Raw genomic sequence first — 101,757 nt, 5'->3', positions numbered from 1 at the left:
GTTTGGTACGGGGGCGTCGTAGAAATATAAGGTAACATACTACTCATGCTCCAGCTTGTTAGCTGTGTTACACACTAAGGACATTGTGTGAAAATGATACTTGAATATGCAAGTTAAATATTATGGGATAAGCATTTTTTTTTGTTTGGTCGCCCACATTTAAAGCAATTTGAAGAAAAAAAAGCAAACCTGCCAGATCAATTCTATCCATGTAATTTTGTTTGTGTTTATTTTCCTTGTTAAGGTGTAATGTTTTTTTTTTTTTTTTTTTTTTTTTTTTTGACAGAACGTTCAGTAAAACTTAAGTACACATCTGAAAATGTTCACTTTCTTGAGTCAAAGCAGAAAAGTTGGCAACAGAAGAGATTGTAGGTCTATACATGTCTTAATTTAGTGAAGATTCTTAGACAAGAAATTAACCCGCCCTAGTCTATTTAAGAAGCCTAATACGACAAAATTATGTCACCAGAAAGAGAATAAAAATTAAATTACATCAACAAAAACTGAAAAAAAACAAAATTCCTCCAACAAGAAAAGAACAGCGGTGAATACAAAAGCTCGGAAACGCTCATCTCGTTATAAGTTCACTTCAAAAATAATTTAAACCAACACACGCGAAGTACACGTGATGATCAGGCGACGAGCGCTAAATGATAGTAAATTAGGGTCATAAAAAATAAACTTGCCACACAGGTTTGTTTATAATCCATGAGAAGGCTATTTTTTTGCCTTCATTGATATAATCCTTTGCAATAAATTTGAATCCTAAACAGGTCTTTTCACCATGAACTCTGAATGACATGTGACACCTTTTCACCATGAAATGTGACAGCGCAGGGATGCCAAAACAAAAGGAACACGTAGAAATTACTTTTAGGGGATTATTTGGGCGAAACCGTTTGAGACATTTTAGAAAATGATTTAGGCGAAACAGTTTGAGACATTTTAGAAGATGATTTGGGGTGAAACTCTGTGGTCGTTATAATACACAAATTCCATTTGAACAGTGTTGTTAGGTCCCCTACCCCAACCCAAAGGGCCCCATCCCCCCAAATGGCCCTGGGCCCCCAATAGGCCCCCGGGCCCCCAAAGACCCCGGGCCCCTAAATACCCCCGGGCCCCATAAGGCCCCCGAGTCGCCAAAGGCCACCCGGGTCCCCATTCGGCGTCGGACCCCGAAAGGCTCCCCGGACTCCTCCCTTCCTTTTTTTGAATTTTTTTTTTAATTTTTTCGGACTGAATTTTTTTTAGACATTGAAATTATCAATCATTTGTTTCAGTTATTCTTTATCCCATTGGCATAGAGTTTTTAGCCTAGAGTCTTATATTAGTTTTAGAGTTGAAGTTGAGTTTAGTTATAGTTAAGAGTTTAAAGTTTTTGCTTAGAGTTTTAGTTAGAGTTCTAGTTTAGTTTTATTTAAGAGTTTTAGCTTAGAGTTTTAGCCTAGAGTCTTAGCTTAGAGACTTAGCCTAGAGTCTTAGCTTAGAGTTTTAGTAAGAGTTGAAGTTTAGTTTAGTTATAGTTAAGAGTTTAGTGTTTTAGCATAGAGTCTTAGCTTAGAGTTTTCGTTAGAGTTCTAGTTTAGTTTTAGTTAAGAGTTTTAGCTTAGAGTCATAGCTTAGAGTTTTAGTTAGAGTTGAAGTTTACTTTAGTTTTAGTTAAGAGTTTAGTTTTAGCTTAGAGTCTTAGCTTAGAGTTTTAGTTAGAGTTGAAGTTCACTGTGGTTATAGCTAATAGTTTGGAATCTTTAGCTTAGAGTCTTAGCTTAGAGTTTTTGTTGAAGTTCTAGTTTAGTTTAGTTTTAGTTAAGAGTTTAGAGTTTTACCTTAGAGTCTTAGCTTAGAGTTTTAGTTAGAGTTGAAGTTTAGTTTATCTATAGTAAGCAGTTTAGAGTGTTTAGCTTAGAGTCTTAGCTTAGAGTTTTTGTTAGAGTTCTAGTTTAGTTATAGTTAAAAGTTTGGAGTTTTACCTTAGAGTCTTAGCTTAGAGTTTTGGTTAGAGTTGAAGTTTACTTTAGTTTTAGTTAAGAGTTTAGAGCTTTAGCCTAGAGTATTAGCTTAGAGTTTTTGTTAGAGTTCTGGTTTAGTTTCGTTTTAGTTAAGAGTTTTAGTTTAGAGTTTTAGTTTAGAGTCTTAGCTTAGAGTTTTAGCCTAGAGTCTTAGCTTAGAGTTTAGTTAGAGTTGAAGTTTAGTTTAGTTATAGTTAAGAGTTAAGTTAAGTTATTGTTAAGAGTAGTTACATTTGAAGTTTGGTTTAGTAATAGTTAAGAGTTTAGAGTTTTAGCCTAGAGTCTTAGCTTAGAGTTTTAGCCTAGAGTCTTAGCTTAGAATTTTAGTTAGAGTTGAAGTTTAGTTTAGTTATAGTTAAGAGTTTAGAGTTTTAGCTTAGACTTTTGTTGAAGTTCTAGTTTAGTTAGGTTTTAGTTAAGAGTTTAGAGTTTTAGCTTTGAATTTTAGCTAGAGTTGAAGTTTAGTTTAGTTTTAGTTAAGAGTTTGGAGTTTTACCTTAGAGTCTTAACTTATAGCTTTTGTTAGAGTTCTAGTTTAGTTTACTTTTAGTTAAGGGTTTAGAGTTTTACCTTAGATTCTTAGCTTAGAGATTTAGTTAGAGTTGAAGTTTAGTTTAGTTATAGTTAAGAGTTTAGAGTTTTTGCTTAGAGTTTTTGTTAGAGTTCTAGCTTAGTTTAGTTTTTGTTAAGAGTTTAGAGTTCTACCTTAGAGCCTTAGCTTAAAGCTTAGTTAGAGTTCTAGTTTAGTTTAGTTATAGTTAAGAGTTTAGAGTTTTAGCTTAGAGTCATAGCTTAGAGTTTTAGTTAGAGTTGAAGTTTAGTTTAGTTTTACTTTATAGTTTTACCTTGGAGTTTTAGCTTAGAGTTTTAGTTAGAGTTGAAGTTTAGTTTAGTTATAGTTAAGAGTTTAGAGTTTTAGCCTAGAGTCTTAGCTTAGAGTTTTAGTTAGAGTTCTAGTTTACTTTAGTTATATTTAAGTTTAGAGTTTAAAACTATAGTCATAGCTTACGATTTTTTTTAGAGTTCTAGTTAAGTTTAGTTTCATTCCAAAGTTTGGAGTTTTAGCTTAGAGTCATAGATTAGACTTTTCGTTAGAGCTGAAGTTTGGTTTAGTTATAGTTCAGAGTTAAGAGTTTTAGCCTAGAGTCTTAGCATAGAGTTTAGTTAGAGTTAAAGTTTAGTTTAGCTATAGTTAAGAGTTTGGAGTTTTTAGCTTAGAGTCTTAGCTTAGAGTTTAGTTAGAGTTGAAGTTTAGTTTAGTTATAGTTAAGGGTTTAGAGTTTAGCTTAGAGTATTATCTTAGAGTTTTACTTAGAGCTGAAGTTTGGTTTAGTTGTAGTTAAGAGTTTAGAGTTTTAGCCTAGAGTCATAGCTTAGAGTTTTAGTTATAGTTCTAGTATATTTTAGTTTTGGTTAAGAGTTTACAGTTTTAGCCTAGAGTCTTAGCTTAGGGTTTAGTTAGAGTTCTACTTTAGTTTAGTTTTAGTTTAGAGTTTAGAGTTTTAGCCATAGAGTCTTAGCTTAGAGTTTTTGTTAGAGTTCTAGTTTAGTTTAGTTTTAGTTTAGAGTTTTAGCCTAGAATCTTAGCTTAGAGTTTTTGTTAGAGTTTTATTTTAGTTTAGTTTTAGTTAAGAGTTTGGAGTTTTACCTTAGAGTCTTAGCTTAGAGTTTTAGTTAGAGTTGAAGTTTAGTTTAGTTTTAGTTAAGAGCTTAGAGTTTTAGCTTAGAGTTTTAGCTTAGAGTCTTAGCTTAGAGTTTTTGTTAGAGTTCTAGTTTAGTTTAGTTTTAGTTAAGAGTGTGGAGTTTTACCTAAGAGTATTAGCCTAGATTTTTAGTTAGAGTTGAAGTCTAGTTTAGTTTTAGTTAAGAGTTATAGCATTGAGTTTTACCTTAGAGTCTTGGTTTAGAGATTTTGTTAGAGTTCTAGTTTAGTTTTAGTTAAGAGTTTTAGCCTAGAGTCTTAGCTTAGAGTTTAGTTAGAGTTGAAGTTTAGTTATAGTTAAGAGTTTAGAGTTTTAATTTAGAGTCTTAGCTTAGAGTTTTAGTTAGAGTTGAAGTTTAGTTTAGTTTAGTTATAGTTAAGAGTTAGAGTTTTTATCTTAGTCTTAGCTTAAAGTTTTTGATAGAGTTGAAGGTTAGTTTAGTTTTAGCTAATTGTTTAGAGTTTTACCATTGATTTTTAGCCTACAGTTTTAGTTAGAGTTAAAATTTAGTTTAGTTACAGTTAAGAGTTTAAAATGTTACCTTGGAGTCTTAGCTTAGAGTTTTAGTTAGAGTTCTACTTTAGTTTAGTTTTAGTTAAGAGTTTAGAGTTTTAGCTTGGAGTCTTAGCTTAGAGTTTTAGTTAGAGTTCTAGTTTAGTTTAGTTTTAGTGAAGAGTTTAGACTTTTACCTTAGAGTCTTAGCTTAGAGTTTTAGTTAGAGTTCTAAATTAGTTTAATTTTATTTAAGAGTTTAGAGTTTTAGCTTTGAGTCTTAGCTTAGAGTTTGAGTTAGAGTTCTAGTTTAGTTTATTTTTATTTAATAGTTTAGAGTTTTAGATTAGAGTATTAGCTTAGAGTTTTAGTTAGAGTTCTAGTTTAGTTTAGTTTTATTTAAGAGTTTAGAGTTTTACATTAGAGTCTTAGCTTAGAGTTTTAGTTAGGGTTGAAGTTTAGTTTAGTTATAGTTAAGAGTTAAGAGTTTTACCTTAGAGTCTTAGCTAGGAGTTTTAGTTACAGTTCTAGTTCAGTTTAGTTATAGTTAAGTGTTTAGAGTTTTACCTTGGAGTCTTAGCTTAGAGTTTTAGTTAGAGTTCTAGTTTAGTTTAGTTTTAGTTAAGACTTGAGAGCTTTGGCCTAGATTCTTAGCCTAGAGTTTTAGTTGGAATTCTAGTCTATTTTAGTTATAGTTAATAGTTTCGAGTTTTAGAATAGAGTCTTAAATTAGAATTATTATTAGAGTTAAAGTTTAGTTTAATTATAAGTTTTGAGTTTTAGCTTGGAGTCTTAGCATACAGTTTTAGTCATAGCTTTAGTTTAGTTTAGTAATAATTAATAGTTTAGTGTTTTACCTTAGAGTCTTTGTTACAGTTCTAGTTTAGTTTAGTTGTAGTTAAGAGTTTTAGCTTAGAGTCATGTCTTAGAGTTTTAGTTAGAGATCTAGTTTAGTTTTGTTTTAGTTAAGAGTTTAGAGTTTTAGCTTAGAGTTCTAGTTATAGTTGAAGTTTAGTTTAGTAATATTTAAGAGTTTAGAGTTTTAGCTTCGTCTTAGCTTAGAGAATTGTATGAGTTTAAGTTTAGTTTAGTTTTAGTTAAGAGTATTTAATTTGTGTTTTTAATTAGATTCTTATCTTAGTGTCTTAGTTAGAGATTAATTTTAGTTTTATTATGTTTAAGAGTTTAGAGTTTTATATTATATTTACAGATTATAGTTTTAGTTTGAGTTGTAATTTAGTTTAGTTAAGATTTTTAGCTTAGAGTTTTAGCCTACAGTTGAATTTTAGTTTATGTATAGTTAAGAGTTTAGAGTTTTAGCTTAGAGTCATAGCTTAGAGTTTTAGCTAGAGTTCTAGTTTAGTTTAGTTTAGTTAAGAGTTTTAGCTTAGAGTTTTAGCCTAGAGTCTTAGCTTAGAGTTTTAGTTAGACTTGAAGTTTAGTTTAGTTACAGTTAACAGTTTATAGTTTTAGTTTAGAGTCTTAGCTTAGAGTTTTAGTTAAAGTTCTAGTTTAGTTTAGTTTTAGCTAAGAGTTTTATCTTAGAGTTTTAGACTAGAGTCTTAGCTCAAAGTTTTAGTTTGAGTAGAAGTTTAGTTTAGTCAAAGTTAAGAGTTTAGAGTTTTTGTTTAGAGTCTTAGCTTAGAGATTTAGTTAAAGTTCTAGTTTATTTTTACTTAAGAGTTTTAGCTTAGAGTTGTAGCCTAGAGTCGAGGAGGGGGGACAATAGATATTGATGATAATACTAAACTAGCATAACCTCAAAATTTCACACTACTACATAGAAATACCAAAACCATAGGTTAGATTAGGTTAGGTTAGAGGTTAGGTTTCTCCAAATTTAAGTTAGGTTAAGATTGGTTATCTTATCTTGTGTACTCATGATAAGCTAAACTAACCTAACTTAAACGTGGAGAAACCTAACCTCTAACCTAACCTAATCTAACCTATGGTTTTGGTAATTCTATGTAATAATGTGGAATTTTGTGGTTATGTTAGTTTAGTCTTGTCATCAATATCTATTGTCCCCCTCCTCGACTCTAGGCTACAATTCTAAGCTAAAACTCTTAAGTAAAAATAAACTAGAGCTCTAACTAAACTAGTAAACTAAAACTCTAAGCTAAAACTCTAAACTCTTAATTATGACAAATCCTAGCTTCAACTCGAACTAAATCTCTAAACTATGACTCTAGGTCAAAACTCTACGTCTAAACTCATAACTAAACTAAACTAGAAATCAAGCTAAAACTCTAAGCTATGACTCTAAGATAAAATTGTAAACTCTTAAATATAAATAAACTAAAATTCAACTCTAGGCTAAAACTCTAAGTTAAAACTGTTAACTAAAACTAAACTAAACTACAAGTCTAACTAAAACTCTAAGCTGTAACTGTAAGCTAAAACTCTAAACTCTTAACTATAATCAAACTAAAATTCAACTCTAACTAAAACTCTAAGATAGGAAGCTAGGTTAAAACTCTAAGTTAAAACTCTTAAATAAAACTAAACTAAGCTTGAACTCTAACTAAAGCTCTAAGCTAAGACTCTAAGCTAAAACTCTAACCTCTTAACTATTACTAAACTAAACTTCAACTCTAACTAAAACTCTAAACTGTGACTCTAAGCTAAAACTCTAAACTCTTAACTAAAACTAAACTAAACTAGAACTCTAACAAAAACTCTAAGCTAAGACTCTAAGCTAAAACTGTAAACTCTTAACTAAAACTAAAATAAACTAGAACTCTAACTAAAACTCTAAGCTAAGACTCTAGGCTAAAACTCTAAACTCTTAACTATAACTAAACTTCAACTCTAACTAAAACTCTAAGCTAAGGCTCTAAGTAAAAACTCTAAACTCTTAACTAAAGCTAAACTAAACTTGAATTCTAAATAAAAATCTAAGCTAAGAATATATGCTAAAGCTCTATGGTCTTAACTAAAAATAAACTAAACTATAAATCTAACTAGAACTCTAAGCTAAGTCTCTAAGTTAAAAGTCTAAACTATTAAATAAAGCTAAACTAATCTAGAACTGTCACTAAAACCCTAAGCTATAACTCAAAGATAAAACTCTAAACTCTTAACTAAAACTAAAGTAAACTAGAACTTTAACTAAAACTCTAAGATATGAATCTAAGCTAAAACTCTAAACTATTAACTATAACTAAACTAAACTTCAACTCCAACAGGAATTCAGAGCTTAGACATCGGGGTAATACTCTAAAAACTTAACTAAAACTAAACTAGAGCTATCGCTGAAACATTCTTCAAAGACTACGAGGTAAAACTCTAAGCTATAACCTAAAACTAAACTAAGCTAGCACTCTAGGATATACTTTGAGCTTAGAGTCCAAGCAAAAATTCTAAACTCTTAAATATAGCTAAACTAAACTAGAACTCTAACTAAAACTCTAAGCTAAGACTCTAAGCTAAAACTCTAAACTCTTAACTAAAACTAAACTAAACTTCAACTCTAACGAAAACTTTATGCTAAAACTCTAAGGTAAAAATCTAAACTCTTAACTAAAAATAAAATTAACTTCAACTCTATCAAAAACTCTAAGCTATGACTCTAATCTAAAAACTCTAAACTCTTAACTATAACTAAACTAAGCAAAACTTAAACTCTAACTAAAACTCTAAGTCAAGACTCTAAACTAAAACTATAAACTTTTGACTATCAATAAACTTCAACTATATCTAAACTATAAGCTATAACCCCAGGATGAAACTCTTAACCAACAATAAACTAACCTAGAACTATAACTAAAACTTTTATCTAAGAATCTAGGGGTAAAACTCTAAATTCTTAACTAAAACTAAACTAAACTTCAACTCTAACTAAAACTGTAAGCTAAGAATCTAAGCTAAAACTCCAAGCTCTTAACTTAAACTTAATTGAACTAGAACCCTAACAAAAACTATAAAATAAAAATCAAGGCTAAAACTCGAAACTCTTGTATATAAATAAAGTTAACTTCAGCTCTAAGAAAAACCGTAAACAATTACTCTAATTTCAGTTTACTAACTCTTTAAGCTAACTAAACTAAAATAGAGCTCAAACAAAAACTCTAAGCTATGACTATATGGCTAAAACTCTAAACTCTTAACTAAAACTAAACTAAAGTAGAACTCTAACTAAAACTCTAAGCAAAGACTCAATGGCTAAAACTCTAAACTAAAAATAAACTAAACTACAACTCTAACTAAAACTCTAACCTATGAGTCTAGGCTAAAACTCTAAACTCTTAATTATAAATAAACTAAAATACAACTCTAAGTAAAACTCTAAGCTGAAACTCTAGGGTAAAACTCTAAACTCTTAATTATAACTAAACTAAACTTCAAATCTAACTAAAACTCTATGCTAAGACTCTAAGCTAAGAACTCCAAACTCTTAACTATAGCTAAACTAAAGTTCAACTCTAACTAAACTCTATGCTAAGACTCTAGGCTAAAACTCTCAACTCTTAACTATAACTAAACTAAACTTCAACTCTAAATAAAACTCTATGCTAAGACTCTAAGCTAAAACTCTAAACTCTTAACTAAAACTAAACTAAACTTAAACTCTAACTAAAACTCTAAGCTAAAACTCTAAGCTAAAACTCTTAACTAAAACTAAACTAAACTAGAACTCTAACAAAAACTCTAAGCTAAGACTCTAGGCTAAAACTCTAAACTTAACTAAAACTAAACTAAACTAGAACTCTTAAGCTAAGATTCTAGGCTAAAACTCTAAACTCTTAACTATAACTAAACTAAACTTCAACTCTAACTAAAACTCTAAGCTAAGACTCTACGCTAAAACTATAAATTGAAACTAAACTAAACTAAACTTCAACTCTAACTAAAACTCTAAGCTAAGACTCTAAGCTAAAAATATAGTTTAAACTCTTAACTATAACTAAACTAAACTAGAACTCTAACTAAACTCTAAGCTAAGACTCTAAGGTAAAACTCTAAACTCTTAACTAAAACTAAACTAGATCTCTAACAAAAACTCTAAGCTAAGACTCTAAGATAAAAACTTTAAACTCTTAACTAAAACTAAACTAAACTCAACTCTAACTAAAACTCTAAGCTAAGACTCAAGGCTATAACTCTAAATTTTCAACTAAAACTTAACTAAACTACAACTCCAACTAGAAATTTAAGCTATGACTCTAAGCTAAGACTCTAAATTCTTAAATATAACTAAAAGTAAACTAAACTAGAACTCTAACAAAAACTCTAAGTTAAGACTCTAAGGTAAAACTCCAAACTCTTTAGTAAAACTAAACTAAACTAAAACTTCAACTCTAGCTAAAACTCTAAGCTAAGGCTCTAAGCTAAAACTCTAAACTCTTTACTAAAACCTAACTACTAGAACCTAAAACCTAAACTAGAACTTCAACAAAAACTCTAAGCTAAGACTCTAAGTTAAAAACTCTTAACTAAAACTAAACTAAACTAGAACTCTAACAAAAACTCTAAGCTAAGACTCTAAGCTAAAACTCTAAACTCTCAACTAAAACTAAAGTAAACTTCAACTCTAACTAAAACTCTAAGCTAAGACTCTAAAATAAAACTCCAAACTATTAACTATAACTAAACTAAACTAGAACTTTTACAAAAACTATAAGCTAAGACTCTAGGCTAAAAACTCTAAACTTTTAACTATAACTAAAACTTCAACTCTAACTAAAACTCTAAGCTAAGACTCTAAGGTAAAACTCTAAATTCTTAACTAAAACTAAACTAAACTAGAACTTCAACAAAAACTCTAAGCTAAGACTTTAGGCTAAAAACTCTAAACTCTTAACTATAACTAAACTAAACTTTAACTCTAACTAAAACTCTAAGCTAAGACTTAAGGCTAAAACTCTCAACTCTTTACTAAAACTAAAATAAATTTCAACTCTGACTAAAATTCTAAGCTAAGAATCTACGCTAAAATTCTAAACTCTTAACTATAACTAAACAAAACTTCTACTCTAAGTAAAACTCTAAGCTAAGACTCTAGGCTAAAAGTCTAAGCTAAGACTCTAAGCTAAAACTCTAAGCTAAGACTCTAGGCTAAAACTTTTAACTATTAATAAAGTAAAATAAAACTCTAACTAAAACTCTAAGCTATGACTCTAAGCTAAAACTCTAAACTCATAACTGTAACTAAACTGAAAATCAATTTCTTACTAAAGCTCTAAGCTAAGACTCTAGTCTAAAACACTAATCTAAAACTCTAGGCTAAAACTCTAAGCTAAGACTCTAGGCTAAAACTTTTAACTATTAATAAACTAAACTTTAACTCTAACTAAAACTCTAAGCTAAGACTCTAAGATAAAACTCTAAACTCTTAACTAAAACTAAACTAAACTACAACTCTAACTAAAACTCTAAGCTAAGACTCTAAGCTAAAAACTCTAAACTCTTAACTAAAACTAAACTAAACTAGAACTCTAACAAAAACTCTAAACTAAGACTCTAAGCTATAACTCTAAACTCTTAACTAAAACTAAAGTAAACTTCAACTCTAACTAAAACTCTAAGTTAAGACGCTCAAATAAAACTCCAAACTCTTAACTGTAACTAAACTAAACTTGAACTCTAACAAAAACTCTAAGCTAAGACTATAAGCTAAAAACTCCAAACTTTTAACTATAACTAAACTAAACTTCAACTCTAACTAAAACTCTAAGCTAAGACTCTAAGGTAAAACTCAAACTCTTAACTAAAACTAAACTAAACTAGAATTTCAACAAAAACTCTAAGCCAAGACTCTAAGCTAAAAACTCTAAACTTTTAACTATAACTAAACTAAACTTCAACTCTAACTAAAACTCTAAGCTAAGACTCTAAGGTAAAACTCCAAACTCTTAACTATAACTAAACTAAACTAGAACTCTAACAAAAACTCTACGCTAAGACTCTAAGCTAAAAACTCTTAACTATAACTAAACTAAACTTCAACTCTAACTAAAACTATAAGCTAAAACTTTAAGGTAAAACTCTAAACTTTTAACTAAAACTAAACAAAACTAGAACTTCAACAAAAACTCTAAGCTAAGACTCTAAGCTAAAACTCAAAACTCATAACTAAAACTAAACTAAACTTCAACTCTAACTAAAACTCTAAGCTAAGACTCTAAGATAAAACTAAACTCTTAACTAAAACTAAACTAAACTTCAACTCTAACTAAAACTCTAAGCTAAGAATCTAGGCTAAAACTCTAAACTCTTAACTAAAACTAAACTAAACTTCAACTATAACAAAAACTCTAAGCTAAGACTCTAATCTAAAACTCTAAACTCTTAACTAAAACTAAAGTAAATTTCAACTCTGACTAAAACTCTAAGCTAAAACTCTAAGGTAAAATTCTAAACTCTTAACTATAACTAAACTAAACTTCAACTTTAACTAAAACTCTAAGCTAAGACTCTAGGCTAAAACTCTAAGCTAAGACTCTAAGCTAAAACTATCTACTCTTAACAATAACTAAACTAAACTTCAACTCTAACTAAAACTCTAAGCTAAGACTCTAGGCTAAAACTCTAAGATAAGACTCTAGGCTAAAACTCTAAGCTAAGACTCTAGGCTAAAACTTTTAACTATTAATAAACTAAACTTCAACTCTAACAAAAACTCTAAACTATGACTCTATGCTAAAACTCTAAACTCTTAACTTAAACTAAAGTAAACTTCAACTCTAACTAAAACTCTAAGCTAAGACTCTCAAATAAAACTCCAAACTCTTAACTGTAACTAAACTAAACTAGAACTCTTACAAAAACTCTAAGCTAAGACTCTAGGCTAAAAACTCTAAACTCTTAACTATAACTAAACTAAACTTCCACTCTAACTAAAACTCTAAGCTAAGACTCTAAGGTAAAACTCTAAACTCTTAACTAAAACTAAACTAAACTAGAACTTAAACAAAAACTCTAAGCTAAGACTCTAGGCTAAAAACTCTAAACTTTTAACTATAACTAAACTAAACTTCAACTCTAACTAAAACTCTAAGCTAAGACTCTAAGGTAAAACTCAAACCTCCTAACTAAAACTCAATTAAACTACAACTCTAACAAAAACTCTAAGCTAAGACTCTAAGCTAAAAACTCTTAACTATAACTAAACTAAACTTCAACTCTAAATAAAACTCTAAGCTAAGACTCTAAGTTAAAACTCTAAACTCTTAACTAAAACTAAACTAAACTAGAACTTCAACAAAAACTCTAAGCTAAGACTCTAAGCCAAAACTCAAAACTCCTAACTAAAACTAAACTAAAATAGAACTCTAAGTAAAACTCTAATCTATGAATCTAAGCTAAAACTAAACTCTTAACTATATCTAAAGTAAACTTCAACTCTGACAATAACTCTTAGCTATGACTCTAAGCTAAAACTCTAAACTCTTAAATATAACTAAACTAAAATTTAACTCTATCTAAAAATCTAAGCTGTGACTCTAGGCTAAAACTCTTAACTATAACTAAACTAAACTTCAACTCTAACTAAAACTCTAAGCTAAGACTCTAAGGTAAAATTCTAAACTCTTAACTATAACTAAACTAAACTTCAACTCTAACTAAATCTCTAAGCTAAGACTCTAGGCTAAAACTCTAAGCTAAGACTCTAAGCTAAAACTCTAAACTCTTAACTATAACTAAAATAAACTACAACTATAACTACAACTCTCAGATAAGACTATAGGCTAAGACTCTAAGATAAAACTCTAGGCTAAATCTCTAAGATAAGACTCTATGATAAAACTTTTAACTATTAATAAACTAAACTTTAACTCTAACTAAAACTCTAAGCTAAGACTCTAAGATAAAACTCTAAACTCTTAACTAAAACTAAACTGAACTTCAACTCTAACTAAAACTCTAAGCTAAGACTCTAAACTAAAAACTCTAAACTCTTAACTAAAACTAAACTAAACTAGAACTCTAACAAAAACTCTAAGCTATGGCTCTAAGCTAAAACTCTAAACTCTTAACTAAAAATAAGGTAAACTTCAACTCTAACTAAAACTCTAAGCTAAGACTCTAAGGTAAAACTCCAAACTCTTAACTATAACTAAACTGAACTAGAACTCTAACAAAAACTATAAGCTAAGACTCTAAGCTAAAACTCCAAACTCTTAACTAAAACTAAACTAAAATTCAACTCTAACTAAAACTCTAAGCTAAGACTCTAAGCTAAAACTAAACTCTTAACTAAAACTAAAGTAAACTTCAACTCTGACTAAAACTCTAAGCTAAGACTCTAAGCTAAAACTCTAAACTCTTAACTAAAACTAAACTAAACTAGAACTCTAACGAAAACTCTAAGCTAAAACTCTAAACTCTTAAAAATAACTAAACTAAACTTCAACTCTAACTAAAACTCTAAGCTAAGACTCTAGGCTAAAACTCTAAGCTAAGACTCTAGGCTAAAACTCTAAGCCAAAACTCTTAACGAAAACTAAACTAGAACTCTAACTAAAACTCTAAGCGAAGACTCTAGGCTAAAACTCAAAGCTAAAACTCTTAACTAAAACTAAACTAGAACTCTAACAAAAACTCTAAGGTAAAACTTTAAACTCTTAACTATAACTAAACTAAACTTCAACTCTAAATAAAACTAAGCTAAGACTCTAGGCTAAAAACTCTATGTTAATGGGTTAAAGAAAAAACTGGAAAAATGTTGGATAATTTCTAAGTCTAAAAAAAATTCAGTCCGAAAAAACTTTCTCCTAGCTACACTATTATGGTTTCGATAGAATATCAATTTATCACTCTGACCTAAAGATCGGAGAAGCCATATTTAAAAATAGAATATTAATTTATCTCTGTCCTAAAGACCAAAGAAGCCATATTTAAAAATAGAATTTCTATCTCTTTAGAGTCCCGGATAATTCCTAGGAAACAAGTGATGTCATTTTCAATTCCGTTCGACTCGATCAATACATTCCCTCACCGATTATGTAAATCAATTTCTCAGAAATCCACTTCCCCTTCGTGGATCAATTTCTCGGAAATCCATTTCCCCTTCGATTACGCAATCAATTTCTCAGAAATCCACTTCCCCGCCGATTATGTAAATCAAGTTCTCAGAAATCCACTTCCCCCTCGAGTCGATCAATACATCTCTTCTCGTCAATGCGCATGTGCAAACTTCGCCCTGGAGTCATTACACCTAGACAAACAACAACAAATAAATCGCCCTTGACCCCATTAGACTCGATCGATAATCCTTGAATAAATTATGATAGCTTGGCATTAGACTCAATTCTAGATGGCAGCACATGTTTTCGTACGGGACTCATTAGGTCATTCCTACTAATATATCGTCTTCGGATCGTTTTATATGATCTAGTTCCATATCTAGTTCCAATGTAACGTGTTTGGTCACTTTATACCTTCTAGTTCAGTACTTTTAGGGTCATCACTACTTGCTCCAGGCCAATTATAAACGTAATTTGGCTCCTTGAAATTTAACAGTTTTTTCTGTAATTATTGGTTAACATTGTTTGACCTATATGATTATGCAACCCCCCCCCCGTATGTTTTTTCGTTATGACTATTGGTTGATAAAAATGTAGTACATATACATATCTTTTCTATCGTTGAACTATCCTCCCCCCTCCTATAAACCAAATTCTAGTTATACTTATGGCTTTGTGTAAGCGGCCTTATACCATTGTATTTCACATGCATTTTATATATGTACTTTTGATAATAACGGTTCTCGGTTTTATTGTGTGTATCAAATTTCAGCTTCACATAAGCAAAACTAAAAGGGAGCTATGAATAAACAAGAATTTGATACCATTGACATTTAGAAATGTCAAATACAGTATTCTAATATTTGAAACACTGCACCGCTATTGCAACATACACTGACAATGCGTCACAAGTCAGATTAATTAAGAAAAACTAAGTTTTTTCCTAGGGAAGTAAAGATTTTATTGTGTGTATCAAATTTCAGCTTCACATAAGCAAAACTAAAAGGGAGCTATGAATAAACAAGAATTTGATACCATTGACATTTAGAAATGTCAAATACAGTATTCTAATATTTGAAACACTGCACCGCTATTGCAACATACACTGACAATGCGTCACAAGTCAGATTAATTAAGAAAAACTAAGTTTTTTCCGAGGGAAGTAAAGAGCGAAGTTGAAACTTTAAACGAACAAAAATTATTACTTCACAGCCTGTATAACATAAACTAATGCAAATGCATCAACTGGTAATATTTCCGTATATTTGTAACATTACAGAAAACTAGCGCTTTACTGAAAACACAAGAGCCAAGTATAAAAAGTAAGAATATTCATTTAGAAGTCAAAATTAAATACTTAGCCTCACAACAACAAACTAATCTATAACGCATTTCATAGTCCTACAGGAGCTGCGATATCAGTAACTTTCAGTATACAATTAAAATTATCTTAAAAACTTAAAGAAAAATAATAAGTTTAAAGTCATTACACAGCATATAAAATAATGGATTAATTTATTTGCTAACAATTTAGCTTTACCTAGTCTTACTCGGAAAAAAAAACATATCAGCCATAATATTGGGACAAGAAATTTGATTACTTCTCTCTGTAAAACGTAATCTGACAAATTCTAACAAGGATTTTAAAATGAGCCGATAGGGACACTTTTACCTTGTCTAAAAAAAGATCATGAAATGTCTTTTTCAGATCCAAAACAATAATCAATCAAGGAACCGAGCTCATTGTGCAAAAGTGATGCTAAACTAAACAAAAAAATAACTAAAGCAACAATCTAAAAATTCTTTACTTTTATACTGTTAAAAGTGTCCTTAAAAGATTTACTTTTACCGTACCAAAACTCCTATATTATTTTGTGTTTTCAGTAAAGCGCTAGTTTTCTGTAATGTTACAAACATAGGGAAATATTGCCAGTGGATTTATTTGCATTGGTTTCTTTGATGATTTTTGTTCGCTTTAAGTTTAAACTTCGCTCTTTACTTCCCTTGAAAAACTTTGTTTTTTTAATTAATCTTGGCTTTTTTTTTATTAAAATTTGATTTAGAAACAACACTGCTATGAACTCTTTTATTTATACGTAACGTAATAATTTCTGTTCGCTATAAGTTTCAATGTTGGTCCTTAGTTTCAGTGGAAAACTTATTGTTTTTTATATAATTTCTAATCACTTTCAATCTAGGGGAGATAAGACATCTCAACCCTTATAGAGGAGCAGAACTAAGAAGCTGTACAAGAATTGAAGAGAAAAAGTAAGTTTAGAGTGGAAAAAAAAAATCAAAACATAGTGTCGTTTCTGTTTGTAAAAAAAAAAAAAAAAAAAGAAGAAATAGATCTTTAATTCGTTGTTTAGAAAAATTCAATTTAGTACCACTTAAGGAAGTAGCTCCAGGCGAGTAGCTACGACACAAAAGGTTAACTGAACACAGAAGTAAAAAATAAGTTTAGAGAGGAAAAAAAAAATCAAAACATAGTGTCGTTTCTTTTTGTAAAAAAAAAATAAAAAAGATGAAATAGATCTTTAATTATTTGTTTAGAAAAATTAAATTTAGTTGCACTTAAGCAAGTAGCTCCAGGCGAGTAGCTACGACACAAAAGGTTAACTGAGCGGACTGGTTTTATGTATTGTCATATTTACGGGAAATTTTGCTAGTACAACAGAAATTGGCCTTTAGGCTTACGGATTCATTTGACTTTCCCTAAATAAAAAGCCACTCATTACTCAGAAATGAATGGAAATTTCTGAAAAAAAATATTTCTTGTGTAGGTACGATATATGGTATTACAGACTAAGTTTGTTTTTATTTCAAAATCTTTGGGAAGAATTACCTGAATTCTCCTACAGAACTGTTTTCATTTGTTTTTATTCCTCTTTGGATGCACAATCTTGCGTACGGAGAGAATATTACGGTGAAATTGTCAAGTAAATAATTTAAATGCGTAAGTATAGCAATAAGTAATCCTTTCTATTAATATACAACTTTGAAAGGTTCCAGAGCCACTTGCCTACACGTCTACGAACAATAAGTGGTAGGGGGCTGCCGCCGCACGCGTAGCCAGTTACAAATAATTATCAGTTATCCTTCGACCAATAAACATATTACTTTTAAATTTTTCAAATGTATTTAAAATAAAGTTAGGAGGACTCCCTACTTAAATCAGCCTCTAAATAATGGATTAGATAATGAATATCATTTTTTTTATCTTGTGCTGGAAATTTGCAGGTGTTTATTTTGATTGCTTGGATCTTTAATTGAACTATTCTTGACTGCGTCAAATGTTTAGTTAAAGTTTTGTCTCCATTTTATTTAAATATTTTGAAAGAAATATAAGAGGAGCCAGTAACTAGTCGTGAACTATAGCTGACTTCGCTATAGTCAAGTCAAGTATCGTTTTTTATTTCGCTTTATACTTTTTCAATCATCATTTCATAAAAGAATACAAAAAAGAGTGCAAAGAGCAAATAATGGGCAAAATGACTCCATATCCGGTCCGAGGAGTGAAAGAGTGCATTTCACACGAAAAGTGTTCAAGTTGAAAACCCTGCCTGTGCCCCGCGTTGGGAATCTCGGATCTAGATTTCGATTGGATCCTCTGAAAAACCAGCGCCGCCTTCTGGTAAGAGGAGATTCACTGTTTCTTAAACAAAGTCTAAATTTCTCAGTATAAGTAAAATTATTTAGAGGATCTGGTATTGTCAAGATTATGAGACCCATCAAGAAAGGAGTAGAAGTTTTTTCAACAATTCAGGTGCGTTTATATAGACCTATCCCCGAATTTTGAGTTAGGACCTTCTGAATAACTTAGAATTTTTCTTGCCAGGTGAGTGAAGCTAGGCTTAAATGGAATGGACTTATAGTTCAAGGTTGGCATAGAAAACAGCACGAACCCGGGGAAAAGGGAACTTCAGTACACGATTCGATAACCGAATTCAGGCTGTAAGTTTATCCTTAAGTTTCATTCACGTAACAGAAAGTTTTGGGGAAGACCGAGGTATGTAATGCTGAAACTCGGGATAAAACTTTACATTTTAGGTTATTTGTTGTGGAAAGTGAATGAAACTTCCGGGAATGTATCTAAGTAGGGTAAGTTTGATACATCTGAAAAATAACATAATTAAGGGTAAAATTTTACTTTAACTGCTTTTGGATATCTTGGAAAGGTGTTTGGTTAGGAAAGTGAAACTTTCAGGGATGGATCTACAGGCTAAAGTTTGGGTAAATTTTTCATTGTTCATATTATTGACTTACGAATAAAGTGAACATACCACTTGATGCCTTTTTTATGCTCTTTCCATATATAATAATCACTTTTGCCGCAAATGAATTTTACCCCCACCCCTATATATAGGCCTACCAATTCAAGGTGTATGTTTGCACATTAGGGGAGGGGTTGACATTTATTTCTGATGCAAATGAGAGGTAAGTTTAAACTTTACTCCCACCTCCCGGTAAATATTTACCAAATCATATTAGGCTATTGAGTTACAACTAAAGTGAATATACCATTCGATGCCTTTTTTTATGCTGATTACGAATATAATAATCATTTCTATCGAAAATGAATTTTAGCCCCCCCCCCTATATATATATATATATATATATATATATATATATATATATGCCAATTCAGGGTATATATTTCTACATTAGGGGGGTGGGGGCAAATTTTATTTCTGATGCCTATTTGAGTAGAATTTTATGCCAAATCAATGTTATTTTTTAAATTTAGAAAATGTATTTGCATATCTTTAAAATTAATACACAGAGGTGATAATTACACTGAGGCGGCTAGCATTCAACTTAGCATTTCAACTTTCCATCTAAATATCAAAATAGCGGCTCTCAAGAAGAAAACACGCCTAAACTAAAAGAGAAATTTTCAGATTGTTAAATTTATGGTCATTTTTATGGTTTTGTTTGCGTTTTTGACAATTAATCGGGTATACCATTAATCGCTATCCCTTGTATGCTTAATGGTCTCACATGGCCCTAAGCTACATGAAAAACTAGCTGAACAAATCGTAGAATTCTTACCTTATAAGATGCAGCAAGTATAAACGAATCAAATTTCCTTTTCTCCTATTTTCATCTGTTTTTTAATCAGTTCTAACCAATTAATATGTTGTTTTTTTAGTACTTATATTTTAGCCATTACACACTCGATAATTTGGATCTATAAAATCAGACAGCAACCCGTTTATTGCTGTTTGTATACGGAAACAATTAGCTTCGGCTCAGTGGAAAACTACATTGTAGTTATATTATAATAAATATTTATTTGGTATTTTGGTTAGGTTATATTTTGCTTGCAGCCCAGCTATACTTACCTCCCCCCCCCTATTATGCAAATATACTTCCCGAGTTATATATATATATATATATATATATATATATATATATATATATATATATATATATATATATATATATATATATATATATATATATATATATATATATATATATATATATATAGCGTCGGGAAGTTGTTTCAACTCCGTACCTATAGATCAAAATTCTCGAGTATATACTGGCTAACAGATAAGTACTGAATTCGATTCTACTGATGTATTTACTGTTATCAAAACTTTTTAGCGTTTTGGTTACTGTTGAGTCACATCATTCCTTACTGACAGATTGTCAATGATGAATTCATCAAAACGCTCTTTGAGAAAGAATTGTTAATTTGTGCCGCGGATTCATTTCAAGACAGTAAACATGATTTCTCGGCGCCAAACCTAGTCAAAACAGAGGGACTGACAATAATGACTGTCTTGTTTCTTTCTTTACCGGAAGCTACACAAGTTTTTTTTCGGAAACTAAACACGTCATAATGTGGTTGTAAGATTAGCTTGTTACTTAAAACAACCTGTGAAACAAAAAAATTTTTGGACATTAGAGGGGGAGGGGTAAATATAGCGGGGCTGCATGCAAAATGTGTTAACTATGATTTATGTACATATTATGAAGCAAGAATCATTAACCTAACTTCATTTCTTGAGTGTGTTCTTGCCGTTTTAATGATACTACATACTTTCAGTAGAAAAAAGCTTGGCTACTTCTGTCTTATAGCCACCACACTCAATAAATGAAGTTGGGTTACTCCTAAGAAAATATACCTAAGTATGATGAGAGTAAAATACTTTTGTAACATGATTATGGAAACTACAACAGAGAATTATGAAAATAAGGCCCTTAAAAGACATTATATTAACTGGTGGTGCTTCCTTGTTAGCTAGTACACACTCAAGAATTGAACTTTGGTTAATTATAATAAAATATACCAAAATATTATGAACAAATAATCTAGTAACAAAATTATGCAAACTACAACAAAGAATTATGGAACTGGAGGGGGGGTGGATAGCCCAGACCGTATTATATTAAATTACCTTTACCTTAGATCCTCCTGTGCCTCCGGAGGCAACCAGGGCATCGACGAAGAGACGCCAGTCGTCCCTCAAATTTGCTGCTGCCATAATGTATACCCAATGGGGTTGTATGGACGTCTTCGCGTTAAGAAGGTCCCTCTGGTATGCTCGGCGTAGTGTTCTTTGGTTTCCACCTTCGCCGCGTTCCTGTTGGTTGCCACTGGAGGATGGACATTGGTGTTTCACCTATTATATTAAATACGTAACCTAAACTACCCTAACCTAACCAAAATATCAACTAAATATTTAACTAAAATGTAGCTACAATGTAGTTTCCACCGAGCCGAAGCTAATTGTCTGGTATAAAGACCATGAAAATCGGTTATTGTTAAATGTTCGCGATATAAATTCTCGAGTGAACTCGAGTGTGGTGGCTTTAAGACGCGAATAGCGAAACTTGTTTATTATTTAGTTTCTGATCCTTCTTTAAATAATCCCGGGATATTACACGCACGTTTCTATATTCTGCGATTTCTTTTTGTTGCTGTTGATTTGGTTTTAAAGTAAACGTTTGCTTTTCTATATTTTTATAATTTTCATTAGGATAAATTCTATCATTAATGCAACAGGTGCATCGAAAAAGAATTAAAAAAAAAAGGATTCCTGGCAAAGAGATCTATTTATTTAATCAATAATATATTTGATTATTAAACATTTTATCTTAAAAGCATTTTATCATCAAACTCAAACCAAAATCATAGAAAGATGTATTGCTTCCGTTGGTTATAACAGATGTAGACCTTGTATTTATGCAATTTCTTATACCTTAGAATAGTTTAAAGAAGGAGTAGAGATGCTCAAAAATTATCCTGCTTGTATAGATAACACGTTTTGATTTTATAACGACCATGTAAAATGTACCTCTTTCACAACAGGACACTTCTCCCCCTCGAACTTAAATTCATTATATGTTCAGACATTAAAAAAAAAATATAGAATAGCGAAAGAAAAACAGAATTTAAACTTACTAACCACCAGCCAAATTGACCCTCTTATTTTTATTGTCCTATTCAGCTGAACAAAATGAACAGGTTCAAAAAAAAAAATCGTCATAAGAGAATCTTATTAAATAGTTTGTGGTAAGAAAACTGGAAGCAAAAAGTGACTTGAACCAATATTCACCATAACTAATAACAGAATTCTCATGACAATTCACCAAAACTAAAAACGGAATTCTAATGACAACTGAGAAGGGGACAGTCCCCCTTATATTTATGTACATAGTAATTTATGTTTGTTATAAGTTTTAAACTTGCTGCTTACTTCAGTTGAAAAACCTTTTCTGTTTGTTTAGTTACATTTCATGAAACTATGAATACAATATTTTCGGCAACGCAGAAAAAACGATCAATTTTTCAATGATCTCTGTTTTGATTTTGATGGATAATCAAACAGTTCGCGATAACGAACTGTAAGTAAGGTGTGACCCGGCTTAATAGTAACCGAAACTCTAAAAACGGAATTTCGATACCAATAGATATATCAAAGGAATAGGCTTATTATGCTGATTCCAAATTAATAATTTTCATTAAGTTTAGTCTTTCCTATCAAAAGCTACGAGCCTGAGAAAATGTTTGATTTTCGAAAAAAGTGGCAAAGACCCTCATGAAGTCATAGAACTCTAATTAAAATCATACCATCAGATTCAGCGTATCAAAGAACTCTACTGTAGAGGTTTCAAGCTCATATCTACCAAAATGTGGCATTTTGTAATTTTTGCCAGAAGAAAGATCACGGATACCTTTTATGTCTTTTTGTTGTTTTTTCCCCTGGGGTGATTATATTGACCCAGTGGGGCTAAACTTCGGGAGAGGGCTCATTCTAACAGAAATGAAAAGTTCTAGTGCCCCTTTTTAAGTGACCAAAAAAATTGGAGGGCAATTAGGCCCCATCCCACGCCAAATTTCTCAAAATCATCCGATAAAAATTTTGAGATAGCTTTTTTGTTCAACATAGTTGGAAGGCCCAATAGCTATTGGACATAAAATGACCCCCTACAGCTCCCGGGGAAAGGTTTTTAAGTTATAAAATTTGCCCATTGTTTTATTTGTTATTGGGAAGTATGCAAACATTTTTCGGATGGGGAGGGGAGGCTGAATTTTCTGATAAGAGGATTTTGCATAGGGAGAATTTCCCAGAGAGGTAAGTTACCAGAAGGTGAACTTTTCAGGGGAAATTCTACACTGGGTGAATTTGCAAGAATTCCTTTGCGAAATTTCTTTGTCTTGCTTTCTCTTTACCGATTCAATTTTACGCGAGATGTTAAGGGTAATTGTCCGGGGTAAATTTTCCCCAGGATTGAATTGTCCAGAGGATATTTCTATGGGGAGAGGGATTTTTCCGTGGAGGTGGAGCCATGTATCCCGGCGTTATTTAAAAACGATCAGAAATTAAATAAAACACAACCAGTTTTTAAGGAGCAACATTAAAACTTAAAACGAACATAAATTATTACTTATATGAGGGGTTTTTTCTCCCTCCAAGACACCTCGTTCTTTACGTCAAAGTTTAAATTTTGTCCTAATTCTTTAGAAGCGACTCCCGAAACAACGGTCGTTTAATTAGAACAATAAGTAACTTTTTTTTAATGCGCCGAAAAACTGTAGCGTGAAGTGAGATGTTGGGGAGGGAGGGGAGGCAGCCCTCCTCATATACGTAATAATATCTGTTCATTTAAAATTTTAATGTTGCTCCTTACTATCAGTTGAAAAAACTAGTTTTTTTTTATTTCATGAAGCTTAGAGACAAACGCTTTTCGGTAACCCATTTTTCTAAATGCAATGGAAAAAGTATGTCAATTAAAGTAAAAGTGAATAGAAATGAAAAAGTAAGTAATTAAAAAAATACACAAAATAATAGCCTACTTGCAAAAACTAAGATATCCAAGCATTCAGTTCTGTTGAGTAATGCCGAAGCGTTGGACGGATATCTTTTAACAATATCGACAGTTTTGAACTTGGGTTATCAAACACCAAATATTTAAGGCCTTTAGACTCAGTGTTTATAAAAAGTAACGCATTGTCAAAGTAGTTTGTTCAAAGTAAAACTTTAAAACTAAGATTCCGAAAATCAAATACAAATTTTTAATTTAATATTTTTAATATAATTTTGAATACCAAAAACCATTATATTTGACACCTTTATACTTCATAACTGTAAAAAATTAAGTATTTTTCAAAGTGACAACTAGATATACACAGTCACTTCTGGAAAATAAATAAATAATAATAAAACACAAAAATGTATCCGTTCAGGGGAAAAATACAGAAATTTCCCGGAATTCCGTTCAGGGGAAACATTACTGATTATAGTGGCTTCGTATGTTAGCTCATGCAATGCAAGCAAAAGTTGACGGCAGATTTTTACCGAAATTTCCCCTTATTAAGTTGTTTTCCTTTTGTTTTCTAAAATTATACAAACTTCCTTGTGTACTAATAACTGCACGACTTACTAATAAACAAATACATATTTAGGATCACCAAAAAAAGCTGATTCTTTGATTGAATATTATCAATAGCTAGGCTCTTATGCTTCCATTATTGACAAGGATCGTTATTTACTTACCATTCATTGCTACGAAGAATTTTTTTTTGTTACTCCAACCAAATCATATAGAAAAAATGCTTGTGGAAAACTGGAAAGGGGTCACTGAGTCACAAATTAAAACATATCTTCTTTATTAAGGGTCAAAATTTATTGGTAGACAATGTGTCAACAAACGTTTTATTCGTAGTTTTCCCTTATTCTGCTCTCTTTCCTTTGGTTTCCTTATAATTACTTTATAATCCCAAATTTCCAGGGGGACCATTGCCCCCTGTCCCCCCTGCCGGCGCCCTTGTACAATTGATATTCGTTTTTAGCTAGGTACTTAAAGGTGTACTTGTTTCTTCTTTTTTTTTCTACCGAAGAGCATGGAATAAAATCGGAAGGTAAAAGTCCCAGTTTTAGATTATGAAGAGGATTCGATTTCATCCCATATTTTTTTTTTTATGAGGTTTTTTTCTATATCATCATTCCTACGCGTGGAATGTAGGAATGATGATTATTTACACAAACAGGAATATATTTTAAGTATTTTTGGTTTTAATTTTGCTCCTTATTTTCAGTAGAAAAAACTTGCTTTTACTTGATTTATGATGAGAAATCCGGCTCCCCTCTATGGCAAATTTTTCCATGAAAAGATCCTTTAAGAAAAAAGCTTTACAAAACGCATAAAAAATCTTGTTTATATGCATCTTTGTTACTTTTTTGCGATTTGGTCAAAATTTCGTGGAAATGATTCAAACCCAGAACCCCCACCCCTATATACGGCCTTAGCTTAGTTTGTAGTTTTTAGCCATGTCATTCTCTTTCGATGGAACTGTAGCATTAATTATATAATTTATCCTCCTGAATTCAATACCATAGCAAAAATGTAGAATTTGCCAGATTTTTGTCACGTCTCCGATCGTTCGAGCCTTCGTAGTTGGCAGTTTCTTCGTTCAGGCAGTGCTCTAAGTATTATAAATTCAAAGTAAATTCTAGCGTGCCAAAACTTCTCAATTAAATGTAGCGTTGTTTTATATAATGTCGTGTACAGGTACAGTCACGTGAATGCATTGATCAAATTCATTCCATTGTTGGTGGTCGACTTAAAATAAAAATAACTTCGAAAACCTTATTCACGGAGAGAGGAAAGGTCCCGTCTAACTTCAAAAAAGTAAACTTCATAAAAGGTAAAATATATACAAATTGAATAAAATCCAAGACCCCAGATGGAGTAAAAGACTGAATTATTCAATAATTTTCAGTGTTTTTCGGGAGCGTCCATTGGCAGACTAGTTTTTTGTACCCTTTTGATCTTGCCCGACTAAGCTGCCAAATTAAGGTCAGAATAACTTGCCAATCAACAATTACTCCATTGGATGGATTAACCATCCTGATTTAGAAGCATTTTGATTTACAGACTTTACAGATGTACTTTTCAGAAGCATTCAGACTTGGAAGGCGGGTCTCATTACCCTCAAAGGCATAATTATTGGACCTTTCTACTATATTGAACAAAATGGATATCTCAAAATTTTGGTCGGACGCCTTTGGGGAAAAGGGGGTGTGAGAGTGGGAGGGGGCAAGTGGCCCTCCAATCTGCTTAATCATTTAAAAGGGACACTTGAACTTTTGATTTCCGATTAAATGAACCCTATCCCGATCTTCTAGGATCCCTGGTTCGATACGATCACCCCTGAAAAACGAAAACAAACCAGCAAGCGTGGATCCTTGATGTTTCTTCTGGCAAATATACAAAACTCCACATTTTTCTATATAGGAACTTGAAACCTCTACAGGCTCTACAGCAGTGTTCTCTGATATGATGAATCTGATGTTTTGATTTTAATATGATGACTTGACTTTTAGAAGTTTACTTCTTGGTTTCTCCTCTTATTCGAAAATTGGGTTAAATCTTTTCAGGCTCGTAACTTTTCATGGGTACCATCAAACTGAATGAAATTTATATATTTAGAATCATGGGAGTAGGGAAGGGGGACAGGGGGGCAGCTGCCCCCCTAGACCTTCAAATTTACATTAGATATGACTGAAAAAGTAGATGGTTGGAAAAGCAGTTGATAAAAGGCCCTCCATCACACTATCGACTGCCCCCCCCTAGGCAATATGCTGCCTACGCCCATGTTTAGAATCGACATAAAAATTCGATTCTTCTGATGTATTGTTATCAAAAATGTATTTTTTTTAATTTCAGTTACTACTCAGCCGCGTCGCTCCTTACTCGCAGTTCGTTATCTAAAACTGGCAGAATAGATAATTGAACCTGGAACTTAATGTTGTGTATTTCTTTGCTATCTTGACAACTACTCATCATATTTTGTCCATATTAAGTCCCGGAAGGTGTTCGAGTACTCACCTCGAACTCTCCAAGACGCTGACATATCAAACTTCGAAATATTCTGTAATGAAACAAATAAGAGTTTCAATAGGGATAAGTCCCTTTATTAGACAGTGAAAGACAAATATAAAAGTTCTGGATATTTTGAAGACATAGCCAGTCTTCATCATCTGCAGAAATACTGAAGTATCATAATTAACTCAATCTATATTTATGCAGAAAAAATATATTAACTTCCGGGTCACAGATTGTTACCGGTCCATTGGCTTAGAAGGTTCATTAACTAGGCTCTTTCAAAGTCTTAAGTTCCTCAAACTTCCTTAAATTTATGTTGAATTTTTAATAAAGTTGGCATAGCCTAATCTTCTTCTTCCTCTAATTATAAACAAAATGATGCTGAATTGTTCGTTCCTTAATCTTGCTTAAATTTACGTTTAATTTAATAAAGTTGGCACAATCTTCTTCCTCCTCTAATTGTAAACTTAATGTTGCTGAATTTATAGTTATAAAATTGTCTTTGTAATCATCCCCATATGTTGTTGTTGTTTGGGGTTTGACGCGTTCGACCAATCGGTCATATGCGTTCGTATCACTCGATTATTCTGTGCCTTCTGTAATCACTAGCTTGCTTGGGTGTCACTTTAGTCAATATTCATTGAGCCATGTCAGGTATCCCTTATTGTGCTATTGGTAGGGGGTCATTCACCTGTAGCAAATGCCTGCGTCGAAAAACAAGAATCAGAGTAATTCGGCACTGCTTTGTCATAAAACAATTAAAATACAATTGCATGACATCCCCATATATACGACGTGGAATTTTTTTTAAAGACCACACCACCTTTCTATGATGAAATAAATATGAATTTCAATAGGGAATGTAATAACTAAAAAATATAATAGTTTCTGGGTTACAGAATAAAACAGGTCCATTGGCTTGGCTTAGAAGGTTCATTAAATTAAAAAAAAAAACAAGTTTTTCAACAAGGTTCAACATTAAAACTTACAACAAACAGAAATTATTACGTATATCAGGGGGTTCGCCCCCTCGTCAATACCTTGCTCTTTACGCTACAGTTCGAATTTTGTTCAAATTCTATAAGAATGACCCCTGAATCACATTGGCCGTTTAATTAGAATAAATAGCTCTTTTGAAAGTAATAAAAATACTTTAGTGTAAAGAGTGAGGTATACTCTTTATACCTTTATTATTGCATATACGAGGGGGCGAACCCCCTCATATATGCAATAATTTCTGTTCGTCTTAAGTTTTAATGTTGCCCCTTACTTTCAGCTGAAAAAACTTGTTTTTTTATTTAATTTTTGATCGTTTTTTAAATAATGGGATTGAAAACCGGCGCCCCCTTCATGGAAAATTCTCTTTCCCCATGAAAAATTCCTCCATGGAAAGTTACCACGAACTGTTTGCTAATTGGGCTCCTGAATTCTACAAACAGTCTCGTTCGGCTGACTATCGTTGCGTGCTGGAAACCACCTTGCCCTGAACCCCTACTGCAAGAGGTACAAGTTATTGAGTCAAACATTTTTTTTTTTTTAACACTGGCAAAATAGCAGTTTAGCCGTTCTTGAGTAAATTCAAGAAGTTCTTGAGCTATGTGAATGAAACTTTCAGTTCTATTCACCGAGCCTAAATGAAACTTGTACCTATAAATTCGGCCCCAAGGATAAGTTCCTAACTGCGCCACTTCCTAAAAACCCATTTTCATAAATTCGTTTTTCAACTTCTCTTCTCGGACTGTAGTATTCAGCAGAGCGGTTCCTGGGATTTGAGCCAAATTGAAATGTTTGCTCAAGTCAAGACCTATTCTCCATGATTCTTTCCAACTTTACAAGGAGGAAGTGGTCAGTTCTGAACCACCGTCCTAGACCCTTATTTGAGTTTTAGATCTACTTCTGATAGCTTTAATCACTTAGCTTTTTAATTTATCGAAAAGTGGCATAAATGCAATTTTGTCAAATTATTGTAAGCTACTGCATCTAGAAATAACAGCCATGGTATTGCCAGCTATATTGTGATGTTTGGTGCTAAAAAAGCATGTCATTTTTTTTTTTTTTTACTTGGTCATACTTTTGGATTTTAGTAGTACCGAAATGTTAGTCTAGATTGTCCTGAAACAGCACAGCAGTAGAGATTTATATTCTGTATCAACGGCTGAAAAGTACTTCGTGTGTGCCTAAAGGTCCCTGAGGAACGTCCCCTTCGGTATGGTTTAAACCCCTATCTGTTTTTAGCATGCTCATGAGAATAATCTCTTTCTCACGCTTCGGCTTATCAGTTCAATAAATGGAGTTTTGTGTCTTAGGATGAGTAAGTGGGCTCTTACCGCGATAAGTGTAAAGTAAGTTAAAAGTGACCTTACAGAAATATCTTTGTCGCAGAATCGTGTGACAGCTTCTGTGAAAATTCAACAAGAAGTTTGATAACACAAGTCAATCAATTCGTTGTGCCAGCAAGGTCCCTAGGGATTTTAAATGCTCCTATTGTCAAAAAATTAGCCAAAGGGCCTGGCGGGCGCCAGAAAAAAAGAAAACTAGTATACAGAATATCTTTTAAGGCCGGAAAACACCTCCTTCTTCCTCCGATCACAAAATCGTAAAATATAATTAACCCTCCTCCTTGCCCCTTACAACTCCACAATAGTTTTTATGAGGCTGAGTGAAAGATATGTCAATCCTTTTAATTAATACCCGAACAAGGCAACTGTGAAGCCTGCTAGTGCCTGTGCTGGGTTGGAATGTTCAATGGTCTGAAATAGTCTATACAAATTTTTACCTTTGGAGGGAGTAAAGACTGAATATATTGGGACGCAGGAGGAACGTGCACAGCTCTATTGGCCTCAGGCGGTTTGATGCTGCCGTGAGTTGTAGATAGCAGTAGTAGTAGTAGTAAATGTTTATAGACGGAATGCACTTCCATATTTTTTATTTTATATGTCGACCACCGGTTCAAGATCACCCACAGAAAAAAAACGCTTGTCTGTCCTCAAGAAGAATACCAACGTCCGTTCTATTGTAGAGGGAGGACTGAAATCTCTGTAAAGGCCCTCACACATGAACTCCTTTATTACTCATACAAGGGACTATATAGCGCAAGTTCCTTTCCACTAAGCCCTCTTCTAATATTCTGGTACCGCTGGTTTCATACAATAACTCCTTGGGAAAAAAATAAAAAAGGACACATGAGTTATTTTAAGGTACTATTGTAGAAAGCGATAAGCGCGCGACAATTGTATTGCAAAGATCTTTATGAAAACAGGTTTTCGCTGGCTTGTGAGGTATAAACAAATGGTTTCTCACTGCGGGAACTATATTTAAACTTTATTTTGGGGGGTTTAGGGGGAATAAAAGGCACCTAGGTTGGGTTAGGTCAGGTTAGGTTACGTATTTAATATATGCTAAGCTTTACCCCCCACCCCCAATGTGCAAGTATATTTCCCAATTTGGTTCATAAAAGATTATATTTTCATCCTATTTTGTTTTATTTCATTAGCATTAACGAAACTTCACTTCTCACCTGCTTACCGCTTTGTACAAAAGTACCTATTTTACTTGTTTAAGGTTGGCGAGTCATTTTTGAGGGGTTTCAAGGTCTTTCCAAAGTCTACGAAAGTTTGGTTTCACAATAAACTTTTGCTATCACGTTAAATCTATATAGTGCTGTCATTCTTCAGTCACGTTTTAATGAGAACTTTTCTCATTAGTTTTTTTCGCTTTTGGCTACCAGGGACTGCTGTTCACTCTACTTGGTTGCAGCTATTCCTGCAACCATGACATCCATCACTCCTGCTGGTGGGCGAAATTCCTCATAAAAATCGTCGTGGCTTACCTTCCCACTTTATCGTAATAAGCTGAAATCAGCGGCATAAGAAAAGGACAAAATCTAAGAAGAATCCTGAAACAGCCTAAAATAGTAAAATTCATGAATTTTCAAAAGTCCTCCTTAGTTCCATAAGTAGGCCTACTGAATTCCAGGATAAATCCTGAAAATTGGAAGTGCTGGGAGTGGCTTGGTAGATGAACTCACTAAAATGTTCTTTGAGACAGAATAGTCAATTGACCGCTCGAAAATTTCTGGTCTATTTTTGTCCGAGCGTGAGAAAAATCTGTTTCCCACGGTTCATTTCTTGGCTTCAAGGATTCGAATTTTATGTCATCGGACAAGATTATGATTTACTACCGTAGTGTAAGAGTAACATAGTAAACATGATATCGTTCCTGAATTGCTATGAGTTGGCGCAAAGCATGGACCTGAATAGTTTGGTTTTAAGCTTGCAAAAAAACGAAAGCGAGAAAAAAAGTTCTTACCTTGGGAAAGTAAAACAGAACTGAAAGTCAAAATCATTAACATAAAAAACAAATGAACAACGGAGAATTTTTTCTTAAGACGCTGGAACCTTATCCCTAAATGAATATTTCGACCCTATGTCCAAGGGCCGTCCTCGGCAAAACAAATGAAAATGTAAAAGAAACACATTAAAATACGACCATTAAAACTTTTTTTTTTAACAGTTCTAGCATCCTTACTTCAGGTTCAACCAGGACTCACTGGTTGAATTTTCTGGTTGAACTTTGGATATAGGGTTGAAATATTCATTTAGGGATAAGTTTTCACTGTCTTAAAATACTCCCTTCCCCCTGCGACTGGTTGGGCTCCAATCACTTTCGACTTATAAAAATAGGACTTAACTCTCAATTTCCGATCGACTGAGCACCCTCCGAAGTGGAAGTGTGGATGAGGAAGGGGCAGTCCTCTCCGATACGGAATAAGTTATGCTCATTTTGGGGTTTAATGTTACTCTTTGCTATCATAATAACAGCGTAGACCAGAAATATCCCATGAAATCATAAGGGAGCAGATATCAGTTTTACATATTTGATGCGTTTTTTAAAGTTTCTTTTGTATCCTCCCCCCAAACAAAAATCCTGGCTACGGCCCTAGAGATTATACATCAATTTGCACCTACACCCTCCCCTCGTCTCTCTCTCTCTCTCTCTCTTAGGAACTAATTCTATTTTTATCTGATGGCTTAATGAGATCTGGGATGTTTTGGCATTAAAACGCACACTTTAAGGCATTTCCCTCCCAAACTACAAAATAATCGAAGAACACGATTGTATAAGTTTAAATGCCTTTTTAAATTTTGTAATTTTCCCATTGCTTACACATAGTATTTGTTATTGGGAAACATTGTCTGGGGGAATTTTCAGTTAAGAGTAAATTTTTGGGAATAATTTCCTTTCAGTGAGGATATATTTTCCGGGGAATATTTTCCCCAGTTTTATTTGCTGGTGGGCTATTTTCCTCGGGGGGAGGGTATTTTCCATTTGTTAAACGGGGGTATTTTCCGGGTGGTAAACGCCTAGAACCGCAGCCATGATAATGGAATTACAATGCTAGAAATCAAGGTTTTGTGGACAGGGAAGAGATGCCCTTGCCTTCGTTCATGGTTTTGACGTATTTTTGAATTATAAGAATAGCTTCATTGATATGCTTGTTTTTTTTTATGATCCTTTCATTACTTTTTCAGGGAGAATATCGGCCAAGAAAGTTGACAAATTTGGTTCAATGGAGTGGTGAAGGTAAGCCCTCACCGTGGTATTTATTTAATATTGGTTTCCCAGTACAACTTCGTATGGATGGGGTGGTTGTAGAAATTTCGGCGGTGATCCATTCGATTGGAAATTGAAAATTCTGCTTTCCTTTTTACGGTATAAAAGCGGTACTCCTATATTAAACGCACTCTTTTATATTGTGCTAGTTTGGTTAATGCTAATGAAATAAATAAAATAGGATGAATATATAATAGTTTGGAAACAAATTCGGGCTATATATTTGCACATTAGGGGGGGGGGTTAACATAGCATATATTATTTGAACCTAACCTAACCTAGGTACCTCCCCCCCACTAAACCCCCAAAAAACAACAGTTTAAATATCGTATACGCAATGAAAACTACGCTATACGTTGTATTACCCTATAGCGGTATGTTGAATTAACCCGTCAAAAACAGGTTTTTGGTGACTGGTTTCCAATGCAGTATATAAAAGAGTGCGTTTAACATAGGAGTACCCTAAAAGCTATTGGAGGGCAACCAGTCCTCCCTTGTTTTTTTTACTTCTGGGCTCCTCGCAACCTCTAGACACATGATCAATATTTTGAGATAGCTAGTTTTTCAAAATCCTCGAAAAATTTAAGAGATATACCTCCGGGGATGATATAATCCCCGTGGATCCTGGGGCAAGAGCTGTAGATAATGCAAATTGGCAATTGTAAAAACTGTATCCGCTATATCTCAGAAAGGGCTATGAGTATTAAGTTTAAACTTTCAGAGAATTTAGAGGGGGCTGTTAGACTAAGTCAGAAGATGTTGAGTTCGTTCGATCATCCCTTATCCGCTTAATACTAATTTCTTCGGATATAATTCGTAATAGATAACAACAGTTCCCTATCCAGCAACTTGTCATCTGAAACGCTATATGCAACTAGGCGAATAACAACATTAATCACGCGCACTCTGCTGTAAACAAAGCTTATTTACAAACTCCTGAAGGGGTGACACATTTGACAATTACTGTCCCTTTTTGTTTTGTGTATATGATTTCACTTTAATTTTATCATTCGCTTTAAGTACTGTACGTTTTAGGTTTCATTTATTCATCAATAGCAGCATTAGCAGCATCTGTTGTCTTTGTGCTTGATGGGATTTATTCTAATTTCTATTGGTTTTGTGTTTCATTAATTTGTTGGTAGTAGTGTTCTTTTTAAACTTGAGTTATTTTAAGATTTTTTTTTAGAAACAACCGGCACCATATAAATGAAAAAATAAATCTTAAGAAAAGTAAAATTTAAATTGAATATGCGAATCGAGCTTAAAACAAACAAAAAAATCTTTTACTATTAAAGAATAAATAGCCTATTAAAGATTAACCTAACTTCACTTCTTCAGTGTGGTTGGTATAAGACGTAAGTAGCCTACCCAAAGTTTTAATTGCCTTTTTCTATTTTTTGAATGAAAATAGGCAGTTTTCAATGACAATATAAAAAAAAAAGATTTTCAAAATTTAGGGGGGAGTGGCAAAATTCAAGGGGGGGGAGGGGTTAATGCCCCCGAACCAATTCAATAACCGAATTTCAACTTTACTAAGCTTTTAAAGTTAGTAACAGAATTCTATTAACTTTTAAAGACTAGCCTATACCCCGAAGAAATTTCTTAAAAAAGATGTTTTCTTAAAGATAGCATTAAAATTATTATGCTGTTGTTTTCTTAAAAACAGCTTCATTTATTACCTGACACCTAATCCATGTATTTAAAATGTGCTATATGCGCAAGCTAGTACTGCATTACTTTGCCTCAGAAAATAACATCTAACCCAAACTTTTGCGTTATCTCTAAAATTCCAGCAAGTACCAGCTAAGGCTACGCTATTTTGCCTCCAATCCAAACATAACACCTATTATTTATTTATGATGCATTTGGCAATAAGAAAGTTTGATTCTATATCCATCACCGATTGCTACATAAACACTACTAATAGTAGTGAAACTACGTCAATGTCCTGTATTATTATGTATAATCATTTTCCAAACCATATACATGAGGACTGATTTATGCCCTGATTAATAGACTCGTTACGCCCCCCAAACCCCTCCCCAAATAAAATATTTTACGATCTCTGTAATTTCCATAATCATTGTCACTTCTTATATAAATTGCCAGTTGTCCAGAATTTCTAAGAATTTATACCCCCCCCCCCCCTTCTGGTTTTGAAAAAGGTGTATGTATAGGGGTCTTTTATGCAAGTCAGATTCGTTTTGCGTGTATCGATATTGCAGCAACACATCCAACCTAGTAAAAGCGAACCAAGGCCCATAGTTACCGGAAGTTTAAAAACATGTTAACAAAACTGTCTTCAGAAAAATACTCCATTTAAAGGTGATTTAGGAATTAAATTTATCGGAAATTCTGAATAGGAGCTTAAAACCTGTTATAAATGGTGGCGAATATAAAGCGCATCATTGGGATCACCGTGGTAAAAAACCGGTGACTGGAGGTTTTGAGCCCCTCATCTTGAGGGAAAATTGATTTTTTGTATCAGCATCGGTAGTAATAACTTTTCCGGCTGGGTGAGCGGGTATCGCAAGATCGTATAAGAGATTTTAATGGCTAACTTAAAAGCCTTTGACCATATCTACGCGCTCTTTGTGAGTTTGTTTCAGTAACACCATCATAAAGTGCCATATGGCACAAAAATGGCTCCGTGCAATTTCTGAAGTTGAAAGACAGTGAAACATAATAAAGGTACCATTATAATATCCATGGTCGAAAACACTTAACCGGAGGCTTACAACCCCCTCCCATCTTGTATATTCCCCTTCCCAATCCCCTTAGAAAGTAAGAGTAAAAACGCGTTTAAAAAAGCTGCATAAAAAAAGAAACTTAAATTCGATCAGGAATAACGACTGTTACTTATGCTTATCTTGACAGAAAAAGTAAACCGCGGAAACAATTTTTAGAGAATTTAGAAAAAAGCTTGAAACACTCGTCCACAGTAAAAGTAGCGTACTGTGGAAGAAGTAGCGTATACATTTCTACTATGCACTCGTCTGCTTACTAGCAGGACACTGAAATGTCGTAGAGAGCTGTTTAAGAGCTCATTTGAAACCTTTGCATACATATACATGCTTTGTATAAATCTGTCTTGAGGACGCCATCGTAAAGTAGTATATGACACCAAAAACACGACTTTTTGTCTTTAACTAAAATTAAGCTTTTGAAAAAAAAAAATCTTCAAAGATAGTAAAGATTTGTAGTTACGGAAGCAAAATTTCATAATAATTCAAACTTAAAGCGTGTACATATTGCAATTAATGAATAAATGAAACCCATAACGAATAAAAATTAACAAAAATAACAGGCACTGCCATAGATGAATAGATGAATAAAACGAACAGAAATTACCACAAACCAGGATTTTCCATGCCACCCTCTAAACCTTATGAAGACCATAGCGTCATTGGCGGGAAATTTTACTGATATTAGTAAAGGTTTTTCAGTTTTTCTTGTTAAAAATCAAAATGTAGGATTGTAATTTAAATGAATGGCGAAACTTAAATATTTAGACGAATTTCATGATCAACTCTATACCCTTGAATATGAACGTATTTTAGTTTTTTATTCTATTTCTTTTTTATTGTGCTGTGTAAAATTTTGCGTAATTCTTTTTAAATTAATGCATGTCAGTATTGTGTGAACTCTTTTAGATGTGACTTTGATGTGAGCGTAAGTTTTGGTGGATCAGAGACTAAATTTTAATAGCCCCATTCCCTCCCGTAACTAAAAATTTGAAGTTTCCTTGCCCCATCTTCCTCATTTCTTTCCCCAACAGTACACAAGAGTTTCAACTCATTTCCCAAGCCGTTCTTAAGATGCTACAGATGTTTCGCCGATGACCTGAATTCTGCAGAAATAGTGTTCCATTTCCATAATTTGGATGTGCGTGGTGTCTTTTGATTTAGTTCCTCACCCTCAAGACAGTTCAGCATCCACTTGTTTCCCCCCCCTTAAACGATCCTAGAAAGTTTCGACTTGATACCCCAAGCCGTTTCCGGGATATTAAAGATACACACCATATCACTAACTTGGAAAATAGTAGTGTCTTCATGCTTCTCTATTTAACTGTGGTGAGACTATAAGCCTCATTTGCAGTGCGAAAGGTTTCGGTTGTTCAAAGAAACTTATTCCCTCTCCCTCCAACGTAAAATTTGAAGTCCCCTTGTCCCATTATCCACCTTCCTTTCCCTAGCAGTATCTTTAAGTTTAAAGTTCAGACCCAAGATATTGCAGATGAGCCATTTCGATGACCTGGACATATACACAGTGTCTTTCGACCTATATTTACCCATCCCTGTAAGTCTAAATTTGAGGTCCACTGAACTCCAACCCTAAGACTGGCAGTTTCTACTAGATCCCCAAAGCCATTCCTGGTCTGCAGATAATTTTAAAACTCGGTGCACATAGCGTCTTTCCATTTACTGTAAGTATACGTATCGCCTCTAGAGCATACCTTTGGAATTTTGAAATAGATTGTTACTAATTTAGTTCGATTCCAGTTTTGAAATCAACATTTAATACTTGAATGGTTTAAGCTTAACAGGATAAAAACTATATCTGATGTCAGTGCTATCTGTTTAAAAACAAATGTCAGCTGAAAACTCTTCTTATGGTCCGTTCAGACTCTTGGGAAAACCGATGAGAAAAACTGGTCGGCATGAGGGGAAAAAATGTTCAAACAATAGGTGCAAAATTTTTCCTAGAAAGCACAGATAGCATGCACTTATGCGTGCCAAGTGGATTTCTTGCCAAATTCGTGTTAGTTTTATACAAAACATTACTTGCGTTGGATAAAAACTGACGATTCTGGGTAAGAACCATAAAATCTCGAACCTTCTCGTGTTAAAGTTCCTAGCCCCAAAACCGTGTTACAGTTCCTAGCCCCAAAACCGATCGGTACTATGGGAAAAACCGATTAGTTTTATTTTATCATGGTACCAATCGATTTGTGAGCGTTTCCCCATGAGTCTGAACGGGACAATAGAAAATGATTTAAGAATGGACATAAAAACCTAACCTAAAAGCAAAAGAAATTGTGCATTGAAAAAGCTTCTCAATTTAATTTTTGTTCTTTCTTATGCTTTTAAATATACACAAAAAAAATACAAAAAGACAAAGTAGTTCGTCAAAGTAGGGTATTAAATATATGTTTTAGTTCCCACCTAATTTAAACTTTCTTGCAAAAAAATGTACAATTTTGTCACAAAGAATCCAAGGGAGTATATTGTCATCGGTATATTTAGGAAGTTGCAGATAAAAAACAACAATTAATTATGAAACAATTAATATACTTTTAGATATCGTCATATCTACAAGTATAAAGATTTAGAAAACTGAAGAACATTTAGATGTGTAGTCAATATAAATTATAGAAATTAATATTATTATTAGTACAATTTTGCTGTTGAAATGATACAAAGAATTTGGAATTTCTCATAAGAAAGTACACATTTCTGCTTTTTGGACTTCAGCATTATAGTACTGATCATTAAAATTATATGATTATGAAGAGTGCTAGGTTAAAATGAGAAAATTTGACAATTTAAAGGGGGCAGTGCCTTCACCTTACCCCCAAATAACAAGCCTGTGTGTGAGTGCATGACATAAAAACAGATCAATTCCCGCACGCCTCTACGGGATGGGGAAGTAGAAACCCAATATTAATTAAGGTTCTGGGTTACCCACTTCGGCACCCCTACGACACTAAGGGAATTAAGGGCGGAGTTATTCAAGAGGAGGATTTTAAGCATCCGGTTAAGGGTTTTCGACCATGGAGTTTTTAAGGATGCAGTATTTAGTCTTCCAATCCAGAAATAAAAGCCAACACTCTAGCACTTCTTCTATTTTCGTTGAAAATTGAAAATAAAAAATTGCCCTTGGAATGGCATGAGCTCTGAAGTCCACGAGGCAAGCTCTGTAGATAGTGCAAATTATCCATTGTTTGCAGTGTCGGATCCAGGAGGGTGAGGGGGCGTGCCCCCCAACGTCGTCTAAAGTAGTGTAATTTACTTAATTAATGCAAGTTTGCGTTTATTAAACTTGCTCCTAACGCAAGTTAATCGGATCAACCTTTTTTGCCCCCCCCCTAAAAAAGGTCATGGATCTGCCCCTGATTGTTTGCACATAAGTTTTATTATAGAATTAATTAATAAAACTTTTCCACAAAAAAAGTTTTTCAAAGAAAAGTAAAGGGCTCCGTTAAACCAAAAATGAGCAAAAATAAAATTAAATAATCTAACAAGCGTGAAACTGCCACAAATCAGCATCGATAAATAAATGAAACCCAAACGAACATAAATTACAATAAATAATCGATTCAAACTCAAAACAAGCAGAAATTAACATGAGTAGGGCTCAAAACCCCTATGCCTTCCCAAGCCAGAACATAATTTACACTTTACTGAAAAAATTATAAATGTTTCCACTTTCATAACTTTAATAAATCAAATAATATTAACATTTTGATTAATAAATATCAGTATATGTATATTAACTCGACAATGCACATTCATGCACATTCAGAATTCCCCAAATATAGGGAAATATGACAAGTTAATGTATTGGAACCATTTTGCAAGTATATGTTGTGTAAATTGCGAAGCAATCTAAAAACTGCTTGTTTTTTTTTTTTTATTCTTCTCTTAAGCAATCGAACTTGGATCTCATAAGTCACGTAAATAGTAATAGCATGTAGTATTTCTGTTTCTTAATTTATGATTTTAGATATTGATGCTTTATTCAAATGGCAGAATTTATTCAAGGTTGTGCTTGATCCACCCTTTTGAGACATCAAAAAATAGCAAGCATGTTGAATAATTACAATGATGAGAAGCACAGTATAAATATATACGAACGGTAGTGAAAAGCCCTACACTCTTCATGACCCCGCCCTCGTGCACGCGCAATGACTAGCGCATCACGACAAGAAACTATTGCTCTGACGATCTGGGAATTTCCCAAACTATGAGTGTGTGTTATGTTTGGAGAAACTTTTATACTGTTTGTATAAATATATTTATACTGTGATGAGAAGCGGAACGATTACTGTATCGAAAGTTGTCGGGAAACTGTGATTTGAATGAAAAGACAGACATTTTACGTATCTTTAGTCGGGAAGCTTGTCAATTAAAGCAGGTAGCAACAGAGGGGACTCCAAAACCGGCCAAATTACTCAAATGATCATTAGTGTGAACTGATTTTTAGCGCTTTGATAGCGAATTCCGGCAAAGCAGGTGTTGGCTGTTAGTTTTCCGATATTCATTTGGATCTCAAGCTTTACTAGTTATGGCAAGACAATCCAATAAATTCTGAATAGTTCGGCCACACAAACTAAAAATGTTTATCAAGGACGAGATTGAGTGGTCGTCTGAAGCACCGCATCCTCTTAATCAAAATCATAAACATAACGATTTCCCTTGTGTTCTCGGTGGCAATTGCAATTTAATTCGAATTTATTGCGACTTAACTGCAATACTGGAACGGTTTATTAACTAATGCCTTAGTATGGATTATGAAGAGTATTGAAATAAGAGTAATCTTAATGAGTATTGAGCAAAATCACAAAAATATTCGCTCTCACCTGAAACAAAAAAAAAATCAATTCTTACTATTATTAAAATTATTGACATTATTAACATTAATATTATTAACCTTTTGTCGAACCTGGAGTACTCCCTTCATAAAAATGGCTTCTAAATTGGTTCGATTTCCTTTTAAATGAATAAAACAAGGACATAGAATGTGTACAGGCATGCCCGTACGCAGGAAGGATTTCTTTTTCAGAAGAGGGGGTAATAATAAAAACTAAGCTTGATAATCCTGATAAGAAGTGTACAGAAGTATGGGTAAGTTTAGTTTTTCAGGGAGGGGAGGCGGGCCTCCATACCGTTCCCCCTACGTACATTCGTGTCTGCAGGAAAAGAGAACACGTTTTGATTCATTATTGCATAATTTATTCATTCTTTTTTAGACAAGGGAGGGGTAGGTATGGAGGTAATCGCATGCACCTGGTTTGTTCATCTTTTTTATGGTTTTTTTCTGTCTTCCGCTGTCTATTTTCTTTCCAGAGATGCTCGTTTCCGTGCTCACAGAGGGAGAAAGGTTTTGGGTCCGTTTTTCCCAAATTTCTTATGATTTTATCCATAGCTCTCGATAATTTATGTATAATTCTCCTATTGACTGTTGGACGATTTCCATCCTTCTTCCCAACAAAAAAAAAATCTTAGTAATTACTTTGTTTCTCAATAGTCAAGTCCTCTTTCTATAGCTATAGTCCTCTTTCTATATTCTATAGCTATCTTTGATCAAGGTTCAAATAAGATAGATCATGTGGAACCTTATTCCTGTTTAGGGTTTGAGGTGAATTCCATAAGTTTCCTTTCATTGTATCTTTGGACTAAGTGCATTAGGAGTTCGTATTGTTCGCTTCTTTTTTAGCTACTTAAGAAATGAAGTGTAAGAAGCTAAAAAAAAAATCCTCCCCGGCGGGGAATCGAACCCCGGTCTCCCGCGTGACAGGCGGGGATACTGACCACTATACTACCGAGGACATGTATATTATTTGTATTCATGAGAAAGAAATCAAGAGAATTCCAGCCCATTAAGTTGCTTGCAGTAGCGTTTATAGGCCTCATGATCTGGGGGGAGGGCAGGGTGTACTTTTTATATAAAATAAAATAATTTGGTAAATTTTCCGCAGTTCATATTATTGACTTACGAATAAAGTAAACATACCACTCGATACCTTTTTTTATGCTCTTTCTAAATATAGTAATCATTTCTGTCGGAATGAATTTTATTCCATCCCTCCTAATGTAACGAGGAGTGGTGGATTCAAAACAAAACATTCGCTTGTGTCCTTGACATCATTTTATGAGTTTCGAATGTATTCCGAAATCTAGGGAAGCGGAAGCGATAAGTACCATCGGTAAACTTAATATGCTCAGTAGAGCTCAGTTCCAGTTTTTTTTTTTTTTTTTTTTTTTTTTTTTTTATTATTATTATTTCGGTCTTCGGTGTTTTGCAGATGAAAACACCTTGAAGTTTGAGTTTTAACACCTTGAGTTTTATAAAGTCATGACCAAATGATCTGCCAGCATTCTGTGATTTCCTTAGGTTGTAGCAAGTTTCAATAGTTTAGGTTCAACATACGTAGTCGTAAATTTGTGCTGTTTAAAGAACGTACATCAATTGGTTCAAAAGATCGCTATTAGCGTATTCCCCAGATTTTTGTAATATTTTGAGACACTTTCACGTGCAAGATATTCCACTCAATATTTAAGTTTTAAACTATGAAGATCGCAGATGAGCATACAGATAAACGAAGAAAAATTGAAAATGTTTATCTGGATTACGTATTTTAAGAAGACTTAGTGTTTATACTTGTTCTAACCGAGCTTAGTTTGATTTACTGAAGCTCATTTCTCCAGTTTCTCAGGGTTGTCATTAGAACTGTGGTTACCAAAATGATTACTGAACCGACCCAATAAATATCTGGGAAACTACTTATTTTTTAGTTGGTTGCTTTACTTAGCGCTTTTTACTAATAACTCGGTAGTAACAGTTTTTCTGACTGTTGCTTCGCAGTTTTTTCTTCAAATACCCAAAGGCCAGGTTTAATACCAAGAAAGTTGGATTCTAAGTACCCAGACTTAGGAAAAGGGGGTCTGTTTTTTTTTCGGATTTTTTCATCTGAAAGCAGCTGATTCCTTTTTTTTATACAATGAAGAATCCGTGTACTGAATATTTGAATGATATCGTTTGGATTTTTCTTAGATTTTAGTATGTTTGGAATCTAGGTTTTCTGGGTAGTGAAGTCTGACCTTGAAAAACTAATGATAGTTCCGCTGCCCGCTTCTTGATTGGCGAGACTTTCGCTAAACAGAAAAACAGGTATGGTAAAAGGGAAAGGGACGTGTGAAGACTTGATAAAAGGCACCCTTTACCGCTTGCCAAGCCATATTGAATGTTAGCGCGTCCACACTATCCATTTTCTGGAAAAATGGGGTGGAAATCTGGGAAAGTAGACAGGTCTCTGTCCCATTTTTTTTGTTTTCTGGGCAGGAATAATCAGAGATTCAGAAAATGGAAAAATGGGACGGAAGTGGTAGTGTTGACAGCTTTTCTGGAAAAAATGCCAGAAGAAGGAGACGATTAGACACGATAATTGATAAATAAAAATAGTTGTCTAAGATGGTATTGAATAGAAAAAAAGTAATTTGTCTAACTGAGGCTCTAAATTTGTTTTCTAGAGGTTTTGGCTCAAAAAAACAGATTTGATGAGGATGGCTGATAAATTTGTACAGATATTTTTGAAAAAACCACCGGGTATTTGAAAAAAAACCGCCTAGTCTGGATGACTATTCTTTTTTCCAGATTTCCATCCCATTTTTCCAAAAAACGGATAGTCTGGTCGTGCTATATGGCTACGAAGCGTGACGTCAATTCTTGGGCGGGAAATTCAAATAACGATGAAACGTGGATGCGTCGACACGTTTTCTCGGAACTTTGGCGAATTGTTTTGGCCTAAAATGTTTCCCGTAGATCCTACCAATCCACCAGAACGTTTTCGCGTCGAAATAATACTAGGAATATTGACAATCAGTTGTTTGTTACAACTAGAAACCACGTTTCACCGTACTTCGAATTACGCGCCTTGATTTTTATGTCATCACTGTGCAGCCCTATGTATAACCCAAAAATTGTGTTTCGGGATATTTTTTTTTTTTTAATTTCGGGATTTTTTTTTGAAAAAAAATCGGGATTTTATTTTTGAGGTGTATGCAACCCTGAGTCTAAGTGTGTTATGAAATTATGAAAGATTGTATCGAATCTAAGTGAAACCAGGCGGCAATACTCAGACTGTGTCTGTTATAGGTTCTGATGAGCGTTGCCAACGCGATAAAAATGTACCATTTTTGGTACTATTCGGAGATCCTGGTGCAATGCGGTACACGTGGAAAGTTTTTGCTACAACACAAATTCTCCTTCACATTTTGGTCTTGCTTGCTTTTTTCTTACTCTGATATCTGTTCAAGTTTTAGCTTATCAGAAATTTTGTTGTTGTTACGGCAAATCTTTAATCCGCTGTTCAGAGAGTACAAGTCATTCTCTCGCGATACAATTTAACTTGGGAAGATTGGTACAGTTTACTTCAAACCGTTGGCAGCGCTGGTTCTGAGGACTAGGTCCTCAATCCCTTTGTCTGAGGGAAAGCCGTGTCACAAAATTTCTTTACCAGAACAATAAACAAACAGAAGAGTTGGCTCATTCTTCGATCAAACTTGGTGAGAAATAACATTTGATTTTGAAGTCAGGGACCGGTTCGAATTCTATAGGGTAGAGTAGAGTGTAACCCTGATCTTTTGTAGAAAGCACATCTTTCAGAAGTAATCGAATCTTGGGTACTTGTGTATTACAGCTATCGCGCCTGGTTCGTGATCTGTAATGAAACCGGTTTTCTGTGTCTTCTCGGAGACAATCAGCTTAGCCTGAGCGAGATAAAATACTATGCAGGTATATTTTAATTAAATATTTAATACTCGTATATAAACGCGGTTAGGAATTTAATGTGGTACGTTCTGGGCGTTCTGCTTTCCATAATTCTCTTTTGTAGTTTTCATAATTTTGTTACTAAAGTATTATATTTTCATCATATTTTGGTATTTTTCATTATAACCCAACTTCACTTCTTTGGTGTCGTCGCTAACACGTAAGTACCGAATCTCGGCCCAATTTAGTTAGAAGAAATAGTTAAACGTGGTGTTTTGATCGTTAAAAGTTGTTAACATCTCTTAAATTGGAGTTAAACGATTTTTTTTTCTTTGCAGCCGAATTGATGCAAGCATCTCAACTTTCAAGCTTTCAAGCTTTCAACTTTCAAGCATCAAGTCATGATCTGGTAATTAGACTCAGTTTAATCGTATTTATATTTCGTGCATTGTTGTCGACTTTTTTTTTTGAGTCATCAGACTGCCATTTTTCTAAACATTTTTATCGTACAATTCTGTTATCGGAAAAAGTGCCTTTTACTCTTAACGAGGGGTCCCCCACTTTCCACCTTGTTAGTATACATCTTGGAGTGTCGTGTGTACCGAACAGTATTGCCAAGCGTTGTACAATGCCACCATGCATGGCACACTCCCCATAACGTTTGGCATACTTTCGCATCACTTGACATCCTTTTATGTGGCTTAGCACGTGCCACCTGGTGTACATGAAATCTGAAAGTCGACGACCGGCTTCTTTATGCTTAGCTATCATCACCGGACAAGGACTAATTGTGCTTTATTCTTGCCGAGGAGTCGCCCACTTTCCACCACCCGGTTAACATCTTGGAACGACGTGCAGTTCCGCCGAGCTTGGTAGAATGCTGCCACCTCGGACACAGTCCCCTCAGTGTTTGGCACACTTGGGTCGCTAGGAACACTTTCTCCACGCTTGGGACGCGCTACCTGGTGTACATGAATTTTGAAAGTCGATATCCCCTTGATTCTTACTGTGTCGTCACCATAAGTACCTTTGGATTTTTCTGTTAACTTATTGCTTTTCGTCACTCGGGTATCAAAAGGTCGTATCTCCTTAATTGTAAATTTTCAGAAGAGCAAAAAAAAAAACTTTTGTTTTCTTTCCGATAACCGTAAAACAAAAACAGATTAATATGTAAAATTAATACGTCAATCCGTTTTTTTTAAAGTTATCGGAGGGGAAATAAAAAAGTTGTGAAGTTGTTTATTTGCTCTTCTGAAAATTTACAATTATGGACATACGACCTTTTGATACCCGACTGATGTTTTCCTCTCCTGCAAGTACTGTCGTTTAATCGTCTTATCAGAGAAAATACCGTCCCCCACCATCATGGGAGCATTTGTTTCACCACCAAACAGTTCGTGGTAACGAACTGTAAGTAAGGAGCGACCCGGCTCAATGGTAACCGAAACTCTAAAAAACGGAATTTTGGTACCAATAGATACATCAAAAGAATCAGATTTTAATTCTGATTTCAAAAATATAAGTTTCATCAAGTTTAATCTTACCCATCAAAAGTTACGCGCCTGAGAAAATTTGGCTGATTTTCGAAAAAAGGGGGAAAGACATCCTAAAAATTATAGAACCTTAATGAAATTCACACCATCATATTCAGCGTATCAGATAACCCTACTGCAGAGGTTTCAAGCTCCTATCTACAAAAATGTGGAATTTTGCATTTTTTGCAAGAAGAAAGATCACGGGTGCGTGTTTATTTGTTGTTTTTTTTTTCTTTTCCCCAGGGGTAATCGTATTGACCCAGTGGTCCTAGAATATCATAAGAGGGCTCATTGGAACGGAAATTAAAAGGTCTAGTGCCCTCTTTAAGTGACCAAAAAAATGGAGGGCAACTAGGCCCCCTCCCACGCTCATTTTTTTCTCAGTCACCCAATTAAAATTTTGAGATAGCCATTGTGTTTAGCATAGTCGAAAATCTAATAAATATGTCTTTTACAATGACTTAATCCCCCACAGTTCCCAGGGGAAGGGCTGCAAGTTATGAACTTTGCCCATTGCTTACATATTGTATTGGTTTTTGGGAAGTATACAGACATTTACAGGAAGAATTTTTTTGTGGGCGGGTGGGGGGGGGGATGGAGGAAGGGGTTACTCGGGAGAATCTTTCCGTGGTGGATGTTTCTTTGGGGTAAGGGACATTTCTGTGAAGGGGGTGCTGGACTTCCAAGCATTATTTAAAAAACGATCAGAAATTAAATTAAAAAAAAACAAGTACTTTCAACTGAAAGTAAGAAGCAACATTAGAACTTAAAACGAACAGAAATTATTACGTATATGAGGGGGTTCTCCCCCAAGTGAATACCTCGCTCTTTACGCTACAGTTTTTTTTATTGCTTTCAAAAGAGGTATCTATTCTATTTAAGAGGCCTTTGTGATTCAGGTGTTTGTGAATTAAATTTTTTTTAACTTTTAAAGTAAAGAGCGTGGTATTGACAAAGGGGAGAACCCCATCATATACGTAATAAAAAAATAAAACAATAAAAAAAACAAGCGATACGGCTCAATAGTAAGCGAAACTTTTAAAAACGGAACTTTGATGTCAATAAATGTATCAAAAGAATGGGCTTATAATGTTGATAGCCTCAGAAAACTCACCTGATTTTTCTAAGAGGGGGGAAACATCCCCTAAAAGTGAAAAATTTTTAATGAAAATCACACCGTCATATTCAGCGTATCAGAAAACCCTATAACATAGGTTTCAAGATCATATCTGCAAATATCTGCAACTTTGTATATTTTGCCAGAAGAAAAATATATAAATATAGAGGCTCGTTACGTAATTTAATTTGTAAATTTCGTCAGAACCAAATTTAGAGACAGCCATTTAGTAAAAGAAAAGTAAAATTTTCATGACAATTTTGTTTACTTATTCAATGATGGTGAGCCAAAATAAAAGCTGCATTAACTAAAAAACAATCAGAAATTAAATTAAAAAAAACAAGTGTTTTAAACTGAAAGTATGGAGTGACATTAAAACTTAAAACGAACAGAAATTATTCCGTATATGAAAGGGGCTGTCCCCTCCTCAAGGCCTCGCTCTTTACGCTAAAGCTTGACTCTGTCTCACAACTCTATTTTTTAAAACAATTAAAAACTTTAGCGTAAAGAGCCAGGCTTTGAGGAGGAGACAGCCCCTTTCATATACGGAATAATTTCTGTTCGTTTTAAGTTTTAATGTTGCTCCTTACTTTCAGTTAAAAAAACTGTTTTTTTTATTTAATTCACAAAAGGGCGAGACTTTTCGTGGAAAACTAGACTAAACCAGCAAGTTAATTACAAATAATAAATAAAAGTTCAAATAGGGATAAAATCCTTTTAATAGACAGTGATGTAATAGAAATTCACAAAAATACCAGATATTTCGGTCACATATACAGTGACGTCATCAGTTTTACTACTGATGACGGTCACTGTATATGTGACCGAAATATCTGGTATTTTTGTGAATTTCTATTACATCACTGTCTATTAAAAGGATTTTATCCCTATTTGAACTTTTATTTATCGTCATGGAAAGGCAGTGTGGTCTCCGAAATTATCTAATTACAAATAAAATGACTGACACTTTTAAAAAGCCATGGCACTTAGTCTGATGACAGATAAGACAATGACGTTCTGTCCACATATGACTGAAAATAACGGTGACATTTTGCAATTTGCTTTTATTTTAAAATTGAGTTGTTTTCTTTTTTACAAACATAAAGATGACACGAATTTCGATATTAGACACAACTCAGGCCGTACCAAGAGGGAGGGGGGGTTTGACCCCCCCCCCCGAAATGTTTGTCTGACTCTTAAAAACGTAACAAAAATGGATATAAACAAATTTTGTATGCGTTTTTGAGGTTTTTGTGTACCCCCCCCACCCCCAAATATTTTTTTTTTATTAAAACCCCCTCCGAAAAAAAAATCCTGGGTACGGCCTTGGACACAACTAAAGATTTATGTTTTTATGGAAAACTCTATTTTAAAAATAGAAAATTTTGCTTAAAAAAAATCCTTATTCAAGAAACTGTACATTTGACGGCCAGTATTCTTACACAAGAATACTGGCCAGATCTCCTTTACCGGCCAAGGAGCCTTTAGGGGTATAGTGTAGTTTATTATTGTGTTTAATCAGGAATAAATCTTATCTTGTGTAAATGCTCCTAGAGGGGATGGATGTCCTCATCCTTTTCTGTGAAGAGATTTGATTGTGCATCGAACTCTAACTCGAGGGTGCATATTTCTGTTTCCTGAGGGAATATGGTTTATTTTGGACTTCCGGCCTTCAGCCAAACTCAAAACTCAGGGAACCTGACTTGAAAAGCAGCTTTGTAGGCAAAAATTTTTCTCTGATGCCGGTCTTGTAGAGTTTATTCTCTCATTACAGAACTAGAATTTTATTTTACCGCAAAAGCTGCCTTCGCCCAAAACCATCCCATGTGCAGGGCTTAAAAATTGTCTAATACCTGAGAGATCTATAAATACAAATAATAAATTGGCTGTATCGGTAGTTATTATACATTATAAACCAACAAAATTTATTAATGAATAACCAGAGTAAGGATTCAGGGTATAATTATTTCAAATTGGAAAAGATGGGGCCTTTGAACAACAGTTTTCTTATCTGTAAACTGAATACTGAAAATGATTCTCTGATAGATATCTTATCCAAACTCAGCCAAACTCAAAACTCAGGGAACCTGACTTGAAAAGCAGCTTTGTAGGCAAAAATTTTTCTCTGATGCCGGTCTTATAGAGTTTATCCTGTCATTACAGAACTAGAATTTTGTTTTACCGCAAAAGCTAACTTCACCCAAAACCATCCCATGTGGAGGGCTTGAAAATTGTCTACTACCTGAGAGACATCTATAAATAAAAATAATAAATTGGCTGTATCGGTAGTTATTATACATAATAAACCAACAAAATTTATTAATGAACAACCAGAGTAAGGCCTCAGGGCATAAATATTTCAAATTAAAGAAGATGGGACCTTTGAACAACAGTTTTCTTATCTGTAAATTGAAACTAAGTGTTAATACAAGCTTAATAAACCAATTAATTAAAAAAAAAAATTTCTGAGGGAAGTAATGAGCGAAGATGAACTTAAAACGAACAACAATTATTGCTTCACAGTCAATCTAAAATAATTATATCGATTAAAGTAGCGCAAATAAACCACCTTTTTTTTAAGCTAATTTTTTTAAAAAGCTTGTATTAACACTTAATTTGTTCCAAATTATTGCCTGCTAATTTTTGTCCCTGTATTTTTTATCATATTGAATTTACCGATAAAAAAACTATTGAGATAATTTTCATGTCCTGCACCTTGGATGGTTTTGGATGATGCTGATTATTCAGTAATAAATTTTATGTTTGGAAGTTGAACAATATTCAAGTGGAAAAATTATGAACGGGATGCAAAGTTGACACTGTACTCATGTGAGATTCCGATTTCATCCGCAAGTACAACTAAAGGGGCCTAACCATAACACTTGTACTCGAACTAACATCACAAACTTGCTGTTGAAAATATCGGTATAAATTTGGAAGGTGACAGATAATCATTAATGAAAATCATCTGTCAAATTTCATCTGATAGATGACAGAGGAAATTTGGAATGATAATTTTAAAATACGGCAGTATTTGGAATCACTGATGATAATTGAATTTGTCAAAAATATATTTGGGTCTTACCAGGCCCAAAAAAAATCTTCTACGACAAAAAAATTCCTTTGGCACTTGCACTCGAACTAACATCAAAAACTTGCTGTTGAAAATATCGGTATAAATTTGGAAGGTGACAGATAATCATTAATTTGGAATTACTGATGATAATTGAATTTATCAAAAATATATTTTGGGTTTTACCAGACCCAAAAAAATATCTTCTACAACAAAAAAATCCTCTGGCAAAAATGTTCAGTTCATATCCAAACCTGAGCACAAGGTGGACGCTTGTCCCATGTCCAAAAATGTAACTCTGGCAGGAAAATATTCATTCTTGTTCTTAGGGCTAAACATTATTTTTAAAGCAAATTCTATTGCATTCATGGGCGCCCATAAGCTGAATTCCAGGGGGGGGGCAAACTTCGTCTAATTGCTACTTTTAATGCTATATAATAGAAATCTCAGAACAAAAATATAAAAATAAGGCAGCATCATTCATCCAGGGGGGGGCCAGAGCCCCCCCCATATGGGCGCCCATGCTTGCATTTAATACCTTTTAAAAAAGCAGAGGGTATTCTGGAAATGAAGGTGTATTTTGTAATTTTCTTGTTTTCAATATATTGAGTTAAAAAAAAAGAACCCAAAAAATACTTCAAAATATTGAAACACAAAATCAGATACTGTGCAGCAAATATTACAATGAAACAATTTTTATAGTACTATTTCAAGTACTCGTTTTATAATAATCTGCTATTAGATAAAGAAGTGAAAAAATCTAGGTTATAACTTTTACATTTCTCATCAGAATTTCACACTTTTTGTTAAAGGTCGATATAAAAGAATATTCTCAATAACCAACATGTATATCCAAGCTTAAAATTGTCATAGTTTAACAGGTTTATTTTCAGCTTATGTTAAGGCTTGGAACTTGCAACGTAGAAAATTCTCAAGTTTCACCTAGCGTTTCAACAATCAGCGAAGGTAAGTTTTCTCTTGTTGATAGTAACTACTAGATTTTAAACAAAACATAATTGAAAATAAAGATCAATAAACTATTCAGAAATTACTAAATAATGTTTTAAGGGCACATATTTCTGGGAGAGTAGCTCGGACTAGTCTGAACAATAGATATTTCCTCCTATATCTTTTCTGCGGATGTATGACTATCAATCCTGCTGTTTTGATTCATGACGTCTTGGAATTTTCTAGCAGTTTTCTTTATTAGAAGTCTTCTTGGTGTCCAGATTTGAAGCTCGTTATTTGCCATGATTTTCCGTCGAATTCCGTAACTTCAAACTACAATGGCAAAATCTTTTGATTTTGGATCGCTGCTGTTGGTGAAGTCCATTATTTAAGAGTCGGTCGACATGAGATTTACTTCTTAAATGCAGATTGGTTACATTTGGATTGTTTGTTTTATATCTTTTAATGCTTGACAATGACAGGTTTTCTTAAGTAATTGTACTCTACTTCTATTTCTTCATGGACGATTTTATGAATTCATTGGAGATTGACAACTTTATTAACTTCACGAAAGAAAAGAGGAAATCCTGCTCAAATAGAATATTCTAAAACAATTAAGATATCAAATTAGTTTCGGAACTCTCCGAGCAAAAACTTTCAGCTTTCACGTTGAGCTCTGGGATTTCCAAAGTTATCTAATAAGCCAAGTTTAAGAGCCATTCGTGTTGGTCAGTCCCAGGGCTGTGTCTAGGGGCGCTTAAGGTTTGAGCACCCCCTCCCGAATTTTTTGGCTGACTGCGTAAAGAGTAACAAAAATACATATACATATAAACAGTTCTTTCATTTGAACAATTTGAATAGATACATATTTTTTTATGTAAGATCTATATTTTTTTTGTATTTTATAGTAAAATAGGGGCTCTCCCCTCCTCAACGCCTCGCTCTTTACGCTAAAGTTTTTTATTGTTTTAAAAAGCAGTTGTGAGAAAGAGTCAACTTTTACCTAGTTTGCTACCTTTAGTCCCCCTAAACCCCAAAAACTAAAGCTTAAATATTTGTCATGGACTGAGCAATATCTCACTATGCAGCGGAAACCTGTTTATCAATACTGGCTTTGATATTTCAATGCGGTCTTTCTTTCGTGTGTCCTGAACAGAATTTCCTGAAGTGTGTCCTGAATTTCAGAAGAGTACCTATATATATATATATATATATATATATATATATATATATATATATATATATATATATATATATATATATATGCTGCTGCTGCCTGCTGCTAATGCTTTTACTGTTACTACTACTATTGCTACTATGCAAGCTAAGGGTATTAAGGTGAATATTTCAAGGAGTATTTCGGTGGATGTTGAACTAAATCAGAATGAACTATGAGCATGTTCTCTCGAAAGACATAGCAATATCTCAAGAACAGCTTACATTATTAAGTTGGATCTTTCAGTGTAAGTTGTGGCTGATTTTGAACTAGCCAGAAAGCACTATGTGTATACTACTAATACGATTGCTTGAACTAATGACGCTAAGAATATAAAGGTGAAACTCTTAGGAAACGTTTAGAGGAAGTTCAATTCAACGAAAAAACTAGGTATGCAGGTTTTCAAAAGAGCATATAAGCAATATCATAGGCAGCGGAGCGCTATTATAGATAGCAATATCATACAAACTTTTAAGGAGCTAATCCGAGTGGAAATTAAAAGTTCTAGTGCCCTTTTTAAGAGTCAAATGTGACTAAGGAGCCCTCTTTCTAAGCCCATTGATTTTCCAGTCACATCCAATCAAAATCTTTAGATAGCCTTTTTGTTCAGCATAGTCAAACTATCCAGTAACTATATCTCTAGGGATATTGTTTATGTCAACCCCCACAGTTATGCATTCTGCACATTGTGCTTTAAAACTAAATCAAAAGGCACTCTGTTTATGCTGGTTACCAATAAAACATCTTAGCAATGTCCGAAGAACGACAGAGAGCACTAAGCTGAAACTTTTAGGGCTACAAATTTTACTACTTCTTCTTTTACAGTTTAACTAAATCAAAAGAGTTTAAGTATATCCGGGTTGTCAAAGAGCATTGATACCATTTTTTTGGAATGGTATTAAGTTTTGTTTTTTAGGTCAACTTGAGGAGGTATAACACTAAATTAAACAATACTTTTTTGTGACCAGACTGTCAAAAGGGCTTATATTGTAAAAACAATGTAAAAAATATTTTTCCAACATACAAAAAGCAAACTATGAATTCTTATAGGAAAAAAAACCAGAAATATTTAAAATATTATTTTCTTTTTCCATGGAAAAGACTATGTCAATAAAAAACGGACAGAAATTAATTTAAAAACTTTTCCTCCAAAAGAGAAACAAGCAACAACAACAAATGAATGTGAATTGACAGTTTAGTATACGTGTACTGATTTTTATTCCTTAAAGTCTTAATAATTTTTGATTTATTAAAATTGAAACAGTGAAAACATTAAAAATTCATGTTGTTTTCAGTAAAAGTACAAATTATGTTCTGGTGTTCAGAAGTCAAGGGGGGTGTCGGCCCTACTCATGTTAATTTCTGCTCGTTTTGAGTGTGACTCAGTTATTTACAGTAATTTCTGTTTGTTTTGGGTTTCATTTATCACTTGATGGTGATTTCTGGTAGTTATACGCTTGGAAGATTATTCCACTTTATTTCTGCTTATTTTTGGTTTAATGGAACTCTTTACTTTTCGTTGAAAATTTATTTTGTCGAAAAAGTTTTCTGTAAATTAATTCAGATAAAAGGTAGTGTATTCTTGGTAAATTATTTTAAGTTTCTAAAATATGAAAACTGAACAAAGACAATTGGCTCATCCAAGCCATCAAGTAGCATGTTACGTAAGTCACTCCACAAATCTTATATTAAAAATACTCAAGGTACTGTTCTATTATCTGTAACACACGTGCGAAGTTACCGGGTACTTATACGAGACGCTGTATAAAAATAGGCATTACAAATGGTTTCTCACTCCGGGAACTATATGTAAGCTTTAGTTTTTTGGGGGTTTAGGTGGACTAAAAGGTACCTAGGTTAGGTTAGGATACGTATTTAATATATGCTATGCTTAACCCCAACCCCTAGTGTGCAAATTTATCGCCCAAATTTGTTTCTGAACTATTATATTTTCATCCTATTTTGTTATATTTCATTAGCAATAACCAAACTTCACTTAGCGCGTGTGTTGCAGATATTAGAACAGTACCATATTCCAACATACTGAAAAAATTCCTTAAACTAAAAAGTCAGCCTAAAAAAAAAACCAGCCAAACTTAGCTTTAACTTTAACCTAGACAGAAGTCGTAGTTTAAAAGTTGACGTAAATACCCCGTAGTGAATGAATACGGCTAATTTTAACTTGAAAAATGCTACGTTGGCCCAGCCCTCTGCTTGGTCTTATAACTTAGTTATATTGCTTGTCAAAAATACCTAGGTGCCAAAAAGGCGAAACGAACACTCGAGCTAGTCAATGAGAAATTGGATTATTAGCCTTATGCAAGGCTGTACTCAGGGGGGGGGTAAGGGGGTTTTAACCCCCCCCCCCCGAAATGTTTGTCTGGCTCGTAAAAACATAACAAAAATGGTTATAAACAGGTTTTTATGCGTTTTTGAGTTGTTTTTTTGTGTACCCCCCCCCCTCCCCCGAAAAATCTTTTACCCCCTCCCCCCGAAAAAAAATCATGGGTACGGCCTTGGCCTTGTGTCTATTTAATTTCGCTTAGAAATAAAAACGTTCATAGTTTTGGAAATACTGTAATATATTCCATTTTATCAGTAGGCTAGGTTGACAAACCCAAAGGAATTCGCAAATCCAAATCTTGACTTTTAGTCAGTTGTGTAGTCGTAAATTATATCGTTTTCTTTGGCTACTTTCCTAATGCTAAGCTTAGACGTATTGGATTTCGACGAAATCCTTAAAGGATTTTGAGATTAGCAACACAATTCTTAAAGGATTTTTTTCAAATCCTTATGCGTTTGAACTTATAAATCTTGACAAATCCGAAAATATGTCCTTAACCAATGTCATATGCAAACGCACCAATTTTTGCTTTTATATATACTGTACAAAGGATTGCATAATACAATATTAGAATATTTTATAGGTGCACCTAACAGTCCAGTTTAGGGGCTTAACCTTAGTGGCAGAAATCAAACTAGCAATATTACTGATTTAATCATTTTTGGTAAAAAAAACACGTTTATAGACAAAACATGACTGGAGAAAGTCTGGCTCAAATCGGCGCAAAGTTAATTCTTCGTTTCTCTTTTTTTAATCTTCTTTTATTTTCGTAGCTGATCAATTTGTGCCCGTCAGTGCCCTAAGCCAATGTTTTAGCTTACGATGAGAGGGACCTGGGCCTGATAAATGTTTTGAAGGATTGAATTAGCGTCTCAGCAACAAGTGTTAGTTTAAAAAAAGTTTTATAGACGAAATAAATACAAGTGATGTAAGTCCAGGCATGTATAGAAGAGATAAATGAAAAATTTAAATCGTGCCTACTTGACTGTGTTCATATTTAGTAAATATTTTTAGCGAACATTTAGCAAATCTTGGTATATACATGTTTAACAAATATGTGGTTTATTCCTTACATATAGGCCTACTATATAAATTGTTTATATTGTGCTTTAATTTATATTTTCATTTATATATACTATAATAAAAATATTATTTCAGGTCAGAGTTCAAGCTCAAACACTGAGGATCCAAGAACCCATAGGATGGTAAGGACTTTTTGTACTCCTATGTTAAACGGACTCTTTTATATATTGCTAGTTTGGTTAATGCTAATGAAATAAAATAGGATGAATATATAATAGTTTAGAAACAAATTTGGGCTATATATTTGCACAATAGGGGGGGGGGGGGTAAAGCATAGCATATATTATTACGTAACCTAACCTAGGTACCTTCCCCCCTCCTAAACCCTAAAAAACAACAGTTTAAATATCGTATACGCAATGAAAACCACGCTTTACATTGTATTACCCTTTAGCGATGTCTTGTGAATTAACCCGTCATAAACAGGTTTTTCGTGACTGGTTTCTATTGCAGTATATAAAAGAGTCCGTTTAACATAGGAGTACCGGACTTTTAAAGATGGTGCTATTACCTCAAATACTTTTAATTTGATTTATACAAAAAAAAACATTTTTGATGCCTTAATCCATTCACCTTATTCGTACCTTAGACTGCGATTTTCTAAGATTTTTCTTTCGGTTGTTTCAAAATTACTTATTAAGTATATAGACAGTTTAAAGTCAGAAAACAATTCCTTCAAGGTATAGCCACTAAAAAATTACAGAATAATAGCGATCTATCTGGAAATTTTGTTAACTAAAAAAAAAAAAAAAAAAAAAAAAAAAAAAAAAAAAAAAAAAAAAATCCCAGTATAAAGTATATATAATGTTTCATTTAGGTGGTCTTCTCCAATTTCTAGTCCTCAAATATTAATTTGGCATATGATTACATGGTAAAGTAATATTTTTCGGTGGTGGTCTTCTCCATTTCCAGTCCTCAAATAAAGAGGTGCTGGGTATTCTTCTTCTTCTAAAAACTGAAGAATTCATCGTAATATCCTTCATACATCTATCGTGGAGTGGGATGGTAGAGCTATTAAAAATCACTTCATGGTTTAAGGTTATTGGGTTCCAACTCAATCCAATTCATTTTGTGCATGTATTAGGCTCTGAAAATGTTCAGAGTATTTATATTTATAACGAGTCTGAAATTTTTTTTATAGAACTTACTACTTTTTATTCTTGGTTTGAGATCAGTAGAGCAGGAACGTGGCTGTAAATGCAGTCTGAAATTAGGGCTTCTCTAGCAAAATTAAATCAGAAGGGAAATATTTAGCTAATCTGAAGACGTAACCAATCGATGCTGCAGAAATGGTAACACTAAAGCTATGGTGGATTTAATTCAAAATCCATTTATGCACAGAATCTATTTTAATTTTGAACAATGGTAAACATATTCCAACTTCTATTATAAAAGTCAAAGAAAAAATTGCAATTTTCATCAAGTTAGGAGAGGGATATGAACCCAAAGATACTCATGCCCGTACCGCTACAGTACAAGTTTTATGCTGTTACCTTAGATTCAGTGCCACAGGGAATAGCGCAACATCCTGGGTGGGATACTGTTTTCATTTGTCTGTTTTCGAATTATCTGACTGAGACAAAAGACAAGCAAAGTTTGTGTAACTCACAACAAGGGTTTATTATCAGCGATGTCAGTTAATGAAAATGTCGGAGGGGATGTATTGCTCGAAATCTGGGGGGGGATTTTTTAATTTTTCAAATGCAAATACAAAAAAATATATGAAATTACCTAATAAGTTGTTTCTCAAAATTTAATGGGGTTGACAAAAAATATAACGGGGGTGAATACCTCTCCTCCCCCCTGTAATGCCACTATTATCTACAAGGCACTTCTAAAATGAGGCGTTTTTGACCCTGGTGATTCCGATGGTGCAGATTTCATTTATGCTCGACACAATTTTCATAGAATTTCAGGATGTTCTTTGAAATTCCCGTAAATTTCGCATATCAACTTTTATTACCAAGATTAGCCGAAAAGACAGTTACCATTTCAGAATCCCCTTCAAATTGAGATTCTTCCTCACTGACAGCTTTAAAAAAAAAGAGTTAAATTTTTCTGTTAGTATAGGTTGGAGTTCGTTTTTTCCTAGGTTGTAGTTGCGACAACCTATTGAATCAAGGAGACACACTTGTGCCTCTATAAAGAGGCGACCCACCACAATGTTAAGCGATTTCGGGTCCTAGCGGTCGCAGAGAGACAGCGGTGATCGCATTTTGTAGCCCAAGCTCCAACTAAGAAACGTTCAAAATTTCACCCCCTCCGACTTTATCTTCATGGGTAAAAGTGGGCTGGAAGTTTCGACCCTCCGACCACAGCCCCCCTTCAACGTTGTCCGATTGGGCTGAAATTTAGAGGTTGAGCTTTCCTAGGGCCCGGGAGCTTATCCTTGAAATTTCAGCTCAATCCGATCACTCCCTCCCTGTTTTCCAAAAACCAGATATAGCCACTTAAAGTTCTTTTTTTTATTAGCCTCGCCTACAGGCCACAGCTGGCACCGGATCAGGGTAAATGAGAACTCATTCAAAGCAGAATTTGACCTGTTAGGGCCTTTTGATATTTTTAGATCGAAAAAATTATCCCCCGAATTTACATTTACGAAAAACCTCATTTTCCTATAAGAACCCATGTTAATTTTTCCCAACACAGCCCCCCTTTAACGTTGTTCGATCGGGCTGAAATTTAGAGGATGAGCTATCATGGGGTCTGAAAACTTATCCTCGAAATTTCCGCTCAATCCGACTACTCCTGCATTTTTTTAAAAAAAACAACTATCAGGTTTTGTGGGGGTTAACTTGCGTCCAAAATACATCGCACAGAACAAAAGTAATTTAACGTCTCTTTGGTACATTGCTCACTTCTCTTGACTGTCAGGCGGAAGACTGGGGTTCGATTCCCCGTCAGAGAAATTTCTTTTCATATTGAATTTAAAGTTTAAAAAAGAAACTCAGTTTATTTTTTAAATCCAATCTATTAAATCCTTCGGCTCAACAGGCGTCTCCAGAATAACTCTTTAAAGAGGCACATGTGTGCCTCCTTAATCTTAAAGAGCAGGGGTTTTGGGGGGCGGCAGCCCCCCCAACTTTAACTCCTGACACGATCAGCTAACAGTTAGTCAAGCAATAATAAGTAATAAACTGCACAAAAATGTGCAGAAATTATTTGAAAAAAACTACGTTTTCTAAAGAGTTAAAGAGGCTGAGGCAAAAGTTCGAACCTTAAAACGTACAGGGATTAGGAGGCACAGTTGGGGGCTGCCGCCCCCAAACCCCCGCTTTCGCAGCCTTTGAATAAAAATTTTTTTTAACTGAAAGTAAGGAGCGACATTAAAACTTAAAACGAACAGAAATTATTCCGTATATGAAAGGGGCTGTGCCCTCCTCAACGCCTCGCTCTTTACGCTAAAGTTTGACTTTCTTACAACTCTTTTTTTTTAACAAGAAAAACTTTAGTGTAAATAGCGAGGCGTTGAAGAGGGAGCAGCCCCTTTCATATACGGAATAATTTCTGTTCGTTTTAAGTTTTAATGTCGCTCCTTACTTTCAGTTAAAAATTTTTTTTTTATTTAAAGGCTGCGAAAGCATGGGGTTTGGGGGGCGGCCGCCCCCCAACTGTACCTCTTAATCCCTGTACGTTTTAAGGTTCGAACTTTTGACTCAGCCTCTTTAACTCTTTAGAAAACGTAGTTTTTTCTCAAATAATTTAGTATTAACATTGTGTCTTTCATTCACTAAACAGCCGATCTTTTTTTCAAATAGTGTCCTTGAACTTCACATTATGTGTGCAGCACGGCGATCCAAAATCATAACATGTTCCAAGCAAAAAAAAAAAGTTTTGGGCTGCTGTTGTTAGATGTTGAAATGCCGTCTGCTTCCCAGAAAAAAAATTAAACCATCGTTTTTACTCTGCTCTTTTCTATAGTATTTTCCAAAGAAATTTAACCTGGGGTAAACTTGACCCAGACTATTCTTGGTCTTTGCCTTGGAACTTAACCCTTTTTGAATCCCTGCACTCCGGTTGGCATCAAAACAAAAAATGGCATTTAAAAAGAAAAGAAAATATTTACTCCTTTTTAATTAGGCTGTACCCTGTTAAAACATTTCATTGAAAAGTTGGATTATTCTATGCACATTTTTGATTCAAATATGTTTTGACAGCAATGCATGTACACGTTTTCCTAGTTTTTATTCAGACAGATAATTGTTATTATTTGGCATTTTATTCTTTTTGCTGCCAATGGCATCGATTTGGAGGTCCAAGGGGCATTTGTCCCTCCCCCTACATTTTTTTGTATTTTTTATTGAAAAATACTCATTTGGTATTTTCAGAAAAAAATGCCCTCTAGTTAAAAGTACATCCCCCCCTGTATTTTCGTGAGTTGGTGCCACTGTTTGTTGCGTATTGATATTTCATTTTTGGTAAGTTTGCAGCATACCATATAAGCCCAGGTACCTGGGCTTCAGACATTCTGTGATTTTTTTTTTAACCTCCCATTGGCCGATTTAACCAAATATGCAAACAAAAACAGGGGGGGGGAATAAAAAAAGCTATTTGTCATTCTTATTTACTGATAACCTGCTATAAGATTTCATTTTTTTTAGTACGTGTTCGAGTATAGAGAATATTTATAAGCTTCCATTTTAATGGACTTAGCCTGATTAGCTTCTAAAAACGTGATATATTGTTGTATTTTGCAATACTTATCACTGTTTTAATCATTATTTTTGGGAATATCCCTGTATCTCTATAAAGCTAGAAGTCAAATCTACCGCAACGTTAAAGCTTAAGCGAATATAAGGTAGACTTTGTCAGATTAGCTTCTGAAAGCCTCGATTAAAGTTCCTGATCGATTTTACTCGGCTTTTGAGTTTAATCGCAATTCAGTTTTATTCGTTCAAAATAATTTGTTTTATGCAACCACTTAAAGTCCGTCACTCGATTTTAGGAATGCTCGTTCTGTAAGAAGAATGGGGAACAAACGCATTTTTACCGAAGTCACGCGCTGAAAGAAAATGGTAAGGTTGTGTGCCCCATCTTACGTCGCCACGTGTGCCCCTTTTGCAGTGCTACGGGCGATAACGCGCATACAAATAAATATTGTCCAACCCTGAGAAGGCTAGAGATGCATAATAATACAGTAAGTATTTCAGAAGTGAAGAAGCAGTATCGAAACGCTAGTGGCAAAAAGAGGTGTCAGTAAAATTTATGTTATTATTGAATCGTGTGTCCTGATTTTACGTTATACAGTTGTGACGAATAAATTTTGGTTTTAATTGTTTACGAACCTGCTCTTTTAGAAAAAAAATAGTACTCTTGGTCGTCTAGGACATCCTGCTCTTTTCCACTTGCCTTCAAAAGATTGATCTACTGAGTAAATATCTGCTCCTGTTGGTTGCAGATGCCCTTTTTTAACATCGATTCAACGAAGCTAAATTTGATAGTTATCCCTGAAAAAGCCCATATTTACTTCAGGTAAATCGAAACCCGTGGAAAAGTAAAAAACGTGAAAGGAAGTAAACTCTGAATAAGAAATTTTTGAATATAACAGGTTTTGTGAGTTCAGCCGTAAAATATTTGGTTGAAAGAGAGCGTAAATTTCATAGAAATATACTTTAACTGTAAAAATAAATTTTAAAAGTGATATTGCTACCACTAACAACTCACGGCAGCACCAACCCCCATAAGGCCAACACAGCAGTGCACAATTCTCCGTCCCCATCTATTTATAGCTTCCCTTTTTACACCCTCAAGAGAAATTCTAGTTTCTTGGAAATCTTTTCTTGTCATCTCTTCCCAGCCAATTCAGGGAAAATCTGATTTTCGTTTAACCCTAGATAGATAGCTGGAAAGGACAATCTTATCTATCAAGTTGTAATTTGTCATCCTTCATCCGAAAAACGTGTTCTAGCTATCTCAACCTTTCTCCCACTATAGCCATAGAAAGCGGGACAGAACCATATTTTTCGAAGGCGTTACTGTTTGAAATACTGTCAGTCAGACGGGTACCCAAACGATCCGTAGGGAATTCCTTTTGAAAACATCTAGCAAATCCTCCGTATAGCCTCCAATATTCTAATCTTGGTTCGCCGACTTATCTTTCTATTCTTTCAAACTTTTTCAACTGTGAAAAAACACCCTGGTTTTTAGATATTCTGCTTTCAACATCTTCACTGCATCCATCACTTTGACTAATAACCACCCCGATAAGTGAAGCTATCCACTTGATCGATTTACTCGCTACCCGATTTTACCTCTTCGCCTTCGTTTAATTCTAGTCTCAGTGACTTGGTCTTGTTAACATGAATTTTCAAACCTATTCTTGCCGCCTGAACTCTCAAAACCTCCGAACCATTATTCATTTTACTAGTGTTTTCCAAAAGAACACTCAAATTATCAGCATAATCTGAGTGTAGGAGATTTTTACTTTCCCATTCTATTCCATGCTCTCCCATACCATTTGCCGTATTCTATAAGACGAAGTCCATCAAAATGATATATAGATGTATTTATTTGGTATACCATGCAACGATAGGACCATCGCTAAAGATCTTCTATCGGCTGAATCAAACGCTTGTTCATAATTCATAAAACTGAAGACTAGAGGGTTCTGATGACTCAAGTGCTTCTTAGGTGTTAATCTAATTGGGAAAATTTGGTCGACACATACTCTCCCCAGAAAACCACACTGTTCTTCTAATAAAACAGTATCTACAGCATCTCCCACGTTAAAATTTACCATCATGCTAAGTAATTTGCTTCCTACAGAAACCAAACTAATGCCTCTATCATTACCACAATTATTCTTATCACCTTTCTTATAGAGAGTTTGATTTAAATTTTCCTAAAATCACTAGGTACTTCCCCTTTGTCAAAAATCGTAATCGTAATCTTCAAGCAATTCATCTTTAACTTCCCAATCACCGCATTCCAAACACTCATTTGCCACGCTATCAGTACCTTAGCCCTATTATTTTTTAATCCTTTTAGCACTGTCTAATTATTCCTCGCAAAATAAATTTCCTTTCACTTCCATAATGTCACAAACTTTCAAATAGCACAATCACAAAATATTTTGCTCATCTTCCTCTAACTCTTCCCTTATCATTAATTTAGTCCTTGTTCCTATCTCTAACGGGACAAGTCCAGGTTGACTATTCTCTCTCAATTTTTTAACACCCCAATAAAATATTATATTATGCCCTATGGCTGCCCCTTCTGGATCTTCGGCAATTTTATCTATCGCCTGCACCTCAACCTGCTTACTTATTTTTTTTTTTAATGCTTTCTCTACTTTCCTTATATTCCTCTTATTCTCGTATGATCTCTCCTTATACTTTTTGTAGGAATTCCTCCCCTTTTCTTCCAAACTTAGTTTATTGCTAACATTCCTTGCTGCATTCCTAACTTTCCCCCCTAAGACACAATCTTCTATATTCTCAAAATTTTGGACCCTCCAGTTTAATACTCAACTGATCTTCAAAAGTTTCTGTCAAACTCTCATCCTGGAGACTACCAGCGCTATTTCTTCCCGAAATGTAGTTACCCTTTTTAAAAGACGACTGGATTTAACCCAGCCACTACTAAATGGTGTGCTTTACTTTGACATCAATAACAGTAATCCTATATACCCTTGTATCTTGTATCGATCCTTTCAGTCTAAAGTTTACAATAACATAATCCATAAGGTTAGCTGTCTTACGTCATCTGAATATCATATTAACTTATGGGCTATTTTATGACCAAATACTACTGTAATGGTTATAACTAGATTGTTACACGTACAAAATTGTTGCAGTCTATAACCGTTGCTATATTCCTTTCGGGCACTAAATTTACCTAGGCTACCATACCATCTATCCCTATTTCTACCAACCGGCTCATTAAAATCCCCTAAAAGGATACTATGTTTTTATCTAGGATATTGTCCATTTGTTCTGTTATCTATCTCCATCAGTCAGTTCCACAAGGGCTTGTACTGCTATGACTTAATTTCTTGCATTTTTTAGCCTTAAAATGAGCATTCTATTATTAATATTTTCCCAACTAAGCAAATCTTAGAAGCTTCTCTGCCTGTGTGAATAAATTCTATGTCACATAACTTTGTTTTCTACCCCTGGGATATAGGTTTCTGAAACTTCTATCAAGTCCAGTTCAAAACGCTCCAAATTGCCAATATTATAGTTGTTTTGTAACGTTGTAAGGTTCAGACTTGCAATTTTTACCTTATATAAATCATTGAAATTGTTATAGCCTCAGGAAAAGCAATGGGTCTACTAGTGCAGGTCAGAGACTAGTACATATTCTTAAGTCCATACGGAAAGCTTAAGCTGGCTGAGAGCCGGACAACAAGAAGTCCCTGATACCTCCAGTTGAATCGAGGTTTTGCGCAATTCTGGGCACATCTCGGTCACAACATGGTTTTCCACACTTGGCTGTGCTCTTCCATTAGCAGGAGCTAACGTACTGTAAAAGGAGTCTGGTGCCTATCACCTCCGACTCAATATACATTCATGCCTAGAAATATAATACAATGGTGAGGCAGCTCGTAACAGATAACTTTTCAGTCCCAAAAATCCTACCAAAACCAATAAATCCCAGAAAAATCGTCCATTAATCGGAATGGAGTGCAATACTGTGTATTTTACTAGGCTACAATTTCCTCGATAGAAAAACTCGTGACAGGTCCGCGCAAATTGGCCTCATAGTGGCTATGCACCCACTAAATGTTCCAATAAAAAGGTGTTACCTTTAGTGATTATGCTTTTTTGTCTATGATTTGTCATTATTCCATCATTTTGTGGCCAATTTTCCCAAATCAAGCGAAAATGACAGTAAAAATAAAAAAACAAGCCATTTGGTACCATAAAGATACTATTTTGAACTATAAAAGTAATATGAAGGTACTTTGTAGTACTATAAAGGTAAATATGTACTGAAAAAAAAAACTGATCTGTTTCTGTTGATGCTTGAATTCTTCAGTTGTATCAGTTTTGACAAGATTTCGAAAGAAGCTAAATTTCAATCTGGGGGGGGGGGGAAAACCGATGTCGGGGAGGGGCATTTCTCCCTGCCCCATAGCAAATTAAGCCTCTGCTGACAAGAAGTATATAATACTTCTTTTGTGTGACCTAGCCTTGATTTCTGATGAATATTCTTTTGTGCTAATCATGCATAGGCATAGAGTACGGGGGGAGGGGGGGGGGCAGGGAGCCAAGACCCCCTCCCCTCCGGGTGAAGCCCGGGGGGCTCAGCCCCCCAAGAAATTTTGAATTTTGCCCTGTAACGTTCAGATTATTAGCACAAGCAGACTTCACAGTTATCTTCTCAGTCTTAAGACTGATTCTTTTGACTGATCACACAAATCAGTTTTTTTTCCTTCCTAGCGAACAGAAAAAGAACCTGTAAATTTTGACAGTTACTGCCACAATTATACTTCAAATTTAATCTTTATTTGGAATGAGTCCCCTTTTCCTGGAAAGTGAACAAAAGTGAAAATGAAGGTTAGGATCCGCTGGCGAAACCGTCAGTGCTCAGTGGTCATTTTGAACTTGAATGAACTGTAGTGAAAGAAACAGAGGCGAAAACTTTAACAATGAAAAGATTAGAACACTATTTTTCTGCTAAGAATTCTAAATACAGAACCGGATGGGAACTCACATGTTGGTACCGAAACAGAACAGATAAACCAACAACCGAGTACTTGTAGTTTTAGTGGTAATGTTCGAGCTAGTGATGTAAATGAGTCAGCAAATGACCAAGGTAGCCCTAGTAGTACCAATGTGTATAGTGTAGTTCATACAGTCAGTGTCAGCGATATCGGTAGTAATAGTACTAAGGGCAGACCATTTCAAGCTAGCTGGACTGAAAAGTACCAATGGTTACGACTCGACACGACTAAGAACGGTGCTATGTGTACAGTCTGCACAGAAGCAGTGAATATGAAAATGTCCCTTCCAAAGACATCTTGCGATAAAGACTCCTTTGACAAATTCGTAATGAAAGGGTTCAGCAACTGGAAAAAGGCGCTCGATCGCTTTAAGTCGCACGAAGCCTCGGGATTTCACAAAGCAGCTATTGCAACCACAGACTTCTTGCACCGCGGTAATGACGTGAGTCAACAGCTGAGTGCACAACACAAGCAAGAATCACATACTCTCGCAAAGCTCTGAAGCTCATATTCTCGTCTTTAAAGTACCTTGCCTCACAAGGAATACCTATAAGAGGTAAGCAAGAAGAGTCTTCGAACTTCCGACGCCTACTTGAACTGAGGGCAAATGATGCAGTTTTAGAAAAAATGCTGGTCAGACCAGAAAAGTACAAGTGGTTGTCACCTGACATTCAAAATGAAATATTTGAAGAAATGTGCCATGCTACACTTAGACTCCTCTCAGATCAAGTGAAAAAGTACAAGTATTTTGGAGTGATGCTTGACGAAACCGCTGATGTTTTCTGTAAAGAACAGATTTTCGTTTGTCTTAGAACTGTTGATGACAACCTCGACATGAGAAAAGCATTTTTTTGATTTTTTGTAACTGAAAACACAGAATGAAACACTACTTAAGTGCTTGATGAATGGACTTTGTCATCTCGGTCTTTTGTTAAAAAATTTTCGTGGACAATGCTACGACGGCACTGCTAACATGTCTGGGAGGGAAAGGGGTCTACAGTCTCTGGTGAAGGTACAGGAGGGAAGACCCTTATATGTACATTGCCGTGCTCGCTGTCTGATCTTGGTTGCTCAGGATGCGGTGGAAACTAACATCAATATGAGGAATGTTATTAACATGGTCCAGACATTTGTCGCTTTTGTTAGAGGTTCCCCGAAAAGGTTGTCAAGTTTCAACAGCATAAAGCTGGATGAAGGAGAGGCACTCTGACCATTCTGTCCAACTAGGTGGATCTTAAGAAAGCCCTCTATCACGGCAATTACTAGCAATTACTCTAAAATAATCCAGTGGCTTGAGGACTTGAGCAATCACCCAGAAAACCGTAAACAGACAGCCGAAGCTGATGGATTTCTTGAGACCTTTACCAACTTTGATACATTCTTCAAGCTAGAAATTCTTCGCATTATCTTTACTGCAGTAGAAGACTCCAATACTGCACTTCAAAGAGTGCAGCTCCACTTCAGAGAGGCAGAGGAAATAATTGATTGCCTCCGTAAGGTCTTGAAACGTATGAGGAATGGACATCGCTTTAAACTGCTATGGGAGGCAGCTGTCTCGTGTGCAAAAATTCTGGGTCTCAATGAACCAAAGCTCCCGAGAAAACGCAAAGTTCCTAGTCGTTTAATGGAAGCAGTGCTCATTACCATCCGTCTAAGCTTGAAGATACTTATTGCCAAGTTTTCTATGAAGCTATCGAGTGCATACTGATGGGCTTGACTACAAGATTTGAACCAAGCCAAACAACTCAACATCTCTCTAAAGTAGAAGGGTTCGTCATAGGTTTATCTGACGTTTATTACGTGCAAAACTTCTATAAAGACGATTTTGAGGACTACGTCCAGTTGCAGCTGCACCGAGACATACTCCTTGATCAAGCTAAACCGAACAAAAAGAAGATCCAGAAATTTGATGCTGTGGCAGTTTTCTAAAAGAAAATGATTCCCTTGCCAAAGTTGCTCACCAGATGGTGAAGTTAATTAGGATAGTGTTGTGTATGCCAGTTTCAAACTGTACTTCGGAAAGATCGTTTTCAGGCCTTCGAAGGCTAAAAACATATCTTCGGTCAACCATGACCCAGGAAGACTGAATCATTTAGCTGTTTTGTCAGTGCACAGGGAAGTCCTAGAAAGCGCAGACTTCAACAAAGTCACAGACGAGTTCATCAAGCGAGCTCAAGTTCAGAAGAATACGTTTTCACTATCCCATTAGATGTAGCATGTTTTAGAACTTAGAAATGAAGGAACTCTTTGTATTCGACTGACCCGTAGCATTGGTGAGTACCAATTATTCACGGCTTAAAGTCGAGGAGAAATTTTGGCTCCTTGGGACAGGTTCAGTCTAAACAGAAATATTTTGCAAATTAACGGCGAGATTCTAATCATATAGTAATTTTAATATTATGTTAAAAGCATCAAGCTATTTTCAGAAGAAGGCCAAAGAAGCCTTTAATACAGTGTTAAAATTTTAAAGTTTTGCTTTAATTCTTGCTCGAGGAGTCTCGATGTTGCACTTTGGATGTTGTTCAGACGCAAACAACATTTTTTCTTTGCCTCATCTCCGATAAAAAGAAAAACATCCTAAACTTCTAACCCGAAACTCTGTTGTGAATTTAAGATCCTTACGAGATAAAACAACATGTCAAAATACACGTCCCATCTGACCCACATCTTCCCTAAGGCAAACACAGCTTTTATGTTGCTTTTTTTGGTGCAAGGGCTGCCCCCCCCTCCAGAGAAACCGAAACTCTACGCCTATGTAATCATGGATTTAATTATCAGGTATGTGCAAATTTTTGTAGCAATTCTACCAAGTTTTGTTAAAATGTGAAATACTCCTTTCTAGTTATGGCCCGTTTTGTCGATGATTGGGAGTTTTCTAAGGGCGGATCAGTGGAACGAATATTTCTTTGGATTTTAAAAGTACTGGATATTCTAAGGTCGCTTGGATTTATTCATCTCTGTTTTCTCTGGGCGACTGCTGGGAACTCCTTTGACATATAGTTTCTTGCAATTTGTTTTGCTGACTTTGGCTATTCTAGCTGCTAGTCATGGTTGTGGGACAATTACAGCTACAATATCATATTGAAAATTTTCTGTTGTTGATATCTGAAGGATCTCTGCTCGTCTTTGGTGTGAAAGACATATTTTTCTGTAGGAACTGTGTCCTCTAACCCAGGGCCAGAAAAAGGGTGATTTGGCCCAATCGGGCCCCGTCTCCATCAAAATGTGAAATGTTCTTAACAGTAAGCGTTGCTTCTGGAGAGTCATTTTCCCGGCTTAAACCAATAAAAAAAACTATGTAACATCAACAATGAATCAGGATAGACTAAATAGTTTAGCAATCATGTTGACTCAGGTTCAGGTTCAGGTTCTTTTATTTATAATCTAAATACAACAACAATGTGGGTATGCCTGGCTGAGAGTCTAGCTCGTATTACCAGGCAACCGATAACAAATAAAAACAACAAAAACATAATATATAACTGCATTTGTACGTAATCACACTTTTGTAAATAGATAAAAAAGAAAGAAAAATGTAAGACTTACCAAGCATCACCCCAAGCCAGCAGCCAAATGGAGAACAAACTAAAACAAAACACCAAACACAGTGAAGTGAATCCGTGTGGAAACCCTACCAATAGAATGTGTCAGCAGGAAGACCATAACTGAATTTAAAAAAAAAAATAAAAAAAAAAAAAAAAAAAAAAAAATGAAATTAAATAAAATGATAAAAGGGTTAGTAAAAGATTTTTTAAATGACCCCGCAGTGTACCAACAGAAAGACTAATATTAAGACCCGACCCATGCACATTCCAAAGTTTGGTTATGCAGTGCCTGAGTGAGAACCTCGATCTCTCAGTGCAAGCTCGGGGTTCAACATACTTAAAAGATCCCCTCGTTCCATAATCGTGTTCACAATGGTTAAATAGATCCATAGCATAGAAAATTTTCGGTAGAATTTGAGCAAAATACTTAACACAAAACATCAATCCATGAAAAGATAATAATAATTCCACTGGTAATATATTAAGGAAAGAAAATATACTTTTATTTGGCAATTTTGATGGTAGGGATATTGGGGAGGGAATGAAAGTTTTCAGAATACGCAGTGCTTTATTTTGCTGCCTTTGAAGTGGTTTTATATGAGTTTTAAATGTATTCAGAAAAATCAGGGGACAATAACTCAGATAAGAATGGACTAGGGCAAAATATACCGATCTCATCGCATGAAAAGGTAGAATAAATTTCAAATGCCGCAAAATTCCAACATTCCTTCCCAACTTCATCCGCAATTTAGCAATGTGTTCCTTCCAACTCATATTCTGATCAACTAGCACACCTAAATATCTCATAGTAGATACACGCTCCAAATAAGTATATTCATCAATGGGTAGTCTACTAAGTTCAGGTAATGACTGGTCAGTACGAGAGAAAATCATGAACTTGGTTTTTGGCATATTAACAGATAATTTATTTGCACTAAACCAAGTTTCTATCCTCTCGAAAGCTGCCAACAAATTCTTCTTAAGCGAAATTTCATCAGTACCGCTCACTGTGCAGGCTGTATCATTAGCGAATAGGACATTTAGCCCGAGATAATCCAGCGCCCTGTTGATGTCGTTAACATAAATAAGAAAGAGCAGAGGTCCAAGTATGGATCCTTGAGGAACGCCGACTTGACCAGTAATACCAAGTAGTGAAGAGGTAGCATTTCCACCATCCACAAACTGACTACGCCCAGTTAAATATGAGTCAATCAGAGAATTTGTAGGTCCACGTATACCATAATTTTCCAGTTTACGAAGCAAAATTGTATGACAAATAGTATCGAACGCTTTTTTAATATCTATAAATATAGTAGCTGGAATTTTTTTTTTTCCAAAGTGTCATGTATAAACTGTGTGAGAGTCAGAATCGCATGTTCAGAGCTATGACCCTTCCGAAACCCAAACTGAAGGTCATTAAAACATCCCCTCTTATCAAAAAACTTCACTATACGGTTGTAAAGACATCGTTCAATTACTTTTGCGAATGAAGATAGGATCGAGATTGGCCTGTAGTTTGTTGGATCTTTCACGTCATCACCCTTATGCAGGGCTAAAACACGTGCAGACTTTAAGCAAGCTGGGAAACGTCCACTTGAAAAACATAAGTTGATAACATGAACTAAAAATTCTGTAACATCAGGCAATATCCGTTTTAATTGGCTTGTCGACGAGCCATCTGTACCTTCCGACGACCCATTCTTCAGTTGGTATATAACTTGCAGTAATTCATCTGCTGAGACCGGCGTTAGGAAAAGAGAGCAATCCGATGGAGGCGGCATGTAAGCAGAATATGCTGAATTGGGTAAACTTCGAGTTGGCGCCTCAAGCGATGTTGCGTGACCTATATTTGCGAAGTGCTCATTTAGGACACCAACAGCATTTCGCTTTCCTTTAACAATTTTCTTGTCTTTTAGCAATAATATCTCTTCCGGAAAGTTTTTCATTTTCTATTTCCCAAGGCATTCATTAATAATCAACCAAGTCTTTTTTGGGGACCCTTCAGCATTTTGAAATTCCTGAAGATAGTATGACTGCTTCGCTTGTCGCAGTAATTTCGTCAGACAATTTCTGTACTGCCGAAGTTTGGCCTGATTTTCATGTGTAGGATCTGCCATGAATTTCCTGAAGAGGTTATTTTTGGTATGTATAGAGGACAGATCAGCAGCTGTAATCCATGGTTTCTTTGGTTTAATATAACGCCTAGCTTGCCTGCTTGATAAAGGACATGTCTTATTAAGTACTATTTCAAACTGGTTGATGAAGTATTCCGTAGCTTTGTCCACGTCGTCACATTCTAAGCAGGGAGACCGGTCGACTTGGGACAGTAAACTTTACAGTTTATCAATCGAAGCAGCGTCTAGTCTTCTTGACCTCAATGAAGAGGGTTTAGGGGAGGGACCCGTTTGAAGGTCGCAGAGGATCGTAAAATGGTCAGAAATATCATGAACTATAACGTTACAGCCCAGTGTCTCTAAATTTGTGAAAATATTGTCAATTAACGAAGCTGACGACTCCGTGATTCTCGTCGGGATCCGGCATGTTGGAGGCAAACTCGCGGACACACGAATCGTTACAAAGTCAACGGCAACATTATTCGAAAACAGTGAATTCACATCCCTACGTACATTACTAATATCAATATTAAAATCACCCAACATCATTAACTTACACTTTCTTTGGGTCATCAGCGAGCTAAGTTCATCGAACTTTCCTATAAATTGTTTAGCAGCCGAACTCGGCGACCTATATAGGACGCAACATAATACTTTCGAAGGAATTAAATCTAGCTCAATAGCAAAAAATTCAAATGACATTTCTTTATAAAGGTAATCACAATCATTCACTTCTCTTACAGGTATACTATCATTTACAAAAAAAAGCCAACCCTCCTCTCTATGTTTAAATAACTACTTATACCCATTTATATGAGCTAGCTCAGAAGATTGCTCATTTAAAAATGTTTCACATGCACCAAAAACATCAATCTTATGGTCGGGAAGCAATAGTGAAATATTTTCTAAACTACTCATAATTCCACAACAATTTAGAAATGCTGTTCTCAGACACTTCTTTGTTGGTTTACTCATAATCATTCCTAGAGAAAGGTATTTGTTCATGGGTAAATTATTAATAAAATAATCATAAGTGTTTTCATCCTCTCTATCAATACATGAAAGAATCTGTGATAAATTCAAGGGTCTCTCCTCCAAATCACTCAACCTATCGCGAGTTCCACCACAGCCACCACTATTCAAATTAGAAGAAAAAATAACTCACCCATATTCTCCACTTGGCGGTGGGCTGGGGCGACACAGTGGAAAAAAGCAAACGGCAGTACGTTCTTGTAGAATATCTGCAACAAAAGATATACGGTAAGAAAACTGAACCAATTTTAATAAAATTAGGCCTAGGAGCTCAGAGATAGATGACCAGTAATTGGGAAATAAGTGAAAAATACGGAAAAAAGGAAAGCACATAGGAACGAAAAGAGCAAAAAGAAAGGAAACAAAAATAAAGAAGAACATAGAGAACGAGATAAATACACTTTTTTTTAAGTAGGACACTTTACTTATCGATCTTCACATTCCTAAGCAGCATAGACTATATACTGAATAATAAAAAACAAAAAAAAAATCAATCTGACAAATCATTATATAGATTTATATACAACTAATATTAGCATTCGTCATGTGTTACCCATGGGCCAGTAATATCGTTTCTAGTTTGCAGCAATAGTCTGGCCCCGGATTGTTTCACTCGCGTGAACTTGGGTATTTTCTGAGCTTTAGGATCACGTGCCTTGGCCAAAAACTCGTTGCGTAGGGTATTTAGGGAAGGAGTCAAATCAGTACATATTCTCATACCGCTTCCTTTAAGTTTGCCTACATTGCCCAATAACATTTGCAAGTCCAAATTGTTCACACACGAAATAAGAACAGGTGATACTCCAGCTTGTTTGTTGTTTCTAACTGTAATGGGGCTAACACTCTTTATGCGGTACACTTTTTTAAGAAGAATATCTTTTTCAATCTCTAATTTCTCTTTGAATAAAGTCTCAATATTTTTGGTAAGAGATTGGCCTGATTTCTCTTTTGGCAGGCCGTAAATAATTAAATTCAGCTGACGATCTTTAACTTCTAGATTAAGCAACCTTTTTTCGAGTTTCACACGCTCAGCTAGATGGCTTTCAATAGAAGATCGTAGTTCAACTATTTCAGCATCTTTATCTGCTAAGCTTTGCCTGAGTGACTGTATGTCGGACATAACTGTATCGAGCTTGGAAGAAACTCCAGCCTGGTGCGCTTTGATCGAAGATTGATCATTAGAAATTGAAATCAGGCGTTCTTTCAAGTCCTTAATTGCTTTTTCAAACGATGATTGGGTTACCGCCATTGTTGATTAATTTTGCTATAATAGCTGCTCAGGAAAAAATCTAGCTTAGAAAAACATAAAACGAAGACTTACACGCAAGGGGGGCAATATTAAACCCCCCACTTTTCCAAAAAAACACAAGGAAAATAGATTTTAAAAGACTGTTTCAGAAGTATTTGCAGAAAAAAAATTTAGAAACATGCAAATTCATGTGCCCACATTCGGTGATGTAAATTTCAAAAGGCATTTTCAGCAGTTTCATAATATCTAGGGGACATAAACGTAAACTAGCGTAAGCACAAAATGAGTGCAAAAAAAAGAGAACAAAAACGCAAGCTCAAGAAGAACAAACTGGACCATCAAATGAGACAAGATCAAAAGGATGATCTGAGAAAGACCAATCCAAGCAACTAAGACAAGAGGCACTGAAAAATGTCTGAAGCAATGATAAACAAAAATAAAGATCAAAGACATATGTATTTAAAATATTAGCGAAACCGACAATTAAAACAAGTCAAAATGAAATTGAAGAACATAGAAATATGCAGCTAAAAAATAAGTGGCAGCAAGAATCACAACGACTCAAAAACAAAAGTGAAGAAAAAAATATGCGATCACAAGATATGCGACAATGAGAATCAGAACAAATCAAAACGAAAATGAAGAACAGAGAAATGTGTGGTTAGAAAATATATAATTGTAAGAATAAAGAAGTGTGCAGGAAAAATATAATTAGCAGCGAGAATGACAAGCAACAGCAGGAATCAGAACTTGCCAATGTTGAAAGTGAAGAACAAAGAATTGTAGGGTTAGCAGAAACACTAAAGCAAGTATCAAGAGTGTCAAAATGAGAGTGAAGAACAAAGAATTGTGCTGTTAAAGGACAGTGAGAATCAGAACGAGTCAAAAAAGAAAGTGAAGACGAATAAAAAGGTACTTGTGTACATAATGGTACACGCTCGAGAACAAACTGGTTTGATTTGTCTTTATTAAGAGACAATTAGCTTACGCTTAGTGGAAAACAAGTGACGGGTGACAGAATACATTGGACTTAAGTAACTTGGGCTATATATTTGCAAATTAAGGGGGTGGGGTTGGGGTTAAGGTAGTTTGAAATTAGAAAATAATTCTTACTTCTTTATATGCAGAAATAATTGTAGCTAACACATTTTGCATGTAGACCCACTATACTTTAACCCCCCCCTAATGTGCAAATATATTGCCGAAATGTGTTTCTAAAGTATTATGTTTTCATCATTATTCGGTATATTTAATTAGGATTGACCTAACTTCACTTCTCGATTGTGTACTATTATGTTCACAAGTACCGAAAAAAAAATATTATGTTATAAGAACAACACCATCACAATCTTTGATGCCAAAAAATTGTGGCATAAGACCCTGTAAAAACCTACAAAAATACTGTAAACTACGCAAGTGTTATTTGGAAGTCATTAGGACCCTTCAACTCTGTGCATTCACTGTGGAGTCGTCCGTTATCCCACAGTAAAAGTAGCCAACCAAGCTGAAATGCTTGGGGGCTGTTGCCTGCTTGGTCGAATTGCATTCCTACATCAACAATTTCCAAATGAATTTGTTTGGCCTGTTATAATGTATCACTTGCTCTGTAAAGAATCCATAAACAAATACGAAACTGGAACTCATGTTTTGCTTTAGCTTTATTGAACGCAAGCGATAATCGAACCAGAAATTGTCGTAATGTTTTAGCTTCTCAATAGCTAGACAAATTTATCACAAAATCAAGTTAGCGGCACACCCATCACAGACACCTGAAGGTGATTTTTAACCATATTCATATGGCCAAATGTATATCTTAGATCTCAATGGAGATATATATATATATATATATATATATATATATATATATATATATATATATATATGTTTATTTACTTATTTGTATGCTGGATTTGAATTTTGCTTAAAAATTTTATATACAGAGGAGGTCCCACAAAAAATTCCAATCAGGCCCTGCATAAATTTGATCCGGCCCTGCTCTAACCATTCAGTTTTTGCAAAAAGTATTCGTCTCAGAACAATTATTTGCGGAGTGAGCACCACTTCCAAACTTTTGGCATGGCGAATATTTTTGATTGTAGATTTTTAAGCTGTGACCATGTAGCAGGAGTTTAGAGCACTGAATGATGAGTTCTTGCTTGAAGGACTTCCATATACATATAATCTTTAGACGATTTTTGAATGAGACTTAATGAACCCATATTTGAAAACATAACTTTTTTGATTATTTTAGAGTTTCAAACGGATTGACCCGGGAGCAGATGGAAGGGCTATCAGCCTTATTTCGACCAAATTTCTTCTATTTGTTTGCTGGAACGTCTCATTCTACTCAATAAATAATTTACTAAGCCCAGTTTCAGCCTTTAATTTTAGTGTCTTCAAGGGGGGGGGGGGGTCTGGAAAGCTCATAGAAAGATACATATTGTATTCTTTTTTCGACGATTTTCCCGAGTAAAATGATGATCAACCTCCCCAAAGGGATTCGTCGACAAGTGGAAATATAGCTTTTCAATTTGTGTGAATCCTTTTTTTAGTGGTTTTTGTCAGCTTTTTTTTAACAAGACATTAAAAAAATTTCGTACCTTATGTTAATCATTGTTTGATTCCATCCTCTTGATGGAATTGGCTCCATCTATCCTTTGGTAGTTCCATCCTCTTTACTGAGAGGGATGTTGAAATACTCGGGGCGTTATATCTAGGGATCGAGAAGAGGGCTGGAAGGGGGCAATTGATACATTTTTTGGCCTTCTTCTTATACATTTATAAGGTCTGCCGATACCGAGGGTTTTCACTGAGCTTATCTGCTTAATTCACCTTCCATTTAGATTTTATCATTTTAATGCAGACAAGGAAAACAACAAACCTTTCTGTCATCGAAAGATGACAAAACTTCGACATAATGTCAATATTTTATAAATCAAACGCACGCCATGTCGATAGAGAATCGATTAGCACTTCGTTCCCATACGCTGTGGATTGCAGAAATTCGGTGCGATTTGCGGAAATTCGGTGCGATTTACAGATTTCGCAACATTTTTTTTTGTGATTTTACAGAAAACCTCAAATCCACGTGTGTCGAAGTATTTCAAAACAGCGGGAAACCCTGGATTCCCACTGATGCGACTTTACACGAAAACGTTTTTGCGTGAACCAACAAATTTCCTCCTTTCTTTTGCTTCAAGTTAGTGCGTCACAACGGTTCAACGGTTGCGTTGAAATATCTCTGCTGAGCTGTTGAAAATCCCATCCATTATTCTGAATTGAAAGTTTTCTAGAATCATAAATTGCAAGTAACTGACAAACTAATCATGTTTATGAGAAGTTTTCCATTAATATATGACAAAAGACACGAGGGTCACGTTCTTTTAGTTCAAGATTTTCCAGGAACATTTCCAGCGAAACTAACATACAAAATAAAGATTATATTTTTATTAAGCCTTTTTCTATGCATTTGCTGTTTAAATATCTCAATATTCTCATGAAATAAACATATCATGTTTCTCTGTTTAAATATCTCATAATATTTTTTTGCGCTTCAACAGCTGCAGTGAACCGTTTCTGTCTTCTTCTTCTTCATAGCTTTGCGAGGTCTGTGGATCTAGTGGGAGGTCCATTTACCTCTTTGAAATTCCAGGAAAACATTCACTGGCTATGAATTATTCTAGCCATATTCCAAAGAATATCTGCTAGTTGATTACAATCAGCGTGCTGCTAGTACTAATGGAGTTTTTTATGATCATAATCATCAATCTATAGATTGTGGCTTCCAAATCAAGTAAAAGAGAGCAATTAATAAGAGCATCAAACGATATGGAGATATTCAATTGACGACAATAATTTCTCAGTCTCCTTGAATCTTGATCCCTTGGGTTGCATTCAAAGAGAACATGTTGGGCATTTTCCGAAGTTTGATGACAATTCCTGCATAGGGGTGCGTGGTGGATTCCCCATTTAAAATGATCAGCATTAACTAAAATACTTCCAGCTTTTAATTTATGGTAGAGCATATTAAAGTCCTTAGATTTGAAAGGAGGATGCACAAAACGTTGGTAAGCAATTTTTGTTCGGGCTCTAACAACCTCTCTAAAATTGAACGTCCCTAAATTTCTCGTGGGAGGGATATCTGCTGCCTTATTTGCAAAATTATCTGCCATTTCATTGTATTTGATTTCTTTATGGCTTGGAATATGAAGGTAATGCTATATAACTGACTTTCTGGCGTATCCCTTTCAGGTCAAGGCTATCAGCATGATAATTTATTTGGCAAAGAAGATGGATTGAAGAAAGAGAATCTGACAAGAACAAAATGTTCCTTGAAGGGGTCTTCAGGTCAATTAAGGCATCTAATGTAAGTCGTACTGCATATAGTTCAGCCGTACTGCATAAAGTACTGATGAATTACTCGGAAGGGGAGCATAAATATTCAAGTTTAGGTCCGGGACACAGGCAGCTGTCCCAGCCTTTGATCTTTAACAGAATCGTCCGTGTAGGCATGTACATAATTGGTGAAAATGGGAATTCACGTAATTTTCAAAGATTATATTAATATCTCGGGCTGAATAGCATGATTTTTTTTTGGTAGCATACCTGTAAGCCACTCAACATGGGCCATCTCCCATGGTGGGGAAATCACAAAGGGAAAGGAGTCCCTCGCCTGAGAAGACCACTCTGGAAACTCCTTTAGATAGAGATTCCAGGAAGAAAATACAGAACTCATAGGGGGTGGTTTATTAAATGTTTTTTTGAGATTTTCCTGCATCCGCTATCTGTGAGCCGTTTTGCGCTAAAAAAAACATCGTGTTAATGGGAACCGAGGGATAGAACTACCAATTCGGACGCGAAACCTGAAAATTGAAAAGAAAAGAATACCGAAGCAATACTTTCAAAAATAAAAAATGCCGTTTATGAGAGGAGTTGCTCCAATTAGGAGAACGCTGAGATACCTTCAAAAAGGCGATATAGTTTTAAAAGACAGTGTACATATTGTATCAATAAATTATAATACAGGTGCTGAAAATCATGTTGGCCTAAGGTTTGTAATGTTCAATAAGTTTCAAAAGTTGGCTAATTTTGTTAGTCTATGGATATTGGGTTATATTAACAGATTATTCAGATAGCTACAAAAACAATTTTACCTCTACAGTCAGATTTGCATCCCAAATCCAAATTTATCATTCATTTGCATCACAAATGAACTTTATCCAAACTCTTATATACCCCAATTTGAGTAGCCTAGCCTATATATTTGCACATTAGGGGAGGGGGGGAGGGGCATGGGCTTTTGTAGTTTCTTGTCTAGGGGGGGGGGAGCCATACTTACTCTTCTGAAAAATTTTCTGGATATCCATTGATTAGAAAACACAGTCAAACTTGTTAAACTTTTAGGCTGCTTCTTTTTATCAAATTTATTTGATATAACACAAGGTAGTAATATGTACAGGGTTGCCACAAGGGTTAGTTCCTAAAGTGTTAAAATTGCCCAATTTTGTGTGCTAAGCTGCAATTTTCAGTGCTACAGTAAAAACAAAATTTTCAAGTGTCACAGTATGCTATCAATATCAGAACCAATGTTGGACATTTCTAGGCCTATTTATTTTCAGCTTTTTCAGCCATCTACCTTTTATCAGCTGCTTTTTTAGCCATCTACCTTTTTTGAACTGCTTTTTCAAGCATCTGCTTTTTCAGCCATATCTAGTGTAAATTTGAAGTTTGAGGGGGGTCACCTCCCCCTCCCTCCCTTCTGTACACCCATGTTGGGGGGGGGAGGAGTTAAAACTTACAATCTCTAGTCAGGAATTGCATCCTGAATCCAAATTTAGCATTCATTTGCATCAAAAATGAACTTAAGCCCTAATTTGCAAATATGTACCCTGAATTGATATATTTAGGGGCAAGGGTAAAGATGATTTGCAGTTGAAATGAATGTTATACTTGGATTCAGGATGAAATTCTGATGCTAGTAGTAAGTTTGTTTCTTAGCTATCTGAATTATCCATTAATGTAAACATTACATTTTTATTAATTCTTTTGCTTATCTCTCATCAACTTTTAGTGGTTATGAGAACAATATGAAAAAAAAACAATAAAATCAGTAACTTTTGTACATAACCTAAAGCTATATTCAGCTCAATTAAGGGGGATAGAGCACAGTTACGTTTACATTTTTGTTCTAAAAATAGCCCTAACTAGGGAACCAAATAGTGTATCAATTTTGTATATCTACTCTCCATATAATTCTGGAAATGCCTATAAAATTCTGGGAACTAGTTCCTTTTGGTTCCTTATTGAGCATGAGCACCTTTGAAACAAATATTTGATTTTTCTCATTTTAGTCTGGAAAATATGATTTTTTTTTTTAGGTTAATTTTATTAATTTTTACCTTTTTTAAAAATTCAATTTTGTTCTCAAAAGGAATGTAATTTAGCTTAATTTGGTCATAAAAAAGCAATATGTATTTTTGGGCATTCACACTGTAATACTAAATATAAAATGAAAGAAATATATTCATTTTATTGTAAAATTTATCATTTTGATTGACAAAACATTTTATTGTAAAAAAAAACATTTATTTTAGCAGATTAGAGTAAAAAATAAACTTGGCATTACGTTTTGAGCCAAATGCTATTTTTATCTTAGTTATGCTAGATTGCAGAAAAAAGTAACTAGAGGCTTTTTCTTATGTTCATTTGCTAGCTGTCAGTTTTGTTTAGACAGTAGAAATAGAATTTGCAGTCCTGAATCCCCCATCTATGTTATAAGCCTAAAATCCAGTCTAGTCATTCTGTTCTGCTACATTATACAATTTCTGAATTCTGCAAATTCTCCAAGTTTGTTAAAGAAATCTCCTAACAACAATTTGGATTTGGACTATTTGAATAGTAGAAACATAATTGTTGGGAAAATTACAGTCTTCTTTTGGACTGCAGAAAAAAGCCTTAGATGTCTAACTTTAAGGGGTCAAAATTTATTTTCCAACAGAAGGAATTAAGATATTTGGAAAGAATGGTTGAAAGTTGTATTGACTGGCATCCCTAAATTTACCAAAAATCACACCATCCTGGCAAAATTTCAGTATAGCTGCTTTCAGTTGTTTAATAGATTTTGGTAACTAGGAAAGCTGTTAAACTAAACAAATGAAATCTTAAGGAGAGTATCTACTGGCCAGATAATGATATAGAAGTTTTTTTTGGTATTCTTGTCACAAGATTCCTTTTCTAAACTAGCCATAATAACAACATAATTCCAGTCTCACTCTTTTCAGATAGTCTCTGTTTGATTAAATCCATATTAGCTTTCATTTTAATTACAAACCAGCCCCCTCCTCCTAGCACCTAGATATCATTTTGCTGATATTTTTTTTTTGTAAATTTGTCTCTCACCTCAGAAATCAGATAGATTCCTTGATTTTTTTTTCCCAAAAATTAGTATTATTAAATATAGTTTTTCTGATAAGAGTTTTGTAAGAATACTGATGTTTTTTATCTATTTTAGAAAAAATACCATACAACAATATTATCATATTTTCAGCCTCATGCCTTTACTCCTTCCCTGCTTATAAGGTATGTTAGAGTCTAAGAGTCTTATTAGGGTCTTATGTTGGAAATTAGTTGATCTATGGGAATGAACTTTTGAAAATAAATCCAGACTCTAAATTATGCCCAAGAAAGGTCTTTTAAAGTATAATCTTCACCTTTCCCTCCTCTTAAGGCAGCAGCTCTTTGATGAACATGGAGAAACTTTCTACTAATTGGAGACATTTTGGGACTCTGATCATTTCACATGGGTGCATTACAGGAAGTTATGCTGAAATGTTCTGTTGTTGTCAAAAGTTCTGTAAAAAAGGCCCCCAGCTTATGTGCCTTGTTTGATCTTTCCCTTTTTTTGAATAACCAGACAATTCAAAATTTCTAAAAATTGTGTCCTTTGTTTTCAATTAAATGTATACAACTCAAAAACACCTTGCATAACTATTTTTTTTTATTTTCAGTGAATGCTAGCTTTGCATTTTGTGCAAGCCAGCTACGTTTTATTGTGTCTTTTCTTCATTTGTCTTTTTAGGCCTTTTTCATTATAATAAAGTGTTTATTTTTGAAAGTTTGCATCTTGAAATTTGAAGATAGCTGCATTATAAAACATCTGTCCCATCCCTAGGTCAATGAAAAAGGGATATATAGCTCAGACAATTAAAGAGGCATGGTTTCTTGCATGGAGAGAAAGCTCAGGTAATTGCAACCCCCCCCCCAATACCCAAGAAAATGAAACATTTCATAGCATACAAGGAAAATACTACACTTCTGACAAAAACAGTTTCTAAAACTTTTGCTCCCCAGCCATAGAAAAATATAAGTGGGCTCTGATTAAGGAGAGGCCTCTAGGTGACCTCTTTCATATTTTGATGCAGAAAAAGCAATTATATATTAGGCACATATTCATCTCTTTGTATATGGCAGAGGAGAAGGCATAGATACAAAAAAACTTGCAAAAAATAGATTGTATGAAACAGAGGAAACTATTAGGAAACTTGTAAAAGATATTGAGGCTCAAGGGAGAGGGGAACAGGATCAGAGGGATTCTAGAATTCATGTCTGGTGTAGGCAGCTGACATTTTAGGGGGATGGTCACATTGTTTTCTCTTGGGGAGATAAATTTTTAGACCTAAGTGGCCAAACATGAGAAAGACAAAATAAAAAAAGAAACAAATAGGATAAGGCCAAAAAAAAAGACAAGAAAGAGGTAAAAATTTTGGACCAGTAAGGAACCTTGTTAGTCTTGCTTATGTGTGGAAGGCTTTAATGATGAAATTCTAGTCACTCATTTTGCATAGACTGGCAGGATCAATACAATATGCTAAAGCATAGGAGTGGTGTTATTGATGTTCAAAGTAAAGCTCACCATCTAGTAGTCTATAGAGTTAAGTTAAAGCTGGAATTTAAGAAGGGTAACTAGCTTCTGAATAGCTATGATGTTGGTAGACTCCAGAATTAGAACTTGAGATGAACTTTCAATGAACAGTAGAATATGAAATTGAGGGCTTAGAATTTGACAGCTTAGGAGATTGATGCATTTGCAAATGCATCAATCAAAATTTGCAAAGCAGCAGAAGGCATTACAGAAAGTTAGAAACCCAACTAGGTTTCTAATTAGCAGCCAGGGGCGGATCCAGAATTTTTTTTAGGGGGGGGGGGCAAAATAGGGTGATCCAGTAAAATTGTGTTACCATAGGAGCAAGTTTAATTAATGCAAACTTGCATTAATTAAGTAAATTATACTACTTTCGACTATGTTTGGGGGGCCCCCCCCCTCTGGATCCGCCACTGTTAGCAGCTTGATTATAATAATGATAATAATAATATAATGCAAAAACGTAGGCCAAAGCCTCTTACAAAAGGCTTGCAAGATTAGAATCAGCAGAATTGCTAATTGAGAGGAAGTAGTTAGTCTGAACTTGTCCCAGTTAAAAATAGGAACGCTGTCTCAAAAATGATAAGAAATGTATTTAAAGAGGGGTAGGCACAACATTTTGAGAAGATATTGTAGTATTATGACATCATTATAGACACAAATGACATTTTTTGAGTTTGGAAATGAAGGAAGATTTGTTTTGCAAGGAGGGACTGGGGACAATAATAAAATGATTGAAAAGGAACTAGGCCATGGAGCTGATAATGTGAAAAATGAGTTTCTGAAGTATGGGATTGAAAATTAGAGATAAATTACTAAATATCATGAATATTATTTTTGAAAAAGTGAAAGTATCTAAACAATTTAAGTAAAACTTAAATTGAACGTCCTTATAAGAAACATGATAAGAGTGAGTAGGGTAATTACAGTGACATTAGCATGATTTCTGTAGTATTCAAATTTGGCTACTTAGTATGATGATACTTATTAGATTAAGTGAAGCCACAGATAAAAGTTTTAAGAAAAGAGCAGTGTGGTTTTAGGAAGGGGAGACAAAGTGCCAGTCAAGTTGTCACTATTTTATTGATAACTCAAAACCATCTTTACAACCACACCTCTTAGTCTTTAGTTCTATAGATTATGAATAGGCATTTGATTCAGCTGAGAGAAAAGCTTTAGTGGAAGTTCTACTCTTTTATAGTATACCAGAGAAATAAATGAAAGTAATTAGTGCTATGTAAGAGGATAATGCTGCTATAGGTAAAGACAGAAGTAAGGTTAGTAATTTGTCTAGTGTGGAAGTAGGAGTTATGTAGGGTTGTATCTAGACCCTGGCACCACACCGGCGCATCACTAGTGATTCATCAATAGTGACTATCCCTGCCAAATATTACTTTGCATAGCATAATTCTTCACTACCCTCTTGTTTGTTAATTTTCGACTCTTGTGTTACTTTGCATAGAAACCAGAGATATACAATTGCAAATTTGCAATATACACAGTTTTTCATATGTTGACAAAAGTATTGTCTTTATGAAATGAGATTAAACCATTTTGAATGCAGTTTCCAAATTGCTATAAGATTCTTACATCATTTGTAGTCAAGAATTTTATTTTTAATTTGAACGGAACTTATACACCATACAAAGTTCAGCCGGATTTTGAAATGTATAGCAAAGAGGTTGTTGCGACAGCTGAATCGTAAGTTGGTAGAAATTTGTTTTTTTTTGCTATATTGAAATACATTTGCTTAATGTTTAATACACATATATGGAATACCTGATAGATTAAAGCAAATACAATCTTCTTTCTGAATTTTTTTACCCCCCCCCCCCCGAAAAAAACCTCCCCCCCCCAAAAAAAAATGCTTCAATTGAGACAAATTTAGCTATAGACTATATACAAGGTTGGGGAATTGAGGATTGAAACAGAAGTGACCCCAAAAATATGATTCATAAAAAATTGTATATTATTGCCTATAGGGGGGGGGAATAGGGGGCTATCACTCTTAAATGATAATACCTCAATTTTCTTTTAATTGAAAGCAAGGATCTCAAAAAGATAATTTTTTTTCATTAAAAACGGAGACGGAAGAAAATGATATCAAATTCTCTGGGAAACCATACAAATATTTTGATAGACCCAGGATCCCCATTGGGACTTGTTCATTGTCTTGGGTATTTTTGGGTTTCTCATAGGCTACTGGCCTAACTTGGCTTTTGTGCATGCTCCCTTTTAATTAAATTCCTTGGATCTTATTGGATACCATGGCGAATCTATGACTCAGTTTTCCAGTAATTTGAGGTATATCTGAATAATTTCGACATTTTTGTTGTTTGACCTTTATAATTTTTAGATGATAATGCCTCGAATTTCTTTTTATTAAAAGCAGGGATGCCAAAAAGATAATTTTTTTTTAAATTTAAAGCAGAGATGGTATCCTATCAAAGTGTTATCCAGAAAGGGGGGGGGGGGTTAGGGAATTGTCATATTTAAATGATAATACCTCAAATTTTTTCATTGTAAGCAGGGATGCCAAAAAGTTATTTTTTTTAAATTTACAGCAGAGACGGTATCCCATCAAGGCAGTATCCAAAGGGGGGACGGGTAGGGGCTTTCATTTTTAAATGAAAATACCTCGATTTTTTATTGAAGGCAGTGATGCCAAAAAAGTTATTTATTTTCTTAATTTAAAGAAGAGAGGGTATCCTATCAAGATGGTATTTAGAGGAGGGGAGGGGGGTAGGGGGCAATCTTTTTTAAATGATAATATCTTGAATTTTTCTTAATTGAAAGTAGGGATGCCAAAAAGTTACTTATTTTTTTTATTTAAAGCGGAGACGGAAGAATATGATACCAAATTCCCTGGGGAACCATAGAAATATTTTGATAGACCCAGGGCCCCCATTGTTCATTGTCTTGGGTATTTTTGGATTTCTTACACATCTGAAATTGGAATGAATTTTGTTCCTACTTTTGGATAATAATCATGATAAAACCTAAAAAAAAAACTTTTTTCATTGTCATTGGAGAAATTCCAAATTGTAGCTTTAACTTGATAGTTGTGCCTTTTTATGCAATTGGAAGTTCTTCTAATATAAGGTGTTTACAATCTATTTACAAGTGAGAATTATAATTTTTATTGAAATTTTCTTTTGGTTTTTGTTCATTGTAATTGAAGTGTTTCACCATCATGTATTTTTCAATTTGGTAAATTTACTCCTTTTAGATGCAAATTATAATTTAACTGATATTAGGTATTTATGAATTTCTAATTTGGAATGAATCCCCAAAAGAAAAAAAAATTAATAATATCCAAAAGAGCAGCCAAAAGTAATCCAAAAAATCAGCAGTTCAGCCTACATATTTTTTAATCTTTATTAAAAACCAGTTTTTAATACAAGGAAGGCTTTTCAGGAATCCAAAAGAGCAAAAAAAAAAACAATCAAAATCAAAGTCGCCCATTTCTACTGTTTTAAAGATGACAAAACAGATCTAGGCAAAGAGGATTATGAAAAAATTAAGCTTGCAAGTTCAAACTTCTATTCAAAATTTTACCCAGATAATTGACGAATTTTGTGATATGGTACTTGAAGTGTTATATGTAGTAATGCTCAATGAAAAAAAACTACTAATTTTGATAATTATTTGTTTTAAGAATGCATAGCTAATAGATACTTCAACTATTACGCAAGGCTTCTGAAACACCACAGGCATTTCGTTTCCACCAGATTTCTACTTCTCTTGATGAATAATGAAGAAGACCAGTTTCTAGCCAGCGACTTGTGAAGTTTTGAACTCATGAATAGGCTCGAATCTGTTGTAAATTCAAGCTGGGATTTGAGAAAGCGCATTAATCGCGCCGGTGGCACGCCGCCGACATCTTTCTGGTGGCACTGAAAAATCATCGGCGGCGCATTGCCGCTGCTATTTTTGGCGCCGCCGCCGGCCTTCCCTTATCGGCGCGGCACCAGGGTCTAGTTGTATCTTCTTTTCTTTTCCTGCAATGATTGTATCAAACAAAGGATACTAGAAGATCGGGAGAGGGCCCATCATGCGGCATTACTGTCACTGAAACTGGAAAGCTCAACAGATACTTTTTTGATAATTTTAAGTCAATTGCCTATCTTGTAATTTTTCACTTGATAGCTTTATTGCATCCTTTGGGTCAAAATTTCCATTTTACACCACAAAATGGCAGAACATACTGCTGTACTATAACACAATCTTTCTTTGTTACTTAAACTGGTGAATAGAACTTTCAATTCCGTTTCTAATGTACATCCAGAATTATTCAGGGGACTATGGGGGGGGGGCGGGGCCTAGCACCTACAGAACACAGGAAAGGCTACAGGACAACATGACACAAATGGGAAGGTAAAAATACCCTAGATTTCGATTATGCAGATGATTGGAGGGCCCTAGATTAAAATCTTACTGAAATGATTTGATTTTTAGAGGGTTTAAAAATTCAAAGTGCATAAAAAAGGTTTGAAAATTATTAATAAGAAGAATAGGCTGCTTAAACTAGGAATAAATGAGAGTGACAAAGTGATGTTGGGTAATAAGAAAATCAATCATATATTTTACTGACCTGTGTAGTATTTTGAGTAAAGATGATGGATTCACTGGAGATAGAAAAAGCACAATAGCCAAGACAGGTTGTTTTTTTGTTTTGCAGTTGAAAAAAGTTTGGAAGGATACAAAAATAATTTTACAAGCTAAGATTAGAATTTTGGAAAATATGGTAATGACAGTACTCAAGTATGGCTGTGTAATTTAGGCAATTTGAAAGGCTTGGGAGAAGACTTGTTAATGCTCTAAATAAAACTATAGGCTTTATGGAAAATTTGATTTGATCCTACTTTCTAGGGTTATAGTGAAATATATGGCTAAGATGGCTAGGCCTTGTTTTATGGACAGAGCATGACATTGCCAAAGATTGTGCCCTTTTGCCAACTGTTAGGGGCTGAACAAAAAGTAGGACATCCCCAAAGGGGATGTCTCCTAAAGGTTAGGAAGATGACCTAAGGAAATTGGAACTTTGTAGGAGGGGCTAAAAGGTGAAGCCTCAAATGGATTCCGCTGGAGGAGTATGTGCGTAGCTGTCATGAGTTATTAGTAATAGTAGCAGTAGTAATATACAAATGTTAGCTCTATCTTGAATAATCAGTTATATGATAATAGTATAGAGTAATGAAAGTTATTGCATAGTAACTTCCTCTTAAGCTCACAAAAAAAGAAAATAGTCAAGAAAATACTTACCATATGCGGGAATTTTATAGATCCAATTTCTTTGTTTACTGGCTGAATACGGTAGGACAGGGGTTTCCCATCTCTTCGCTCAAATGATGGCTCTAATTGAGCCACTTGTTAATACTGGAACATAGATTTTGCAAGGATTGAGATAAAATAACATTCTGCATTTTTGTGCACCAACAGTGACTGGACCAAAGTCCAGTTAATAGGCCTTTGCCTTTGGGGATGACATGATGAATGCAGCCACAGGTGTAAGGATCTTCAATTTATGCAAATCACCCGTTATTCATAGATAGATTTTGTACTAAAAATAATACATACAGTTTAATGTTGGCTGTCCAATTGTGTTAAAATTTCAGGGATTGTTTCCTGTGCCTTGAGGACCTGATTTTTTTTTTCGTGAAGGGAAAAGGTCTGAGAGGGCCTGAACATTGGCTAGCAAACTTTTATCTCTGATCGGTCTGAAATTTGCACCCATAAGCCCCATGGCAAAAAAACAAACTAATGTACAAAAAGGATTGCTTTTGTGAAGCAAGGCCTTCAAAATGGAACTAAAAAGCTTTTTCTGATTGGCTTGAAACTTATATGCTTCAGTTCCAAAACATGCCAAAGTGCCAAAAAATTAAGATTACTTAAATTTTGGCTGAACTTAATTCCTATATTCATTTTTTGTATTAAGTTGAAGACAAATTGCTTTTTTCCCTATTTTAATTAAATCATTATCTATGCTTTGCAGAGAATTTGTATTTTGGCATCTATCCCAAGTACAATACAAGAATCCAAGTGTACAAATAGTGACATTCAAGAATATGACTCCAACTCCATTCATCAGATGTTACTTAGGTAAGGGTTGTCTTGGTATTAAGCCAAAGAAAACGATGTCTACTTTTAGGCATACTTAGTATGCAAATCACTTCCTTCGTTTCACTAATTCTATCAGGAATGTTCCATCATCGCCATAAATAACTCCAACTCCATTCATCAGATGTTACCTAGGTAAGGGTTGTATTGGTATTAAGCCAAAGAAAACGATGTCTACTTTTAGGCATACTTAGTATGCAAATCACTTCCTTCGTTTCACTAATTCTATAATGAATGTTCCCTCATCGCCATAAATAATAAGTAGCCTTAATGCAGTTAGGAACAAAACAATGTGATACAGAACTACTTCGTTACACACAATTACTTTGTTCACACATAAATTATTTCAGAATATCTCTCATTATATATTGACCTCCCAAATAATAACTTACAATAATCATAACGCGTCTGCAAACTGATATGGGAGCATACACATTTATTACCCGCGAGGTATAGTTGCATCTGTTGCTCTGCAACTGTGATCCACGGGTCATAGTTGTTGCAACACTCCAAGGGGCCTTGGCACCGGATATAGAGTTTTCACCCAGACCCCTTTCCCCATTCTGTGGATTTTCTAAAATAAGCCATTTTATGTCAATCTTTTGGTGGAAATTTCGAAAGAAAATTCAAACTTTTAAGAGCATTTTTACATTTTTCAATAAACCACAGTTCCAAACTTGAAATTGACCTAAAACTTACTAGGATTGACCCAGAACTTAAAAGGAAAAAGATGACATTTTAATTCGAGTGCTGCAGGCATTTGGAAATTTCATTGGCAGAATTAAAAAAAACTTCTTGCTGATCCTTTGTTTTATAAATTATAATATAGAGACTACTCTGACAACCAGTTTGTGACAATGTTTCGAGAAATATTCATGGAAGGAGGCAACAGAGTCACTAAACAATGACATCATACAAAAAATAAAACAATGACATCATAAAAGCGTCAACTAGTACAGAATGGTTGGGGTTATCGAAAACCTAGTTGCTTAAAGCTGAATAAAAAAAAATGTTGAACCGTTTATGGTTCTTTTGCACTAAGCTGGAGGATCTTTCACACCAGCACAACTTAAGAATTTGCGTTACTTTGTCTTACAGAGCAATACACAAATTTTGTCTGTAACGTAGGCAGTGCCAAGTTGACTTGAGCTCCACTTGAAATTTTACTGTTAGATCAAGGAAATTCCTAAAATAACAGAATGGAATTAAGATAATCAGGAGAACAGAAGAAATTCCTAAATATTGGAGGGAAAGTACTGTCCTTCTCCCCCAATTGACATCACTGAGCCAGTGGGTTTGCCTCTGGTTATCTTAAAGTGGCTTTTGGGCAAATCGTATTCTATGTCATTATATTTTTGACAACTAATCTATGTCTTTAAAGGCCTGCCCTTTCCTGAACTTTAAAAATAAAATTATGAAATTCTGCTCTGTTTAATCAAAGTTTCATTAAAACAGAATATATCTATATCCAGTAAAAAACAGGAGAGGTTAAATGTTCTTTCTAAGATTTCTGGGGGAGGGTGCCGGCTTTTAGTTTTCTTTCATTTATCTGAATATAAAAGCCAAAATTCGTGACTCAAAAAGCCAAGAAAAATAATTGGTTTTCCTGTTGCCCAGAAAAACTGAAATTTCATAAGGTTAAAATGAGGACATGGGACGGTCAGGGTATAGGCTATTTTACTCCAGTTCAAGGGCGACTTTCCATGTCATTACTGGCCGTGCTTTTTTCTTAAATATTACCATATTTAGAGCAGTAGTAAAAATTTTATTTTTTAGTGCATTTGGGGATAAAATACAGATTTTTTAATTTTTGCCTATTATGGACATAGACGGCTGTTATACTCTTTTTTCCGGAAGATAAATTCCATATCCCCCCCCCCCCACACACACCGGATTTTAACGAGCATTATGAGCTCAAAGAAAAATTGCAATTTGAATAGAGCAGCCGTTAAGACTTTTTAAAGAAAGCCTTACACTTCTTTGGTGTCATATTTATTATTTGAACTATTTTACCTCATCTTGTTTTTTTATTATCTTCTAGATAATTACGAAGAAATAATAATGGATGTAGACTCTCAATCAAAAGAAGATATTTATGATAGATTCAAAAGGGTATTAGCAAAACCACAGTGAGTATATATATTCTTATTCATCCACCTATATTTTGGCAAGTTTCCTGATTGTAAGTTTCTGAATCTCTAGAGAAAATCCGTTTATTCTTGTACATAAATGCATTAAAGGTCGTAAAGCCAAATAACAAGCTTGGATAGCGCAGTGGAAGCTCTCGATCTCGGGGTCACGGGCTGGGCTTCATTTTTCCGTAGGTAAGAAGTGAAATATTAATAATACATTCCTTATGACTTTTGAACGAGATATCATGCATTATCATTATTCATAAATGGCCAATCAACCTTGATACTGGACCTCTTATGTTTTCCCCAAGACTTTTGTTCAGGCTATGGTTGTGGAATTGGTTGCTGCAGTTTTGATTCCACACCAGGAAGAATAATATATCTTTGTTTTTTCAATGTATTAGCTCCTGTGCTTTTGGAACTTGTCACCATAATGTCAACCAATCTAGTCTTTTTACCACTTCTAAATTGCAGCACGTTTCTGTGTTATCGACACAGCTTTTACGCCAAAATTTAACTTTACGTTTACAATGCTTCAAAACTGAAAAAGAGCCCCTGAAAAAACTGTCCTTTTAACAGGAGGCCTTAAATGCCCATATTATCACTTTCGTCCTGTTCTGCATGCTCCCTGCCCTGACATTATCTGATCAAGCAGCCTCCTTTTCTTTGAAATATGATCATGAATCATGAGGAAATTTAGAATTGCTGTTCTTTAAAAAAAAAAAAAAAGCCGCATTCGCACAACTGATTGGGGTAGCTGATCCACTGACAGCGCCTGATATCATAGCTTCAACCTCAGATTGATACGTTTATATTTTCAATGGAGTATTTACTGGAAAATATTATTCCAGGCGAATCCTCCGTATCCTATGGAGTCAGAACCCACTAGGCCAGGCAAAAAAAAAAAAAAAAAAAAAAAAAAAAAAAAGTAACTAAAAAGGATGTAATCAAAATAAACAAGTTTACATAAAAGCCGCCTAATAGTATAAAGTACAATCTTTTACTTAACTATAAAAATAATTTATAATAATTGGGGAGTAAAATTCCATTTTACAGCCTAATCACATGCGTAGTTTAAATATATTCCTCCACCAAGTGATACTGAAAGTTGAATCCTCTCTTCATATTGGCAGGAAGTACCGCTCGCGAGAATTTGGCCCTAAAAACTACAAATTTTAGAGTTTCCGGGCCCCTTCCCCAAAGAAAGGAAATCCACTAATTTTCCAAGTTTCCTTGGGAAACTTAATCGTCCCTCCATTTTGTGTGGACTATATAACTTAATGTTTAGAGGCAAATATGGCACTGTGTGGCAATCTGACCCCTAAAACTAGGACGATATTCATATAGCTTTTCAGAAATCCCAAGCCAATTAGCTATCTTCTAATTTTCTGCTAAAGCCGGCCAAAATTTGCACGCTAGGTTTAAAATCCTTTGTGCATCAGGACGGGGGTTCCAATCCTGGTGTTGCTGGTTATTTAGTTTGGAACGGCAGTCGGTGGTGTGATTCTGTATGCTTAGACAGAGTCGAATCAGCTCTAAATGGGTACCTGGAGAAATCTGTGGGAGATAAAGAGGAAGGGTGTTCTAAAGCAAAGGGTGGCTGTCCCCCAACACCCCATTGCACTTTCTGGCCGAATTCATTTCTGGCCGATCAGCATTGCGAGTGGGAACTGTGAAGTTCAAAGATTCATTTATCTTTAGTTTTCGTTGCGATGTTACTGAAGGAAAAACAACACTAAAGTGGATATAAACATTGTTTTTTGGAGTATTTTAATGAAGGGAAGAGATATCAGGGAATTGAAAAATAGGTATTCAAAGAAGTGGAATGTAGGTTGTAAGACCAGGAAACCCAGACATGAGAAAGATATAAACGTCAGATTCCCTTGAGGTTTCTTGCACCAGATATGGTGAAAATAAATTTATTTTGATAAGTTTTAGAAATTAAATTCCCTATTTTGTCAGATTAATTCAATTTTCAGGCAGTATAAAGTCTCCCTATCGATCATTTACATTAAACAATTTTTGGGATAATTCAAGGTTCTTGTCTCGTTCTTATTTTGTCAGAGGTTTTGTCATGGTAATGAAGCTGAAAAAGAATTGTGGGCCCTAAGAGCTCTTGCTTAGAAGGAATTCCAAAAAGAACTGATACCAATTTAGTTTTCGAAACTTTTAAAAAACAAACCAAAAAGGTTCTAAAAATAGAAAAAACGCCGATCAATTTACGCACCGCCGATCCCTTTGTGGCGTGCTGCTGAATTTTATGTCGACGTGGCTTCGGAGACTAACAGAAAGCTTTTTGACCACGATTTTTCAGTCCCTTTTAAGGACTGAAAAAATCATATCCCAAATCATGACCCAAAAATCATACACAATAAGCTCATTCCACCTTGCTGAAAAAAAAAAAAATGAAGAATGTAACTAGTATACTTTCTTACCTTTCTATCTTAAAAAGTTTTGATGCAATTTCTATGTACACTTTTCGCAACCCACAAAAATGTGAACAAAACTTTAGAAAGAAAATTGGGGGATAATTTGATTTGTCTAGTTATAAAGTTCTAGAAATTGACACTACATCTTATTGGACTCTGCAACAAATCTTTCTCGTATTTTAGGTTTAAAGACAAATTTTTTCTTCATTTATAGGTTTACCAGTATTAACAATTTTATTTTCTTATTTAGTAAGTTTCCATCTAGATTTCGTCAGATTCCACTTTGAATAGTTTTCCAATGAAATATTCTTCCAGGACCCATTTTGGGATATTTCGTTTATTTGGGGCCATTAGCATGTTACTTGGAAAAAGTTTTTAATTGATACTAACCGACAGTTTACGTTGGAGGTTCCAGATTAGGATAAGCTTCCTCTCTTGGATGTCCAAATTCGAAAAAGGGCTCCAACTTTGAATTTTCTTTATATAAGAAACTGAATAAATATGATCGCTGTTTTCATTTCTCTTCAAACCACCCCCTTCTGTGAAAAGAGACATAACCATTTCTTTCGTTTATAATATAGTTTTTATCATAGAAAAAGGCAAAAAAGACAGTAATGAACTCATGCCCCATTGCTCAGTCAATCTCGCTAAGGAAAAGAAAAATTTTTCGGAAACATAGATCTTTCGGTCTTCTACAAAAACGAATTTAAGGTTGAACGTCTTTTCGATTTCAGGAAAGACGGAGCAGATCGTATTCTTGGTTGTAGCGTATATACAGTCCCGTGTTCCTGTGAGGAATTTCACATGGGCAGAACCCATCAATAGTTGGGAAAAACGCTTCATTAACACAAACCTTCAATAGACAAATCTAGAAAGTCTAAAAGTAAAAATGATGATTTTAATTCTGCTTTGGCTCTCCGTGCTTTTGAATACCCCAATAATTTAGTTTTTCTTGATGAGACAACCTTAGACAACAGTAAATGGTTTACATAAAGAAAAAAGAAATACATGCATAAAGACTTAACTATAAACAGAGATCCTGAAGATATCTTTATAAAATCTATTTATTATAGTCCAATAAAATTAGACTCATAGGAATTCCTTTTCATTTAGAAAAAGATTGGTTGTTTTAACACAAATAGAATCAATAGACAGGCTGAATCTGGTGCCCATAGATATAATTCATGGATAGAATGGTTGATTCAATCGTCTTTTGATTTTCAGACACTTTTTTGCGTTTGTTTATGTTACTAAGGTAATTTTTTTCTTTATAAAATTTTCTTTAGCATTGAAGATGACTTAATGGTGGCCTTTGCCGAAATATCTGCTTGGTTACCACTACTCACTGGCTAAAAATTATTGTTGTTTCCTTCATTTTTCTTTTCGTGCCCTTGGTATTTCTGGCTGGTACTACTACTACTCCTTAGTACTATCTGTTGGTATATTGGAACACGGCTCATTTTCCAAGGAGATATTTCAGGAAATTTACTGAAATATATACTGTTGATCTTTTAGTTGGGTAGAGTTACAGAACTATGTCAAGGATAAAATGGAAACTTTCCATATATTTTCTGCATAGCCAAAGGTGTCTTCTAAACGCGATGGAGATGGCCGTATTGCTGTACTTTTGTATTAGTTCGTTACAATTAGTCTGTTCAAATCATTCAGCTCTAGTAGGTAGCATCAGACAATTCTCAGTGGCAAGTTTTGAGCTCTTTTTTTATTTACTTTCAAAGCCTTTTCACAGGGCCTTGATGCTATGATCTTGCATTCAATTTTACAGTTCTTTTAGACGGTTTGAAAAGCTGGAAAAAAGTTTTCAAAAAAAATATTACATAATGAATGTGTTGATGTTGAAGGCAATAAAAATATATATATATATATATATATATATATATATATATATATATATATATATATATATATATATATATTTTATCTGATGATTGTATTGATTCTTTATTTATGAATTGTGTTTTTAGATGAAACGCCCTAGAAGACATAATGCGATTTTGTTTTTTCTCAACACAAAATTTAACAAAAAAATGGTTAGTGTGCTTCATAAAACTTAGTGACATTGTCATCCCTGTCATGGTTGCAATAGATTTATGATAGATTTATTTATGTCAAAACATTATTTTTAACCAATTATAGATATTTAAAGGGTACTATACATACAGTGTATCAATTTGGTTCCCTTATGTGTTTTTATTTTTTATCTTTTTTGTCTTAGGTATAGTCCATTTTTAAAAAGTACAAGTTTGATGATCAGGCATCAAATCCAATAAATCGTGCGTATAACTTCAATACCAAGCAATTCTTTTTCAGAGCTCAGCTTCAACTGGAAGCCAAGTCCTCAGAAGATAATCCTGCCAACTTTGGAGCCACCTGCTCAAAGCACTGTATGTGTGAAGTCCCTGGACAAGTCCCATGCCCTTCAGTAGTGCCATTGCCAAAGACAATGCGTGGAAAATATGTATTTAACCCAGATCTGTTAAACGAGTAATTTATTAAACGTAAAAATTTCTCTGAATAACCAGATTTCTACACAATTGTAGGAAGAATGTCAAATCCATCTAATTCTCTTGTTAACTGAATACCAACCAAGGTGCTAAATATTCCAGTGATTTCACAATAGACCTGAAAATAAAAACATTTTATGAACGATTCCTTTATAGAACATTTTAATAAAGTTGTATAACTTAAAACAAAAGCAGATTCTAAGTTAACCTTTTAGTAGGCTATGCATAGGTGCACTCAAATCCAAAACTTAGGAGGGACAAGCGATTTTTCATGTGGAACAGGGAAAAATCCACTGCAAACAAAGTGCATCATTCCTGGGTCAGTGTCCTTTGGACCAGTCTTGGGATGGGGGTTTCTCAACTCTCAAAAAAGAATACAAGCATTAACAATGGAATTCTAAAAAAGAGAGAGAATTTACCCATTGTACTAAAAACTTTGATTGGGTCAAGAATCTGTCATGCTAAGAAAAATTTATGGATAGTCTAGATGTATCAGGAGCCCAGGGTCCTTTTTACATTTTATTAAACTAATGGTATGCTCTAATTGAATTGAAAAAAAAAGAGTTACACGGGCAGATTTTATAGCAAATGAGCATCTGGAATTTGGTAAAAGTAAATGTAGATCATAGAGGCTGTCCACAAGAATATGAGGATGCAGTTCCAAGATATCATCAGAAACACCTGCTGTTCCTTTGTATAAGAAAGATGACAAATCCTTATGCATTAGTTGCAAAGGACTAAGTTCTGGCCTCAAAAGTCAGCAACCTATTGAATTAATTAGTTGTAACAAGAACTTGTGATGCTGCTGACATGGTGTGAAGACAAACAATGGTGTAAACTTATACAGATTTACAGGTACCTTTAATTATTAGTTTCAAACAGTTTGTGGTAATGAACTGTAGTAAGGAGCAACATGGCTCAATAGTAATCAAATCTAAAAACGGAATATTTTTTATCAATCATGAGAGCATGAGAAAATTTCCCTTATTTTCGAAAAAAGGGGGATAAACCCCCCAAAAGTTAAGGAATCTTAACGAAAATCACACCACAAGATTCAGCGTATAAAAGAACCATATTAACCATATGGTTTCAAGCTTCTATCTAAAAAAATGGTGAATCTTGTATTTTGTGGATCATGGATGCATGTTTGTTTTTTTCCCCAGGGGTGGTTGTATTGAACCAATGATCCTAGAAGATATGCAGAGGGCTCATTCAAACGGAAAACAAAAGTTCTAGTGTTTTTTTTATAATTAACCAATAAGATTGGGGGCAGCTAGCCCCCCTCCTCCAAAGTCATCTACCAAAACTTCGAGATAACCATTTTTCAGCATAGTTCAAACGTCCAATAACTATGCTTTTGGTGATGATATAACCCTTGATTGTCCCTGGGGAAAGGGCTTTAAGTTACGCAATTATGGTGATATAAGGGGAATCGTATCGAACCAATGGTCCTAGAAGATCGGCAAATGGCTCATTCGAACGAAAATTTAAAGTTATAGTGCCCTGTTTAAGTGACCAAAAAGAGGGGGCAGATAGCACTTCTCCCTCAAAGTCATCCAACCAAAATTTTGAGATAGGCATTTTTTTCAGCATAGTTCAAAGGTCCAATAACTATGCCTTTAATGGTGATATGACCCTCCATAGCCCCTGGGGAAAGGGCTGTAAGCTACACAATTATGGTTATATAAGGGGAATCGTATCAAACCAACGGTCCTAGAACATCGGCAGAGAGCTCATTTGAAAGTAAATTAAAAGTTCTAGTGGCCTTTTGTCACCTAGAATGTAGGAGGGCAGTTAGCCATCCCCCAGAGTCGTTTAATCAAAATTTTGAGATAGCCATTTTGTTCAGAATAGCTGTTTGATCCAATAAATATGCCTTTGGGGATAACATGACTCCCACAGCCCCTGGGGGAAGGGCTGTAAGTTAAATTTGCCGATATTGTCGGCAAATTTGCCGTGTTCACCTATAGTAGTTCAAAAACCTGACAATCTCTAAAAAAAAAAAATTCTCAGAAAAAATGAACAGTTATGACTCGAATTTTGTCATAAAATAATACACTGGAGGTGGTGGTACTTCCGGGACAAAATTTCCAATAAGGGGGATTTCCAACATGATTTGAAAATGTCCAATAGACATTTTTGGGAAAAGAAATTTCCCTAGAGGATTTAAGCAAGGATGGAATTGTACGGGGAGTACTCTCTGGGTGGGTGGTTGAGGGTTTATTTTACGTGAGAAGAGCTTTTCTTTGAAGAATTTTCTATGGGGAAGGAATTCCATGGAGGGAAGCTTGATTTCCCAGCATTATTTGAAAAAGATCAGAAATTAAATAAAACAACACAAGTTTTTTCAATTGGAATTAAGAGCAAGATTAAAACTTAAAACGAACAGAAATTATTTCGTATATTAGGGGGTAAGGGGATTGCCCCCTCCTCAATACCTCACTCTTTTCTTTAAAGTTTGACTTTCTGTCTCGAATCTTTAGGAAAGACTCTTGAAACACAAGGGCTGTTTAATTAAAATAAGAAGCTGTAAAAAGTACTGAAAAACTTTAGCGTGTAGAGCAAGGTATTGAGGAAGGGGACAATGCCCCTAATATAAAAAATAATAAATATACATAGGCCAGGCTAGCAACATTAGTTATTAGGCCTATTACCTTTGATAAGAAAATTAAGCTGGGATTCAAATATTATATTTCTTTAATTTGTATCTAATTTATGTCCTATAAATAACAAGGCGTACGCTATTGTCTGTAATAAGTTATCCCCTTTAAAATAGTCCCAATTAAAAATACATAAAAATCACTATAGCACAAAATTACTACAAAAAATTATATAGAGATCAAGAGAGGGCTCATTTAAAGGGAAATTAAAAAATCAAGTGCCCTCTTTAAGTAACCAAAAAGATTATCGAGGGTGACTAGCCCCCTTTGCATGTCCTTTTTTCCCCAAAGTCGTCCGATCAAAATTTTGAAACGACCATTTTGTTCAGCATAATTAAAAGGTCTAAACAACTGTGGACCTCTCAGGAATTACCGGGATGACATAACCTCCCACAGCCCCCGGGGAAAAGGCTTTAAGTTATGAAATTTGCCCATTGTTTACAAATAGTATTTGTTATTGGGGAGTATACAGTAATTTTTCAAGGGGGGGGGGGGGTTTCCGTGGCGAGGGAAGATTCCAGGGGTGAACTAAAATTTTACACAGGGAAATTTGCCAGAATTCCTGTACAAAATTCTTTTTATTTGTCTAACCTTTTCTGGGTGACTCAATTTTACGTGTGTAGGTGATACACTGGAATTGTCTAAGGAAAATTTTCAGTCTGGGGGAATTTCCAGGAAAAATTTTCCACAGAGGTGGGAGTTTTGGCATGATTTGAAAAATTATCAGAAATTAAATAAAGAACAAGTGTTTTTTTTTTTTCAAATGAAAAAGGCTAAGGATAATTTTCCAGGTTGCATTGTCTGGGGGATTTACGCGGGAGAAACTTAACATAGAAAAGAAAATATTCCGGAAGAGGAAATTTTCCTCGGGGTGGGGGGTAATTTTATATAAAGGGGGAGGGTGAATTTCCCAGTATTATTTAAAAATCAGACAGAAATTAATTTTTTTTCAACAAGCTTTTTCAGCTGAAAGTATAGAGCAACATTGAACTGAGAGCAAACAGAAATTGTTTGGTATTTAAGGGGGGCTGCCCTCTCCTAAATACCTTGCTCTTTACATTAAAGTTTGACTTTTTGACCTAATTCTTGAAAAAAACACTCCTGAAACACAAGGACCACTAAATTAGAACAAGAAGCATTTTTAAAGTATTTAAAAACTTTAGCATGAAGAGTAAGGGATTAAGGAGGAAGCAGCCCCCCTCATACATAGAATAATTTAACATGAGTAGAGCTCAAAATTCCTACGCCTTCCCAAGGCCAGAACATAATTTGCACTTTACTGAAAAAAATACAAATGAGTGTGCGTTGTCAGTTTAATATACATATGCGGATATTTATTCCTTAAAATTTCATTAATATTTGATTTAATAAAGTTGTAAATGTTAAAACATTAAATTTTTTCAGTAAAGTGCAAGTTATGTTCTGGCCAACTCTCAAAACGAGCAGAAATTAATATGAGTAGGGTTCTAACCCCCATGCTTTCTAAAAATCAGAATATAATTTGTACTTTACTAAAAACGATTCATATGAATCTACTGAAAGAATCCGCGTTGTCAGTTCTATATACGTATGCTGATATTTATTCCTTAAAATCTTAATTAATTTTCGATTTCTTAAAGTTTAAAAAGTGAAAAAATTTAAAAGATTTTTTTTCAGTAAAGTACAAATTATATTCTGGCTTTCAGAAAGCATGGGGTTTAGAATCGTACTCTAAACCCCATGCTTACTCACATTATGTCCATCGTACTCATATTAATTTCTGCTCGTTTTGAGTTTGACTCTGTTATTCATTTTATTTTCTGTTTGTTTTGGGTTTCATTTATTTATAGATACTGATTTGCAGTAGTTATATGCTTGGTAGATTATTTGATTCTATTGTGTTCATTTTTGGTTTAATAGAGCCCCTTACTTTTTTTGGAATAACATATTTTATGGAAAAAGTTTTTTGAATTAATTTCTGTTCGTTTAATATTGACATAGTCTTTTTCAAAGAGAAAAACTGAGCCTCTTCTAAAGTTAAACAAATATCCCTTCCATAAAATCCTTAAATACCCCATGGGCAAAACTTATAACCCTTGCCCCTTATCTCTGGGGTTTGTTCCAACCCCAAAAGCCTTGTTATATAATATTTAGACTATTTTGAATAGAATGGCTATCTCAAAATTTCTATTAGATGCATTTCGGGACAATCCGACGTGTGTGTGTGTGTTGGAGGGGTGGGGGGGGTTAGCTGCCCTCCAATCACTTTGACTCTGAAAAAGAGCACTAGAGTGTATGATTACAAATCCAATGAGCCCCCTCCGAAGTTTATATGACCACGCTTCTATAAAACCCTTATATGTCCCCAGGGCATAACTTATAACCTTTGCCCTGAGGGCTGGGGGATTTGTTATCCTCAAAGACATAATTTTCAGACCATGGCAAAATGGCTATCTCAAAATTTTGATTGGAAGTGTTTGGGGAAATGATGGGAAGTTGGGGGGGGGGCATTTGCCCTCTGATCACTTTCGACTAATAAAAAGGCACTAGTCCTCTCAATTTCGAATCGATGAGCCCTTTTTGAAGCTTCTACGACAAAACTTTCTACAAAAACCTTTTATGCCCCAAGGGCATAACTTACAACCCTTGTCCTGAAGGCTATGGGGGGAGGATTGTCATCCTCAAAGACATAATTTCCAGACCTTTCAATTACGTAGAATAACATGGCCATATCAAAACGTTTGGGGAAATGATGGGCGTGGGGGGGGGGTGATTCTCCCTCCGATTACTTTCCATATTTAAAAAGGGAAAGACCCCTCTCAATTTCTAATCGAAAGAGCGCTTTTTGAAATTTTTACGACAACGTTTTCTATAAAAACATTATATGCCCATAGGGCATAACTTACAACCTTAGCCCTGAGGGCAGTGGGAAGATGTCATACTCAAAAACATAATTTCCGGACCCTTTAACTACGTTCAACAAAATGGCTATATCAAAATGTTGATCGGAAGTGTTTGGGGAAATGATGGGCGTGGGGGGCATTCGCCCTCCGATCACTTTTGACTATCAGTAAGGGCGGTAGCCCAATTCCCAATTGAATGAGCCCCTTTTAAAGTTTCTACGACAAAGCTTTCTATAAAACCTTATATGCCCCCATGGAATAACTTACAACCTTTGCCCTGGGGGCTGTGGGGGGTTTGTCATCCTCACAGATATAATTTCCGGACCTTTTAACTACGTTGAACAAAATGGATATCTCAAAAGTATGATTGAATGTGTTCGGAGAAATGGTGGGCGTGAGAGGGGGGTTAATTGTCCTCCACCATCTTTCGACTATTAAAAGGGACATTAGCTCTTTTAATTTCAAACCAAGCGAGCTCTTTTTGAAGTTTCTACGACAATACTTTCTATAAAAACCATATATAGCCCCAGGGCATAACTAACAACCCTTACCCTGAGGGTTGTGGGGGGGGGGGGTCGTCGTCCTCAAAGATCTAATTTCTAGAACTTTGAACTACGTTGAACAAAATGATTATATAAAAATTTTGATTGGATGAGTTTGGAGAAATGGTGGGCGTGAGAGGGGGGGGGGTTATCTTTTCTTACTCTAGGAAAATGAACTAGAACTTTTAACTTGCATTCAAATGAGCCCTCTCTGAAGTTTATACGAGCATCCGCTCCAAAGAACCATATACAGCCCTAAGGGCATAGCTTGCAATACCAGCCCCCAGGCCCTTGGGGGTTGTGTTGACACCGGAGTTTCTGTTATCCGACCTTTGAACTATTTTTTAAAAATGTTTATCTCAAAATTTGTATTGGATGGGTTAGGGGAAAAAAAGGGTGTGGGGGGGGGCTAGTTGCCCACCGATCTTTTTTGGCTCTTAAGAATTAAAATAGAACTTTCAATTTCCAATCAAATGAGCCCTCTCTAAAGTTTATACAAGCATCCCTTTCATAAGAATCATTTACGCCCCCAGGACAACACTTATAACGCCTACCCCCTGGGCCCTGGGAGGTTGTGTTCACACCGGAGTTTTTGTTATCTAATTTTTGAACAATTTTCAAAAAAATGGCTATCTCAAAATTTGTAACAGGTGGGTTTGGGGAAAAAGGGCGTAGGGGGGGGGGCTAGTTGCCCTTAAATCTCTTGACTCTTAAAAAGTGAACTAGAACTTTCAATTTCCAATCAAATGAGCCTCTATGAAGTTTATGCGAGCATCTCTTTCATAACAACCATACTTGTCTTCAGGGTATATCTTACAACGTCTTCCCACGGGCCCTAGGGGGTTGTGTCGACAACAAAGTTTTTTTGTTATCTGACCTTAGAACTATTTTTAACAAAATATCTATCTCAAAATTTTCATAAGATGGGCTTGGAAAAAGAAGGCGTGGGAGGGGGGTGGATAGTTGCCCTCTGATCTCTTTTGACTCTTAAACAATGAGCTAGG

At 34.7% G+C, this 101,757-nt stretch overlaps 2 protein-coding genes and 1 non-coding gene across 3 annotated transcripts; 2 read left to right on the top strand and 1 right to left on the bottom strand.

Annotated features, from left to right (window-relative positions):
* Positions 1-17,890: 17,890 nt before the first annotated feature.
* LOC148943556 (uncharacterized) lies at positions 17,891-60,217 on the top strand. Its single transcript, XM_089101028.1, has 6 exons — positions 17,891-17,938; positions 32,049-32,100; positions 43,962-44,032; positions 50,242-50,314; positions 55,015-55,061; positions 59,885-60,217. Exons 1-6 carry the CDS (start codon positions 17,894-17,896, stop codon positions 60,137-60,139), a joined length of 543 nt encoding a protein of 180 aa, XP_088957154.1. The 5' UTR covers positions 17,891-17,893; the 3' UTR covers positions 60,140-60,217.
* TRNAD-GUC (transfer RNA aspartic acid (anticodon GUC)) lies at positions 40,610-40,681 on the bottom strand. Its single transcript has one exon. It is a non-coding gene; the product is annotated as a tRNA-Asp (tRNA).
* A 17,236-nt stretch (positions 60,218-77,453) lies between the features above and the next one.
* mRpS25 (mitochondrial ribosomal protein S25) lies at positions 77,454-94,683 on the top strand. The gene is made up of 4 exons (XM_089101029.1): positions 77,454-77,596; positions 87,462-87,568; positions 89,628-89,715; positions 94,476-94,683. Exons 1-4 carry the CDS (start codon positions 77,460-77,462, stop codon positions 94,651-94,653), a joined length of 510 nt encoding a protein of 169 aa, XP_088957155.1. The 5' UTR covers positions 77,454-77,459; the 3' UTR covers positions 94,654-94,683.
* Positions 94,684-101,757: the final 7,074 nt, after the last annotated feature.

The sequence above is a fragment of the Artemia sp. Qi Xiang Cuo genome, chromosome 15 (genome assembly GCF_049724085.1).
Source record: "Artemia sp. Qi Xiang Cuo chromosome 15, ASM4972408v1, whole genome shotgun sequence".
Lineage (NCBI taxonomy): Eukaryota > Metazoa > Arthropoda > Branchiopoda > Anostraca > Artemiidae > Artemia > Artemia sp. Qi Xiang Cuo.
Note: the sequence above shows the minus strand (reverse complement) of the source record. Positions and strands in the feature narration are given on the sequence as shown.

What these genes read in the sequence shown, in the direction of transcription:
- LOC148943556 (XM_089101028.1), top strand. Translation starts at nt 17,894, where the DNA reads ATGAGACCCATCAAGAAAGGAGTAGAAGTTTTTTCAACAATTCAG. An exon ending in AAGTTTTTTCAACAATTCAG is followed by an intron (nt 17,939 to 32,048) that starts GTGCGTTTATAT and finishes TTACTTTTTCAG; the next exon opens with GGAGAATATCGGCCAAGAAA. An exon ending in CGTTTCAACAATCAGCGAAG is followed by an intron (nt 50,315 to 55,014) that starts GTAAGTTTTCTC and finishes ATATTATTTCAG; the next exon opens with GTCAGAGTTCAAGCTCAAAC.
- mRpS25 (XM_089101029.1), top strand. Translation starts at nt 77,460, where the DNA reads ATGCCGTTTATGAGAGGAGTTGCTCCAATTAGGAGAACGCTGAGATAC. An exon ending in ATTCATCAGATGTTACTTAG is followed by an intron (nt 87,569 to 89,627) that starts GTAAGGGTTGTC and finishes ATTATCTTCTAG; the next exon opens with ATAATTACGAAGAAATAATA. An exon ending in AGGGTATTAGCAAAACCACA is followed by an intron (nt 89,716 to 94,475) that starts GTGAGTATATAT and finishes ATTCTTTTTCAG; the next exon opens with AGCTCAGCTTCAACTGGAAG.